The sequence below is a fragment of the Perca fluviatilis genome, chromosome 5 (genome assembly GCF_010015445.1).
Source record: "Perca fluviatilis chromosome 5, GENO_Pfluv_1.0, whole genome shotgun sequence".
NCBI classification, from domain to species: domain Eukaryota; kingdom Metazoa; phylum Chordata; class Actinopteri; order Perciformes; family Percidae; genus Perca; species Perca fluviatilis.
In genome coordinates, this window is record NC_053116.1 from 11,799,314 (window position 1) to 11,941,918 (window position 142,605).

At 39.6% G+C, this 142,605-nt stretch overlaps 12 protein-coding genes, 1 long non-coding RNA gene and 1 pseudogene across 13 annotated transcripts in view; 3 read left to right on the top strand and 11 right to left on the bottom strand.

Moving 5' to 3' along the window:
- The window catches only part of spats2 (spermatogenesis associated serine rich 2), a 21,642-nt gene extending 14,511 nt beyond the window's left edge, over nt 1–7,131 (bottom strand). The window contains exons 1-7 of the mRNA XM_039800949.1: nt 7,001–7,131; nt 4,317–4,601; nt 2,910–2,989; nt 1,908–2,016; nt 1,291–1,340; nt 931–1,153; nt 153–332 (exon numbers count right to left, since the gene is read on the bottom strand). Coding sequence (XP_039656883.1) covers nt 153–332; nt 931–1,153; nt 1,291–1,340; nt 1,908–2,016; nt 2,910–2,989; nt 4,317–4,341 — 667 coding nt within the window. The 5' untranslated portion in view covers nt 4,342–4,601; nt 7,001–7,131. The remainder of the gene's footprint in view (nt 1–152; nt 333–930; nt 1,154–1,290; nt 1,341–1,907; nt 2,017–2,909; nt 2,990–4,316; nt 4,602–7,000) is intronic.
- A 1,267-nt stretch (nt 7,132–8,398) lies between these two features.
- On the top strand, nt 8,399–12,498 carry pym1 (PYM homolog 1, exon junction complex associated factor). Its single transcript, XM_039800929.1, has 3 exons — nt 8,399–8,754; nt 11,114–11,207; nt 11,437–12,498. The coding sequence occupies exons 1-3, from the start codon at nt 8,676–8,678 to the stop codon at nt 11,939–11,941; spliced, it is 678 nt and encodes a 225-aa protein (XP_039656863.1). The 5' UTR covers nt 8,399–8,675; the 3' UTR covers nt 11,942–12,498.
- A 1,440-nt stretch (nt 12,499–13,938) lies between these two features.
- LOC120559303 (matrix metalloproteinase-19-like) lies at nt 13,939–17,241 on the top strand. The gene is made up of 9 exons (XM_039800930.1): nt 13,939–14,056; nt 15,073–15,161; nt 15,314–15,444; nt 15,547–15,759; nt 15,918–16,163; nt 16,252–16,350; nt 16,477–16,641; nt 16,761–16,888; nt 16,971–17,241. Exons 1-9 carry the CDS (start codon nt 13,940–13,942, stop codon nt 17,208–17,210), a joined length of 1,428 nt encoding a protein of 475 aa, XP_039656864.1. The 5' UTR covers nt 13,939; the 3' UTR covers nt 17,211–17,241.
- Nucleotides 17,242–18,836: 1,595 nt separating this feature from the next.
- On the bottom strand, nt 18,837–25,904 carry LOC120559301 (transmembrane protein 198-like). Its single transcript, XM_039800928.1, has 5 exons — nt 25,642–25,904; nt 23,649–23,954; nt 19,500–20,075; nt 19,249–19,376; nt 18,837–19,069 (listed from the first exon to the last, which is right to left on the bottom strand). Exons 2-5 carry the CDS (start codon nt 23,806–23,808, stop codon nt 18,920–18,922), a joined length of 1,014 nt encoding a protein of 337 aa, XP_039656862.1. The 5' UTR covers nt 23,809–23,954; nt 25,642–25,904; the 3' UTR covers nt 18,837–18,919.
- A 10,445-nt stretch (nt 25,905–36,349) lies between these two features.
- Nucleotides 36,350–42,260, bottom strand: LOC120558426 (thyrotropin-releasing hormone receptor-like). The gene is made up of 3 exons (XM_039799420.1): nt 41,906–42,260; nt 40,385–41,219; nt 36,350–39,077 (listed from the first exon to the last, which is right to left on the bottom strand). Exons 2-3 carry the CDS (start codon nt 41,159–41,161, stop codon nt 38,682–38,684), a joined length of 1,173 nt encoding a protein of 390 aa, XP_039655354.1. The 5' UTR covers nt 41,162–41,219; nt 41,906–42,260; the 3' UTR covers nt 36,350–38,681.
- Nucleotides 42,261–45,397: 3,137 nt separating this feature from the next.
- LOC120559814 (osteoclast stimulatory transmembrane protein) lies at nt 45,398–48,774 on the bottom strand. The gene is made up of 3 exons (XM_039801842.1): nt 48,737–48,774; nt 45,859–46,858; nt 45,398–45,769 (listed from the first exon to the last, which is right to left on the bottom strand). Exons 1-3 carry the CDS (start codon nt 48,772–48,774, stop codon nt 45,422–45,424), a joined length of 1,386 nt encoding a protein of 461 aa, XP_039657776.1. The 3' UTR covers nt 45,398–45,421.
- A 2,187-nt stretch (nt 48,775–50,961) lies between these two features.
- On the bottom strand, nt 50,962–53,302 carry LOC120558934 (annotated as a pseudogene).
- Nucleotides 53,303–55,736: 2,434 nt separating this feature from the next.
- On the bottom strand, nt 55,737–64,381 carry slc13a3 (solute carrier family 13 member 3). Its single transcript, XM_039801624.1, has 13 exons — nt 63,989–64,381; nt 62,493–62,758; nt 61,548–61,726; nt 60,601–60,670; nt 59,776–59,955; nt 59,566–59,691; nt 59,016–59,108; nt 58,804–58,908; nt 58,559–58,656; nt 57,354–57,466; nt 56,802–56,963; nt 56,003–56,140; nt 55,737–55,919 (listed from the first exon to the last, which is right to left on the bottom strand). Exons 1-13 carry the CDS (start codon nt 64,094–64,096, stop codon nt 55,737–55,739), a joined length of 1,821 nt encoding a protein of 606 aa, XP_039657558.1. The 5' UTR covers nt 64,097–64,381.
- LOC120559701 lies at nt 60,789–62,654 on the top strand. The gene is made up of 3 exons (XR_005639351.1): nt 60,789–61,086; nt 61,600–61,702; nt 62,518–62,654. It is a non-coding gene; the product is annotated as an uncharacterized LOC120559701 (long non-coding RNA).
- A 2,012-nt stretch (nt 64,382–66,393) lies between the features above and the next one.
- On the bottom strand, nt 66,394–72,148 carry LOC120558412. Its single transcript, XM_039799397.1, has 5 exons — nt 72,048–72,148; nt 71,788–71,916; nt 71,432–71,654; nt 69,752–69,918; nt 66,394–67,849 (listed from the first exon to the last, which is right to left on the bottom strand). The coding sequence occupies exons 1-5, from the start codon at nt 72,072–72,074 to the stop codon at nt 67,802–67,804; spliced, it is 594 nt and encodes a 197-aa protein (XP_039655331.1). The 5' UTR covers nt 72,075–72,148; the 3' UTR covers nt 66,394–67,801.
- A 6,890-nt stretch (nt 72,149–79,038) lies between these two features.
- tcf15 (transcription factor 15) lies at nt 79,039–81,307 on the bottom strand. The gene is made up of 2 exons (XM_039801194.1): nt 80,607–81,307; nt 79,039–79,522 (listed from the first exon to the last, which is right to left on the bottom strand). The coding sequence occupies exons 1-2, from the start codon at nt 81,078–81,080 to the stop codon at nt 79,460–79,462; spliced, it is 537 nt and encodes a 178-aa protein (XP_039657128.1). The 5' UTR covers nt 81,081–81,307; the 3' UTR covers nt 79,039–79,459.
- An 8,196-nt stretch (nt 81,308–89,503) lies between these two features.
- On the bottom strand, nt 89,504–91,826 carry srxn1 (sulfiredoxin 1 homolog (S. cerevisiae)). Its single transcript, XM_039801936.1, has 2 exons — nt 91,422–91,826; nt 89,504–90,219 (listed from the first exon to the last, which is right to left on the bottom strand). The coding sequence occupies exons 1-2, from the start codon at nt 91,653–91,655 to the stop codon at nt 90,010–90,012; spliced, it is 444 nt and encodes a 147-aa protein (XP_039657870.1). The 5' UTR covers nt 91,656–91,826; the 3' UTR covers nt 89,504–90,009.
- A 7,678-nt stretch (nt 91,827–99,504) lies between these two features.
- scrt2 (scratch family zinc finger 2) lies at nt 99,505–108,300 on the bottom strand. The gene is made up of 2 exons (XM_039801638.1): nt 107,628–108,300; nt 99,505–104,166 (listed from the first exon to the last, which is right to left on the bottom strand). The coding sequence occupies exons 1-2, from the start codon at nt 107,776–107,778 to the stop codon at nt 103,367–103,369; spliced, it is 951 nt and encodes a 316-aa protein (XP_039657572.1). The 5' UTR covers nt 107,779–108,300; the 3' UTR covers nt 99,505–103,366.
- A 32,646-nt stretch (nt 108,301–140,946) lies between these two features.
- slc52a3 (solute carrier family 52 member 3) overlaps nt 140,947–142,605 on the bottom strand; it is a 5,251-nt gene continuing 3,592 nt past the window's right edge. The window contains exons 3-5 of the mRNA XM_039800835.1: nt 142,504–142,605; nt 141,959–142,219; nt 140,947–141,073 (exon numbers count right to left, since the gene is read on the bottom strand). The exon at nt 142,504–142,605 is cut by the window's right edge and continues 22 nt beyond it. Of these exons, the coding sequence (XP_039656769.1) occupies nt 142,007–142,219; nt 142,504–142,605 (315 nt within the window). The 3' untranslated portion in view covers nt 140,947–141,073; nt 141,959–142,006. The remainder of the gene's footprint in view (nt 141,074–141,958; nt 142,220–142,503) is intronic.

Genomic DNA, 142,605 nt, shown 5'->3' on the forward strand with positions numbered 1-142,605 from the left:
ACACGCTGAAAAAGAAGTGCTACGACACGTTTCGTCCCAGATTAGGTTTAACACGTGCCAGGTAACAGCAAATTGCGCATTATTAATCACTGTAATAAACTACATGCAGGACCAGATCATTTTGGGAAGGTAAGAGGCATAAGGTGTCTAACCCATCTTCTTGACTCCTGATGATCCGTGTTCATCAGTGTTGGGTGGAAATGAGGAAGTGAGTGGATGTGAATTGGAGCCTGGCCTGTGTCGGTTCTTGTTGCCTCTGGGACCCTGGTGATTCCTCCCTCCTTGCTGTAAGGGGGGACTTGGAACACTACCTTGACTTTCTGCTTCTGCACCTGTGAGAAGACGGATTAGTAGTTTATAAACCAACTTTCCCCAAATAACTGCTTAAAATAGAGATGAGCCAAAGTAGTCCACAAGTCGGTCAGCAGCAGAGTATTAGGCCGTTTCTTTTAAGATTCTCCAAGTGCAACATAAGTCACTGAAATACAGCAACAAAAGAGAAAATGGCAGGATTTGATACATTTCTTAGTAATACATTTGACAATTTGGCATATAGTAATAGATTATGAATATATGCAGTTACTAAAAGTAACCACATGGAAAAGCATTGGGCCTCACTGAAGACTATTTGATCCTTATTATAATCGACGGCCCCAAACTGCTTTACAAGGCCACCTGTTCAGCTCTGGTTCTGAGCAAGTTTCGGTCACAAAAACATTACCCAAGAGTAAAAGCAACATTTTCAACAGATCCGAGCTTCAACTTCTGCTGTTGGAAATCAGAAGTCATATTAGGGGGCCAAAAAAATGAGAAGCAATGTACTCTGACAAAAATAAAGAAGGAGAAGGAAACATCTGACATATAGTCAAAACGGTCCATGACGTAGCCCTGCCTTCTTTTGGCTTCATCATTTCTAAGAGCTGAGATTACCGGTGGTTTCGGATGTAACAGGTTCAGAGTCCAGCTCGGCTGCATCCAGGGAGGCAGAGTCCAGCTGTTCACTCAGAGAATCAAGTGACTCTACGTCCATTACTGATCCGTTGGCATGAAAGCCGTTGACCTCATCCTTGCCCTCCTCAGGCGACGTGGCCTCAGGTGGAGCAGGCTCGGCTGAAGCCTCTGGCTGAGGCTTGGGCTTCTTTTTCTTCTTGGGCTGGAAATGAAGAGATATTAATGTCACTTTCAAAATCTAACTTTAATCAGTACAGTAAATAGTTTCAAATCTAGGGCAGACCTGAGTATGCTTACTCAACAAAAAGGCATTCAAGATGCAGGCTTTCAGGTTCTCACCTTCTTTTTGCCGGTGACATTCCACTCCTTCAGGATCTCAACTGCACTGCCTGCGTTGTAAATCAAACAAACAATGATGAAGGTGATGCATGACAGACTCAAACCCCATCTCAATATCGGAATGCCCTGAGGTGTTGTTAAGATGCCGCTCAATAAGGAACAAAGCAGTTTGACGTATGTGGTACAACCTTCTTGTTCTAATTTTAAGCCTGCAAATCATGCAAATGACGCAAGCAGACTTATGTATGCAAAGCATGGCATGCATGGAAAAAAATGGTTGTCAAGGTCACGTAAAGCACAAGAAATGTGGGCAGCATGCCAGGTCCAACTTAAGTACAGTAAACAAGGTAGGGCTGGAAATTATAGTAACACCATCAGAGTATTTGCGGAAGTAGGCAGATAAGGTGCATCACATAATACAAGCATACAGGTTCTCTTAAATCTTTTCCTCATGTGGTGTGATTATCTAACTTTTTAAGTAGATAATCACTTGTATAATTGTTCTAAAACATGCAATACTACTAGTTGTTTGGGGAGATCATGTCAGTCATTCTTTTTAAGGAAGCTTTGAGGCCCATAATTCGCATTTTTGAAGTCAAGCAGCAACATCTTCATACCTTCTAAGAAAGCTTGAACGGCTTTGTCAACACAGTTTTCGAAATGCTGCAACACTAGCACAATCTCGTTGTTACTTTTGTTGGGCACAACTGCCCTGACGGCACTGATCTGTAAAAATAGAAAGAAAAAAGTTAAAAAGTATGAGAAAAACAGGTTTTCATACTGAATAGCTCAATGGGATTCAACATTCATGATTCATCATATAGTAATGCGTCTTTTTCCTCTCTTTTTTCTTATATTATGTGTAAACAAACCACCAGCTCCAACGCAAATATTAACAATTTCATTTTTATTATTATTATTATTATTATTATTATTATTATTATTATTATTATTATTATAATAATAATAGATAGCTACTGATGAATCACATAATTGTTTTTAAGAACCAAAATATTTGTCAGCAGTTTTGGCTCTACTTTTTTCTCTGCCACTTAGGTTCAGTGCAACTCAAAATGTGCTTTAAAGCATGGAAACCCCACACAACGTTGTTGTTTTTAAATTACACTACAGACACATTTTCTTTAAGCAGTTCCATTATAGATTAACAGCTTTAAAGAGGACACCGCTCGTCATTAGATTACATAATGATTTACCTTAAGGAAAATTATTGTTGAGCAGGTGAAAATCTAAAATAATACACATAGTGAACATCTAAATACTACACTGATAAATTAACTCCCATTAAGACTGGCTCTAAAATGTTGGATTTTTCCTTTAGCAATACTATAACTGTTGCTCATGAGGACAACTTGCCCTCTCGTGTTTACTGGTTCCAAAACTGCTGTACAGAGCCCACAACTAATTAAACTGAATGTCAAAGCTTAGGAGCAACTCCAACGACATAACATTTGTTTGGACTTTGGGAGCAGATTAGGAGCCATTGATAATGCAAAAAAAAAAAAAAAAAAAAAAAAAGATTTTATGCTTCAAACGTAACCCTTTACTGAAAACCCCACCGTCTCTCTGTGCCAGTCATGTGCAGTGTGTATACTTCTTACCTTCTCTTTCATCCTATCAGCTGTTCCTCCCTGGGACATGGCCATTTTTGAGCGTGTGTCAAACACCACCCCTGACGTATCTGAAAATAATATAGAACGGAAAAAGATATAACAAAAAAACAAACAAACTCCATTGTCTGTTCAGGCCTCAAATCCAATTTGCAAACCAGTGTAGAGCAACATTAGCAAAACAAAACACCCACTAGACGTCTTCAGAGAGATTTCCTAGAAAGACTCGTTGGCTACGTGTATGAATGATGTTACGATTGCAGATGTGTGCATGGAAAAGCCATTTGTCTTCATTCAAAGTAAAATGCTGACTCTTGGACAGACATAGAAAACTAGCAACACATTTTTTTAACTTCTCAAATAAGTTGAAAGTAGATTTGATTTAGTTCACTGTGGGCATCATATGTATTCAAAACACCACACAATGAGAAAATGGACATTGTATTGTGGAGGTGGAAGGATGTTTTATTTAGGCATTTAAGCACAGCCACTTCAGTTACCAGCAAGCAGTTGGGGAAAAAAGAAACTCATCACATCTGTGCCTGAACAGTCTTGAATAGGCGCCTGATTTTAATAACTAATAACCATGAAGGCTTCCAAAAACACATTTTTGCATGAAGAACAACCTCAGGGTGATTGTTATCAGACACTGAATAAAACTGGTTGAGTTAAGTAAAGAAAAAATAATAAATACATATTTTCAACAACAGGCCTGTGGACATTTCCTTTCTCAAATTGATGAACAAAAGCCTACAGCTGGGGGCGGCCTCTAGCTCCCCCTTTGCTGCGTGTCATCCCCTCGCTTTCTCTCCCCCTTTCCTGTCTATCACTGTTGCTATCGAATAAAGGGGAAAAGCTCCCAAAAAAAAAAAAAAAAAAAAAAAACACAAACAACCTACAGCTGAGTATGAAAAGGCAGGGTAAAGTCCGCAGTTAATCTATGGCCATTTAAAGACAAGACGGGGTGGAAAATAAAATGCTGGCAGAGCATTATTGAAAAAAAAAAAAAAAAAATAAGCCTTGTAAAAGTTGTTTTTCCCGTGCATGAAAGTAGGTTAATGTCACTGTAAATGTCCACAGCATTTCCCTAAACAGCTATTCAAATTCACTGTAAAAAGTATTGCCAGCTGTTAGACCACCCTTTTGATTTTAGGACTAAATTAATTAACAGATATGCACAGGTTTATTTGTTATTTTATCTTAGGCTATGATCTACCTGCAACTTAAACCTTCAAGCCATTAAAACACAAATGCCTACATTTTGAGTGAGTGAGTGAGTATATATATACATACATACATACATACATACATACATACATACATACATACATACATACACACAATATAGATTTATATTTTTCTAATTTCTTTAAAACACTTAAAAAAGCCAATACATACCCTTTGGGCTGTTTTTTTTTGCCATGTTGTCACACAGAAGTATCCAGGAAATGTTTGGTTGCGTACTTCCTCAAGACAGTATTAACACTTCAAATGTGTTTAAGATGGTGGTCAAATAAGGGCTCCAAGAGTGGCCACTTTCCCACAGTTTTTCTTGTTCGAGAAGATGCCAACAAGGCTCACAACTGGCAGGAGGGTTGGACGAATGAGGTTGAGATCAGTCCTCCACCATTTAGGAAAAGATTTGGGGGTTTCCTCTCGTTTTTCTACCAAGTTGATCCAAATCTGTAGGGGGGGGGGGGGGGAGAAAGGGAAAAAGAGAAAATGAAAATAGTTTTGCGCCATGGACTAGAATGTAGAAAAGAAAAATCCAAGTAATCGTCGCTATGCTGTATGAAGCAGAAACGAACAGATAGGCCTACAAAATCTCCACTTTTGAAACATCTGAAAATATGAATGCAAATGAAATCCATTTCCTCTGGCTATGAAATATAAATGAAAAACAGATTTCAATGAGTTATTGTCCGTTTGGCAGAGCATTCTCAAAAACAATCTGCAGTTAGTCTTGTCCTTGGCAGAAACACTATGTAATTTAGTTATTAAGACTACAGAGAAACACATATCTAAAGGAGAGTTCCTTGTTCTCAGTTCTCTGTAGGAATGGCGGGTGATAATAGTTGTAAGGGCTACGCAGAATATTCACAGTCTTGCATGTGCTGATGACAAGACAACTGGGCATCTAAGAATTTGACACATTTGACAAATGCTTTTAATAGGCATGATCAAGAACTTTTTTCATAGCCAAACTCATAACCAATGGCACAAATGGTTTTTGACTATGTGCCTTTGGACACTGTTTCGCCTTGCAATGTGATTTTAATTTTTTTGACTGAAACTCTCAAACTGCAAATTCAAATGAAACCGAGAAAGATGACTTGCAGTCGCACTAATAAGACAGAAAGGAGCGGTTTGTTTTAGGCAAATGTTTCAACCCAAAATATATCCCAAAATTCAATAAAATGCTGCCATTTCAGCACTTAACATAGCCGGAAAAGTAATACACCTGAAAGTCCCAAAAAGTCTTGGAAATGATGCCATCACACTGCTGGTTAGTCAATATTTTATTGGTACCTTAAAAATCTCCTGCTGACTGCTGCTGCCCTGTCCAACTCTGCTTCAATTATACCCCCTGTAGTCTTAAAAATGCTTCAACCAGACCTCCAGCAATCTGGATTCATTTTATGGGCCAGCTGTTTCCCCACTTTTAGGTTTCTCTTTCTGACCCTGGTTCTCTAGAAAAGGAAACTTACAAGCTGTACAAATCCACACCCTGGTGATTAGGACTTTGCGTGCCACACAGTCCTGGTTCCACCACACCTCTACAGACGTCAAACTACACATCAGCACAATCAACAAGTGACACTGCAGTGGCCACTCACGCAACCACTGGGATGCATTATGTTTATCAAGAGGGATGGTGCTTGAGTCTTTAAGAGAGAGCCAGGTGCACTTGTGATGCAACACAGGAAAAGTGCTAACTCAGCACTCAAATAAAACTAAAAAAGCTGTTAGATAAATGAAGAAGATGGCACATTTAAAGTTGGATGTATGGAAATCTAAAGGGGCTTCCTTCCCAGTAAAATGATAAATACGATACACCTTTAATGATCCCTAGCGGTTGTTGCAGCAGTACAACAGAAACACCATACATTAAAAAAAGATATGCATAGAAAGTAGGCCTAACATAAATAAATAAGGAGGTACATAAACTACAATAGAGTAAATGGTAGAAATGATAAACATACAGAACATTTGGAGACAGATGACGTGTTAAAGTGACGTGGTGTGATTAATAGCAGCAGTCTTAATATAATATAATATATTGAAAGGGTCAATGAAACATTAACATAGTATAATATGGTACACTGTGAAATAGTGAGGGGAATGACATAGTATAATGTGCAGTAGCGTTATCATATGGAATAACATAATAAGCATCTTAAATAATATAGTAATTCAAAGTCCGTGCAATCCTGCTTGCTGCAGAAGTCAAATCAGCCTCCCGATTTTACTGCAAGATAGCTGTAAAAACATATCCAAATGTCCAGTTTCCCTCAATCTCAGGAAAAATAAATACTTTAGCTTCCAGACTTACCATCAAATATCCAACTTCGTGTTAGCTAACTAACCCTATTAAATTCCTCGTGAAACATCTCTGTGTGCAGCTTAACCAACCTTTACATATTGTGCTAACTTCTAGGTGAATTTCAGGCTCTCCCGTTCAGTGTTTCTCATTTCACATAGCTAGCCATTTGGCTGAAGTCCGGAGGTAATGTTAGCTTGCTAGCAGTACCTAACGTTATGTGCTTAGCTTTGCGGGGCTCTGGTTTACTGACCGCAGTAATTTGCAATAAACGTTAAAATTCTCACAACAACACTGACAATTACTAAATGCAACATAAACTATAAACGCCTTCTGCAAAGACGGACCTTTGAATGCAGCCTTAGCTAGTACGCAGCTAACAGAAAGCTTTTATTATTCAATGCTCTGTTGTAACGTTAAAGCTAGCCATCCCTTAACTACTCAACTTTGACGTTAAACAGCTAAACTAGAACTAAATCATTAGTTATTAGATTAGTGATTGGCTCAATGTGTTAGTAAATAAACATTATTAAATACGTACTTGTGTTGGCAAGAAAACTGAACAGTAGATTCTGGAAACGGGTCACCGATACTTCCACCGCCAGCCGTCTTTAATGGCAAGTACTCTCTAGTCTGCTGTGGGCATATTTTCCTCCTTCGGGGTTGCCAGGTTGGATTCAAAGAACCCCCCTTTTAAACCAAGCGTTTTACCAAAGGCTTGAGACCAAGGTACTTCATTTATACAGTGGGGGAAGAAGTACTCATATGTTTTACTTAAGTAAAAGTAGCTATAACACTTATAATAACCATCACTAATATATGGTAAACTGATTAAACTTGAGTTGTTAATTACACTTGAGTTAGTTATTTTAATGTTAATGTTTACTAATTATGAGTAGTGTTATAATTGATGGTATTTTAACAGTTTCTTGTTGCACACATATACATTTATATATATCATATTAGGCATTTGTTAAAGATTACCAAGTGATATGTAAACCTTTAAGAAATCATTTGTATGATCATTTACTTAAGTAAAGGTACTAATACCAGTACTAATAAAAATACTCTGTTACAAGTAAAAGTCCTCCATTGAAAATGTTACTGAACTATCAAAAGTAAAAGCCCTCAATGCAAAAAAATGTCTCCTGTGACCGTTGTACTATTATAAATTCATTAAATTATCATTACTTGTTCAAAAGCGGAATTTCACTGTTGTAGTTGGCTGATGTGGAACTATTTTTGTATAGCACTGCAACTAATGATTATTGTAATTGATTGATTGGTTAATTGATTGATTGATTGATTGAATGATCGATTGATAGATTGATAATTCTGAAAACAGTGAAAGTGACACAACAGTACAAACCTATACATTAATAAATGTATATTAAAACAATTCAAAGGAGGCAATCTCACACTTGTTTAAATTCGCTTTTGACTCTTGTTTGTAACTTTGGGTTTTAGGTTTTAATCTTTTAAATGATTTGTATTGGTCTTTCAATTATTTTTTCCTTGCTTATTTTCTGTTGGTTCCTACTGTATTTTTACAAATGTTTATCTTGTGAAGCACTTTGTGACTTTGTCTGTAAAAGGTGCAATATAAAATAAACGTATTATTGTTATTATTATTATTATTTGCAAAGCTGGAATCATGCATTATTTATTATAAGCTCTCTCTATGTTTTGTGTGCACAAATCTTAATTTGTATGTATACATGTAATGAATATAAAAAGTACAATATTTTCCTCTTAAATGTAGTGGGATAGAAGTGGAAAGTAGCATGAAGAGTAAAGGCTTAAGTAAAGTCCAAGTACCCTTAAATTTGTAGTTGAGTATAGAACTTGAATAAATATACTCAGTCACATTCCACTTTAACAAGCTGTAACATCAATACCCGTTGACTGTACAAAGCTGGCAACCTATAATCCACGTCGTCATTTCCGAAGTTGAAGAAAAGGGTTCGCACGGTTTGGCTTCCCTTACCGCCCGATTATATACACACGCACGCACACACACACACATACACAATTCAGCGATCATTGGTTAGCATTAGCTGTCGTGCGCTTCGTCTTCACTGTAATAACCGTCTGCAGAAGCTGCCATGACAGCTCTCATCTCGAGGGAAGCAAGAGTTGAAAAAGTTGCATTTCGCTGCCGTGTGGTATCAAAGTGAGCGAGGGGACGTTTTGGTGGACACCGCAAAGCTAGGTGAATGTCTAACGTTACCGACCGACCGAGTGAGGGGAGCGGAGCAACCAAAATGGCAACCCCCTATGTCACAGATGAATCTGGTAAGGCTGCTGCATGTGCCAGACCTTTGTCTGCCTAAAACAAAGCGATCTTCGTTTAACAAAGCGACTACAATCAAGTATTTCTTTCTAACTGTGGTATTGATGGTCAACAATAACATGTTGAACGACGTTTTTGATTCAGATCTTTTGTTTTGCAGCTAGCTAATGCTAAACGGCTAACATGATACTACCCACTCTTTCACTTCATTAAGTTACTGATGTAGCTTTATTTAGAGTTTTAAGTGGTTTAATTAGCTACATTACCCTTTTGCGTAAACCTGTTGCCACATTAGCTAGCAAACATTAGCTATTTAACTACTGTAAAGTTACCGGGTATTTGTGCTGTAATTGTGAGTTCAGAATCAGATTTATTACCAAGCAAATGTACAGTAACGTTAGCTGTAAGATACGTTTAGAATGTTGTAACACCCGCCTGTATTAATTAGGACCAAGTTAGAGTAGCTATATATGATTTTTATATCATGATATCGATTGAGAAACAGTTAATGGATAAAATAACCAGACATAAATGATTCAAGGTAAAGGACTATATAATGATACTTAATTACATTTATGCATATCAGGGCTGGGCAATATTGAGAAAATCAAATATCACGATATTTTTGACCAAATACCTCGATACTGCAACGATATTGTAGTGTTGACTATTTGTGCTTTCACAAAATATTTACACAAAGGCAAATAATAGACAGTCTGGTAAGTTCAGAAAATGACATACCTTTACTTTAATGCAGCCTTTAAAACCAGGAAAAGACAACACTTATGCTATATTACGATATCCACGTTATCTAGTCTCATGTCACAATATCAATATAATATCGATATATTGCCCAGCTCTAGCATAGGTTATATAAAACTTCGAAATGTCCCAAAGCAGTCCTGCTTATTGGTCGCAATATTGCCTAAAATGGTCCAACACAGTGGTTCCCAACCTTTTTTGCCTTAAGACCCCTTAAAATGAGCTAGTATTTATTTACATGCACACCTTTGTCACATGTCATCAGTGGTGAGCAGTGATTTTCTCTTATTTTGTTGATTTGGATTGTCTAGAGGACTGAAGAGGTCTCAAGCTATTGAGAATGTCACAAGAAAAAAAGCAAAGACATAAAAAAAAAAAAACAAGTAGAATTTGTGTAACAAAAATAGTTTTTTTTGTTTCCTATCTTCAGTCATCTCATAATCCCTCAGATTTATCTTGTGACCACTCGGAGGGGTTCGACCCCAAGGTGGGAACCACTGGTCTAAAATACCGAGACATATTGAAGGGATAGCTACCACGGTATGTATAGTATCACAGTAGACGGTTGACATTGTCTCATGATGTACTGTATATCGTCACCCTCACTATGTAAATATATTGCAATAATCAAAGTCATATAATGTTCTTATCCGTATATTTACCAGCTGCAATAAACAAAGCATAGTTCCTGTGCCCACATGTGTCTTAATGGTTTTGATAACTTGTGTGTCTGTGTGTGAGAGAGAGTTTGTTTGTTCGCTCGCAGGGGAATGGAGGTTAACACACACACACACACACACACACACACACACACACACACACACACACACACACACACACGGTAAACAGCGAACAGCTTTCCAAACTAGTGATGGGTGGATGAAGCCTCATATAGCTTTGGGGGTTTTAAACTTCACAGGCACAGTGACACCTGGTGGTTTGAAAAACTTACAGCAGCCCTTCAACACTAAGGCCATTTATTTATAAAGTCTATTATAGTGTTTATATGAAGTGCTGCAGTGACTGTGCATATTATTGTTCAATATGTTACAGTAAATTAGTTGATAAATGCATTGTCCGAAAAGCCTAGCCTACATATAAAATATTTCTGTTGACATGAATTATTAATGCACCATATTGGTGCAGATGTTCCTATAGTTATGATTATGTCTTTAGTGTACTTGGTCATATGTTTAATTGACCAGAAATTCCCTGTCTTGCTAACAAAACATTTATAAAGGTCATCCCTCAAATAGCAATAACATGTCCCCTATTGAGTGTGCAATTCCAGCTAATATTTAACAATGCAGATTTGGGGTAATTTGGAGTTAAAAAAAAAAAAAAAAGACTACATTAATGTAGGCAAAAGGCTATTTTTCATCTGTAGTCCTTGGACAGAAAAAAAACATACGACAGAGCAGTAATGAAAGGAGTAGAGAATGCAGTTTTGACAAACCTCCAAAGGGTTCGAGTGAGCGCTGAGATATTTTCTTGGCCCTGAGCCCGCAGCTGACATAAAGGTCTGCTGGCTCCAAAAAATGCACTTTTATTCATGCAAATATACCAGCACTCTAAAATGGTGTACCTGTTACTCTTCAGGGAAATACATTGCTGCCACTCAGCGACCTGATGGAACATGGAGGAAGCCGAGGCGGGTGAAGGATGGTTATACCCCCCAGGAAGAAGTGCCGGTGTAAGTGGCGTTATTTCCCTACAGTTGTACACCGAATGTGTAAATCCTAATGTTATTGAGAAAATGGCGGGGGATGGCAACAAGTAGGGATGCTCTGATTAGAATTTTTACTGAAGTTAGAATGGGCCCATATTTGTTAGAAATTAGTTTAATATTTCTTGAGCAAAGAGTCATTTTCATCCCCTCACCTCAGTTTTTAATCCGGTGTTTCTGTTCCTTGCTGTTTCAGCTACGAAAACAAGTTTGTGAAGTTTTTCAAGAGCAAACCTGACCTGCCACCTGGGATGAACCCGTCTGAGGGAGCTCTGACAAAGCAGCAGCAAAAGATCCCCGGCTGTGGCGACAGTGAGACAGCCGGTCTCTCAAAGTCCGCCAAACGCAACATGAAACGCAAAGAAAAACGGAAACATCAGCAGCACCAGGACGGCGACGTTGATGCGGATGTGGACTCGGTGAGCGACGCTGTCGAGAACGTGTCCATTTCAGACAGCGCAGAGTCTTCAAACAAGACGAAGGCGCCGGTTTCTGTCCCGTCTCCCAATGATTTGTCGGCAGAAGCAGCCGAAAAGGCCAAGAAGATCAAAAACCTGAAAAAGAAGCTGCGGCAAGTTGAGGAATTGCAGCAGAAGGTGGACTCAGGGGAAATAACAGAGCCAACAAAGGATCAGTTGGAAAAGCTGGGTCGGGTTAAGATCTTACAAGATGAGTTACAGCAGCTCGAACGTGACTCTTGAAGCAATAAAGAAAAGGCAGAAGAGTTGAACAGACTACACATACAAACTACATATTCCAAGACAGGGAAGGGACCCTTGCAGCTTTGTGATCATGGCTTCCATTAAACATATTCTACCTATTTGATATTCATGATGAACTCTGGAAGTGAACACAGTCCCTGCGCCTTTCAAACAGATCATGACAGAAAGTCCACGTAGCAGGCACCACATCAAAACTGACCGGCCTCTTTTCTAGATTCAGATCTCCAGATAACAATATGACTCCTGCTCGTACACACTTATCGGCCAGGCCACTCATTTATAAATATCTTTTAAAGACATTGTGAATTGTTTTGTGCGTGTCTGTCCTTTCCATTTTGTACCTTTTCGTCACAACGGGTATTACTCGCGTATAAAATATTTTCTGTTTAAGAGAATACAGTTTGTTGACTTGTCTGCTCTAAAAATTAACCCATTTTTTTGTCAGTGATCGGATGGCCTCTTGTAGTCGCACTGATGTTGAGCCGCTGTCTATACAGTCATTACATTAATTAAAACTACATGCTGCATAAAATGTTTATCTCATATTGGTTATTAGTAGTGGAGTGAACAATTACTCTGCGAGTTTCCTGAATGGAACAGAAATTATTTTGGCAGGAAAAACATGGTGTCATGGGATGTTTTGGAAACAAGTTATACACTTGGTGATATTCTATATTTTTCCTATTGTCAACAAATCCCATTTAAAAAAAACAATAAATAAATAAATAAAAATAAAAAATTAGTTGTTTCTACTGACAAGTATTGTCTCTGTAGCCAAAGTGTATTCCTCTGTGCCATAGAGCTCCATTGTTAAAACAAAAAAAACTTAAAAATACAATAAAATGCATCAATGAGCCACACTGTTGCACCTGTTGACACGTTCCTTTATTATGATGAACATGGACACTAGTTACTGTGAGTTGATCCCACATACATGTACACCGCCCTGCTTCCGTAAATACTCACTAGACCCAGGGGTCATCAATAACAATCAATTGTTAGGTTTAAGTTGGCTGAAGAGAAGGGATATGCCTGAACCTAGGGCAGGAACACCCCTTAATGACAAATAAGGGGTTGTCCAGTGTTAGTGGCATTAAAATCGAACCAGTGGTTAAATTTAGAAACTAATTGTTTTAAGCATGTCTGAGTCTTGTTCCCATCTGTCCACTCATGTTTTATGAGCTGTTTCTCACAGCGTTAGAGCAGAGAAATGAGGCGTTCTCTTGTTTCCATTCAGAGGACGATTTGTAGCGATGGTTACATGGGGGCGTCATTGTTTTTTCTTGAATGGGCTCCTACATTGTGAACAATATAATTAGCTGTTGTCTCAAGGAGGAAGTGCGGTTAGTTGTTTTCCTCACACAGCTGTAACCACAAAGTGAAAAATGTTAAGATTTATGTGGAATATTGTACATGTTTCACCAACATAACGCAGTATTTCTGGTACATCTCTTGCACTTTCACGTCATCTGAAAAATAATTTGCCTACAAAGTATAATTAAATATCAAGAAAGTGGGATTTTCTTTCACCAGAATGACATAACTGGTTACAAGTCATCACCTTTAGTAGATGGTGTGCGAGTTAATACTTAATTTATTTGCTTCCTTTGACGTAAACAAAATGACTCAGAAGTTATTCTTAAACTCTTCGAGACAAATGGCTCTAAATGATGGTGCAAGAAGGCGTGATCATGCTGGTGGTGTCTGAAATATGTTTGGGTTTTTGTCATCCACACATCACATTCCTCGTAAAGGTTTATTATGTGGCTTTGAGGCAGGTCCTGAACAGACACTTGATGGTATAAAAACTGAATCCCTAAACTAAAACACCAGCTTCAGCTCTGCCACAGGGAGGACTAATACTCAGAGGATGGGTGGGAGATGGATGTAGATGGAAGGAACTGCAGTCTTCAGCGATGCTTAGAGAGACCCAAAACTTGTTTGTTATCAGTTGAAAAGTTATTATTTGACAGTGTAATGGGAAAAGACCCAAACTGGAAAATGGAATATAGGCTGGGCTTAATGTTGCTTCTTGTTCTGCTGACACCAGCTTCATCCGTTGCCCTGAGCAGAGAAGAATTTTCAGAAGCGGTGGTAAGAAAATGCAGAACATGTTGAGATGCTGAAACATAAATTTACTGAGAATTTAAACCTACAAAATTGCAGCAACAAAAAAAAGAACTCTGGTTAAGTATTTCTTGGAAGCCGTACTTAAACATCCATTATTTTGAGTCTTTGACCTGAATATTTTTCACAGTTTAAAGCTGCCTAGTAATATGGAAGAGGATTAGGGCCACATGTAAAAAAAAATGTATTTGAGTTCTGAGTTTAAAGTCCGAAATTCTGACTTTTTTTTTCAGAACACAGACTTTTTTCTCAGAACTCAAAACATTTTTTCACATATGGTCCCAATCCTCTTCCGTATAGTAACACTGATTGTGATTATCGAATATTATTCAAACTAAATTGTGCAATCTGAATTAACTCCATACTGCAGTGAATTCAGTTTCAGTTGTCAAACATATTGTATACAAATCGTCTTTCATTTGGATGGTTCAAATCGATTAAAACTACCTTGGGATGATTTTGGCATGACGTACTTATCAGGGAGTTAAGTAAATGTTCACCAACCATTTACTCTGATAATATCAATGCTGCCCAGGTAGTTAGCGTTTCATTCAGGGAAAAAAACAATATCCCTGTGATAGTACTGGTTGACAAAAGTCTTTCTTACATGTATGCACCACATTAAGTTGACATAAGTTACTTTTCTGATTATGATTTTACAAACAAAACACATAATAATAAAAAAATGTTGCATTACTGTAGATTTAACTACCTAGCATCGTCATATAAAGTAGTCAAAGTACTGCTTACTTGTAAAAAACATGAAATAATGATGAAATAATATGTAATATGTAATAGTAATATGACAGGAAACAGTCTGCTTAGTGAGTAAATTGTGATGCTAAAACGTGGTCCTTTTCTTAAAAGTAAAATGTTGAATGCTGGACTTGGAGTATTTGTTTAGTATGGTATTGGTACTTTTATGTAAGTAAATGACCTGAATACTTCTTCCACCACTTTTACAATTAGTGCTCTTTCTTTAGGTGTATTTAAGGCAGTATGACTATCTGCACATCCCACTGGACAGTAAAGGCCAAAACCATCCACCTGAGGAGATAGCGGAAGCCCTAAGGTGACCATATTTCATCCATTTGAACTATTTGTAAAGGTAGTTTAACATGTTTCTATCCCTCTGTTTTAGTTTTTTGACCTTTACCCCAGGTTTGTTTGTTTATTTGAACCAGTACAAATGTCATATCTTTTTGTCTCTTCTTTGTATATCAGAATCTTTCAGAAAGTGACAAACCTGCAAATATCAGGAAAACTAGATTCAGCCACTCTGGCGATGATGAACAAACCTCGATGTGGCATACAGGACTCTTTCAATAACAAATCTCTTAAATATCGAGTCCTGGGTGGGTAACTGCATTCATAGTACATATCCGATACTAATTGTTACTGTAGCATTGTCTGATAAATGCATGTAAAATGTCACCTCATGTTTCCTAATTGAACAGGTTACTGGCGCAAGAAGATGCTGACCTACCGCATCTATAATTACACCCCTGACTTGGGTCAGGGAAAGACCCGTTTGGCAATCCAGAGCGCTTTCAAGTACTGGAGCGATGTGTCACCTTTAAAGTTCAAGGAGCTGCAGCAAGGAAGAGCAGACATCAAAATCTCCTTTCACAGAAAAGACAAGACGTGTCCAGTTCCCTTCGACGGACGAGGTATGAGCAACTTTCTTAAAATGTTTCAAAACTTGACAATCTCTGAATGAAACCGTGGAAAGTTTTCTGATCTCGGTGCTTTCACACATGTTGAATTGGAAAACCTTTGATATAAGATGCCTCTTGATTAAAACAATGAGTTCTTGCTTTATCTTAAGGTCATGTTTTGGCCCACGCTGATGCCCCCGAGTCAGGCATTGTGCATTTCGACAACGATGAAGTGTGGACAGAGGGGAAGAGCTCCGGCTCCAACCTGAGGATTGTTGCAGCCCACGAGATTGGCCACGCTCTCGGCCTGGGCCACTCACAACACTACAGCGCACTTATGGGACCTGTTTACAACGGATACCGCTCCGACTTCAAACTACATCCAGACGACATCCAAGGGATCCAGGCTTTATACGGTAAAGTCAGAATAGAGTCATAGTGTCAGGGTGTGTGTGTGATTGTTAAAGTACAACTTATGCTATATGCAGTGTTGTCCTTATTCAGGAAAGCCAGAGAAGGCTCCTCCATCCAGAAATCCAAGTCATTTATTGCCAGGAGTTATTCCAGATCCTTGCAAGGCCTCTGTGGATGCAGTAATGTTGGGTATAGAAACTCTGATGCTGCACACTGCACAAAGAAAATAGCCTCTGTATTTTGATATTTAAACAGTAATTTGGGATTTGTACCTACTTACAGCTGTATGTTTTCTCCTGCATTGTGTCCCTGCAGGTCCTTTGCGTAAGACATATGTCTTCAGTGGTCAGTATGTGTGGACATTGTCCAGCTCTGGCTACAACACTCCCATCTTAATCTCTGCACTGTGGAAGGAACTGCCAGGGAGCCTCAATGCAGCTGTTCACTCTCAGCGGACCAGCAAGTCCTATTTTCTGAAAGGTGGATTCATTTCATAGTTTCTCACAAGGGTATGATGTACGATGCTGGCATGATTTTTAACATTTTTAAAATGCAGTGTTTAAAGAATGCATTTCTTCTCTTCACATGTTCTTTCACAGAAGACAAAGTATGGAGATACACTGGCTTTAAACTTGACCAAGGCTTCCCCAAACGCTTGGCCAATATCCCGGCTGATATTGACTCAGCCTTGTACTTCAATAAGAACAAACAACTTGTCTTTTTCAAAGTAAGTGCAAAACACAATATTTCCTTCTATCTGTTTGGAGAGTTTTTGTTGAATGTCTCGTTCATTTTCTGGGTTATTTCAGGGCTCTGGATACTGGCAGTGGGATGAAATAGGTACGACAGACTTCAGTTCATATCCCAAACCTATTGGAAAACTCTTCCACGGGGCCCCTAGCAACCCTAATGCTGCAATCACATGGACAAACGGACATATATACTTATTTAAAGGCACCCAGTACTGGCGTGTAAACCAGAACCACCGAGCAGTGGAGAAGGCCTACCCTCTGAACACGGCCACGCACTGGATGCAGTGTGACGACTGAGCCACCAGAGGCCACCGGGGATTCAACACAACCTTCGTCCTGCACAATGATTCAGTATAAGAGTTGTGAGCAATGCTTATTTATTTGATCCTTGAATCCCTTTATTATTTAAAAAGTAGCTATTGACATGCATGAAATTGAATAAGACAAACTAAGACTTTATGATATGACTAAAAATAAAGCATCTACAGTATGTAATATTCCTGAAAAAAAAACATAACTGCAGAGACGCTAATAGGCTCTTTTCTCAGCAATTTAAACCGTTACAGTGGGAAAAGCACAGGTGCTACTAATAACATTATGGCTCCTCACACACGCACACATGCACGAGCGCGCGCGCACACACACACATACACACACACACACACACACACACACACACACACACACACACACACACACACACACACACACACACACACACACACACACACACACACATACTGTTCTCCTGTTGTACCTGTTAGTGTGAAACAAGTCACACCTTTGTCATTCTTTTTTTTTTTTTGCAGTTGTCAAATCTTAAAATTATGGATGCCGAAGTCATGACCCAGCCTACTCTGCCTCTGATTGGCTAGTACTCGTTGCGTTGGTTGGTTAGGTTTAGGCACGTGGAGAGATTTGTTAGGGTAATCCAATCAGAGGCAGAATAGGGTGGGTCATGCCTTCGCCATACCGGGAAAATAAATATTGCTAGCTTATGACGGTTAATGTTAGCCAATGTTTGTAAACTGTAAATCTGTATTGCTGAGCAACTGCCTTTACTTACTCTTCTCTACTTTTGCTAAATGTTTTTTAGCATTTAGCATTATTATACCATAATTGCCAGTGAATTATTACCGGGCATTTACAGTATATAAGACAATATTTCAAAAACAGTACAATCAAACTCTCTTATTCCTGTCACATCCGTGATTTATTGGTTTATTGTCAAACATTCCCCATTTTTCTGATGTATATCCTTAATTTAATTGCATATGTTGGTATGAATTCATTGTCATTACATAACTGATACTTGAACTTCAAAAGAATTACAATCCAATCTAATCTAGAAACGTGCTACATAATGTCATGGTTTTGAATTCCTGTTTGGTAATTCACCATTTTGTTCAATTGTTTATACTTCTTCCCCACTCACCTGTTCTCTATTCCCTCATTAGCTCCCTTACCAGTCACTTCCACTAGGCCTCTGCCAGATTGTCTTTGTGCTTAATTTCTTAGCTTTCCAGCGTTATGTTTATAGTTCGATAATTTTTTGACCCAGTTTTGTCTCAGCCTGCCAACCCTTTTTGCTGTTGTCTGCCTGGATTGTTTGCATCCTTGTTAAGTAAAGACTCTTTGCTTCTACCTCTGCCTCCTGAGTCGTGCTTTTGGGTTCTTTTTGTCTCAGAACTGCGTGTGACAACATAGTATTTTGAGAATAAAAGATTATTATGCCATCCTGTGAAAAGGATGTGTGACACAAAGTATCTGTGAGATAAACTGCTGAAAGGAAGTGATGATCACGAGTCTGATGACTGTGTATATTGTGTTGTCATCATTCAGGGGATGATCTCCGAGCGTCTCAAATTCCACCGTGTGCATGTTGATGATTAGGATCTGAATAAGCTGGTTAAAGTTAAAATGAACATTCAAGGTACAGTTTAATTATAAGTACATGGTAATGGATCGGATATGTGCAGGTTGCAGATATTTGATGGCGGGTTCCTTCAGACTGTAAAAACAGGGGAGGCAGCAGTCAGAGGCACCATGGAGCCCGTCTCAAAGTCAAAGTCAATCAGAGTATGTGTGATGGTGCTGACGCTGCTGGTGGAGGAGCCCGTTCCCATCTGGCGCTCCTTAAGGCTCTGGAGATAACTCTGAAAGGCAAACAGGAGAAAGACTCATTGTTATTGCACTGACCATCTAGCCTTCTGTCATTTTAAATGATGGTTACTCAAGCAATCAGAGGGAAATAAGAAGATTGATTGTCAGGGCTAGACTCTGCCTCTCTGAAGAAATCAAAGCTGAATGATTCATTTGACTTTCGGCCACTGACCGGCGCCAGGACGTCCCCAGCGTAGCGTTTCAGCGGTGGAGGCCTGCGCCGACGGTGTGGTTGAGGTCTTCTCCTTGACTCTCTATATCTGTGCTTCTTGGAATGTTTCTTCTGTTTTTTGTGTGCAGCTGGAAAGCATCCAAAGGGAAGTAAAAAAAAATTAAGGAAATCATTAGTCTATAACATCACAGACGAGGGTTTTGAGCTCATATTTAACATGAAAACAGCCTTGAATGATTCAGTAAACTCACCTTCTGTGTGTGATACTCCTTTGGCGGTAAACCTCCATTGCACCAACACACCTATCAGACCCATAACAGGCACTATCCCAGTGATCCCCCAGTTAAACCAGCAGAGTGGACGTGGGGCGACTTGACAGAACAAATCATACACCTGATCTGGCAGCATAAACTTCCCCACCAGGTAATCCACACACAGCATCACAGTGGTGGCTCCAAACACAGATGTGTAGATGACGGTGAACAGCTTCTGCCACTGGAGTGTGAAGAGAGCAGTGGCGATGCTGGCAGCCAGGACGACGATGAGAGGCAGCCACACTGGAGTCATGCTGTGAAACTGTCCGATGACCACCAGGATGGCGAGGGAGATCAGGCTCCCCAGCTGCAGGCTGCTGAGGAGGAGTCCCATGGTGGACACCAGCATGGTCATCAGCCCGCAGAGCACACCCACGCCCAGGCCGATCCCTGCCTTTGTCTCTGAGCCCAACTGGGCGTCCAACAGGGGCTCCTTGTGGTACACCAGGAGAACGGCTGCTGAGCCAAACATGAAGCCAGAGAAGAACATGACCATCTTGAAGCAGCGGTATCCTGAAAAGTGGAATAAAAAAAAAAGGTTGGACTTGATTTTAAATACAAGTCCTATCTACTATTCCATGATGTATACAAATCCATACTTAGTGTTTTGCAATTGCTTTGACTGTAACTCTTAATGCAGAGAGCCAAACTGACTTGTTAATTCTTCCTTTTAAAAACAAAATACTGTCCTCACAAACAAAGTGCAAAACACAATCATATGCTCAGCCCTAAAATAAAGCCACAAGTTTTATATTAGCACAAGTTTTGATGCTTATTTTAAAGCGTACTGACCACTGAATCAGTGCAATGCGTTGTTTGCAAGCATTTTATTACAATATTACTTTAGCGTACTGTACTTGAAATATCTAAGGTGTGGTATCACAGAGTCAAGAACAATAACAATTATCATTTTGTCTTGTTTGACTGTGAGTCAGACTCTGGACTGCATATCTATTTACAGTAAAGCAGCATATTCAATATGCTTTCAAAGGTTGTTCTTACTCTTGATCATTTAAAAAAAAAGATTTCTACATAAATTGCACATTTTCCCTTTTTATCTATGAGATTTTACATTGTAAAAGTGTCCTAATCAGAAGGTAAAGTGGAAAAACTTTTTGTTTGGATATTCAAGGGGATATATCACGAAAAACTCACTTTTTCAGTGCTTGTGCACATTCATTTAGGTATCTGGAGTTCCTACAGTACCAACCCACAAACTGTGAAATAAGACAACCCAGTCAGTTTTCTGTGGGCTGCCCAGATCAGAAAACATGGAATTCAATTTCCTTCAGCCTCATTAGACTATACTGCCCCTGATCTCAGTATCTCCACCCACGGCTTGAGAACTGCCTTTGCAAAGGTGCGCCATATTTTTCTCGCAAGACAATCAGAGCAAACTAGCCTTTTCAGAAGTGGGGCTTAAAGAGACAGGCACTAAAACAGAGTGTTATTATTAAACAGCTATATTCAGACGGACATTATGAGAAAAATAATGTTTTTTTTTTTTACTTTAAAGCATGTAAACATGTTTTAGTAACCCAGCATACAAGTATTAACCTGAAAATGAGCATTATAGGTCTCCTCTAAAAAAGTTACAATTTTGTAGCATAAATCCTAAACACATATAGTATAAACAAACATACAGTTGCATACCGGCACTACTATAGTACTTTCACTGGTTTCTTGCTTGAAACCAGCTTTTGACTGAAATCTTAAAAGACCATGCTGATGTCAATGGGTCACACATTGCTGACATTCATTTTATAAGTGAATTTGTTCCAGTTTTCATGTCCAGCTCCAACATCTGTCATTAACATTTTTTATGTGAGAAATAGCAGTTCTCAGAGCTCTGAAAACCGACAGTACTGCCTTTGGCTGCGCTACTGTAGCTTCTGCTTATTTTCAAATGATTAATTATTTACAGTCATAAAATTCCTTGCATCACTGTGAGACTTACTGGAAACCCAGACTTTGGCAGCATGTGTGTTTGCATAATGTCACATGTTTTAGGTCTATAGGACACACTTCTCCTAATCACGCTCTCAGTTTGTGTCTATTGGATTTGTGTCCAAATATTTGCTTAGTGTAAACAGAGACAGAAGTAAAGTTAAACTCTTTTGCCTCATAATGCTTTTTTTCCCCTTTCTTCGGGTAAATCTCCCTCAAAGCATTACTATTAAACATACAGCTCTACAAACTGCTGTTACCTGGAATGTAGAAGGTCTTTGTAAAAATGCAACATCGCTGTCAGAACTAACATGAGCTTGTGTCAGGTGTAACGCTGTGAAACCACTGAGATGTCAAACAGTGCAACAGGTGGCACTTCATTAATGCTGCCTGTGTCAAATTCAGAGAGAGGACAGAGGGCTACCCATCTGCCTCCTCCAGCTTTGTGCTTATCCACCCTAAAACCCTGACAGCTTTCAGACACCTGCCAGTGTGGGTTTAAGCCATCAGGTGAGCTAATAAAACATTTAGAGTATGAGACAAGTGACAGCGGGCAGAGATGTATAGTAACAAAGTAGAACTCCTTCACTACTGTACTTAAGTATTAAAAGGCTGTATCTATACTCTACTGCAGTATTATTTTTTTCTCCTACTTCCACTTTTGGTACATATTTTCAATGAGTTTAATACTTTTACTCCGATAAATTTTTTATGTGCTGCATCGTTACTCGTTACAATTATAAAAATGTTACGAATCATTCCAAACCCACATTCTCACTGCCAGAGCGGTAGATGGCTCTGTCACCAGGTCTGATGAAGCTGGCTCATCACTGAGCGAATCAAGCGATCAATCTGTCTTATAAGAAGGCCGCGCGTGCTCCCGTTCTGCCTTTCGCTCTGCTGCCTGCCTGCATTGAGAACACTTGAGCTTTGTTAGTTTGTTTCGAGATGGAAGAACCAGAAACACCACCTTCAACACCTTCAACTTGGAGTGATGGTGGCGGTGAGGGTGAGGAAGGACACCACCCCTGGCCCTACTTAGAGTCCATGTTTTCATTTGAAGTGCCTACTCTGCCTCCCAAAAGATTGCGAAATAATGGCCTTCAAAAATTCACCGTTGGATTTGAAGAAACATAAGTTACAAATATAATACACAAATGGCACACCAGCTTAAGCTATCAGTAAGTGCTACTAGCTACCCGCGGTTTACCCGTGTTGTACATTCCTGTCCTTGTACCGCTGCTACAGCCAAAGGAATTGTGAGTGTCCTTTGGGCTAAACATTTGAAATAATATAAACAATATGATATTCAAACTTTTGACTGCTTTCTTTAATAATTACATAACACAATACTTCTACTTTTACTTTCAGTACTTGAGTAGTACATTTTAAAATAAACTACTTGCAATACTTAAGTACAAAAAATGTTGAATACTTTAGTACTTCTACTTAAGTGTGGTGCTTAAAGAGCACTTCAACTTCTACTCAAGTCACTTTTTTGATAGAGCACTTGTATTTTTACTCAAGTCTGGGTCTCTAGTACTTTATACACGTCTGCAGAAGGGACATGTTGAACTCAGGGGCGGAGCCAGTCGTTGTAAACATCCGGGGCTCGGCCCAAACCTAGGGGGGAGGGGGGCAAAGGGGCATGCTCCATTTACAGCAGCGATAGGAACTAATTTTCCAGCTATCTATTTGATAATAGAAAGCCTAACAATCTCTACATCGCTTGGGAAAAAACATGATAATTGCAACAAGGAAAAGAATCATCCTGTAAAGCCGACATCCTATTTTATACCAAATTGTTCCCCAACTGTCTTCATCATTCTGAAACCAGAACACAAGAAATGAGAATTACTCATTTTTTCTTATGCCACCTAAAAAGAGGCAAACATTCATACTATTTTTAAGTTACATAACATAGGTAGGGAAGGATTTTGACATAAACAGCATTACTAATCTTTAAACAAAGGCAATCATTTCCAAGTAATAGCACTTTATTTTAAAAACCTAAAAGATTCAGGGCTTTTGAGAAATCATTCAGGGATGGAGCCCCAGAAGCCACCCCGTTGCTCCGCCCCTGGTTGAACTTTGTGTAGCCTGTTCTTACCAAAATAATTTGTGTCCATGAATACATACCGAAAAACGTGTAGATGAGGCCGAATGAAATGCAAACAGAGCAGACGATAGATGGGATGACTTCATACTTGATATTAATCTCAAGCGTACAAATGTCCACCTCAGCTAAGCCAGCGCTAGGCTCCTCAGTAACAGAGTAAAAGAGTGACGTGACTGCCATCTTGGAGGATTATTATTACTTCTATTAATGTGTGGTTGGTCTTTGTTCATTGAAGGTGGGAAACCGGAATGTCCTGCATGTGGCGTTCAGGAAAAGAGGAAGCTTGGGAACGAAAAACTTGTACTAAGCTGTTTCCTGTTGTGCACCTGCAAAAAGAGAAGAATGGTTCAGCATTCATGGCAACATAAAATCTGCTTTTTTTTCCCAGTTTATTTTCCTGGCTGCCAACTCGAGAGTTATTCAGTCATGAAGTTGTATGAACACCCTCAGGAGTAATCCTTCAAAATACTACTTATAAACTGTTTGAAGTTGTGATTTAAGTGGATATATGAGACAATATGACCTTTTTCCCATGTACCAGTTTCCTGTCCAGAAACCAGGGAAGGAAGCTGGGGATCCCCTCTGAGTTTAACATCTCTTTTTCCTGGTTCTTTTGTTCAAGAACAGGATACAGATGAGGATATGGCCTTGTGGCTTGATGCCATTGCCATACAGGTTTGTTGTTCTGAGCATGTGGTTAGATACTCTGTAAACAGATCCCACTCCATTCAGTCTTCTTTTTGCACTGTTTTGCATTTTTTTTGCACTGTTTCGTTATGTATCTTATGTTTCGTACATGTATTTTTATTTCATTTGAGCTAAAGAAGAATTTCTGTCGTTCTTGACGGATGTTAAAGTTTTTCTTATCTTATCTTACTGAACAATATAACAAAAACAAAACAGCTCAACGATAACACAAGATATTCTACTAATAAAGAAAAGTAAGTGGTGGTATAAGTACTCAGATATTTTACTTAAATAAAACTAGTAATACTTTAGTATAGAAATACTCTGTACTGTTATACTGTTACAAGTAAAAGTCTTGCATTTCAAATGTATTATTTACGTACTAAAGTATTAGCATCAACATTCTCTTTAAGCACCAAAAGTTAGAATACCAATTATGCAGAATGGCTCATTTCAACCCTAACCCTATTGAATTTTACATTTTGTTGCATTACTTTAATGTTACAGCTGGTGAATCATTTTAAATAATGTAAATACTGCTATCCCTGTGGATCAATAAAGTCATATCTTATTTTAATCTAACGATATCTCATTTGCTGATTATATTTTGTATTTTTTATCTGCATCCGCAAATTAACTAGTTTCCAAAGTTATAAAATATGTGAATAAATATACTAAATTTGCCTCTCGTAGTGGAATAGAAGTTTGAAGTAGCAGGAAATGGAAATACGTGTAAGGTACAAGTATACCTCAAAATTCCGAAGTACAAATTACTTTTCACCACTGGTAACAGGTTTACATCACTTATAAAATGAAATAAATCAATACGAACAATACATTTTTTTAACTGAAGACTAAGAATCTAACTGTGTAAATGTGTGAATCCCGATTTGTGTTGGTTCACAGTACAGCTGTCTTGCTACAGTGTTGAATACTGTAAGGACCTTATCAGCTGCTCAGGCAGATCTCACGGTCAGCAAATGGAATTAGAGGAGCTTTAGCAGGTGAGCGATCCTCTTGTCTGTTTATCTCGACGCTGTGTCCTCTCATAAAGGAGAGTGTGAAACACAAACACTTTCTAAAATACAAATGACTGACTGCTCTTTGGAGGATGAAAAACTACTGAAATAATTCCATTTTTATTGGTATGATATGCTTTTGTGAAATCCCACTTCATGAACATTTTTTATTTCTTTTTTCTCTTTTATTCTTTCTGCAATAAGTGACTGTCAATATCTACAAGATCAAGAACACAATGTGTAATAAAAACAGATACATCTCTAAAATAAGAGCATGACATGAAGAAGTAATATTTCAGTGGCCTACCTGGGATTAGGCATCTCTCTTCACAGAGTAAATGTGAGCTTCAACAGAGAAACAAAAAGTATCTTCAGTGGTAGTTTGTCATGTTCCAGTAAGTCCGTCAGGGAGCGAGCTGTCAGGAGTCTGTGTTGTTCCCTCTGTGAACTGCAGGCGGCCGACCTGTGCTCATGTGAACAGCTGACGCCTGGCTCTGAGAGGGAGACCATCTGCTCCCAGCGACAGTATAGGCGGCTGCTGCCAAGTCCAAGGCCGAGCCAGCTGAGAGTCCAAGCTCTCGCTGCCCATGATCCTACTGGAGCCTCCACTTTGTCTCTGCATCATCACGTCACAGCCTTTTTTGCTCCATGGCACTTTGAATTAAGGTTAAAGTTGGCTTGGGGTAAAAGGGATACTGGACTGTTTCGATGCCTAAAATGTCTTTTCTTCTGGGACTTTTCTAAAGAATCTCATTTAATCCCATTTGTTATTGGACGGAAACTGTTTTCATGGTTTTAGGGGTCTAGGGTCGTCTAATGGATTGTCATGAAATTTGCATGTTTGGCCTTTTCAACCATTTATGACCTACAAAAATAAATTTAAAAAAATTATTATTTATATCATACTTTGTCTGATGCCATGTAGAAAATTGTAGCTTATCAACCTTTGTGCATTTAATCAAATACTGTATTAAGTGAGGTACTTCTACATAACTTGAGTATTTCCAATTTATGCAACTTTATACAGTACCTCCACTCCACAACATCTCAGAGACAAATATTGTACTTTTTACTCCACTACATTTGTCTGACAGCTTTAGTTACTTTTCAGATGATAATTTGTCATACCCTTCCTTATGTAATATGATGCATTGCTGTAGACTAAACTACCCAACAGTCTATAAAGGAGTTAAAATGAGCACAATCGTGAACATCTAGAGCAGTAAAACGCAACCCATTAATGCAGCACTAATACAACAGGACAATTTTTCTACATGACAAGTACTTATACTTTTGATACTTTAAGTACATTTTAATGATAATACAAAGCCTACTTTGAATACAGGACTTTTACTTGTAGATGTAGTGGAGTATTTTTACATTGTGGTATTAGTACTTTTATTAAAGTAAATTATCTGAGTAAATCTTCATCCATAACCATCAGCATATTAGCGCTGTCAGTCATTGTGCGCATGTTGGCATACTAAAGTTAGCATTTAGCACAAAGCACCACTGTGCAACAAAACATAATTACCGGTAGTCACCAAATATCAAGCAGGGGAGTGCAAAGCAACAAGGGAAACAATCTGGCAGGAAATGAGTAGAAATGGGCCGGTTATATACTGCAGGGCTGATGACAGAAAATGGACACAGGTCAGCAGGTGAATGAGAGAGCATGACTGGGACAGGGGGGTCTGAGGGCATCTGGTGGATGGAAGAGGAAACGCAGGGGGCTGGGGAAGTGACAATGTGAATGAGTTGTTGATTACAGTGTGAAACTACTGTTTTACAAGTGAAAGTCCTGCATTCAAAATCGCACTAAATACAAAAGTGCTAGCATGAAAATATACTTCAAGCTTTAGTGAGTAACTTGTTTATAACAATGAAGCCATTGCCAAATGAGTTGATACAAAACTAAATAAGACTATCAGCTCCACACAACTCTCTCTGGATTTCTCAATATGGCTTTGTTTACAAAATGGTGTTGTCCGGCGACTTTCACGCGCAGAAGCTCGAGTGAAGATAATTACCTCTTCTGAAGAGTCCATCATGCTTTTTTTAATCCTCCGTGTCCTCCTTGGATACAAGTACCTGTGTGGAGGAGGAGCGGGGGTGGTGCGCGATCACGTAAGGCTTGTATCTTGTGGATGCAACGACAGTGTTGTTGTCATTACTTAGAATTCCTCATGGGGGAGACAGAAACTACGCACTATAGCTTTCAAGTACCGGAAATAAAAATGACTCATTATGCAGAATATTATAATAGTGCTGCTGCAATAATGTGTACATCACTTTAATGTGTCAGCTGGTAAATGTGGGTTGAATTGTATTTAACTTACATACTGCTGGGTAGCTTAACTTATAATAATATATCACCATTTATTAGTTGATTTAAATTGTATATGAAAATCTGAATCTGCAATGTAAAAAGTACAATATTTAATTATTAATAGATATATTTGAGTAAATGTACTTATTCTCATCAGCACTGGTGACACCATTAGCTATGGTCATATCAGACCATGTAAAGTTGTAGTAGCATAATGCCCAAGCATACTCATTTGTACCAGCATGCATTTAATTGATTATAGACCAAACTTCTCTATTATAGACTAATGCGTGTTGTGATATTTTTTCAGAAGTCTCATTTAAACACTCAATCAAGAGTGAGATGCACTTGGAAGTATACACAGTTCATTACAGTATATTTATATTTAAGGCAGATAAGCTAAACTCCTATTTATACAGAAACCAAAAGTCTCTGTCTATATGCAGAGTGATAGAATATGTGTGTTTTCAGCAGAGCATGAAAACAACAGGGGTGGGGGTTGGGGGATAGTAATAATGAGAGCAGAGATCGTCATAACTGCAGGGGCACTGAGCTGCAATTGACAGAGCCGGTGAAATGGCGCTGTCTGGAAGAATTACGCTCCACCAACCAAAGACAGTACCAGCTTGTAGTCCTTTCATCAGTCACATATGTTCTTCTATTGTCTACTTCAATAGATCAAAGGGGAGTTGTGCTTTTTAAAAGTTAAGAGGTCCGGTAAAATATAACAAAAAGTACTTTGTGAGAAATATTGGAGGAGTGATTTGATTAATTTATTCTGTCGGTTAGTTAGTCCAACACTTTAGTCCAGACTGAAATTATTATTAACTATTACATTGATATATACCATGTCATTGGTGACCCCTTGACGTGGTTGATATTTGTGATTTTGAAAAAAACGTCTTAACAACTGTTGGATAAATTGTCATGAAAGTTAGTTCAGACATTCATGTTCCCCTCATGATGAATTGGAATCACGTGCCATCATGAGGTCAACATTTTAATTTGTCCAATACAGGTATGACCAAATACCTGCAAAACTAATGCCATTCCCATCAGTCTCATACACATACATACAGTACAGCCTCACCGAGCTGCTAGCATGGCTGTGGACTCTTGTTTGCATATCACAAGCTTGAATAATTGTATTCATCTTTTGCAGCGAAGTGACTCTTATTTTATTGTGTTGTTTCTCTATTGAGCTAAAATCAGAAGCAATGTGTAGCTTTCCTAAATGATTGACGTAGTGGAGAGTGGAGGCGATAATAAAATAGCTTATCTTGTTGTTATAGGCCACTTCTCTGTATCTACTATCCACATTTCTCTATTTATTAGAAACCAAAAAAACTCCCCTCTGGGAACATATAATATAAAGTATACATTGAGCCTATAAACACATCAACATACGGTTGATAATCGATTCATGAGACATTTCTGTGTACAATTCTTTATGACGTTTTTGATTGCAGAGCAGAAAGTATTGATCGCTATGCACCATGAAATGTGTTTTTCACCTGAATGGCTTACAGAACCATTAAAGGGAGATTGTATTGCTTCAGTCAGAGAGAATAAATTAAGTTTGATGATTTAGATGTCTCCCCCTAGATTGTTGGCATCTAACTGCATGTGCTGAAATGAAACACACAGACATGTTCTTATGCCTTATAGAAAATAAATAGACCCATCGTTTTGCATTGCGGTAACATGGCAGGATGCTGACCAGTAAAACATGTCCTACTGTGGCCCACTTTTGACATTTGTATGAAATATGTATGACGGGTTGTTCCTGAAAATAGGAAAGAAATTCAAATGTTACAGAAAAATGTTACTTATTTTATTCCAGCACTCTAAATGTTCCCTACTTTCCATGTCAGGTTTGCTTAGAATACATTTATATCATATGAATCATTCTGAAATGTTTGCACTTTTATTAGAAACGACAATACAGATGTTCAATTCGTGATCTTTACAAGAATTACAACACAATTCTTTAGACATTTTATATAACACTTAAAAGGTAGATACACTACATATTCAAACACACAGCTTTTACACAGTGGTGACAGTATAGAGATAGTCAGTCTTAGTAACACAGAGGAAGTATGCATGAACACTGTCGCAAGATAATCAATCTATTGGTCGCAGTAATTACTATTCAAGGAGCACTTCCATTTTCCTCTGATTCATATATATGCAGCAGTAACATATAGAATACATACTGTACATACAATAGTACAGGCAATTAGATTGAATTGTGGAAACACCTCTTTTTTCTGACCATCTCAACCTGTTTTAATCAAAACGGTTCTCATACATGCTTATTTTATATCTCACACAGTTTGGGTTTTCTGCACACTTGATACTTTTAATGACTCTTAATGTAACATCTTAGATAATAATATTGACTGAAAACCAAACATGCAGTGAGGCCTCGGGGAAGTTCAAAGTACACTGATAAAAACTAATCAATATAAAACTATTTGCCTTGATGAAAGCTTTGCACATCAACTGAAGCATACTGTACATTCGCATGTGTTTTATGAAGGACCCACATATTTATGCTCCAACCACATTTATAAATTAATACAAATCCTCTGACATCCTTAAAATGCCTGGATCACACTATTCTCGATTGAGATATGACTGTATTTAATGTACTGTATGTACATTGTGGCAACAAGTGGCAACAAACATTCAGCTCAGAGCAATGGTGAAGAAGTAGGCTACTCAGATATTTCCCTTAAAGGGGAACTCGAATCTGTTTAAAGGTCATAGAGAAAAAAGCTGTATAAAGTCATTTGTGGCACCAGAGCGAGCTGTGTGAAGTTTGATAAATTGCCTCAAGTAGTGTCACTCTTCAGTTCTGCAGCAAAGATTCTGATCCTGCTTTTTAATGAACTGTCTATTGTGAGTCTGTTGTGAGTATGACCAAAAATCGATCTATTGCAAGATGTTTTGACTAGTGCTGTCAATTAAACGCGTTATTAACGACATTAACGCAAACCCATTTGAACGGCGTCAATTTGTTAATCGCAAGATTAACGTCCTTTTGGGCCTAGCAAACTTTGTAGTTTTTTTCACATGCTGTTGCAACAACTAGTAACGTTAGAAAAAATACAACACCACACTGGATCTAGCTAGACCGGAAACAAAACAGGCACTCCGCACACACTTGTTTGGGCTTGCGAGCCAGCCAAAGAGTAGTAGGCTAACGTTACGTTTTGAGTGGATGGCGAGTGCGAGATGCCGAAATGGATGCCAATAAGGTTCTGAATGGAAAGTTTACTTTTAAAAAGTTGCCAAATGGTTCCATTGACAAGAGCAAAGTGTTCTGTGTTTAGTCGTTGTGAACTGAGCTATCATCGCGCGCCGTCCAGTAATGGTAGCACTTGGTGACGAGCACACAGCTGATGCGAATTCTCCGCCCCCTCGTCAAAGCCAGGCGACAAAAGCACAAAGCAAGCCGATCCACTTTTCCATGTTGATAAGAGCATTAAAATGAGAAAAAATAATGTGACAAAAAGAAATCAAGGGACATTTAGAATAGATAAAAATGTGCGATTAATTGCGATTAATTGCGAGTTAACTATGACATTAATGCGATTAATCACGATTAAATATTTTAATCGTTTGACAGCAATATCTTTGACACAAGCGGCTTTAATGTTCCAGTTGAAACGATTATTCAAGCAATGACATAACGTCTCAGTGGGTCCTATAAACTCATGTAGGTTTTTCTGGAAAGTTTGTATCTAAATAAAACTGACATAATCAAAAAGCACAGCTCAGACATGTCGACTGTTTTTTTTTTTATGGTACCCTCGTGATGGGCTGAAATATACTGTAAACGTCAGTGAACAGACTCCAAGGAGGTTTGCACGAACAAACACAGACTCACTCAACTCCTGCATATGTGCACATGAACATTTACAGCTGCACACATCTTCTCCACTATCACTTCAATCTATGGCACAGGATAAAAGCTTGGGTCGTCTCATAGCAACCTCTCCTTAACCTTCACATTGCAGGAGGTCTCTGATGCTAATTACCCCCTCATTCTAAATGACTGCATATAAAAGGTTTGGCAGGGTAGAAAAAAACTCAATACATCAGGAAGTACAAATGCTTTATTGTTTCAGTGTATGTGGTATTGAGTTGAGGAGACTCCCTTTAGGATTTAAGCCTGGATGGTGGGTGTTTGATGAGGAGCATTAGCTCATACTATAAGTCATAAATGTACTGTATGTGGAGGGTTTTGTGATGCTTGCGTTAACTCACCGAGAGTGAAAAAAGGAGGATTTGCTATTCCAACAATTGTTGGTGAATAAACTCACATGGACAAAGTGTTTTGTGTCACACATTACTACGTCTGCAGTATGTTCATACTGGCAAAAAGATTTTAAAGAAAGAAGCATTCTTAAAAATGGCAACATTCGTACTAAAATGAGTGTGGTGCTGATGGGCAACACTGTCACACAATTCGACCTGCAGTAAAAATGGTGGAGCTATTGATGGCTGGAAGAGGTTCACTCATTCACTACTCCCCAGTTTACATTTAGCTTTAAGTTGAAATTCCGTACACTTAGGAATCACCACAATGTCATGTTATTGTTCTCTGATGTACAATGTTTATTTTTGCATCTACTGTATAAGATACACAGCATTGTATCGTGGGATTGTTGGCTGAACGCAGTGTTCATCTAATATATCTTTCTTTTGTGCCATTGTGGGAATTTTTGAGGGCCGACAGTAAATATAATGACAGAGTTACATCACCATCAGCACACAACAGAATTAAAATCCCAAAGCCACCATGTTGGATGCTCTTTATTACCTTGGGTGTGTCTTAATTGTCAATAAAATCACAAACAGGTGAGGGGATCCCTGTCATACACCAGGGCTGATTCTCAGTTATCTTATTTGATAGCTCCTCGCTCGAACCCGAAGTTCTTCTAGCCCTCCTTCGTGAAGGCCGTCATTCCTGCCCAGAGGGGCGCGGATCGAAGATCAAGGAGCGAGGACCGAGGATCGAGGATCAAGGATCAAGGAGGGATCTCTGAGGAGCTATGAGCGAAGATACAGAGAGCAGCCTTCCTGGAAGCTATGCAGCTAAAAGCCGTTGCTAAATCTGCCCATACAGCTGACGTATTCGTGTGACGCATCAAAGGAAAAAACATCTTATCCCTCTAAAAACCCATTTGCTCGCTTCCTCTCTTCTCGCATGATTTCCTCGGGAAAGCAAGTGAAGAAACTGCGGATGCAATTTAAGATAACTGAGATTCAGCCCTTTACTTCGTGAGTTCAAAGGCCCCCTATGGTCACAGCCACATAGGTGTTATCAATTGTTCAGGCTGATTAAATCGCAGCTGCAACACCAGTGGCTGCAAGAAAGCTAACAGGGGAGTGAGGGAGGTGTCAATCAAGCACTGTGTAAGCACACCCACAGTCCTGAGAGGACTCAATCAAGCTTGATAAGTAAAAAAAAAACACATGTGGGGCCTTTCAACAACTCTTACTTTGTGAGTGTACATCTTTTGATATTTTAGTTATTCAAATATTAAATATGTATTAGTATAATGAAAAAGGAACATGTTGCAGTTAAATAAGTTATTCAAGAAAACACAATTTTACATTTTTTTTTACAATATTCAAATCTGTGACGCTCAATCTTTCTCCTGATCAATCATTCATTCATGCATGCATTCATTCAATCATTCATTTCTAGGCCTTTTCCACAGACAAGGCATTTTGACCTGTCACAGTAAGAAAAGCACATATTTTTCAAGTAATTAAATGAATGGTCGCTGAATTCCATTTAGCTCCTTTGATTTCTGGTTCCCGGTATATGCTGGCTCAATGTCAGTGGGACACTTGAAGACAACAGAGCCATCGTTAGTGTTATTAGTAACACTTGTGCTCCAACTATAGCAAGTTTCACACCAGAAATGGAACACGACACAAGTCATAAATCCTGCTGAGAGAACGGCCTACCATGGATTCACGTGGTGTCGAAATAATCTGAAAAATTAGTTCCTGACTGGGAAAATTCACGTGAACACCCCCTCAACTCAGAACAACAACTGGAAAAGTTAGATTTGTTTGTTTTTAAAGATTTGATTTAGTTATGGTTTTGTTCACTGGTTGACTCCCCTGTGCTTTTTTTAACAAATCAATGAGAGAAAAAGACAAGCTTTTCACACTTTTAAAGGAATATTTAGTAAAAAGAAAAATTCATATTCCACAGATTAACACCTGCTTCTATGTTAACCTTGGCTTTGAGAGTACTGAAATAAGATATTAGATGTGGTTTAACCATCTCCTGCCTCCCTGCTTTGTGCCTGCTCTGTTTGATTTTACTGAAGGAGCCTTAAGATTAAACAGATTCATTCAAACACGTAAGGATTAATGGACAGAAAATAATAAACAGTCTCTCAACGCAGCATAACAAACTCCCTGAAACAACTCGAAACACTCTGGCTACCCTTTCATTATTTGTGAGAGCTCTTGACACATGCAGTGGATACATTATTCAAAAAGAAGAACAGCTCTTTTGTTCTATTAAATTCTATTATCAAATAGGATTCAAACATATTATACCAGCTGTTACTTATCGTATGATTTATGTGTGGTGTATCTGCTCTTTGAGATTCATCTGTGATTCACATTCAGTAGTTTTAATTTCTCAAAGACAGATATCTCAATGATCTCAGGCTATGTTTTTCTTGCATCAGATGTGTTTTAAGATAGTTATCAAAGATGAAAATGTAGCCAAATATGAAAATTATTATAAATATCATACCGTAAAAACGTTGGAAAATTTTTTTCTCACTGATAATGATTGAACGGCTTGATTAAGGTAAAAGTAGCAATACCACACGATACAAATAATGTAAGTAAAATGTTCATTAGGTGGCAGGATGGCCCCTGTCAGTGTCAAATAGACAATTCAGCATAGATTTTGAAGAGCTGACAGAGAGGCGACTGGAAAGTTTCCAAGTTAGTTTAGGGTAACTTACCTGTTTTGCCAGCTCTCGAGAGTTTGTTCCTGAGACAGAAACAGGTCTCAAACTAATTTTAAGATTTTCTCCTGAGTTGTGTGTCTGAAAAATGGCATTTTAGTGTCAAAATGTTTGGGAGGCCTAAAGGTTAGAGAAGCGAGCTTGTGACCGGGAGGTCGTCGGTTCAATCCCCAGACCAACAGGATAAAATCTGGATGTGGAAAGTGAAAGAGCAGCTCTTGTCCCTCCCTCATTACCACCACTGAGGTTCCCTTGAGCATGGCCCTTAACTCCATGGGCTCCAGTGGAGCTGCTCAGTGGCCAGCAGATCAGTCAGTGGTTGTATTGGGCAGCTTCCAGGTATGAATGTGTAACTGTGTGAATGTGATCAGGGTTTTCTTGCAAAAGAGAGGCTTCCTCTCAGTGAACCTTCCCTGAATAAATAAAGGTCAAAATAAAAAAAAATGAGTCCAATATTTACTTTGGTGAATATAGGGCGAAAGAATCGGCCATGATCTGAGCTTATGTTCGCTTCTTCCATCGGAATCAATACACTCAGAACCTGCCGCTAGTCTTCTATAGAGGCGTGGCAGTGGTGAAACCCACATGACACAGATACAGGAATTACTCTGAGTTGGGGATTCACGGTTCTAGAACTCTAGTCTCTGGCTTCACTTTTCTGACCAGTAAGCTCCATCTATTATTTTTTGCAGTCTATGGTCTGGACATTTGAGTTTAGGTTCCTACCAAATTTAAAGCACCAAACCAAAGGAAGGTGTTAGGACTTTCTTTAAAGGAAGTTTTCTGATGGAAGTCCTGAGAAAACATATTGAATTTTGAACAAATTGTAGGACTGAAATAAACATCAGTAAAGAATAATACTCAGCAAGCACAAACAGTTCTTCAGTTGAAGCAACAGGTGTTCTTCTAGCTGACATACAACAAAACAAAACAAGACCGCATAAAAAAGAATATATTATCGATCCATGTTGTCTCATCTAAGAAAGAGCTGAAAAGAAAAAATATATATGACTGCTGGAGCCACGAGCAAAATTTTTGCTGCAGGTCTCTGTATTTCTGCCTTCACTGATTCTTTCCTCCAGACCTTTGTAGCATCTCTTTCATTATACAAACTCCTTATATGGAATTTATCAGCACTACATAGCCTGCACAATGTCCAGAGGGACGTATACAATATTCTCGATGTGACAGAGAACATGGTTCCAGCATTAAAAAACACAGACATGATTATTGACAGTAACCTCACTCGACAGGTGCCAAACGTGATGTGAAGCTGCATTTAGCGTCTACTAACTGCTTCACATTTTCCTTAGTGGCACACATTTTGCTAATCATTGTTATTTATGTTATTTGCATGATCAGCTGTAGTCTTGAGTATAATTTTATAGTTTAGAGCTATAGGAAACTGGAAAAACAAGCAAACAAAGGTGGGATATGTTCAATCACACATGGTAAGATATACACTAGGCTAAATAATTTTAGCTAATTAAAGCAAAACAGAATCATAAGTGTGTCCTTGAAATGATCCGTTATTCTCTAAGCAGGGTCTGTACTGATGTTGTATGCAAATGTGCTAGAGCTACAGCCCCACTTCAGTTAATGAAAATCTACATCAAATCTCCTTTTCCAAAGGAAATACTGCATGAATACTGTTGAGATTTATTTTATTCGACACACACAACTCTAATGAATAAAGACAATGTACACATTTATTAGATGTATACATTTACATTTAAGAATATATATTTAAAAAGATTTGTTAATCCACATGAAACTACAAAGCCTATTAAAAACACAAGATCAAACATGCACAGTACACAGAATAGATAATATTGGCCAAGTGTGAAAGGGATTTATACACAGGTCTGTAGAGATGGGCATGTTGAGATGCAGAGACATGCAGTAATGATGAAGACGACAGCAATAAGACAAGGGGGACAGCAAACTCGTTGGCAACAACATCCCATTTTTTTCCTAAAATGCACTTGCTGTCAGTTTTGTTGCCCGTCAAAAGGACAACTTTATTTTCATTCTCTGACTTGGCCGATGTGTTGAATTGGAACTGATCTGTTTCCATGGTTATTACCTCCTGCCTCACAGTTTGGCAGACTGGAAATCTAATGATACAAACTTTTTTCTATAACGCAGAATTTCTTCGGAGTCAGAAATAAACTCAGTGGAAGGGCTGACAGAGGGCTTGTTTACATTTTAGTTTTTGGATTGCAGAATAAGTAAATTCTGTGACAATTTCAAAGGAGTGAAAGAGGAGCATAATTGGTATATCAACTCTAGTGAAATTAGCTGGAGCTATTCTGGGCATAAACGCCAAACTTTATTAATTATAAAGAGTCAAGGTGACAACCATAAATCCCATCGTCCTCCGTTTGTGTCTGGACCTTTGTTGCATGTCGTTCCTCATGTCTCTCTCCACTCATTTCCTGCTGTCATCTTTCTACTGTCAGCAGTAAATGCCCGAATAATTATAACAATTACAAGGAAAGATTTGAAATGCTCCCTCACTAACAGGTGTAACCACTCGAACAGGAGAGTGAAGAAGATGCCAATCAAACAGTCTGTACACGCCCACACAGGTCTGAGATGCGGTCTAATCGGGCAAGATGAGTGAAAACACCTGTGTAAGTGGAGCATGGCTGTGTAGAGGCTAGTGTTTACTTAGCCTAGCTGACCTTCCAAATAAAACCATGCCAGCCTACAGCTGTCTGTAGAAGATGGTTAGCTATACTGTTGACTTATATACAGTATGATCATGATGCTTATGAATGAATAAATAAATAAATAAGACTAAGTGAAGCTGTACTTATAGGCACAGTGATACTTTGAGCTAAAATGCTAACGTCAGCATGCTAACATGTTAACAATTCTGATGTTTAGCAGGCATAAAGTGTAACCTACCATGTTCAACATCTACGTTTAGCATGTTAGCATCCTTACATTTGCCAATTCATTGTGAGAGGAACATGAATGTCTGAACTAATGTTTATGCCAGCCAATACAGTTGTCAAGACAACATCACTCCAAACCACAAATGTCAACCTCATGGACTTGTGGTGGTGCTAGAGAAAAAGTCAGATCACCAAAGCCTGTCATCATCTGGGAACAAAGAATATTAGTCCAAAATTTCATGAAAGTCAATACAACAGTTGTTGAGGTATTTCCACCAAAGTGTTGATGATAGCGTGGCAGGTTAACGTCGCGAGATGACGTTCACCAATTAACCTTTTTGATTAAATACCAAAATAGTTTGGTAGATACAGGTTGGATGTGATGCATTCAGGGCCACAGACAGAAACATACATCACAGTGAAAACTCTCTCTCTCTCCCTCTCTGTTGTTGTTGTCTGAATTGTTAATATTAAGTGGGGTTTAAAAAAAAGAAGGCAAAATCTGGACTGTGTTCATAAGTGCTGTCAAAAAGTGTGGTCTATTTGAGTACACTTCAGCCAGAGAGTGTCACAATGAAAAGGACAAGTGCAATTGTCATCAAGAGATGCATTATGCTGATAATGTTATAGGTCAGTGTTGCACATACGTAACAAGTATTGGTACTAGTCAAAACGAGTTAACATAACGTCTGGACATAGTCTCAAAATTCTAAATATGTACAAAAATGCATCTAACATGTCACAATGTCCATCTTTCCTAGTCATTCTATTTTTATGTGCATTAAAATAGTGAGTCATTTTTGTGCAATGGCAATGCACATTATGATGCACTTTATGTCCCACTAAGCAGTGTGAAACACACGAAAGCATGGTCTCACATGCTGTGTTTACAACACAGTTACAATACTGATGCAAAAGTACCACAACTAGTTTACTACACCACAAATTCAACCTGTCTCACTGCAAAAACTAAAATGTCTACAGATCTCAGCGTCAGTAAATCATTTTTCTTACAGGTGGAACTGACAGCAATCTTAAACACAAATAATGCCCTGATCCTAATAGAATAGAGCCAACAAACTCATCAAAGCCTTTATTAAGAAATACTGAGAGTGCTTGCGTCATCATCGGTTTGGTTGAGCCTTTTGTTGGTTTGACTCACTTCCTCCTGCTCTGTGACCAGGTCATTGCTCTCATGGGAAGAATCCTTTATCACGCTGTAATACATTGGCACATTGTACTCTGCCGCCTTCTCCTTGTGTCGCCAGTTGCACTTGCAGAGCTTTTTGAATGCGACGCGAAACTTCTGAGACATGAGGTTGTAAATGATGGGGTTGACGGCACTGTTGGTGTAGATGCACATACGGCAGAAGAGCAGGAACCAGGTGTTGTGGTAAGGCGGGTCGATAAAGGAGTTGACCACCACCAGTGTTCGGTAAGGCATCCAAAGCAAGGCGAAGAGGATGACCACCACAGCCAGCATCTTTGTTATCTGTTGATGCAGAGAGAGAGAGACAGATGTGCAAGGAAACAAGGAACAAAAGTAACGTAATTATGTGGCAATTTATGAGGAATTGTTATAACTATAATCACAGGCATGGTGTTTGACATCATGTCAGTATTGCAGAAGATGTCTAATAATAAGAGTCTGTAGCTATGCTAGCTCTGTGAGGACAGCTGTTCTAAATGCTAAAGTCAGTATGCTAACATGCAACAAGGCCAGGTCAAGTTACAGAGGAAGGGCCTATGGCTCTTTTCCAAACGACCACACATGAGGGTTGTGTGAAAAGGCGGCCTTCATAGAGAGGATGTAGGTGCATTAATTGTTTACAGGTGCTGTAGGTAGGATTGTGAAGATCCAGGACTTAGCCAAAAAATGCGAACATTGACAACTTCTCAGTCCCTCCCCCCTTTCTGCTAAAGCCCAAAACGGTCTCCTAAGACCCTCCCCCCACAAGGGAGAATGAATGCGTGTGCATGAACAGTGATTGACACGCAGTTAGAATTAATGTCTGTATAAAATGTCACGGCAACCTATCTAATAGTTGTGTCAAGACATTTTACTCAAAAACACAAATGTCATCCTCATGGTGGCGCTAGATGAAAAATCAGGGGATCACCAAAGTCAGTAGGATTCATCCTCTGAGAACAATGAACGTCTACAAACCATCTAATAGTTGCTGAGATTTTTCAATTTTGACCAAGGAACAATCCAATTTTGGAAAATCCTGACCTAAACTATATATTTTAGGTTTGGCTAAAAAGAGATTTCTTAATCAGAAATTATTCATGAGATTTTAATATTTTCTAATAAAGGTGGATTTTTTCAACAGGGGATCTGTGACCCCTAGGGGGTCCTCGTAGTTAGGGCCGCCAAATTATCTTTAAAAAATATTTTTTGGAATATTTATTTTTTCAATTTTTAATATGTCTGAAAATATACATTGATATGCATCTAAAATATTAATAGCAAAGATAAATTGGCCTATTTGTGAATTTTTTTATTTTTTTTACATATTGAAGATAAGCTTACTATAGGTAAGTTAGCCACTATGGCAGCTATACAGTTAGGCTTAAAGATTCACTGTGCCTTCCACATGTATGTTTACGGTTAAAACATAATGTATAAATAATTACCATTTATTTTCGTCCAATCAGTCCAGTTTAATATGCAACTCAATTGTTTACAATAAATGCAGTAGGGGGTCCCTACTCGGTCTCTCTTTGAGCTAAGGGGTCCCTGGTCTAAAAAAACATTGAAGACCCCTGCTCTATACTGTGTATCAGCCATTCCAGTACCTGTTTCCTTGCAGAGACCGCACCCTTGTTGGCCTTGCTAGTGGTGTTGGAGTGACCCTGGTGAACCGAGCTTCCTCCGGCTCTGTCGTTCAAATGCGAGGGCAGGGGGCTCATGAACAAAATCCTGGCGATGAGCCCGTACAGCACCATGGCCACAATAAGGGGGATCACATAGAACAAAGTGAAGTCCAAGAAATAGATTGGCATGTACAAGCTCCTGGAGACACGGTAACCACAAGTTACCACCACTCCGTTGGTGTAGACGGTTTCTTCCGTGTCCACTAAGAAGAACCACATAATGCAGTAGAGCGAGGTGAAGACCCAGACCGCAGCTATGATCCTCTTGGCCCGGGAAACGGTGCATATGAATTGAGCCTTTATGGAGTGACAAATTGCGATGTATCGTTCGATGGTGAAGGCCGTGATGGAGCAGGACGACACGTTGATGCCCAGGTACTGAAGATAAGTTATACACAAGCATCCTGTGTATCCATATATCCAGAAGGCTACAACATCAGAGATGTTAGGCAGCCCTGCAGCCAGGAGCACGATGAGGTCTGCGACAGCCAGACTGACGAGGTAGCAGTTAGTCGGGGTCACCATGTGTTTGGTGCGCAGCACAACCAGCACCACCATGATGTTCCCAGCAATCCCTACTACACAGATGAGCAATGTCAAAAATATTGTAATGGCCTGCTCTTCAAGAGGGTTCAGAGGTATTTCTGTCCGATTTACAACTTGAGTGACTTCCCGAAAGACGGTTGTGTTGTTCTCCATTGTGTTTAAGTCCTGTGGCCACAACTCAGTTGAACTCCAGAGGCACAAAACAAGATGCCTAAATGCAGAAATGTGAGAGAAACAATAGATAGGGACTGTAAGAAAATGGTAGGGCGGGGCCGGGAGAGGGTTCATTTGCAAAAACAGATATGTTTGTTTGTGTGCAATCCAGAGAATATCAATCAAAACTGGTGTTGGTCAAAAGTGGATATGTCAATATCATGTTCACAACTTGTTTCCACTGCCCCCAAATGGCAAAAAAATATATATATTAATGAAATAACAGGAATCAGCAAACATCACCAAATTATGACTAGTTCAGCCACTCTAGTTTAAAATAAAGAGATATAAATAAAAGGTTAAACTTCAATCTTAATATTCTTCAACATTATTTAACTTTCTGTTAATCACTAACATCCATAAAGATGTGTATCCTGTGTTTCTCATAATGGACATATTCCTATCAGCCAGTTGACTGTGAAGGGAAAGGTTAAACCCACACTAAAGCCATTATGTTGACTGTTTGATCCGTTCTTTTTTTTTTTTTTTAAACAAATGAAGAAAGCCAGAAAAGACTGACTATCCTCTTAGAAAAAAATACATAACCCTCCCTCTTTATATTCCCGTATCCAAGGAAATAATGCAGAAATAAATTGTTACACATTTAGAGTTGATTCAGGTTAAGAAAATAAAAGTGTGGGAGAGTAAACAAATATTTTTAAGAGAAGAAAATGGGCAGCTTACCATCACTTGCAAAAGGCAGCTCTCACTCTCGCGTGGTAGCAGGTGCAATCAACCCAGAATCACAAATGAATGTCTTTCTCCAGAGGCGCTCTAGTCGTCCACATATGTCTCCCTATCTCTCTCTTGCACTCCCTCCCTTTTTCCCAGTGCACCCCTCCCTCTCTTTGCCATCACACACCATTACATCCACACTGCAACACACTGCCTTGTACAGCCACCAACTTAAAAATCAATTCCACCTCCCCATCCAAGCTCAAAATGTCATGTCAACCATTGAGGCCATGGCTGTGGCCATAAATCCTATAATTATCCAAAGAACAGAGGAGGTAGCCTGCAATTTAACACATCATCCACTGCAGTGATTGGCCATTGAGCACTAATTAGGAAGTAGACCTTTTTTTGCCATAGCAGACATAATTTAGTTAACATTTAATCTTCTGTGAAAAGCCAAATTTACATCTTTGGATACTCTGGTTTTGCACAGATTCAGGAGTGTAGAATTCAAAAAGTATCTTGAAGGACAAACAGGAACACACATCATAAGATTAAGATTTTCGCTATTCCTTTGAGGCACATTTAGGAATGCTTTCACAGCCCCTGGCACTATGTGGTAGATACTGATACTGTTTAAAACCTGCTCCCAATAGCCGAAAACATTAAGACACATCAAAACCGACCCACAAAATCCTTCTCAGAGCTATGGAAATAGATTCAAACAAACCATTCTTTAAACCTCTTTCTGTGGACAAGACTGTCGGTATGAATGCTAATGCATGACAGATGCTTGCAATTTTATCATTTCAAGTAGTTGCCAGTCACCAAGCACTCAGTCCACCAGGCTTCCTCTAATGAATAGATAACAGCTTCACAGAAGAAGAAAACATAATCCTGCAGAGAAGTTTCTTTCCAGGTAATTGTTTGATTGAACTGCTGCATGCTAAGAAGTCCATCCTATACTGCGTCTGAACGAATGAACAAATGTTAGACTGCTCGACAAACCCACTGACATTTATTTTTAGTTCCAGTTGAGGAAGGTATCAAAACATGCCAGGCTACATTTTAGGGTAATGTTTATAAAATGTAAGATACCTCGAATATTTGAGTCTTAATATTTAACTTAATGTAAACATTGTATAGAATCTTCAATGAAGAGCTGGAACAAACATGTACAGTGTGATACTGTCAGATAGTGTAAAAAAGTTGATTTTTCCACCCTTTAACATTCTTAAAGAGAATTAAAATGGGAAAATTGGATGTTAAGAGCTACATTTGATTTACATTTTTAATAATCTTTCAGTTCACTGCCTTTCCAACAATAAGCCCAGAGCTGTGACACACATAGTAAGCACAAATACATGAATAATTCATCATTTCTGTCTATCATCTTTACACAGTTTGATGAATTTTGAGACAATCATGAGTGGATAAAAAGTCAGAATAAAAAATAGACTAGATGATAAAGAGGTATTCTATTATTATTCTGGGATGGTGTCTTAAAATAAACTCCCGAAGGCTCATGGGAGTTTTAAGCAGAAGCGTACTGATAAAATGCAAAGGACCTGCAAAGGAAGTGATTTTTTTTTTTTTTTAGTAAGGCCATACTGATTAAAATAGGCGGGTGAATTATTGGATGTGCACATGAAACAGATTCATTTCATCTATAAAAGTCATCTAGGTCAATAAAATATTCAAAACATTGTAAGATCCAATCTATTGCTGTTCATTTTCTGACAGGTACTGTATTATTCTCTATCCTCATTTGTCCAAAGCACCATAGTGACATCTAGTGGGGCTCAGGGGTAAAAAAAAAGAAGCGAAACAAGAAATAACAGATTCATACTGAACCACACACGAGGTAAAACAACACTGCACACACAGTACAAAAAACATACAGTAAAACATGAGCTCTGTGACATTTGTGTGAAAAAAAACCTGTTAACATTCAGGCAAACACACACGTGGATGCAAAGTTAGCAGATGTGGTGGTACATCTATAAAAACCACATCAGGTTTGAGTGTGAGCGCCTAAGAAGACACCGTTGAGTGGTGACATGCCTGCACAGGAAAATGTGTTGTTACACAGGATGCTCTATCTTCAGTTTATGTTTTGCAAAATCAGACTTTTAGCATAAGAGTGGAGAATGATGTGTTACAAACCTTAAAGAAAAACTGTAGCCTACTGTAGGTAAGAAGACTGAGTCTACATGCAGCCACACTAGCAGCTCTTTGAGGCTACTTAGGCCCAGCAGTGCTTTGAGGTAAATGCTAACGGCAGCATGCTAATATGCTCAGAATCTTGACCATGGACATCCTATAATTTGTTAGCATGCTGGTTAACAATAAACACAAAGTACAACTGAAGCTGATGGGAATGTCATTAGATCTGCAGGTATTCGGTCTTAAAGTATTAGATAATGAAATTTTGACCTGATGATGGCGCTAGATTAAAAGCTAAGATATGAGCAGAGTTATTACAATTCATCCTGAGGTGGACATGCATGTTTGCATCAAATTTACTGGCAATCCATCGGTTATTTGTTAAGACATTTCACTCAAAACCACAAATGCCAACCTCTGCACTAGAGAGGAAAGTCTGGGGATCATTAGATAGGCTATACGGTGTGTAGGAGCCATGAATCTCTGTGATCATTTTTGTGCCCATGCATCAAGTGTGTGTTGAGATTACACTGGACAAGTGAAACCTTTGACATGCTGGTGGTGCTACGTGACAAGTCAGGGTCCACCCAGTCATGAGGAGTCGTCCTCTGGGCATAGAGTGTCTGTACCAAATTCCATGGCAATCCACTCAGTGGTTGTTGAGACATTTCAATAACACCCCTAAATATCAACGTCATGGTGGCGCTAGAGAAAAATTCAGGGGATCACCAAAGTTAGTCAGATTCATCCTCTGGGGACCAAACTATATCTGTAGAAAATATCATGGAAATCCATCAAATAATTGTTGAAATATCAAAGTGGTCAATGGTGGTTATCATCGTTGACTTCGTTTGATTCCGAAAATGTATGCACAGCTATTCTAATGATTTCTTTTTATCTATCTTTGAAATTATGACAACCGGTCACCGTTAGGCCTATGCGACAGTTTAAGGTTATCACCAAAACTAGTTAAGATTAGAAAAACACCGGTCCCCTCAAGTAGTACTTCTGGGAAATAAACATCCATTCCCCGGGTGAAAATCCTGTGTTTTGGGACCAATCCACCACCTCTACCTCATCCCTACAATACACAGTCCCATACTCAGTGTTTTGGTTATAATTACTACAGACAGTAGAGGGGGCTGCCTTACAGTAAACATCAATGTGGGGTTTACACTAATAAATACGTGGAATACATACGGACTACAGTGCATTACTTTTTGAAGCTATATGTACAAATAGTTCACGAGAACAGCCTGAAGTGGTGGACCGACACACCGACGTTGCCATCCCTAAAGCAAAGCAGCTTAAAAACATCTTTAGAAAAATTTGACAAACAAAGCATTGTCCTGTAACCATTCACCTAACCTCAACACAAATAGTCTCTTTTTGCTCTTTTCTACTCTGCTTCTCTTGTACTTTCTTCATCAAGTAAACTATTCTCCTCTCCTCCTGCTCTCTGAAAAAGGACGCAGAGATTTTCCTGCGCAGCCGTCTGGCGTAAACCTCGAGGAACACCAGAGAGTAGCTCATCAGCCAGAGACATCCCAGCAGGAGTGTGACTCCCAGGTTCGGAGCTGAAGTTGTCACATCGCAGAGCGCTGGCTCGGGGTTGAAAGTCCACTTGTAATCCTGGTGGAAGTTTGTGAGGTCCCGCGTGACACAGGATTGTGGGATGATACAAAAGGCAGGGGGGAACCACTGAACCTAGCAGGAGATTAAACAAAGAGCAAAACCTTAAAAGTGAGGAAGCAAATACTGCAGGTAGAATAAAAGGAACTGCAGTAATGTCTTACCTTATAATTGACACTTATGCTGGCAGATGTCGGTGGAAAGTCCAGTATCCATGGCATAATCGCCTGAACTATATGATACACAACATGATCCAAAGCTACTAATAAAGTTATTGCAATGAAATATAATGTTACCACAACCAGTGATATGAAGCAGGAGGTACATTCCTGACTTGTTATGTTGCGGCTTGTGGGACAAGTTGTATTTTTAGCAGCATGAGTCACTTTTTGCTGAAGCTCTTCGGAGATGTAGCCGTTATCAAACTGAACTGATGCCAGATAAGATTTTAAGTAGCGAGCAGATTCAAAGATTAGTAAAGCAACAAAAATGGCAGCAAGGATCCGGTTTGACAGCAGTTTGTAATCTTTTAGCAGGCCCCTCGCATGTGAGAAGTTGACCTCTATCTGTGCAATCATCTTAGTGAACCTGCTTTTGACTTCTGACACATCAACATGTGTGAAGTGATCCAACTTCCTCAAGTTGGTGACAATGCTCAAGTCTTCCCTTCTCACTTTGATGGTTTCCTCAACAAGGTCTCTCTTTGCTTTGTTCAAAGGTTCAGATGAGTTTAATAAAGTCTTTGTGAAACCCTCAGCGGTGCACTTCAGGATGCGAGCGACCGCTCCTACGTTCACCGAAATATTAGGAATGACGTTCAAAACTACAATCATGACGGAGGCTGTGATGAGGAGTTTGCGTCCCTGTTTGGTGCAGACTGTCGGCAGAGTCATGGTCAGCACACAGCGCAGAGGGTGACACAGGAACGAGACCAGAAATATGGCCACACTGTAGATGCAGGCAGTCTGAATGGACGCTTCATGGTTGTATTTCAGAGTCGTTGACAGCCAGTGATGAAGCAGGCCGCCAGTGATGATGGCGAGCGTGGCACAGAGAGACAGTAGAGTCAGGACGTCTCTGCTGACAGGTGCAGGTGCAGAGTAAACATCCCACAGGTAAAGCAGGATACATTTTAAAACCTGTCTGCAGGATCCTGTTCCGTTCCTGAGGAGAGAAAACACAACCTGAACAAAGTTGAGGTTGGAAATATTTTCTTTCTTGCCCAGAGTCAGATTAATTGAAAGTCATAAATTAAAACCTTTCTTATATCCATTGAATGTAAACTACATCAGCCAGCAGACAGTTAGCTTAGCTTAGCTTGGCTTAGCATAAAGACTGGAAACAGGGAAAACAGTTAGCCTGTCCAAAGGTTAAAAGTAATCTGCCTGCTAACACCTCTCTGTCTTTGTTGGTTGTCTTGCAACAAAGCTCCAGGAAATCATGAAACCTGGCCAAGGAATAGTCTGGCACATAACCCTCCATAAAACTACAACTTGTCGTTTTTACAATTCAGTTTTTGTACAGATTTAAGTTAAACAAACACGATACAACCATAGAATACAACTAATTATTTAGTGAACTTTAGAGGTGTTGGTCGGTGAATTGTTCTTACTAAAGCTAAAGATTAAAGCAACACTAACTTTTCCCGCTTCGGTCCCCCTACAGGTTGGAAGCGGAATTGTCCATTTCATTACATTATGCAAGTTTGCCAGATCAGGTAGCGGATCTGTAGTTCGAATGAGACATAATGAGACATTACGACAGCAGTAATGGACAATTCCGCTTCCAACCTGTAGGGGGACCGAAGCGGGAAAAATTCTCTAGTGTTGCTTTAAGGCTAACCAGCTGCTGGCTTCAGAAAGCAAATGTGCAAAATGGCACCTTAGGTATGAAGCTACAGTAGAACAAGGAGGTAATTAGCCTAGCGTAGCATAAAGACAGTCCAGTCTTTATGCTACGCTAGTTCAGGGGAAAACAACTAGCCTGGCTCTACCCAGAGTTCAAAAATACACTTACCTATGGAAGCTGACCGGCTGTGCTTGCAATTCTTTTTTACATCACATTACATTTAACTGATGCTTTTATCCAAAGCGACTTCTAATAAGTGCATTCAACCATGAAGGTACAAACTCGGAACAGCAAGAATCATACAGAAGAAGTACATTAGCTTTAAATAAGCCAAAACTACAAAGTGCCACATTTATTTTATCACCATCATCTTTTTAGCCAAGGTGCAGTCGGATTTTTAAATGCTGTTATCTCGTGATAACGAGTTAATGATCTAATCTCGTGCGAATGTGTTTTATACTTCTTGTGACTGTAATTCAAGTAATCTCATTTTTCATGGATGTTTATACCCTTTTTAAGCATTTTATTTTTGAAAACCAGATGTCATCACACGGGTTGTCACACGTTTATCATCAAGTCCGTCACCATCAGCTTGATCTGACCTCTGATAACCATTATGAGTAATAAAAAGAAACAAAAGATTGTGATCTTGGGGTAACGGCATTAAAAAAAATTTGCAAGGATGGCCCTTCTCAGCTTCTGTATTTACCAACATCTGTAAATGTAACTCATTTTTTTAATCTGTCCACAAACAGTCAACCAACAGCTACAATAATTGATCTGCCCAACTCTTCTGTGCAGTATCTTCACTGTAAAACCAAAATTTGTCAAGAAAGCAAATAAACTTATTTCCCAAAGTGTCAAACATGTAACTAAACTCCAAAAAATGAAGGATGGGGGAAGGAGAGTAGGATAAATTCTGAGAAAGATAATCTTCCACATGTAACTGATCTCTGTAAACCACAATGATAATGGGAAATTATGAGCAGCCTAATTTACTTCAACATGCAATTGCCAATTATGTACATCCTACAGTGGATACAATAAAAAAAAACTTATATATAGCCATTATAAGATCAGATAGATAGATAGATAGATAGATAGATAGATAGATAGATAGATAGATAGATAGATAGATAGATAGATAGATAGATGGATAGATAGATAGATAGAAAAATAAATAACAATTCTTACCTGACAGGTATAATAATATTCTTTATGAGGAACTGCATTCTTTCTACGACAATATGAGTTTAAGAAAAAACAGGGTTGGGAAGTGTTCTGTTCATTGACTGTGAAGGTTAGAAGAGGAACTTCTCAGAACAGTCACAGTCATGTTGATATTTGTGGGCTGCCTACAAGTTCCCACGTGGGATATTAAAACTGACGACTCTTCTCTATGTAAACCAAACATGACACAAAATCATATGGGGAGGCATGATGCAAACACACACACACACACACACACACACACACACACACACACACACACACACACACACACACACACACACACACACACACACACACACACACACGTGACACAGGTCACACTTTTTCAGTGACATACGATTTGGAAATATGCAATTTGTATTGTTTGTTTCAGCCAACAAACACTCACATTATGTAGAAATCACCCTCCTCCATTTCAAAATGTGTTTGACACTACAAGATTTTATTTTGTTTTGTTTTTAACATTCATCTGCTGAAGCTGTACGAATATGTAGCTGTTTGGCTGCATTTAAGCTCTTTACTGACCCTTTCGACTGTTGAACTACTGTTGGTATAACTGTTGTGTATTTTTTACTCTCTTTTTTTTTTTTTTACTCTTTTTACTACTTAGTCTTGTGCACTTTATGTGGACGTATACTGGACTAATTTGACAGGTAGGCGGTCTATACTTTTGGGAATTTGGTTTCCTTGTTACCGTTCTTATTCATTTTACAAAACCTTTGGTCGTTTGTCTCTTATATTGTCATTTTTGAATTTGCTGTCCAATACTGGTTTTACAGTTTCACATTTGCTTCAAGTCAAAATGGAAAAAAAGGTATGACCCTCCCCCAACAATTTATCAATACCTTCTACACTGGTTTGCGCTTGACATCGATATACAGATTCCCATTGTTTTTTTAACAACAATGACATATGTGACTAAACCTCTGCATTCTCATCTGACGCATCAAACTCCTTTGTTATGGTATGGTGGCCATTTCAGTAGATTTACTCACTAACGTTGTTGTGAAACACATTAAGCATGGAAACTAAATGCAAATTTCCTGCATTACTGCATTACTTCAAATACTAAGTTACTCCTTTGAGACCATTCAGCAAAGGACACTGGGTAACATTCAACACACAAACTGGTTGCTATGGGCTCGTCTCTAGGCTTCCTCCACTTCGCCGTTTAAACAAAGTGAAATAAATGTATAAAAGTCCAAATCTACACAAACCCCGCAATCAGTTAGTAAGCTGACATCAAATGTGGCATTTAGGAAACCTTTATTGCAAACTTGGCACGGTAAGATGTCCAGACTAGTAACATTCATTTTCGTTTTTTACGTCTTGCTGCTCCCATCGTCAGCCAGGAAATATTTGTTTTAATTCAATTCAATTCAATTTTATTTATAGTATCAAATCATAACAAAAGTTATCTCGAGACATTTTACAGATCGAGTAGGTCTAGACCACACTCTATAATTTCCAAAACCCCAACAATTACAGTAATTCCCTCAAGAGCAAGCATTAGCAGTGGCTATCGCGACAGTGGCAAGGAAAAACTCCCTTTTAGGAAGAAACCTCGGCAGACCCAGACTCTTGGTAGGCGGTGTCTGACGGGCCGGTTGGGGGTGTGATGAACAGTGGTGATAATAGTCACATTAGAGGTCACAGTGACTTCGAAGGTTATCGTGGAAGTTCATGTCATAGCAGGGCACATCGTGTCATACTGAGTACTGCAGTCCCCTATACCGGATCCTGACTACTCTGTGCATAGGAACATTACAGCAGGGTGTTGCGGGATGTAACGTGGCGCTGCAGAGCATGGGTGTATGCGGCGGATGCAGCAGGACGCAGCAGAAACATAAAGACTCCGGGGAGTAAACTCCCCAGAGCTAGATTAGTAACAAGCAATTCTGGGACAGGATGCATACAAAAGTAACAAGTAGAGATGAGAGAGCAGCTCAGTGTGTCATAGGAAGGAAACAGCCTCCCCTGCAGTCTAGAATTATAATAGCATAACTAAGAGAGGCAGGTTAAAGAGAGGTGCCTGGTCGGGCTAGAACTCTCCCCAACCGGATCGGGCTGTACTGGCCTGCCTCCCTCTACTCTCGCTATATTATTAATTATACAGTATATAAAACTGATGACTACGAGGAGAAGCAGGTGGGCCGGGTTAGGTGGACGCTGCAACTCCTCACTCCCTAACTATAAGCTTTATCAAAGAGGAGGGTTTTCAGTTTACTCTTAAATGTGGTGACGGTGTCTGCCCCTCGAACCCAGACTGGGAGGTGGTTCCACAAAAGCGGAGCCTGATAGCTGAAGGCCCTGGCCCCCAGTCTACTTTTAGAGACTCTAGGAACCACAAGCAGAGATGGGAAGTAACGAAGTACAAATACTTCGTTACTGTACTTAAGTAGATTTTTCGGATATTTCTACTTTACTTTACTATTTTTTTTTGTGGCGACTTTTTACTTTTACTCCTTACATTTTAACACGAATATCGGTACTTTCTACTCCTTACATTTAAAAAATTGGCTCGTTACTTTAGTTTTGTACAAGAGGTCGTAATGTCGGAGAATAGCGCGGACGCAGAAAAAAATGTGAGAAAAAGAGACTGCTGTCCGGAGGATAATCAGTTGAGATGGTGTGTGTGCGTCCTTGAGAACTGTAAGTCGTATAACTTATGTTGTCAGTTCATTTAAGCCTGTTGTTGTATTGGTCTATAGTTCCTGCACAGTTAAAGTAGGTTAGCTAGTGATTTAGTTGTTTGTGTTCTTCACCTGTTAGCTAGGTTTCACGTTGCTTGTAAAGCATCAAAAGAAAGAAGTTGTCTCTGTCCGTGTTTTACAGCCCCCCCATGGGGCGCGAAGTTTGAAACCAGCATCAGCTATAAATACGGTCCTAATCTAGTCCTCACTAGCAAGTTTCAAATAATTTCACTGGAGTTACCGTTATTATTTTTCACGTGATCAATACCGAATTCAATCTAATTGGATGGGAATATACTGTAGGCTACATTGCATGTAACGCACCACTACAAGACGACTCGACAGATTCGGCCGCATTCTGCATTCATTTGCGGCAAATAATTGCAGCTTGATGGTGGTAACGTTAGCACTAGTAGTATGGACGGCGACATGATTGAAAATGAAGAAAACAGAGATCCCAGAGATTAGGCAGACAAGCAGCAAGACATTCCCAATCATCCCTGGCCTTATCTGAGAGAGATGTTTGAGATAGGCTAGGAGGCATCAAGTATGACTCCTGGCCAATGTGCTGTGTAACTCTAAAAGTATGGGGAACTTCTTAATTAATCTATGTTTAGTAATTCATATTGTATCCTTTATTTTCTTTCTATATTTGAGCACACACACATACATGTAGATTCCTTTAAATGTTAAGTGGACGATTAAAAAAGAGAAACTGGATCTGTGAATTCTCACAGAATCACAATTGAATTCATATCTTGCTCAGTCAGAATCTTATTAAGCTGGAGTCCCAGTCTCTGTCACAATAATCATATATGTGATGTTTGGCAGACATCCATGTAGACAATGGCATATAAAGAGCCTGGTTTTTATGTCCACTGAAGTTTCTCATCTTGCACTCTAGTAACGTGTGTGGTCCAGGTAGCTTTGCATAAAAAGTGGTTGTCATTCGCAAGGCTACTTTTACTTTTATACTTTAAGTACATTTCAAAGCCTGTACTTTGTTACTTTTACTTAAGTAAAGAAGTTAAATCAGTACTTCTACTTTTACCAGAGTATTTTTTAACACAAGTATCTGTACTTCTACTTAAGTACGGGAAGTGAGTACTTTTGCCATCTCTGACCACAAGTAGCCCCGCATTCCGGGAGCGCAGTGCTCTAGTGGGACAATAAGGTACTAAGAGCTCTTCTAGGTATGATGGTGGAAGAGGATTTTAAATTCGATCCTAGATTTCACAGGAAGCCAATGCAGAGAAGCTAATACAGGAGAAATATGATCTCTTCTCTTAGTTCACGTCAGAACACGTGCTGCAGCATTCTGGATCAGCTGGAGAGTCTTAAGGGACTTATTTGGGCAACCTGATAATAAGGAATTGCAGTAATCTAGTCTAGAAGTAACGAATGCATGGACTAGTTTTTCAGCATCATTCTGAGACAGGATATTCCTAATTTTGGCAATGTTACGAAGATGGAAAAAGGCTATTCTTGAGGTTTGTTTTAAGTGGGCGTTGAAGGATATATCCTGATCAAAAATAACTCCCAAATTTCTGACAGCAGTGCAGGAGGCCAGGGCAATACCATCCAGAGTAGCTATATCCTTAGATAATGAAGTTCGGCGGTGCGTTGGTCCTATCACAATAACTTCAGTTTTGTCTGAGTTTAACATCAGGAAATTGTGGGTCATCCAGGATTTTATATCCTCAATACACGTTTGAAGTCTTGCTAACTGACCACTTTCATCTTGCTTAATTGACAGATATAATTGGGTATCGTCTGCGTAACATTGATAGTTAATTGAGTGTTTCCTAATAATATTACCTACAGGAAGCATATATAAGGAAAATAGAATTGGTCCAAGCACTGAGCCTTGAGGAACGCCATGGCTAACTTTAGCGTGCTTGGAGGGTTTATCATTAATGTTAACCAATTGGGATCGCTCAGAGAAATAGGACTTAAACCAGCTTAGTGCGATTCCTTTAATGCCAACTAAGTGTTCCAGTCTCTGTAACAGGATGGTATGGTCAATAGTGTCAAATGCAGCACTAAGATCTAGTAAAACAAGAATGGAGACAAGTCCTTTGTCTGCAGCTGTTAGAAGGTCGTTAGAAATTTTCACCAGTGCCGTCTCTGTGCTATGATTCTTTCTAAATCCTGATTGAAAATCATCAAATAAACCGTTGCTATGTAGAAAATCACATAACTGATTAGCAACCACCTTCTCAAGGATCTTGGATAGAAATGGAAGGTTAGATATAGGTCTATAGTTTGCTAAGACCTCAGGATCTAGGGTGGGTTTTTTCAGAAGAGGTTTTATCACAGCTATTTTAAATGACTGCGGTACATAACCTGTTAATAAGGACATATTGATCATATCTAGTAGTGAAGTGTTTACCACGGGTAACGCTTCTTTGAGTAGCCTCGTTGGGATGGGGTCCAAGAGACAGGTAGATGGCTTAGCTGAGGATATCTTTAACATTAATTGTTGAAGGTCTATAGGATAAAAACAGTCTAAGTATATGTCGGGACTAGTCGTTCGTTCTAGCGGTCCTGGATTTAAAGATGAACTGTTAGAAGTTACAGCTTTTTACTAAAGCAGTATATGGAATCAGATGTATTACCTACCACCATTTGGTTGTTTTGTGTTATTTAATCTATTTATAAAATATCTGGTCATGCCAGACGTAAATATTCCACTCATTTTTTTAAACAATGCAATTATCCGTTTCAGCCACCAGGGGAACACCGCTCCCCCTGCCCCACAGCCAAATCATGGGTCAGACCCATCTGGTAGCGAAGGAGGGCCGAGACTGAGAGCTACATGGAAAAATATGCACCAAACAAGCCACTTTGAAATTTTTCTGTTTCTATGAATCCAAAAGTTTGGTGACCCCCACCCCCCTGGACTAAAAAATGTTGGATGACCCTCCCCTCAACAAAGAATAAAAAGACATGGCCCTCCCCTATTTTCCTCCGGTGGTCCATTCCATAAATACTACATATTTTGTGTCACTAGAGATACATGGGAATTAGTATACAATTATAGTTCCAGTTATCATTGATACGGAAATGCCAATTTTATTTTTTTATGAGTAACAACTGAATAGTAAGATATTTCTAATCTGTCTTAGGATCCTCAAAAAATTTAGCCTAAATCAGCTTTGGTTCAAATCAAAGTTTGTTTGAGTTGTGCAGACAGTTGGGTACATTCTGTTCTCGTCTGGTTTCAGTTGTTTTTTATAGTTTTGCATTTAAACACCATGGGTCGTGTTGCAATGACCCTGCTAACACTCAGTAACAACCACAGCCTTGAACTGGTTAACCATTGTTGTCGGGCCTTGTGTTTTCAGACAGACAAACGCGTTGATGATCAACAAACACTGGAAGTACTTTACAACTGTGCACTCTTTCTGGCTCTGTTTGTGTGTGCAAAGGCCAAAATGTGTTGAAATATGTTTTAAACCTTCAGCAGTACAGGCACAGCTATTCAAAACCTGAGGATTGAAGGTCATTTTGGGATAAAAACTCAAACACAACTTAGCTGTTGCAAATACTCTAATAACAAAGGTGTTTTCTTAACAATAAGCTTGCTATGTGCAGTCATTACAGGCAAATACAGAGATTAAGTGCAACTAAATCATCATAATATAAACTCCAACAATTTTTTTATAACAACAGTTATATATATGAATGCAAATCATCATTTACACTTTTATTAGTCAGGATTCATACTCTAATGTAGAAAAGATTTAAAATAATGTTTATGTGCTATGGCATTAAACATGCATCATATAATACATAAACAAGTAACATGATCTCTCAGTAATTTTAACCAAAAACAATACATATTTAAAAATAATTATTCACAGAGGTGTCTCTCATTCTTCCAGCTGAGGTCAGTCTAGCATTAATACAAACTCTGCAGTCTGACTGTGGAGTTTCCTAAAATATTTTAAAGAGAACTCTTCAGACATCTCACTGTCATTGTTGTTGAGGTTAAATGTAAAAAAAAAAAAAAGTAGCTTGTTTTTAACTTAAAACTTGGAGTATGCCATTACCAACAGTTCCCGGCATGAAATCCTGGCACTCGAGAGACTAAAAAGACACTTGAGTAACAAACGTATTAAATTCATCACTGAAAGGTAACAGCTGAAACTCCCAGAGGCTTCTGACATTTTAGTGACACAAATGAAGACGTCTACAGACAGACTTTTGTCCCTGTTTAGTGTTAAATCTTTACACAATCTTCTGATACTCTTTGGGATGAGTGATCAGAGTGTAGCATTGAGTGACTGGACAGGTGATAGGCGCACATCAGTAACAACAGCGGACGTGTTGATGGGGTGAGCCCATTCTGGATACACGTTCAAGTCAAACATGGCAACGCCCCACGTATTCATAGCCAGAGAGACTGAGAGGATACCCAGGATGTTCATCACAATGCCAGTTTTCACCTGAGAATACAGGAGCAGAAAACACGAAGCTATAGGTGATGAAAGGTGACAATAGGTTTTAGTGTCCGATGTGAGGATCTTACCATGTCTTTGACCATGAGATGTCCCGTTGCAAATGCGATGGAGTTGGGTGGTGTGGACACTGGCAGCATGAAGGCATATGAACATCCTACTGTTGCAGGTATCATGAAGTACAGAGGGTTCACTGAGACACGAATAGCCTGCAAAGACAAAGTCGAAGCAAAGTCATCACATTTTAAGGATAGGATGTAAGTCATTTAGTACTTTCATGACCCCGTTATTGCAAACTTATTTCATATGAAAAAGCGTTGTTCAAACCCACACAAATTTATGTTTTATCCAAGATCTAAAGTGCCCAAATAACTCAGGCTTAGCTGCAAAGAAAAGGACGCACATGACGTCTAGATTATAAGACAAAATAAGAGAAAAATGTAGTTCCAATGAAAACTGTTCAAATAAGATAATTTTAAAACCTGGGCAAAAACAACCAAAAGTATGTGCATTGGCTGCATTTCATAGAGGTCAGTAGCATGGGTGAACTGACCCTTTAAGGAAATTTGGGTGGTCACGGTTCAAATGTTTAGGACATAAACGATTCTCTGAGTGCGTGCAGATAATGATTACTGACAACAGCAGTTAATGTCCAACAGGCTACAACCATAACATCTATTGCAAGTGTTTTACAAGCATACGAAGCCTTTGACGAACATAAAGAACCAGGTCAGCAACAAACCATGTTCCTGTACAGTTCATGAGTTGCCGTGCCGGTTTGTCTACTGTACTGTCATCTTAATGGCCATTTCATAACAGGAACACAGAATCCAACCCAATTTATATCTTTAAGTTGAACACCAGTCTTACCAGTTCAGCAATGACGGGTAGAAATATGATAATTGTGGCAGTGTTGCTGGCGAACTCAGTGAAAAGGGCCAGGAAAGCAGTGATCAACATCACAGCTGCAGCAGGAGGGACCTCGGCCAAAGGCTGGAGGTGGCCTCCGATCCAGGAGGCCAGTCCAGACTCCTGCCAAAAGCCACAAGATTGGGGTCAAAGGTCAAAGATCCAATCTCAACACAATGAAACAAAGAGAAGAACAGAACCCAACAGAGCAGAACAGCAAAGAGCCAACAGAACAAAAGAGATGCATTTATTACACAGACGTATGACATGCAAACTCTAAAGTCACTAATCTTGCATTCAGCTGGAAATAAACTTTGCCTAGAGTTTAGATGAGAAGATTGAGACATTCGCACTTCCAGATTTATGCATTAAATATAATCCTACAGCCAGCAGGCAGTTAGCTAGCCTGGCTCTGTCCAAGGGTAGCATAATCTACCTACCAGCACCTTTAAAGTTCTCTAATTAACACATTATATATAGTTTGTTTAACCTGAAAAAAACAAAAAATGTTACCTCACAAGCTTTAGCCATAGCGAAGCCGCCTCCGAGCAACAGGATGATATTCCAGGGAACAGAGTCCTGAGCTTTCTTCCATGATAAGAGTGGGACATAAGGAGTATTTGACGCTAAAGGGAAGACATGGAGGGAAACAAACAATTAAGAACTCCAATTCAAGATTATCATATAATAAATTGCGCTCATGTTTTATGAGCACAATGTTTTCTACAACATCAGTGTTGTCAGCTGATTCCATAAAAGATGTATGCAGTTCAAACTTCTAAATCACAACTGTATACAGTAAACAATGTCTTGTTTACTTCCTGCACAAAAGGGTGCATTTCACAGCTTTAATCAAGATTTTAATAAAAGAGACTCAGGGGCACTATAATGCTCCTTTGGCAATTCAAAATGTTTTTAATAAGTCTAAAAGTCCAACTGCAATCTGAATTTTAGAGTAAAAACTCCCCCACAAATCTAGAGTGTTTATTTCATGTTTTATACATGTATGATGATCTTTTGTTACTATATCCTACAGTTTTGGTGGGATGAAGACAATTTTCCACTCCACAATTTTCACATTCAAAACATTTGACCTACACTGAGAGGGACAAATGAGCCCCATGATTTGCTTTTCTTTTTTTTCTTTTTCTTGCGTCCAGTGGTTTATTTGATCAGCTGAAAATAATACACACACACACACATGCACACGTGTCTCCAGCACACACCAAACACGTGCGTACAGTTTGTACGCATGTTCACACAAACACACATACACAAACAAAAACCCCAAAGTGTGACAACATAGCGTTTAGAGATTATTCTAATCACAGAAACAGAGAAACTACAGTTTCAGCTTCAGACTCTCTAATCTACATTATTAACATTCCTCAGCTTATTTACAGTATCCGCAATAGTGGGTGCCAGAGACACAGACCAAATGTCTTTAAATCGTTCACAAATATTTGGTCATTAATATCAACTTCTGACTCGACCCAAGCTGCTAACTGGTTGCTTCCATTTGTTATATCTCTTTATTAGATGGTATTCTCCCTTTTTTCCAGCACAAATCAAATCTAATCAAAATAGTTTATTTATACCATAACTTAAATCACATTGTCACAGTGATTAAAATAATAGGTTAGATATCAAATATCGCTGAAAGTCCTATGTCCGCTAAATGAACCGCTAATAGGTGTGTTCTTTTAGAGCTCACTGACCGTGAGGGTCGAACCACCAGCTCAGAGAAGGTTTCTGCGAGGGGAAGAAGAACAATATGGACACAATGATCACACCAGTGACTGCGTCTGAGACGTACCTGCAGGACAACGAGGAAGGGATCTTTACTAGAGAAAGATAATGAACAGGCTTCTCAATACATACGTTCTGTGTTCATTTCCAAACAAGAAATGACATAATAACAAGCAAACTACTTTATGTTTTTCATCACATGTGCCTCTCTTACCCTTTTTTAAAAAACACAGACCAGCCAGTGACGAATTTGGGATCTCTTGTGAACAGCAGAACAGCAAACAATACAAAAAAGAAAGCGATCGCTCCCTCTGCAAAACTGAAAGTGAGCAGGTAAAGTTAACAGTCAGTAAACAAGGCTCGGTGATATAAATGTCCTCCCTCACCGTGTATTGCATGAGATTTGCAGACACACACAATCCTCACTTTATGGGCCCCAGATTTCTGTAATCTTCGTCTATTAGAGCCTTGGCTCTGACCTCTGCCTTGGCTCTCCGGTCGTGTTGCGTGAAGCACAATCTGCACACAATAAAAACACACTGTGTGACACATGGAAATCTAGAAATGAAAATGACTGCACTCCATATCTACAAAGATTATCTACAATTAAAAGCCTTTTCCCTCATATGAATATAAATCAATATAAATAAATAACCATCTTGACCTTCACTGTTTTGGCTAAAAATCAGCGCAACAACATGATTGTATAAAGTTTCTTAAGTGAGCAAGTAAAGTTTATTTATACATACAACCCTTAACGGATAAAAATATCAAAGTTCTTCACAATAAAATGAAATACAATCAATAAAAGACATAAGAAGGAAAAATCAGACACCCATAAAAAACCCTCGTCAAACTAAAAGCAGGTTTGAATAACAGTCTCCAACTGCTTTTTAAAAGAATTAAGAATTTAAGAATCAAAATCAGAACTTAAACAATGTAATCTGCAATAAGCAAATGTCTAACACCACATTACCGTGTATTCAATCCCCCGTGGAGAAACGCGATCCAAATCCATCCCAAAAACAGGAAGAGAAGCATGAGCGGGAAAGCGAATGCAAACCAAGAGCCAAAATTGATGAGGTCGCAGTCTGGAAAGTAGCTGTAAAACAAAGTAGCTGATTGTTTCTGATGATGCAAAGTTTTCACTGTTTAAACGCTGCACACACAAAAAAAGAGAAGTTACCTTTTCAGCTGTCCAATCAGGATGAGGTTGGGCGCGGTGCCTGTCAGCGTTGCGGTCCCTCCGATACTGGCTGCATAGGGAATACAGATCAAGAATCCTTTCCACACCTTCAGCTGATAGGCCGACTCCTTTTGGATCTCCTCAGCCGTCCTCATGTCACTCTGCTCCGTCTCATCTGTCCTTTTGATGTTTCAAGAGACATGATTACATCAAATGAACTGTGAATAAGTATATTCATTCATTTTCATCAAAAGAGTTTAACACGGGACTAAGACATTTTAGGATATACGCTTATTTGCTTTCTTGCTGAGAGAAAGATGAGAAAATGTATACAGCCGGCAGCTTGTTAGCTTAGCGTAGCAGAAAGACTGGAAACAGGGGGAATCAGCTAGCCTCGCTCAGTCCAAAACTAATTAAATCAACCTAGCAGCACCTCTAAAGATCATTAATCAACAAATTATATCTTCTTTTTAAAATCTGTACAAAAAAAAGTGTACAAATGACAAGTTGTAGTTTTACGCGAGGTTTTGTGCATTGTGCAAGACTATTTCTTGGATTTTATTTTAACTTTCGGACAGCTGAACAGCTGAGCTGTTTCCCCTTGCTTTAATGCTAAGCTAACGGTCTCCTGGCTGTTGTGTCATATTTACCATACTGGCACGAGAGTATTCTCATTTAACTCTTGGTAGGAAATCACAAAAGCAAATTTCCCAAAAGGTCAAATTTCTTTAAAAAAAAAAACGCCATCCAAATTCAATCCAATTTGTTTTAAATGTTGAAGGATGTATAGGCTTGTGTGAAACGATCTCAGAGTTTGTTTCTTACCCATCTATTGACAGCATTAATTTTTCTGAAGGCATTGAGGGCAGGGACTGCAGCTTTACAGTAGACTGACCTGAAAGAAGGTGAAACAAAGAGTTGCTGTCATGTAGTAGTATAAGCAAGAGTTTTTGCTCTTTGTGTGTGTCGGGGGCAGGTTCATTTATACTGTTCATATATTTAATATATTACTTTAGGTCCATCCAGCATCATTTATCACCTACCAATTGGATATTTGCTAACTTTGTATACCAGGACAGTGTATTGGAAAAACTGTACAAAGTTCACGACTTAGATTACATATTAAACGCTAGTAAAGATAAGGTTTTCTGTCATTTGGGGTCAGTGGAAAATGCTGGTCACACAACATTGACATATAATCACATTATAAAGTTGGTTTTCCAACACATGTTTGCTTATAGTTACACATCCAGCAGTTACAGAGCAACATTATGATTTATTTGAAGTCGGGATTCTGGCCATTGGATGAATGTAAGTTAAAATATTCTCTTTCTTTTTGCTTTTATTCTCTTTCTCTTTCTTTCTTTTTACTGTTGAGAAAAAAAAAAACATCTGGCTCTTTGGCTGCTAAATGCTCCACTATGTTCACCAACTAGTCTCTAAGCTGTCTGTCTGTTTGGGGTTGAGTAGGTAGTGTACATGGGTTTATCAGAGCTTTTGAGCTGCTTACTGCGGATGAAAGGTTTATGAGAGCAATGCGACTAAAACAGTAAAGTTGTGGGCAGGAAAACTTAAAAGATGAGCTAAAAGTTGTTAAGATGCTCAGTAGCACTGAGGGAAACTCAGAGTTGGTGATTATTCTCGATGGGCTCATCACTACACCTTTCACGTTATAGATAGTCATTTCATCTATTGTTAAAATAAAAATATTGATTAGAGCAGCTCCAAGTAAACAGTCATTCCCCATGTCAGGTAAACAACATGAAAAATACCATTTATTAGGTCATTCTCAGGATCCTCTGTGGACTTGCTCTTCCTTTTCAGGGTCTCCAGGTCTCCAAACAGACTCTCTAGGATGGCATTAGCAATAGGGAGCATCATGGCTGTGGTGGCGGTGTTGCTGAGCCACATGGACAGGAAGGACGAGGTCAGCATCATTCCCAGTATAAGCCTAGGGAAATAATTCAATCTCAAATGAATGCCATTAATCATTATCATAGCTGCTGACTTGGAAGATGTTCTTTTTGGAATAAGGAGCACGCTACCTTAGAGGGGTAAGGTTGGCGATATTCTATATTTTCTTATTGTCAATAAAATCCATGAAGACTAAAAACCTAAATCTTTAAAATGGGTCACAAATACATACTTTTTTTTAAAAACATACAGTATATAATTTCCTTAATCATTTCCTCTCATGACTACCATCAGCAGAAGAATGGTGTATCATAGGTCAACTCAAAATAAGCTACGGAGCCCATATTCATCATTATTAAAGAAGATGTTGCACAGTAGGTGTAGGCTAAGTGTTTTTGAGAGAATAAGAGAATATAAAAAAACAAAACACTGTTGTGCTTCTTCCACCTCCGGGAGGGGCATCTTAATATTTCCAATGCCTTCTCAATCTATCAATCAGTTAATAAATCAATCAATCAATCAATTGATTACAGTGAAATGTATTCCCATCAGCTCCTTCACACATCCCACTAGCCTACAGTGCAACAGTGTGGCTCACTCAAATGTTGAAATAGTTTTTTAAAACAATGGAGCTCTATAGTACTATATAAGATATATCAGGTTTTGGCTACACAGGCAATACTTGTTAGTAGATCCATTTATTGTTGGTTTTGTTCTTTAAATGAGATTTGTTGGGAATAAGAACAATACAGAATATCACCAGACGTATCCTTTAAAATGTTTTTCCTGTAAAGATTTCTTACCAGGCTGGTTTTACTCCGACAATAGTGAGGACCTTTAGGGCGATTCTGCGATGCAGGCCCCACTCCTCGATGGACGACGCCATCACAAGACCGCTGAGGAAGAGAAAATTGGTTTCCAGGAAGTACTGAGGACAGACTGTTTTGGATGGAAGAATTCCCAGTGTTGGGAAGAGGCAGACCGGAAGCATTGCCGTGACGGCCAGAGGAAGGGCCTCTGTGCACCAAAACATAGCCATCAGCACCACCACATAAAGACATTTTCCCTCCTAAAAGATAAGCAACATGTGGTCATTAATGTTTAGCCAACTTTAAAAAGAAGAAAAAGATGTGACAGGGGAAAAAAAGGAAGAAATACAGTGACTTTGTCAGAGAGAGAGAAATTGCATTCATGTGCAACTGTGTGCATAAGAGGCATGCTTCTGTATAGTTAAATACAATGCATAAGGAATAGTGTACAGTTTGTGGCATAAATATAATTGCAGGGGGTGGCAGTAGCTCAGTCAGTAGGGAGTTAGGGAGTTAGGTTGGGAACCGGAGGGTTGCTGGTTCAAGTCCCCATACGGACCAAAGTATGGTGGTGGATTGGTAGCTGGAGAGGTGCCAGTTCACCTCCTGGGCACTGCCAAGGTGCTCTTGAGCAAGGCACCGAACCCCCAACTGCACAGGGCGCCTTTCCATGGGCAGCTCCCTCACTCTGACATCTCTCCATTAGTGCACGTATAGGTACTGAGCATGTGTGTGTGTAATTCAGGCCAGTGTGTAATGTGTGTAATAACAACAGAGTGAAAACATTGTAATTTCCCCTTGTGGGATTAATAAAGTATACATTACATTACAAATCAATACAGGTGCTGGTTTAATGTAATATAAACATAATAAATGAATATATTTTGTAGATTTAGGTTATTGAGATGGGGCTGCAGCTAACATAGTGTAGTATTTTTTATTATAAGTAGGCCTATACTTCATAATTCCACTCCACTACATTTAAAAAAGGAAAATATTGTACTTTTATATCTATTTGACACTTATAGTTACAAATTACTTTTTACATAAAAACATGATTGAAAAACATGATATGCTTTTTAGATATGATATGATGCAGTAGGCTACTAATTGAGTAGTATACAAATACAAATATAACATGCTCTTATATGTATTTATTAGTGATAAAACACAATAAAACATAATTGCATAAAATTCTATAATAATAATAATAATAATAATAATAATAATACCACTTTGAAAGGAGGTATTCTGCATAATGAGTTTACTGTTCAGTGCATTTTGCTGATAATACTTCTGTACTTTTACTTAAGTAACATTTTCAATTCAGGACTTTTACCTGTAATGGAGTATTTTTAGACTATGGTATAATATTTTTATTTAAATAAAGGATCTGAGTACTTCTTCCACCACTGAGTCTCGGTCTGATGATTTCATTCATTAGACTATTTGTGACAAAAAAAAGACGAGAAATAGCTTAAATCACTCACCTTTTCTGGCAGAGTAAAAAGTAATGGCAGAAACACCAGTGGAGTGAGCAGGAGAATCAGCTCTTTGTGGATGCACCACAGCTTGTTGGACACAACTGATAGTTTCATCTCTGGAGTGAACTTTAGCTCTGTTCAGAGGGAAGGGAGCTCTAGAGTGCCTGAGGGGAGCCTGATATAGGACGTACTTTGAAGACTCTGTCCGAGTACAGAGAAGATTAACTACTTGCCACTACAGTTTAACTCCTCGTAGGGTGGTGACAATGGCTGACAGACTTCAATACGACATCTGGTAGACCTTTTCGTGTATAGACAAGATTTTCTGTTTGTTCTGGAAAGCCTGTTAAACAGAAGAGTCACCATAGTGCAGCAGCAAGTTGCAGCAGGACTTTATCCGGGTTTATTTAGGCACTGTGATTTGGTTCCCAGTTTGGGCAGTTTGCTTTTGTCCCGTTGATTTCTCAGTAAGAGGCCAAACACAAGTGCAGCTTAAGAGCAGCTTGCAGGTTGGTGAACCAGGGATTGTATATATAGGCAAAACAACATCAAGCTACAATAACTCACATCTTTCACAAAAGTAGGCTACCACCACAACTCAAGTAAAAACCCTGCAAGTAAAAGTACAAAAGTATTACAATGAAAATATAGCCTATAAATACCAACAGTAAATTTAGGCTCATTATGCAATATGCAGAATGGCCCATTTCAGAAATGACTGGATTCATCTTTAATTGTTGATGCATTGATGTGTACATCACTTTAATGTTGCAGCTGGTAAAGCCTGGTCTAATTACAACTATAGCCACACATCTTCATACCTAAATGACATTATAGGTCGATTTCCAAAGACTCCCAAAACGGCACATAGCCTACAACCGTTCTATTTACGGCCACACAGTGGCAGTTCAATCATGTGTCCGTTTTATTTAACACTCAAAGTAGTCTGGAGCAACGGAAGTACAGTTCCAGGATAAAGCCTGACATCCGGCGAGTGGTCAGGCGTTGCCCCTCGACCTTCGTCTCTATGTGTGTTGCCGTTCCCAAATCCCTTCACTACGGGAAACAACAACAACCTTCGCAAGGTTTGAAGAAAATTTGGATCGTGCAATAAGGCAGGCCTGCTTGGTTCTTTTGGTGAATGATTGTAAAAATTAACAAAGAATATGTTTACAGCATTGACTATCTAACTGGGACGGTTTGGGGCCAATTGGTGGGATTGCTGTGGACAAAGTACGAAGTAAGAACACTGGTAAGAACAAATCACATTTAACCGTGTATCCAGCGTATTTAATTAGCTCACGTTACTCATTGTGTAAACAGTGAACTTCCTGACTTATTGTGGCCTTTTGGCTGTCCTGGACCCTGAATGTTGTCATCAGGTGTGCCACCAAATCATTAAAACTGAGTAAACGCTTCAGGCTTTGCTCTAAAGTTCTGACATGCTACAACCTCCTTGGAAAGAGGAAGAAATGTTGTGCATCGCCTAAGGGAATTTTAGAATCAGTAGGGAAACACAGTACATTTAAAGCTAAATTGTGTAAGAATTTCTCCCATCTAGCGGTGAAATTATATATGACAACCAACTAAATATTACTTTCTACCCCCATTCCGAGCGTGTTTCAACTCCTATGGTGGCCAAATCTGAAATTAGCTCTTAGTATCTCCGTCGTTTACACGCAGCTGTTCTAGCCACTCCAATATTAACTTTGGTCTTGTTGCTTTGCCTGTCGCGTTGTCGTTTTAATTCTCTTTTTCACTTCCCTGGTGAGTAATCGCCCACTGGCATTCGTCACGGTGCCATCGAGTGTAAGAGGGTGAAAGGCGGCGGTATGTCCCTCTTTGGCTAATGTATTTTAAAGATGGAGGCGCAACATGGCGGTCGTCATTCAAGCGACTCGCTCGATTGTATTCTGAGTGATTTTAAATGGCAGATTCTACGCTTACGAGAATACTTTGATTAGTTGGTACAAGTAATTACACATGAATGAGCACATATTTGTGAAAGAACAAAGGGGTTTTTGCTAAGAATCAACAAAAAAATTTACACAATGTAGGTTTAAATATACATTTAAATCCATTCATAAAAAATAGAAATGCTATGTAGACTTCTGTATTCTAACCCTATTGTAACTGTAACCTGATACTTTCTGATAGATAGCTATAATGCATATTTACTACAAAGAGCATGGTGCTTTACGCTCCTATTTTCTAGTGTCAATATAAAAGTAGGACAATACAAAAATAAAGATACTTTTTTTTTAACCCAAGAAACATAGTTGGCATGAGCCATTATAAAAAACATGAACAGCATTGTTCTGCATGTTTCTAATTTGTTTTTGTTGTTCAAATAAAAAAAACTCAAGTTAAAGTGTCTGAACATTCAGAACATTAATATAGTAGTAAAAACCTATTTGCTATGTAAAGATCTAGAGACAGACCGCATCATCATTAAATCACAAATTTAATGAATCAAATTTACAACAGTTTCTTTTTCTTCTTTTAAACCCAGTAGTGAGTTTATACTTACTGGCTCACTCCATGGTGCATCATACCAAATACCAAATCTCACAAATTTAAATGATGTAAAGCCTGTTTAAAAACAGTTCAACTCTTGAACTCTAACTTCAGTTGATGTTTGATTTTGTCTGAATGTGGTGGTGGTGTTGTCTGAGGATGTGCCAGTAGGTGGGGATCTGTGCACATTTTCCCTCACTCTGTGCCTGCTGAGCTGCTCTCCGTGAGACGCCTCGCCTCCTTAATGATCTCAAATCAACATTTTCAAAAGGCAGTGATCCATTTAATGCTTTTTCTGTATTAGTTTGACTTTGTAAACCAGGAGGAGAACTCAGAGGCAGACGCTCACCCGCTCCCTCACTGTGACGATCGGTGGGTGTTAGTGTCTGCAGGATAAAAGCTGCTGGATTTCTTTACATCCCCAACAGGGAGAGTCGATACAGACTGGAGAGCATGAATACAGCATCTCGACATGCTGCACTTTCACACTTACTTCCTAAACAGGGGAGCACTCACCGCAAGAGGTCTTCAGCCTTCAAACTCAAAGTCTGAAACTGAATAGTGAAAGAGATTTTTAAAGATAACATAACCACAATATACATCTGATTATACATCTGATAACGGCTTGTTGATATGTTTATTGGTGTTTGTGGTTCTACTCATTGTGGAGTGGTATCATTTTCTTTGAGCAGTTGATTCATGACAGGAACTAAAGTAGAACATGTGGTGGGTGAATCCCAAAAGCTGTGGGATACAGTTGCTCTAGTTTTATCGTGAAAAGTAAATGTGTTATTTTTCATAGTAACTAACAGCACAATTAAAAACACAGACAATTAGCTGAGCTTTTTCATTTAAACTATGTTAGCATATCAGAAGTTTGTTAAAATCCCTGTACACAGATCCATTCAATGTTACGATATACCTATCACAATATCAGCTATCATATACTACAATAAATGCTGTTTACACCTGTAGAAGTGTGTGCATGGTGTGTGTGTGTGTGTGTGTGTGTGTGTGTGTGTGTGGTTTTGTTCCTCTATATAAGCTTTACATCCTCTCATGTCTGTTACTGTTTAGATATTCTTGGTGAGTTGACCTCTATCGTGCCAATAAAAAAGCCACACATGGTTTGGTTCAGCAGAGTGACACATTTTTAGAAACTGAGGATGCTTTACTGGAAAAAAAAATCTCTGAAAACAAGTGAAGTACAGTACATAAGAAATGCAACAATAAAATCATGTGTAATAGCTGATTTTGAAGATTTGTCCGCTATTTACATGATCTCACAGGTCAGCTTCGTCACTAATGCTGCCATCGTCTTGAAGACCTCATACGAACAGCTTCAATAACCTGAACGACAAAAAAGAATTCAGCAAATTGTTCAACTGGAAAGAAGCCCACTCACTATGCATGTAAGAAAACAAAAACAAAAAGATAGAGACGGGCTGCTGTTAGAGGAAATGGTGCATCAGAGCAGGAATCAGCTCGCCTACGACCTCTCGACAAACTGTAGGGGTTTCACACTAGATATAAAAATTCAAAAACAAAACTAATTCATGCAGGATAATGTTCAGTGGCAGGTGGAATAAGCCAATGTCTTATCATAATGCATCTAATAATGTGTATTTTTGTAAAGGTAGAATTTATGGCTGAGCTGTTCGATTTTATAAGTGTATCCTACCTAATAAAGTGGCCACTGAGTGTAAAATAATTTTTTTGAAACTGTAGGACGGCCCAACAAGTCCTCCAAATTGAATAACAAAATACGTTGTTTGTCTATGCCCTCTAAAATGACACATTAAAGTATATTAAGCCCACACCTGCATTTTCTGCTGTTTTGTTCCTCAAGGCTCCATTTTAGGCCCCATCTAATATAATAATATGACACCACAGAGGGCTACTTTAAGAGAGCACTGTCATGTAGTTGTACTTCCCCTTCAAACCAGGTGAAGTCCAGAGTTTTTAGTGTGAAATGGTGGATGACAAGAAACTTTTTCTTGCTAAACAGAAGCAAGACATATGAGTCCTAATTTTTAAAGCCTCAAATTAGCGGTTTAACCACTGTTCTTGGTTTTGCAGATGTGGACATGCAAAAAAATCTCTGTCACTTTTGATTCTGCCTTAAAAGAGACATCATGAAACTCACTTTCTCAGTGCTTGTGCACATACATTTGGGTATCTGGAGTGCCTACAGACCCACAAACTGTGCAATTAACAACCCAGTTAGTTTTTTTTGGGCTGTCTAGATCAGAAAACATGGGAATCAACAAGCAATTAAGGTTTGGCTGCCCTTACTATGTTACATGCAGCCACATTAGTAGAAACCCAAAATACAAGTATGAACCAGAAAATGAGATTGATATGTCTCCTCTAAATATCACTTCAGACGTATTGCGATAATCAAATATTTTGTTCTTCTGTTTTCAAAGCACTACATTGATTAGTATCAGCCCCTCCACTATTCCACCTCCAAACATGACAATCTTTTTGATCAATTCCTCTTCTCCATTACACATTCCATTTTCATTTTAATTATCTATAAAGCATTTTGGCCATGTGCTCCATAAATGAATTGACTTGACCATGTTTGCTTCATAACTTGCAACAAATCCAACGTTAACATGCCAACTAACGCCAACGGGCTTGTAACATTAGCTAGGTACAAATATAATAAGATGGCGTTAGCCTGTCGACCTGCCAAAATGAGTATCTGTGAACGTTAGCGGTTACGTTGTGGTCAACATTAACTAGCTGGCCCAACCGGCCCCATTTTAGCTTGTGATAACGTTAGCTGGTTAAGTCAGCCCAACCGTGATAGAAGCACGGACGGCGTTGCCATTTGTACCTGGCTACAGTTAACGTTAATGTTACAAAGCGCGCAAACCGGCTAAAATAGCTAACGTTACCCTTTCGACCTGACACCCCAAAAAACACACAGGTTAACAAAAGCTGGATGAAGTATAAGTCCCTATATCATAAACAATATATTTCTGAACTTTTACCACAGAGGTGTAAGAAAGGTTGCTCCAAAATCCCAGTGAAACAGATAACTTTTGAACGGCTTCGTGCATTTTTTCGCGCTTTGCGGTGAGTCTACTTCCCAAGATGCATTGCGCAAATCAAAATACGGGAAAAACACCTGTGAAAAATCATTACAGAAAATTCCTTAAAATAAACACAGTATATTAGCCCGTATTTTTACAGACCTTTCTTATAGTGTACAGTGCGTGAAGATAAATAGAGTTTATTTACCCAAATGCTGATTAGAGCTAAAACGATTTTGCTGAGGCCCACTGCCACATAAACTATTATGCTCCACATGACTGGCATGTCCTCCACTTGTCTGTGGCAGACTGCTGCGGACTGAGTCGTGTTCAACACAGTTGTCATTGTTGTCAGGTCAGCCTGGGTCGCACAAGCTGTATTCAGACAGAAATCAGTGTTTAAATTAGACATTTCAGAGCAGAAATCTATCACAGAAATAAATGTTCTTTGATACTTGTATCTCATCGATGATTAAACATTATTCCTTTAAAAAGTTTAGCAGACAATTTGACAAAAATTCCAATGTATGTTTTTATCTAAAAAAGGAACTATCAAGCAGAGGCAACATTTGTCTGTTGCTCGACATTCCATTTTTAATGAACAGTAGAATATATATGTTTGGAAAATGCATAACTGTCACAGTGGAAAGGAAAAAATGTGTCTAACCCTAACCCTAACCTTATAAAAAGGTATTTCCTGCTTCTTGATGTGGCTCGGCACGCTCTGTGACGCAGAAATAAGGTTAAAGCAGACAAGTTTGGTTCATGAACTTGCTTTAGAGAAATGAATTATTTCGATATACGTATATACAGATTATATTAATGAAGTGCTCATTTTTGGTGCATCTTCAAAAGCTGTAACCAAAAAACTTGAACACACTCTTAATTCTTGAGCATTAGTCATGTATTTAACCCTCTACTATCATGTTGGAATATTTTGGCTAATCTGAAGATGCATTATATATGGCACATGGTTTAACAGAGTTTGATTCCAATCTTGTATGTGTTGATTTGATAATTTACCGTTCCGTACGCACCTCACACGGAATATGATCTTCGATGACAAACTTACAACAATTAATTTGTAGTCTCCAAATCTTTTGCAATTTACCACGTACCACGTACCATTTATTGTTTTCCTAAACCCAACCATCCCGTTGTTGTCCCGCGTGTCATGGAAAGCCCACCCACAACCTTTTCCTTAACTTGTTCATTTCACGGAATTCTTCCGTGGGCCCATCCGTGAAACTGCCACAGATTTTGAGTTAAGGGGCCGTGTTCATTTCATGGAATTCTGTGAGATCAGGTTGAATTGAATTGCTTTACCAATTACTGCGTATAAGCTAAAAGTAATAAATTACTAGAGAAAGTAACTTTTGCATTACTTTTAAATATCTGTTTCAATTCTCTTATTAATGCTATATTATTTAAGTGTTGCTGTGGGACAGTGTGGGACAAGACATACAGTATGTCAAACTATCTATACCCATTATCACTATGATGAAAAGTAAGTAAACACAATATAGAATATGCATCAAACTTTAACCACATCTGAGAAGGACCAATTAGAGGGTAATAGACAAATACTGCATTTTCCGGTGTCTATGTAAAGATGTTGTCTCACTTTAGTCTTTACATGCTTACTTAAACTAATATTTACTTTCCCTGTCAAATTAAGTGGCTACACATTATATTGAGGAGGGAACCCCAAACCAAATCCTGCTTAGGGCCCCCAAAAGTCTAGGGCTGGCCGTTATACCCAACACTAGAGATGAAATATCAAAAACCTTATCAACATACTATCTAGATGTGTTTTTAGCTCAGCTCAGATGCTTTAATTCAGTCGTATATTGTGCCAAGTGTGGTGTAAGTTAAATTCATAGCTTACCGTGAACCATTAGGTTGACGCTAAGATCCTGATTTTGACTCCCCACATTTGCACTGATGTGACACTCGTAGGTGCCTGAGTCTTCAGGTGTCACCCTGGGCAGCAACAAACTGTGTTTCTCTCCAAAACTGGGTTGGGGTGAACGAGGGAAGCTGTAGTACTGCGGGGTATTGTTATCTTTAGACATCCTGATGATACCATTTTTTTTCTTCTGGTTGTTGAACTGTTTAAAGTAACAACCAAAAATGAATTTGTCAGATTAAATGAAACTCACTGACACACAAGATAAAACAAACTATTATTGTGGCATTTATTGTAGCTTAAATTTAGCAACATTAATGAAGGGGATCACTGACCTTGTACCATGCCACAGAGAGGTAATCCACAGTGTCAATATCAACACCTGGACGCTCACACTTCAGAACAACATCTTCATCGCAGTTTGCAGTTTGCATTTCCTGGGTTGCATAATGCACCAACAGCAGCTGAGATAATCAAAACACAAACAGCATCTATACACTGACTGAACTACTTTAGTTTGTATAGTGGAGGAAATGATCAATACAATATTATTAAAATGTAACAAGCTCAAGTTTTGTACTTAAACTTAACTCACCTTAATCAGCAATACCTTCTGGGACATGATTGACGGTACACTTCATCTGTCACTGGAGTTAGCTCTAACAAGGGGTGTTCTCACTTCACTTAAAAAGGACCCATTTCCTGTAAAGGTGGCACATTTTTAGCTTTCAGGTTACTATTTGGAGACATTCATTATCTGAGGAAAATCTGCCACCATGTGGTGCTTCACAGCAGTGCATACTGTGTTAATACTCGTTTATACATTTTTCACAAAACATTTGAGTTTTGGGTCACTTCCTTAACACTCGCAGTTCAGTTCAGATCTTTATCCACACAAAATAATTTATTTTTAGCAAGGCAGAGTTATTTAAAGGTACAAAACTAAATTGTTGTTCATTTAACAGCACCTGAAAATCTTGTTGTATGCTAGCTGTGGCCTATCTTCCCCACAGTTAGCTGGGGCGTCACAGATGCAACAACGTGAAACGGACCCATTCAACCAGAGACAAGCATACAAAAGACAATAAGGCAACAGAATGTGTGAAAACTATACATGTAATACAAAATGCAATGAAAAGACTGCACCCAGTAAGAATAATTACAAGATCAGGCTGTACAGTATGTTGTTATCTAGGCAGTTTACCATATATATTTAAATTAAACAGATTTGCCCCACATGAAATACATAAAAACATGAACTGTTATGAGTATAAATAAGCTGCAACTGGTCTCACAAATCTGGATTTGCTAAAACGGATTTTACTTACAGTAGCTGGTTAGTGAGATGTTTCTCCAAGAAACTAACCGCCCAACATACCATGGCTCACATCAATCAAGCACACACACACACACACACACACACACACACACACTCATGAACCTGGCTCATCCTGTTGTTTTGATCGCAGGGAACTCCCCATTGTCCCCCTTAAGCATATTATTTGTAGGTGTCGCTCTTGTTGACAAAGGAGGTCGATATATGGTTATTAATAGCCGACTGGCTTTATGGAAAAGGGAAGAGTGAGGTCTTTGGATTCCACCATCTGCATCAAACAATGCATCATTCAGCAGCAGCTGGCACAGTGAGCGCAGGGACGCAGAAATGTAGGCCTACTGATGTTAACACTGAACATCAGTGGAGATGAGGATTTTTTGGCCGCTTCCTATTGGACACCGGTAACTTGCAGCTGTGAGCGATTTTTGATTTATGACAGGGAGTAATCTCAGCATGAGAGATAGCAAATACAAAAGCATGATGCTCCACATTTCTTAAATATCTCTCACTTGTCGGTCACTGCAGATGTTCTGTGCTGCATTTATTCAAACATCTTAATCAAGCACGAGGGAGTTTTACAGTTATACAAAGTATGTGTTAAAAGGAAATCGTGTCATTAGGAAGGAAGTTCATAAGACTTAGCAAAGCTGTGATTCTCTGAAGGTTTATTTGTTGGTGTGAATGTTAGTGAGTGCACGTGTGATGTGTGCATGTACAGTATGTGTTTGATTCTGGCTCTCCGTGCTGTAGCTAAAGGGTGTTGCACGCCACAGTAAATCCCAGAGGTTGTTAGCACGCCCAGCTGCTAGCGTAGGTCTCCATGTTTCTGTCAGCGAGGTTGTTCACTGCACACTCTTTAGCCTCTGATTGAGGAAATCCTCTGTTTGCTGAAATGAAACGTCCCAATGGTTCCGCCATCTCTCCCACAGGCCCTGTACACAGAGACTTTCCCATGAAGAGTGTGCATGTTTACTGGGCTTTGACAGATATATAGCTCTTTGATGGACCCTAGCAGTACCAATGTTTCGATGCTGGAGAGGCTGATAGGGTGATACTTTTGAGATTATTTGGGCCATTTTTTATTTATTTTTTTAAATTACCCAGAATTTAACACCAAAACTCTAAACTGAAACCAAAACAAATCCTTCTCAGTTCAGTCCATATAAGATATTTAGTGTCCGACATGAGGATTTCTTTCAGGAGCAAGGAAGCATTCAAACATAAACACAATAGAAACACAATAGGACAACTAAAGACTTGTACAGCACATGCAATACAGAACGCAGACAGTATTTTTTAGAATTAAGAACATTTATAACACATGGGATAAATGAACATTTTGCGCCTCATTTTTAGAGAACTGTATTTCTGACAAGGACAGGATGTGAAATTCCTTAAAGAAAGGAAGCTTTAGATTCGTTACGAAAAATGTCTGACAAAGACAGTGACGCTCACCAATGTTTTTACTCCCCACCTTGACAACGTTGCCCATTTGATTTGTGTTTCGAAGGTCTGGAATGACGCCATGATGGATCTGTAAAATAACTGTCAACATTTAAAACGTTGAACGTCCCCAAGAAATACCCCAGTCTTTGTTGCCCTTTGCATATTGTTGTATATTGCCACCATAACAAAGTAACTATAGTTAACAGAGTTATTTACTTAGTATCTCTTTGAGGCAGAATGGCCAAAGAAACTCTGGAACACTGCTACCTTAATAAAATAAAAAAATAAAAAATCACTTAATTTAACAAAGATAATCTAAATAAAGCCTAAAATTTAGAATTTAATTTAACACACACTCACACAAAGAAATCTCAAACATACATTATAATAAATATATGCTGTCACCCATGCCAGAGTGGATGATATGATTCTCCTGTTAGATCTAGATAATCTATTTGTTCTGTACTGAATACGACTGTAACTGAAATGGTTCCTGTGTTTGTGAGGCTGCAGAGCTGCATCACACTGCCTGTTCAATTGTTTGTTTAAGGAAGCAAAAAAGCAAAAAAAAAAAAACACTTTCAGTGTGTATTACTGGATTCTCACCTCTGCCTCTAGGCTTTGGCAGGCTGCTGAGTGCGGGAGGTTGATTGTCCGAGCCTGCATCAGAACAGAGCTGTGTTACGACGGTCTGTATTGTTCCCTAATTTCTTCTCAGGGATTTCCTTTTACCAGCTCCCCACACCCGCCCATCCTATTCACTGTACAGCCCTCCATCATCCTCCCTCTGTCTGAAGGCCCTGCCAAACTCTCTGGCACATGAAAAACATTGTTCTTGTATGTTTGAGGAGACACAACCGCCTCCTCAGACAGGATTTTCTCCCCCACTGAGGCTCAGCTGACTGTCGGGCAGACAGACGTCCTCCTCCTCCGTTTGGAAAAGCGGTCATGTTCAGTCAAAGGTACCTGGGTCTTGAGCCACAAAGTGACTCAGAACCATTAATATCTTTGACATGCAGGTGGAGCAAGGGGCCATCTCCCCAGCCAGGGAGTGTTTGAAACATGCTGAAACTGACTGGGAGAGCAGAAGCCATTGAAATATTACCATGTGCAGGTCTGTTTCTAACAAGAGCTCTCTGGCAAGACTACAAAATGCTGACGTTAAGCACCCATCTGGGAATCGGAACTGCACTCCCAGATGACGTTGAAAAAACACTTTACATCCTTCCCCGTTTCTGGATCATCTATTTTAGCTTTTTCTTTTGGCGAGGCAAAGGGAGGAAGACGTTTGAACAGTCAGAGCAGTGATTTGTGTTCAATCTGAAGAGATGTTTTCATGGAGCCATTGCTCAACATGTTTCCTCTTCTGTTTGTTTAGACCTATAACTATTAGTCAATCAACATTAACAGGCTGATATGTTACATTATGGCCGTTTCTTCTACATTTACTGTATGCACAAATAACTCTGCAAAGGTAGAAAGAAGAAAACTAAACTGCAATCTGTTACGTACAATAACGCACTGAGCTTCTTAATGGGCAACATAAAGAAGACAAATCTTACACACACAATAGTTTTAGGTTTACATTAAAGTGAGCTTTATTGTACAATTAACTTTTTTTCAACTTTATTACTGCAGTGCAGCCATCTTGCATCCAAATCCTGAACACATATCTTCTTAAAATCTTTGTTTATGTTAAATCTGGTATGGTTGCAAACTGTTATAATCTACTCTACTTTTTAATGCTGCTGTACAGGTAGTGGTGGAAGAAGTATTACGATCTTTTGCTTTGATAAAAGTACCAATACAACAATGTAAACAAACTCCAATTACAAGTATAAGTCCTGTATTATTTGCTAAATGTACATGTGAAATGTAAAAATGTAGTGGAGTGGAAGTAGGTTTTATTATTCTGTTTTATCACTATGTACTGTAAAAGAATTGTAATAGTGTAGTTTGTCCATGTGGAGCCAATTTTAGATACTTTGTATACTATTGGGTAGATTAGTAGTATAGTACTGCATCATACCATGTGTTTTTTTTACGTAAAAACAGTAACTAGTAAGTAAGTGTCAAATAAATGTAGTGAAGTAAAAAGTACAATATTTCCCTCTGAAATGCTGTGGAGCAAGTATATAGTAGCATAAAATGGAAATAAGTAAAGTACTACTTAAGTAAATATACTTAGTTACATCCAACACGGCTTACATGTCACTATTTGTTACAGATTGTTAAGTGTATCCTTTGCCGTTTTTAATCATCATTTTACACAACTAATAGTACAGTGTTTGTGACAGTTTTAAGGGTAAACTGGGTCAAAATAACCATATTTTAGTAAATAACACTAATGCTGGGTCAAAACAGCCAATTAGTACTGGGTAAAGATAAGTTAGTAGTACTGCACTCAAACAGGTGCAACAGTATTGCAGTGGTGCTATGTTTTTAACCCAGTGATTTTTAGTGTGGACAGATGGGAGCCAGAATCATCTCTCTCCCTCTCTTGTTTTTTGTCTCTGTGCTTTATGTTTAGTTTAGGTTGCAGGGGGTGAGTTCAGGCTTCATCCTTCAAAAACATGACATAATATAGCAGACAAAGCAAAGTAACCAAGCGTTTTCTTCTTCTTGTTTTCTTTTTCTATCTTCCACAAAACAATAGACTGTCATCTCAGGTCATAAATCTGGCAGCAGGAGGAGGAACGGCCATCTAGCTTCAGTACAGCTGCGCTGAGATTCTTCCTGCACAAAATCCCTTTTGGGATTAAGAGATGCGAGCGTCCGAGGAAGAGGAAAAACTCACCGAATCGAAGCAGTAAACCTTTGCAGTGGTCCCCAGGTGGCTCCTCGCCTGTCAGACATGTTAAACACATCCACCCTGACCTTATTTCTCCCTCATCTCCTCTGATGCTCTCTGCCATCAATTTGTTACCTGTCATCTTGAAAGAAAAAAACAAACTGTCTACTTCCGAAATGATGGAAAACTCACTATTTGGTTCGCTCATGCTGAAAAGCACCACCAGAGAGCAGTACATCTGGGCCCCAGCGCCGGATGAAGTCAAGACTGGCGCTGACCCAAAGCTCGCCGCACAGAGAGTTCCTCAGAGAGGTCGGCTGCGCGTTGTTTTCCCTTCCTGTGCCTCTGTGACGTCTTCCTGCCGGGGGGAGCCTCGGGGAGCCATTTGAGGAGGCCCCGGGGACCCGAGCATGGAGGACTTAGCACAGCAAATTCCAATTAGCCTGACAGGGCAGGTGGGGGATGGGGGTGGGGGGGGGGTAGAGGGGAGCTCGGACCCCCAGCATGCACCTCTAACTGCCCTAAAATTCACTTTCCATACAGCCTCCTGTGTCACCGGGGAGCCTCGCTCCGTCATTTTGAGGATAACATTTGCACGTCTGACTCAAAGCGATGCCAGACAGGAACTTGGGCTCAGTTGTCTCTGTGTCCGAGCTGCAATCCGCCTGTTGGACTGATCACAACGCTGTCTTTTTCAGACTGGAAAAGACAGAGACAGGCCCGCAGAGACTGGGCTGCTTTTGCTTTGCAGCCGGATATCACCGCACTTATGAAATGTTTCCCAGTGAAAGAAGTCTGAATCGTCTCTGTGCTATGGAGACCACCTTGCAAGACAATATAAAAGCAAATGTACGGTATTTATACAGCCCTTTTCTAGTCTTAACGACTACTCAAAGCACTTTTACAGAGTACAGGAACCATTCACACACATTCATACACTGTGGCTGATGCTGCCGTACAAGCTGCTCATCAGATAAACATTCACACACATTAACACTCCAGTGGCGCAGCACCGGGAGCACTTCGGGGTTCAGCGTCTTGCCCAAGGACACTTCGACATGGGACTGCAGGGCCCGGATTCCAACCACCAACTTTCCGTTTGTTAAACGACTGCTCTACGAGCCACAGCTGCCCCACAGAAGCCTTTGCAGCTGAATGTAAGCAAATGAATAAGACTGTCATGATGATAGTGACAGTAAGAACCTCGGTATGAACTTCAGAGGGAATCTTCAACCACTGCTGGCACATGAACTAATCCATTCATATAAATTCATAGAAAGTTTTCTTCAGGATCAACGGCAGCATTATATTTGCGTCATTTTCCATGATTACACATCAGCAGGGTTTCACTTCTGTGCTCCAGCGTGACATTTGACCTCTCACCCCATCTCTCCCTGTCCATTGGGCCCACAGCAGTGATTTATCCCTCTGACATACCAACAGCTGTGTTGGGGGCTCCGAGCAGAGTGTGGGCTACTATTTGCCGTGACTAATCGATAGCAGACTTCAAAAAACAGCCATCGTGAGATCTGGAAAAAAATATACCATTCATTGACACCAGAAACCTTGAGGCTCTGCGCGCTTCATAAACAACGTCTTGGCAACATTACTGGAAACAGTGGAAGTGTGTGCGTGTGTGTGTGTGTGTGTGTGTGTGTGTGTGTGTGTGTGTGTGTGTGTGTGTGTGTGTGTGTGTGTGTGTGTGTGTGTGCGTGTGTGTATGTGTGTGTTTGTGTGTGTGTGTGAGTGAGACATCTTTCCATTAAGACATAAAAGACATTTTATACCACTAAGTTGATCGTTAAGAAAATAGATATTTGCAAATGGAGCTGAAGATAAATACAGTTTGTTATTTGAGCATTTAGGTGTCAGACAAAGAATGTTAAACTTTTTCATTAAATTTAAGTTGGTATTTTATGTAATTTTCCAATCTGCAGTAACAGCTTGAAACAGAGAAAGTGTCAAAAGATTGTTGATCCCAGAAATAAACCTTTTCTATTTTTTTCTGTTGTCAATTTCATCGTTTTACTCTGCATGCATTTAGTTTACATCAATGTCCCAATCATTAACACAATCTGAAACAAATTTTGACATTGAATTTTCTTCATGAAACTGTTTCTTGTTGTCACCGGAAAAACCTGGGAAGCAGGAAAATAACAGCTTTTATTTTGATAAAATATATTTTATTTTAAACTTTCGAGTGGGAAAAAAAAAAAAAGGAAAAAAACTCATAAGTTTCAAACAAATGCACTGCATCTTTGAAAGGCTTATGCTTAAATTTTCTCAGTCAAGTATAAATAGTCTCTTCTTGGTTTCCAAAATTTGATCCAGCATGTGTGTCTTGGTGTGAGTGTTTGTGCTAACACCAGCTTTGACTCTTCCCTGAGAAAGTCTTTGAGGATTTTCAGGTTGCTAATCATTCACTGGTCTTCAGTCAGCGTCTCGTTCGCAGCGGACCCAGCCCTCGCATTTTTAAACAGTTTTTGGCATCCTTTATCTGGAAAAAAAAGAGAGTCATATAAAGATTCAGCAATATTAATGTAACGGCACCAGAAGTCATTGTAATTTTTTAGGGAAATAAAGACATTATAAATGTTTATTTTCTACAAAACATTTTTCATCTTCACTGTTTGATGTCACATTAATGTCCAAATGCAAAGTGAAAGGCCATATACTCATTATGTTGTAGATCAGCAACAAGGCATGCTACGGAGGGTAAATTCACATTACCTAAAGTAAGAACAAACCAAAGGGAAAAACACTCTAATATATAGAGCCATGAATAATTGGAATGCAATGCCTAGTCATGTCATTCAAGAAAATAGAAAACCTCAATTCGAAGTATTACTTAAAGAACATCTCCTAGCTGAGCAGAACTCTGTATTGGATAATACTTAATGAATGCTGTTATTATCATTGAGGGTTCTCTGTGTGCATTTGCTTGGTCATATTATTAGTGAACAATGTCATAATCTCATCTCTATGGTTTGTGAATAATTTATACTAGGTCCTGTGTTGTCCTGTGTTGTGTTGAATTTTGTTGTCTTTGTTGTTATTTTTGTTGTTTTTCTTTCAGTGATGTATTGAATGTTGTTTTTTTGGTGGTTGTTTTTAATGTAATGATGCACGTCAATGTATAGCTGCACAAGTTGTGGGTGGATTCCAGGAAGAATAGCTGTGGCTACGGCCCCAGCTAATGGAGATCCCAATACAATCAAATCAAATCACATTATGTTTTGAACCACAGTGAAGATTTCACAGTGGTCAAAAAAGAGAATAAAAAACATCTGTGTCTGACTGTGTGAGGAATTTACAGCGAGCGCCAAGACATGTGCCGTGCGTAAAGGTATTTTTACGCACACACTCCAAGACAAAATAATGGGAGTTACACAAAAGTGGTCAGGATTGAAAGATAAACAGATGCTGCATTAGAAGGAAGCTTCTCATAAAAGCATGATCAAGACAAAAACGGGCCTGTGTTCACTTTGATACGCATTTAGCACATTGAACACACCAGTTGTATTTAAGCTGCACTGGATTTTAAGCCGGCTTAAACGAATATGCAGAACAACAGAATTTACCCCTTTTCTCTGGTTGCTCAAACAGAAGGTGCAGATGGTCCGCGGCTGCTGCGCCCCGCTCTCTCGCGCATGAACCGCGCCGAGGCAGGGCTGTCCATCAGCGCCGCCGTCTCCGAGAAGAAGCACGTTGGCCAGATGGGAAATGTAGCTGGATGCCAGTCGGAGAGTTTCAATCTTGGAGAGCTTTCTGTCCACCGGCTCGGTGGGTATGAGAGTCCGGAGAGCTGTGAATGCGGTGTTGACACTCTGGGTCCTGCCTCTCTCCCTGGCGTTAGCTGCGCTCCTCTGTTTCACCACCACCGGGGCCTCCCCTTCCAGTCGGTGCGAAATCCTTCTGCGTTTTTTGGTGGAGCCACAGTAACTTTGCTCCGAGCTGCCGTCGCTTTCGCTGCGGTTTTCATCATCCTCGGACGTGACGGTGAAGTCAGAATAGATCAAGTGTGTCGCCACGGGCCGCAGCATGGCGAAAGTCATCTTCCCAAGTTATACTAGTCCCGGCCACAAATCCTCTGGTAGTTAAGACCGACAACAAACGCAGGGACCAATGCTACATCTCAATAGGGCACACACGCAACATGTAACCACCTGCGGGGGGAAAAAAAGGACGTTTATAATAAAGCTGACCGACTTTTCACAAGTCAGTTTTTGGACTGGCCTGTTTTAGGGATGGACCAGGACTACCTGCTCAACTAGGCTCTTATAGCTGGATGGGAGGAGCTGCAAGCAGCACACGCACACACACACACACACACACACACACACACACACACACACACACACACACACACACACACACACACACACATACATACATACACATACACATACACACACACACACACACACACACACACACACACACACACACACACACACACACACACACACACACACACAGTGTTACAGTAACCTCTCCAGTGAAAAGACTCACCAATAATAACTCATCACAAATATACGCCTAACTCTTATAAATCACAAATGCACCAGAATTGCACATGAATATTATAGTAATAGGCCTACTACACTATAATAGATAAAGTGAGTTATACATTTATCACTCAGACATATTAAAGAAACATTGGCACTGGGTGATTTAGTAGCATTGCAAGACACATTATCACATTCACATTACATTTCATTTAGCTGATGCTTTTATCCAAAGCGACTTCCAGATCAACAGTATTGCAGTAAGTTGTACCTGTATTTTGTGGTGGAAGAAATAGCAAAAAGGTAGCAACGTAAAATAGTTAAAATACTCAATTACATAAGAAGTACATCAGTGTTAGCAGCAAAATATATAAAAATGAAAAGTATATGCAGAATTCAATTCAATTGTATTTATAGTATCAAATCATAACAAGTTAGCTCAAGACACTTCACAGATAGAGTAGGTCTAAACCACACTATAATTTACAAAGACCCAACAATTCCAGTAATTCCCCCAAAAGCAAGCAGAGAGAAGACACCCATTAAGTGAAATATAAGTAGAAGTAGAATCATAATGCCTGCTGGTCAAGGTGCACCTAATTCTTCGATACTTAATGTAGTGTAGTGCTGGTTAGTTTAAAAATGCATCTTTTTTATAAACTAATTCAATGTTTTTGTAAATGTAAATTTTTAATCAGCAAAGTAATTTGTAACTATAGCTGTAAAAATACAAGTATTGGAGTAAAACATAAATAAATAAGTAAGATTTGTCAAAGAAAGTACCTTAAATTTGTAATGAGTAAATGTACATTCCACCACTGGCTGTACTTTATGTATAGGATGAAAGGAACTCTTGTTTCGTATGAAATTAATGTTTCTGGGCCGGGAGCATGATTATAAAGTTGTAAAATTCAACTGTAAAAGGCTATAGAGTCTTTTAATGGCATTTAGGGACCAACGTTTGCTTTTCAGTTATTTTACAGTTTACTATCCTGTGTTAGTCTGACATGTTTATGGTGCTGCCACCCGCTGAGGTTTGTTTCTGTTGGCTGGTAGACCAAAATAAACTTAATACCTCCACGAGACTTCAGCTTGTTCAACATCTACATTGGCCTACATATATAATTGTGCCGGTGTTTGTAAAACTGTATGTAAATTCTCTTTGTCTTGCCAATTCTCAAATTTCCAATGGAAATTGTTGAGTCAAATGTGCGAAGTTCTTTAATTTGAATATGTTTTTCAAGACGTCTGGCTTAATATTTGACCTCGTACCACTATGGCACAGCAACAAACAGGCGTAGGTTAGCTGGAGTAAATAATGTGTTTTATGAAAAGGCCTATGCTCAGGAGCAGAGCTCAGGCAGCAGGAGAAAGTTAAGTGTGAGTAAATAAACATTGAGCAGATGATCCTGGAATGGCAAGGATGTATTTGCTTGCTGCTCTGAGTTCAAAAAAACAAAACAGCGGCAAATGGACGATGTAGTCCTTCCAGTCTTCTCCAGCCACATTCAACCACTTCAGTGTGCCTCAGCTGCATCAACAGTCAGACATCAGACACCTAAACTGTCTGCTGAAAGAGCTCGGAGGTCTTACAAAGGACACGAACCAAACAGGAATTGGCTGTAGCAAAGGCTGTGTGAATATTTCAATTAGCAAAAATAAGGGGGTCTCCAGAGATTTTACTTCATACAAGTTAATTAAAAAAACATTATGAGCTATGAAAGATACACTAACTGATTTTAATGTGTTGTGATATCTGATATGATGCAGTAATTACACATTAAAAGGTCAACAAATCCCCTCAACTATCAGCAAACTAATTATGCTGCAAGTCTCAGACACTCTCTGCTGCTGCTGCTGCATGGTTTATTACATTTATAAAGACCCATAAAGACGCAGTATGAATTTATTGTATGTCTTTGTGGACTGGAGAGCATGAATACAGCATCTCGACATGCTGCACTTTCACACTTACTTCCTAAACAGGGGAGCACTCACCGCAAGAGGTCTTCAGCCTTCAAACTCAAAGTCTGAAACTGATAGTAAAAGAAATTTTTAAAGATAACATAACCACAATATACATCTGATTATACATCTGATAACGGCTTGTTGATATGTTTATTGGTGTTTGTGGTTCTACTCATTGTGGAGTGGTATCATTTTCTTTGAACAGTTGATTCATGACAGGAACTAAAGTAGAACATGTGGTGGGTGAATCCCAAAAGCTGTGGGATACAGTTGCTCTAGTTTTATCGTGAAAAGTAAATGTATTATTTTTTCATAGTAATTAACAGCACAATTAAAAACACAAATAATTGGCTGAGCTTTTTCATTTAAACTCTGTTAGCATATCAGAAGTTTGTTAAAATCCCTGTACACAGATCCATTCAATGTTACAATATACCTATCACAATATCAGCTATCATATACTACAATGAATGCTGTTTACACCTGTAGAAGTGTGTGCATGGTGTGTGGCGTGTGTGCGTGTGTGCATGTGTGTGTGTGTGTGTGTGTTGACTTGACTTGGGACTTAAGACAGAAGAAGTAGATCCATTTGTCCATCCTGATGAGGAGACAGCATGTCGGCTTTGCCACCCACTGAGTCCTGTGTTGTTGTGCTCTTCAGATATCTCCGATGACAGCATGATCTGTCCGAGGAAAGTTTTCTATCTGTGCTCTGTTGCGTGTTTTGCCCCGCTATAGATGGCAGTGTCAGTTTGTTTGGCTTTCAGTAAAATATCTCAACAACTAATTCTTTTTTTTTTGCCATATTTGGTACAGACATTCCTGTTCCCCAGGGAATAAATCCTTATAACTTTGGTGATGCGACAATGTCTCGACAATTATTTGATGGGTTGTCATGAAATGTGGTACCGCATCCATGTAGGGCTGACATCTTCTGGTCGGTTGGTTAGTCGATAAGCTCTTGTCTGACCAAATTCTCAATGGTCTCAATAAAAGCTGGAAAACCAACAATAAATGGATCCTACTAACTAGTTAGCTAGTATTGCCTGTGTAGCCAAAGCCAGATATAGTATATTACTCTGAGCTCCATTGTTGTCCAAAAACTATTAAAAAACACATCAGTGAGCCACACCGTTGCACTGTGTGACATTCAAATAGTCGCCAACAAATACACTATTTACTCCAGTTTAAGTAAAGTATGCCAGAAATTACAGTGCCCAGCTGTTTCGGAAATTATGTAGACTTTTATAAAATTGAAATGATAAAATCAGGACCCTGTTTTAACCATCTATGTCCTCAGTAGAAACAAATGGGCTTGAGGCAACAGAGAGCGACAGACAGGCTGAGAAAGTATTGACAAACCGGACTAACTCACTATTGGTTTGAGTCTTTGAATGGGAATAGGTCTGTCTCCCCTGACTCTTAGGATAGGTTATGGTCAGGTGTTGCAGAGAACAATGGCTGGGGTTAGAGCTAAGGCTGTGCTGAGGTAAAATAAGGATCACATATTGTCCCTCATGCTTGTTCAGCAAAGCATCCGTAGAGGAGATCTGTACTGTGGTTTCATGATTTATGCACTCTTTGATTATCAGGAATCCGTTGGCGTTAGGTCTTAAGGTGCTGGAGCCCTGTTGATGAACACTGAAAGTATACCCACATCACCCAACCTCCCTGGCAGAGCAGGTTTGTCTTGCTGTTCTGTTGCATGTGGACACTACAGCTGAAGTTAACGGAGTGCTGTTAGAGGACAAGGCTGATGTGAAGTGCATGATAATATGCTTGGCCACAGACAATGCCTTCTAATGAGTCATCTGGTCCCTTGATAGCGGAGCCCTGTCCAGTGAATATGTTCACTCTGATTGGCAGGGCAAGTTTGAAGCTTGTGTGAAATACAACCTGTTGCTATTATACCTCATGTACACTTTCACAAAGCTACATAGAGACGAAGGTTAAGGCACAATGTGTCACAGAGCACACAGTGGTGGAAAGTAACTAAGTACATTTAGTCAAGTACTGTACTTTAGTAGAAATTTGAGGTACTTGTACTTTAACTGAGTATGTTCTTCTCATGCAACTTCGACCTTACATTTCAGAGGGAAATATTGTATTTTTTACTCCACTACAAATATTTCAGAACTTTAGTTACTTTACAAATTAAGGATTTTTTGCACACATAACACATTAACACATTACAGCTGAAATGATTAATTGAATAACAGAATATGTATAGGCAACTATTTTGATAACCTTTCATGGTTACAGCTTTTAAAATTTGGAGGATTTCCTTGTAGTTGTTTAAATGCATTTTTAATAATGTTGATGTTCAGACTGTTGGTTGGAAAAAACAAACATTGTGAGGGTGTCACTTTGGGCTCTGAGTATCTGTGGTGGCAATTCTTACTATTTTCTGAATTTTTACCAATTTAAACAGTCAATCGATTAATTCGAGAAATAATCAGATTTATTCCATAATGATAATAATCATTAGTTGCAGTTATAAACAGTTAAAAAAGGAGCTCCACCTCAAAAAACCACAACAGTACAATCCTGGATTTATATTCATGCACGAGAAATAATAATCTAATGATATAATATATAATAGTTTGACAGTCACATTGGGGCATTTTTCTGCATTGAGTACTTTCAATCCTTTGAGTACATTACATCATACTTACATACTTTTACTTAAGCAGCATTTTCAATGTTTACAGTGTAGGGTTAATACTTCTACTTAAGTAAAGGATCGGAATACTTCCTCCACCATTGCACAGAGCACACAGTGCAGGGGGGTCAGAGGGCGGATCCGGCATTGCAAATCTGGCACAAATTACACGCCTGCAGCAGCCACCAGTAGTCTGAGGGAATTCCGGATAGGAAGCTGTGAGAAGTCCTCATCGGCTCAAACACCACACACTCGTTCAAGAGGATTTGGTTGTAGTGCCTCCCCAAGTGGAACAAATGGCTAACCAGAGATCGTTTTTTAGCTGCATTTTAAATGTAGACTCTACAGGACAGCCAAATTAATAAGATCTTGTAAGGTAGTTTTATTCTGCCACTGGATCATTTTATAGACTCAGCAGTGATTAGAAGACACAGGGAAAGGCTCTCTCTATCAATCTTTTATCACCTTCAAAACAATCATAAATCCCAAGAGAAATCTGCCATGATGAAAAAAAGAAGAAGAAAAAGCAGGCTTGTCAAATTTTAAAGAGATTTTAAACAACTGGTAGATTCATCTGTTTCAATGCACAGCCTATTATTTTCAACCTGGTTACAGTCAAAACTAATAGAGCAATTCATCTTTTAAATAAAAAAAATGTCAATATCAATCAGCATTGTTTTATATTCTATCTTAATAAGTCATATTGTTCTTGGTTACAGCAATCTTGTTTTGTAGTGTTGCAGGACAGAAACTATACAGAGCAGAGGAAATCACACCCTTCTTAGAGCCTCACCAAATTTCATAACATAGTCACCACAAGTTCATTTTGTTAAGTCGTCACTGAGCAATACAACAACAGACTGCAAGAGAGTATATGAGAATTGACACAGCCACAAACCGTTTTAAAAAAAAAAAAAAAAGAAAAATGGCCACAAACACTTCCTCTTCTTAACTCCCTAAACCTCCTTGATCTGTTTAAATCCTCAAAGATAAACCACCCATGGAAACCATGGAGCAACAGGTGCAATATATTTTTTCATACTGGTATTGCGTGTCAGAAACCCTTTGAGGATATGGTTACTTCCAGACAGTGAGCGAGCCACAGGAAGTCTTCTCACACGCGACGATTCAGAGGAGAAATTTAGAGTCCTTTAGGGCCGGTCGGTAAAAGCTGCCCTCAGGTCTCCCTTCATTTCCTCGATGGCCACAAAGGGAGACCATCAAGCAGCTCGGAACTCGCATTGTGAAGGCGCTGACGTCGGAAAAGGCCTCGTAATGTATATTTTGCTATACATTATTCTGCAAACCTACAGTTCCTTCCTCCAAGACAGAGGGGCAAGGGAACTGACTTGACTTAATAAGCCGGGCCCTGTCTCAAGTTCGATACCAACAACAAACATGCACCTTAAGATTATTCATCACAGTAGAACAAACCATTATCGTCATCGTTTTACATGTTTAAGGAAGGCAAAAGGCCGCCATCTATGTTATTTACTGTAAGCGGAACACATGTGTACTCTTAAAGCATCAGGGACTATGAAGAGTAAGCCATCAATCAGCTTCTTTTTACAAAAATTCGTAAATTATTTAATCTGATGGTACTTTAATGAGATGAGGGATCCAGAGACGATGAGTAAGAAAGACTGATGACGGGAAGAAGGGGCAGACTCGGAAAGACTCAACAACATCTTGCATTTTGACACAAGACGTCAGCCTGATGTTCTTCTAACACCTGAGTCATTCTGCAAACCATCTGCTCTACCAGGCTCCTTCATTACCTTCATGTGCTGTCTGAAACATCACAATCAAAGTTGACTTTGCATAAGATTTTATGAAGTTTTGATACCTTGTTGCAACATTTGGTCCTACTTAATTATTAGTACTTTTACAGGCTCGTTTTAGTTGTTGAAATAATGCACATTTCCTCCTCACACTCTGATGTAGACTGTGATGGCCTAAGCCACACAGCTTAAACAGCCAGCAATGGTAATATGGTACACCATTTCACCCCATGCTTTTAGTACACATTAATTCATTCAGTCACACTTTAAATAATTTCAACATTAAAACAAACACATTACACTGTTTGGTTAATTAATAATCCACATTTATTTCCTGTAGCTTTATATGGTTTAAATGGAATACACTTTTCTACACTGAAAGGTTTTGTTATATTAATCATTATTTTGTTGTCTTTGTTACCATGCTGGTGGAGAGGTCCTTCCTCATGCAGTAAAGGCGTGGCCAAAGGTGAAGGACTGTTATATATTATGGCCTGCCAATTGGGCCGTACCATCAGATGCCATGCTGGAGGGGGATTTAGGTTTAGGTTGGGGTTTATTTGTATTAGTTTCAATTATGTCTATTTTAGGCCCACTTAATATATATGTTCCCTGTTGTTTCATTCTGGGAGGGCAGTTTTTGTTGTTCACATGTATCTTTTGTTATAGTTATTTTTGGTTTAAGTTATATTGAGTTGACCTATTTTAGAGGTTTATATATTAAGTTCTTGGTCTTATATTGTTTTGTGCACTTTTTGGGTAAATAAAAACCCACTTTTTCTAACAAACTCCTGTTATCCTACTTGTCTTACTGCTTGGTCTCTGACATAGACACAAAGCAGCTCCGCACCATTTGATTTCTTTTTTTAAATTAGCACTAGTGCCACAAAAAAAAAGACTGACTACAGGCACCTTTTGATGTAATTTCAGACTAAAATAACTTCAATGTGTGACAACATTTAAATCTTTTCCCAGAGCTCAGTAGAACGAGCTCAAAAGGTGCACTTGAAGGAAAGCCACTGGTGGATTCAATAAGCCTTTTTTTTTTCATAGAACATATTTTGACATGTCACAGCAAGGAAAAGCATGTGTAAGTAAAAAAGAAAGAATGATGGCTGAATTCCATTAAGCTGCTTCAGTTCCAGGGTCCTGGTATCGCACATGTTGGCTCACTGTCACAGTGTACTGGGACCCTTGAATGTAACAGATGTAACACTGTTAATGCTTTTCCTACGATGACAGGTCAAAACATCCGCTGTGAAAAGAGTTTTTTTAATTGTATGTCTACTGCAATCACATGGGAAAAGTAACTACATTTATATACTGTGAATCGTTTTTTTTTTTTAATCTTGAATCGTTTTTGAATCGAAAATCGATTTTGAATCGAATCTTGAGCCTAAAAATCGATATCATATCGAATCGTGACATTTTCTGAATCGTGCACCACTACTATGTAGTGTCACTTAGCCCCTTACTAATAATGTCATTTCTGCATTTGCTGTGCAAAAATAAATGGCAAGATGGCGCAGTAATGTACAAGAAAATAACTGCAGGAAAAGTATCATTTAAATTACTTTTTATGTGCAAGAACAACTGGTGTTTGAAGATTAATAAGTTTTAAATGACAGACTTGATAATAGTGTTTAATTTACAAAAACACAACTATACACACACATAAGAACCCTTTAAATTACATGTCTGTGGTTTCAAATGACAAATGTCATGTAAAGAGTTACATTTCCCCCTGCTGGTAAATCCTTTACTGTGCAGTCCTGTAGAAATATTTCTATATTCTAGTGTTATTCCCATTATTGTAGTCGTATCCCCTGTCTATGTATAGACTTGGGAACACACACTTAGTTAGCTCAAGCTCTGATTACCATGTAAGTTCAGGAATCTGAGTGTGTATTAGACTCAGGACACACAGAAAGTTAGCTTAAGATCTTCCTCTGTCAGTATTTTTCCTTGAATTTTCTTCAGTCCCCAGCTGCAAAAGAAGAGAGAAAAGCTGTGTATGTGTGTGTGAGCCACCTGAGCCAAGTCTCTGAAAAGTGCTGCTCCAGCATCATCGCAGATCAGGCGTCGAAGCTCCCAAGTAAGTGCTGAGGTCTGAGACATTTGATTTGATGAGCTTGGCTGGGATGGTCGACATGTTCAACCTCTGATACGCAGCGAACCTGTGACAGCCTCCAAAAGAGTAGTAGTAATTCCCCCCCTCTCTGCCTTTGATCCAGAGCACATCGATGGGAGGAACAACACTGATGTCTGCTGTCTCCTGGAAGGAAGGACAAACTGATAATTAATTTATACCGCAAGTGTGCAGCAGATATTATGCAAGAATTGCAAAGAAAAGTCTCGAAAAAAACTTTTAATTTTACAAAATATATGTATGATATATCATACACTATACTGTAATGATGAAGAGGGAAACTACGGTATGAGTAAGAAGCTAAATGTTACTGCAAACATGCTCCTGTAGAAATATTGTAAGAACATTATAAGCAGTGGTGGAGGTAGTACTCAGATACAGAGAAAATACAGAATTATTATGAGCAAATTCTACTTTAAGCATCAAAAGTAAAAGTACTCATTATACAGAATGGTCCCTTTCAGGGTCTGGTTGATTATTAGATTATTATAACAAAGTTCTAGCTAGTAGAGGTGGAAGAAGTACTTGAAGTACTTTAAATAATAGTGGGTAGTTGAATGTATAAAAATGCATCCAGGATCAAGACTGAACCCCAAAGTACCAATCAAACATTACAAAATCTATATTAATTTTAATGTTCTATATATTTTCTGAACATTTTATTTCCTCACATTATGGCCTGGTGCTGTGTATGTAATTATGGTGGAAAATACTAAATATCATCATTCACCCATAAATAATTTTAATTCATTCATTCATTTTGATTACAAGATGTCAAATTTAGTCTAAAAACTTCGGAATCTGCCTAAAAAATTGTAATAGATAGATAGATAGAGTACTTTATTAATTTAACTGTTACAGCAGCTTAGAGTATTAATACAAGATAAAACAGCAACAAAATATACTTTTTTATAATTATTTTATAAGCACTAATAAGTTATAACAATAACTTAAATAAAAAGTGGGTTGGAAAAAAGTTTTTTACTCTATATACATAAGTGGTGGACATTAGCTAGTGCAAGTGGTGTTAAGTTAAGTTGTTGCAGTTATGGATCAGATCATTTAAAGTAGGCCTATAAAATGTGTTTGAAATCCTTGAATGTAAAAACATCTTTATGTCGATATAAAACTTCTACACTGCCATAAATATTACAGTGGTAACGTTTATAGAAGAGGAATGAGATCAAATTCAAATAGCACAAACATTCACATGAAGCTGTATTAAATATGATTTTACATTGGGGAGCTAATCCACAGCAGAGCTGTAGGCCAGGCATGTTATTGGATCTTAATGCCAACTTAAAGTGCATATAATAAAACATTGTTACCTTTATTGTTTTCATCAGACCCTGAACTTTCAGCTCATCCAGCACCGGAGGAATCGGTCTGATGATGACTTCCATCGGGACGTTATGGACCTCGTCGAGGCTGTCCGAGTGAATCGACCTGTTGTTTTTAACGTCCGCCGCGCCACACTGAGTGGACATTCCCGACATGTTTCTACAGGTTAAAACCGATAGTTTCACTCGAGTTATTTTAGTCCCGTGCCAAAACCGAAACATTTACCTACCTACAGTAGACCTGAATTTTACTGTCTATACAGTAGACACGATCTGTGCGGCTCTGTCACTTCCTGGATGCTAGGTTTGCTGCATTCATGTAGCGTCGGAATAATCGCAATAATTTGTAACCGCCTGGGAAAATGTACGTGAACCTCAACCCAACTAATAAAATATAAACATAATATACTGTCTATGCTCGGAACAACAACTCGGAAAGAAAATTCTGCTACACGACTTGCCGAGTTGGCGTCATATTACGCAGTGACATGGCTTTTTTTTTAATTCACGTATTGCATAATAATTTTTTGTTCACATGTCATTTTTAATATAGTATTAGGTTGTAACCGTTAGTAGCATTTACCCTGATAACTGTAGATAACAAGTCAGGGGGCTTTTATTGCCTTTATTTATAGGACAGATTAAGTCAGAAAAGTGGGGGATGACATGCAGCAATGTGTCACAGACAGGTCGGAACCGAATCCGCAGCCGCTGCGACAAGGACTGAGCCTCTGTAGGCTACATGGGGCCCACGCTCAAGCAGGCGCCCCGTTAAAGCAATATTTTTAGTTGTTTTAGGGAATGTACTGGTCCAGAAACAAGTCTTCATACTGGAAACAGCTATTAACGCATTGTTTAAACGCTCTGAGCAATAAAACATCTTCGTTGTCCGTCTCTATTTTTTTCCCACATTAGGCTATGCAAGCCCATGAACACACCAAAGTCTGAAGAACGACTTCCCAACTGGGTAAAGGGGACTATCCAAGGAGCACGTGAATGCAGCATTTGATTACGTAATGCTACTAACTTTAACAGAAAGTTTGCATTGGTCCTCCGCGCTGTCAATCACAAATGTAGCTAAGCTGCAACCATGGTTACAACGCCCTCTCTGGTCGGTTGATAGTTGGAACTAGATTGCCAAATTACTTGTTATATCTAAAGTAAAGTGTTTGTTTCGTTCGCAGTTAGCATAAATGTTGTTGGACAGCCCTTTGTTGTCAAAATAAGAGATAGTATGATAATGCCTGCCTGGCCTACAACACTGCTGTGAATTAGCTAGCTCAGTTAACGTTACCCAAATCATTACGGTTAGCCTAACATTAGCATAATTCTGTTTTTTTGCCACTTGGGGACAGCAGAAACAAGCTGTGTACCCACCATTGACATATCATCTCATTTTAAGTTGATGTGGAACTTGATAGCAAGCTGTTGCTTACACATCCAGCTGAGCAGTTACATTATCATTAATTCGGAATCTTGCTTTTGTCCACGTGAAGAATGTAAGTTCAATATTTACTGTTTGTTTTTTATAGCTCTTTTATCAACTCCTGAATGAAATATCTGTCTCTTTAGCTGCTAAATGCTCCACTATGTTGAGATTTTCCTGTCTGCTGCAGATGAAAACAAGGCAATGAGAGCGGTGAGAGGGGATTTAAAATTTAATTTTAAGATGATTTAAGTTGACTACAAAGCCATGTAAAGTTTTTTTTAACTCATTGTAAGGCGACCTGCTGATTGAGATAGTAATATTCTGTTGGTTCATCACTACGAGCGACCCCATTTACATTGTTTTCACATTGCCATTTAGTAAAAGAAATATAAATGATAGCCGCTTTAAATATTCTTTCCTTTCTTTCTTTTATGTTCCCACAGGAATAGTAGTAAACTCAAACTGTAGTTTGAGCAACTAAGTGTTATTTATCTCCTGTAATCAGTGATGCAAAGTCACAAATTACATTTAATGTTAATAGTACAGTACTGGAAAAGACTTGACCCTTGTCTGTTGACCATGGCTTTACTACCTGGTTTGGGATCCCACAGGCCCCAATGCTGTTTGTGTCAAAATAATAATAGAACTTGCAAAATTAATAATTTCTTTCTCTAAATATGCTGTTTTTTTCTCTCTGTCCTGATCTTATTAATACCCAATGTAGAGAGGTATTACCGTGGTATCCCTTCCCTTTGTTACAAACTGGGCTTTCATTTTTGATGAAGGTGACAAAATATGAAAAATCTATTCCTTTTGTTTGGAGGTAGCTGTTGTAGTATTTCATGGCATGTACATGTAGTACCAAATACAAACTTTACCCCTTTTTGTATAATTACTTTTTCATTTCATTCAGCCAAAGTGTTTCACATTCAAATTCACTCCAGCAATTAGTCATGCAGTTGAAAAGAGTCGCTGCAAGCCCAGAATCCTTTGGTGACAATAGTTTTTAATGAGGTCAGTGTTTTGTATTGTCGACTGTTGCATGATATAGGCTTCCTCCATCAAAGTGCACTACTTGGTGTTATTCTATTTTTACAGAGATTTCAAAGAGCCAGCCAGGTTGCTGTGGTTACAAAAAGGACGTCTGGGCCCGCAGCTTTGCACAGGTAAGTGGAAAGCTTCAAAGATCTGTGGCAGTGGAGCGGAAACAGAACTATTGTTGTTTTATCCAACCCACAGCTACAGCATCTTCTAATGAGACAATTAAAAATGATTTCTTGGACAGTAGAGGCAGGCCATTATATTGAATTATTACAAATACTTTGAACTACAATGGCAGCGCCTTTTGTGTTTATTAATTGGTCACACGGGGATCAGTTACAACATGAAGAAGGTCTATATAGTACTCTATATAATCATTAACAGTGGTATCAGAACATTATATATCATCGTGAAATAAAATTGAACAAAATGCACCATTGTTATTTAGGTGCCGCAGCGAATGTAATCAACTTTTTCGCCCTATTGTCAAGTCATAGTTTTGCAGTAACAGTAATCTGTTTATAATTTCACCAAAACAGCTTAGCTTTGAAATCCACCTTACATTTTCTACTTTTCTTTCTTAAAGAGCATCTTAGTTGACACCAGTATAGCATAAAAACAACAGAAAAACTCCAATTAGACTGTAATATGCTGACATGGCTCGTGCAGCTAGCTGACTTGGTGCTTCTGTTAGAATAACTACAGTATAGTAAATATGTATGGTGACATATCCCCCCTGGGCATTCACTACTTTATACAATGTCAATTTCAACTCGCTTCTTTGCTGTCAATCTGAAATCATGCACCAAAGGAAACCAGCATCACATGTAGAGAAGAGAGCCTGCCAGTCTAAGCATATAGACATGTAAATCATCTCCAGTGCTGAGGTGTGTTTGGAGTCCCACTACACTCTGCATGACCCTCTGCTGTCACAGCAGGACTGTATTCTAGTTGCTAACATATCTCAATTACTTAGATTGAGTTAGTCACACAGGTACAGCGGCAGGTCATGGAAGAACAGTTCCCACATAATGATTTGCTGTTAATATTAGATTTCAGTCCCTGTGGGATTGTCACACTTAGAGCAGCTGGAGAAAATTACCTGCCAGCTTTCCGACAGGGAAGTGAGCTATATTTATTTATACCTTCCCTTTTTACACGTTGACATGCTTTTAAAGTGATAATTATTCTGACTACGATTTCCATTCTTCAAACTATAGCTTTGTGATAGATGAATGTGTCTGAAATCATGACACGGTTTAGCAACAGTGGATGTTGCTGCGTTTGCAGCTGAATGTGTGGCTGATTTGTTAACTGATGATGTTCACGCTGATTTGTTCACTGATAACTGGTGTCTCTCGCTGCCTAAACCTATGAAATTATTTTCTGCACTATCTCCTTCTAGTACATCTGCCCAGAATGGGATTTCTGTTTAATGATCTTCCATGCCTTGAAATAAATTTGCTCACCCAGAGATAACTGGTGCTTTGGAGTGAGGTTATTTAGATGTGGATTAAGCTGTAGGCTGTCTTTCCATTTGCACTTCAGTTCATTAACTTTACCCTAAAAACAGAGGCCGAATACAATTTTTTTCCCCCAGCTTAAATAACACCATAGAAAGCCACAAAAGCATTGTTAAAATGATCTTGTTTATCTTTTAAACAGATGATAAATACAGTATCACATCTGTAATTCCTTTGCTAAACTTGTTTCTGCATGTATTGTATATGAAGAGAAAAGAGGAGCTATTTAAGGAGTGCCCTCCTTGACTTTTGCTTGAGTGCCGATGACAAGTTGGATATCTTAGATGCATAAAAATGGGATTTTGACATGACTTCAAAAAGAGAAGCATACGGATGAGGTGGACCCTCTGCCAACTGGAGACGAGGAAACAGATGGGTTTTACACAAACAGCACAAACATCAAGAACACTGAGTTAAAGAGCTTGGCAGTCTCACTTGATGAAACAGTGAGGAATGGAGGCGCTTTTAATGAGCATCTCTCCTGTGAGGCAGAATGTGAAAAGACAAACTGTTAGCTCTTAAAGGGGCAGTTACAGTTGGTTGGCCCTGACTGGTTGAACCGAATGGTTTCAACAACCTCTTGTTGAGTGACTTTGGTCAGTACACATGCAGATTGGTTATAATATGGAGAAAATAAAATGGCCTATAGGGCAGAATATCGAATATATATATATATATATATATATATATATATATATATATATATATTGAATTATCAAGTTGAACCGATGGCACCGCCACCGACCAAACAAACAAAGCTCGTTGTTGGATTGTTAATGCTGACAGTTGGTGATCAGCCAACAGATGGCGCCAGATGTATGGGAAGGGTCAGAGCAAAGGCCTGCACCAGTTCAAGGAGTGTTGAATCAAGTAATGATAGTTTATCTAATTACAAAGATGACATGTTGTTTGCTTCAGTATGTCACCTGTGAGCAACTGGGAGACACCAACAGAGAAAACAATAGTGAATTTGAAACAGTGAAACACATTAAGAATATATTTTTTACCCCATATTTTTATTGGACTGCATTCTTTTTTTTATTATTAGATTCATTACTACTCTACTTCTCTATGAAATGTCAAATGAAGCGAAAAATGCCCATCACAAGTTTAGAAAGCTCAAGGTGACGTCTTCAGATGTCTAGTTTGCCTGACCAACATCCAAATTAAACCCAATTATATTCAAGGCAAAACTATATAAAAGCAGCAAATACACAGAGAACCAGTAAATATTTGGGATCATTGCTTGAGTAAACAACTGAAATGATAAATCGATTATCAGAAATGTATGTTGCAGATGAATTATCTGTTGATTGGCTATTCGATTCCTCAACTAATTGCTTCAGCTCTAATGATATTTCTCTGTGCAGGGAAGCAGATCAGATTTTTCAATTCAGTTCAAATAACTTTATTTATCCCCTGGGGGGCAATTTAAAAGCACGAAGAGTAGTTCTAAGTAGAAAATATAATAAATACACACAATGCCATACCATAATAACTACACTTAAAGTGCGAAGTGCAATAGCGAAAAAGCAACAAAAGACTTTGTATGAAACCTAACAAATATTCGTATTATTGAGGATTAATTTACAATTAAAAAACATTTTCTTTATTGATTGATTGATTGATCTTGAAGAAAATAGTATTTACAATAGGATTAACGATCCTTCAGCCTAAAACCCCAGAGACGTTCAGTCCTCTATCACATAAGACAAAAGTAAAACAGCAAATATTTACATTTCAGAAGCTGAAACCGGAGACATTCGGGTATTCCTGCTCAACAAACAATTATTTGATTATGAAAATTGTTGCTGATTAATAATCATCATCATCATCATCATCATAATTGACTTTGATCGGTTCAGCTCTAAAATTACATTATGCTTGCTGTGTCGTGTGAGAGCAACTGAAAGACACCCGTTGCAACTATATTCCACTAATGAGTTTGAAATCGTCAAAAACACCCATTACGGATATAGTTTCTTCTCCATATTCTTTTTTTGCCTGTCATATTAGCAGTAATAATTCGTCTGTGCAGGGTAGCAGTGTACAATTTGAATAAGTACTGTTTTCCTATAAATAGGATGATAATCTGATGTTTGTTTCTCCAGTTTGTGTTGTTTAATAGCTGTATATCTGCTGCTAGGTAGGTCGGTGCAGTAAGCTAGTGGTAACCCTCTCACCCTGTCAGAAGGCAGTTATATCAGTCGCTCAGAAGATGATGGTGCTCTCAGGTCAATATCTTTGAAGGGAGAGTGTAGCGCGCTCAATTTTGCTGGTTGTTTTCAATCATTTGCTGGATATGCTCTGAGTGTGTGTGTGTGTGTGTGTGTGTGTGTGTGTGTGTGTGTGTGTGTGTGTGTGTGTGTGTGTGTGTGTGTGTGTGTGTGTGTGTGTGTGTGTGCGTGTGCGGCGATGTGAGGCTGCCGTGCTGTAGAGTGTTGCAGGGCTATGTATGAAAGGCCACCTTGGTCTCCTTTCCTGTCTTACGGTGCTGATCACTCATAGCGTCTGTTGTTACACGCACAGCTCACCCACGGGTGATGTAATTGGATTGCATGGGTCCCCATTTTACAGTCCATTGGCATGTAATGACATCAGTTATTTACTTTCATCATAAAATCTGATAAGGGACAACATCTGCCAGGGTGAAGTTTGCGTGAGTACCGCACATGAATGTTGATGTGATCTGCAGCCCGGTGAGCTGTTTGCTAGGGGTGTGACGATGCATCCATCTGGATCGATATACCGATTCAATCCTCAACGATCCAATATTATCGATACAAAAAGGAAAATATCGATACATGTCGTCATCTTTAAGATGGGCCCTTATTTTGAAATTCCCACTTTATGTTTATTCTTTTTTATTAAAAAGAGCAGTTTGTTTTTTTATTTAAATGTCTGGAAGAGCTTAGTAATGAAATTGTCGAACCATATTTTAGTTGCTTTTTGTAAATATAGATAAATAGCGTTAAATGGGCTTATGTATCCTATCGTGTCGTTCTGATTTGAATGGAATCGAAATCGTATCGTGGCAGACTTTGTGATATCAGTAAATACTGTATCCTTGTCCTTAGAACCGATATAATATCGTGTGATGATAAAACGTGTGATTTACTGATTTTTGCTGCGTGCACAAGAATCAGCACTTGGTGGTAAACCTGTCATTTTGACTCTTAGAAAATGCAACATGCGAATAGAGATATGACATGTTTATTTAGTGTATCTTCAGTGACATAACTAGCATAGAAGCATGTAACGGCAACGATGGCAATCACTGCTTTCCCACACTGAAGAGATGAGTGAGCAGCAAAGTGTCTTGTTTCTGAGTCCCTGCTCTGCTCTGCTCTGCCTGCTGTCTCATTATACTGCTGCTGTGCTGCTGGAGGACACTGAAGGACACAAGCGATTGAATTCAAGTGTTGTATATTCCCTGGAAACCAATCAAGAAAAGCCCCAGAATAATAATCCCTGTCCGCTGTCATGATTCATTTTTATTTTGTTCCATATTTTTCTCTGGCTTTTGAGTCACTCAGAAGGAGTAGTCCCAGCATAAAATCAATGTTCCATTAAAATTGAATGACCAGGAAGGGCTTAATAGTGGTGGAACAGATGCTTCTGCTTTTGATAACGCCGGCATCTTAGGAACTCTTATTCAAAGCTATATTGGTGTTGCCGGGCCCTCTGACCGTGCATGTACCTCAGCTGCTGTGAAAAACTAGAGGATATTGGCATTTTTGTTAGCTAATTGACAGTAGAGCTTATAAAAGTCATCGAACATTGACAGAGGAGGCTACAGCTGATGGCACATTATAGTCATTACTATAATTACTCACTGTGTTAATGTTAACTAAGGGCTATTTCAAACAGATCCAAGAGTTATCATTTTTTATCAGTGTCAGAAAAAGGTTTAAGAAAGATATAACAGTAAATCAAATGAGCCGGTTGGCCTGTCAATGAACACCTGCAGGTTGTGTGTGTCTGCATGTTTTCTCTTAATAAAAATGAAAAACATCCTTTTTGTCCTTTTAATAAAATCTGTTGACAGTTTTAAAAGAAACAAGAGTGAGCTTGTAGGTTCCTTGTGCTATTGTTTTTATTAACGTTATCATTGCTATTGTTGTCATCATTATTAATTGTAGCAGAACAAGATAAATCAAAACACCCCTCAGCAATCATGGCTTAAGTTTCTTCATACTCAGCTGGAACAGAGAGATAGAAAGAGAGAAAGAGAGAGAGAGAGAGAGAGAGAGAGAGAGAGAAAGTGGAAAATCTTAATCAGTTTTTTTTTTTTCTTTGAGGACCATATGGAAGGTTTCAAGCAGCCAACCATATGTTGAAGGCTTTTGTCATGGAAATCATACTTTTTGGCACTTTTTCATTGCGCAGCCAAGCCGGGCACATAAATAAAAGAAAACAAGAACAGAAAAATCATACAGAACATGATCAAATCTTTGAGAATACACAGAGTTTGAAGTTGTTTTGTCTGTAACTTACAACAGATAGCTTTTTAATCAAGACACTCCCTGATTCGCGTGGCCACCCAGACTGCAATTGGTACCTGTATTTGTCTTCTTTTTAATAAAAAAAAAAGACAACATGAATAGAAAAAGAGCAATTAAATGTCTACATGCATTGTCATATTATTGCTGTGATATATTTACAAATATATTTACAAAAATCATCAAAGAGGAACAATGTTTCCCTACATCTAAATTCAGAAGTTTAGAATCCAATTGTGCCTCCCTTTCTCTCAATTAATATCTTCTCTGAGGACGATCTGTAATGCTGCCAGTTTTAGATCTAAGCCTACAGTACATTTTCAATTGGTGTTTTTAATGATCTCAATGCTTTTATCTGCCTCATTAAAAAGCAGTCCCCAGGTTTTGGAGATGCATTATAGCTGTGTCCCACAGTAAAACATGAAACATATAAAAAAAATAAAAATCTATAGGAAGTAGTGAATTCTGCATTAGTTCAATAATACGGCGAGGTGCCAAACTGTGTGTTCTGCAAGTTAATCAGGAGCCAGGTGGTTTGGATGCTCTCATGCAGTGATTCAGCTGTAGCACTTAGACGACCATTGACAGGATGATGGTGAAGCAGGGACGAGAGGGCGGACAAATGGAGCAGAAACTCCTCTTTCCTCTCTTTTCTCCTCAGTTTTGTGTTTTGTTTTGTTTTTAGGGCGAGCTCAGCATTGCTGCGATGGTGTCATCCATTTGGAATATGCAAATAGCTGACAGTGCATTTGCCTGCTGGTGCTTGACCTTCCCTTTGGAGGTCTCTCACCGACTCAATTACGCTCCCTATCTGCAGTCTGTCTGCAAACACCTGTTATCCTCCCACACTCTGCCACCCTCCGCCAATCCCTCTTCAACACATCTCATCCTCGGTGCGTCTGTTTAGAGGCAGTTGGGATGGGATGAGGATGGCTGGTAGGGGAGGGGAAGCGACAAGAGGCATGGACAAATGATGGGGGAGTTAGAAGTGCATTACAGCGCGTCGTTTTATTACAACAATCTTTTTAAAAAAAAACTCTCTCTACCAAGACAGTTCACGTCAAGATCATTTCCATCAGTGCTGGTTAGGACGTGTATATACCTCCATCCATTCTCTCTTTTGACACCTCAGAGATTTTCTTAGCTTTTTTTTAACTGCACAGAATAATTTGGCAGCAGTAGTGACCGTTTACCTAACTGTATTTTAATGCTTTCTTATGTCAGTGACCTAAATTTATTAGAATGATTGTTGTGTAACCTTCTAACATTTCAGTCAAATCACACCTGCCTTTCAGCTGCCGGAAGAGATTTGTTTTTACCTGGTTTCTCATTAAAACAAGAGACAAGTTAAAATAATAATACTATTATAGAATAGCAGCCTTTTCCAGTCAAATGAACACCTGTAGCAGTTTTGGACTCGCTGCATATAGGATTGAGTGTTGCTCATTGTCACTGCATCACTATCATTATTGCTTTTGCACCTTTGAAATGTTGGTGTATATATATATATATAATTACACCTACCATTATTATATAACCGATAGTGTTACATTTTCATAGCGATGTGTACATGCACATCACCGTCGGCCATTTCTGGGACTTATTTATTGCCTGAGATTTAAAGACAAAAAGGGCCAAACATCTCCAGTCACGAGGAGGCAGCTGGACTATTGGAAAACAGCAAGATGGAGAATATTTTAGTTTTTTGTTTTCATCGTTTCTTTTTATTGCCCTAAATCGACTGAAAACAGGACAGCTGTGATTGTTATACATGTCAGTTGCTGTGTCAGTAAAGTTATTGCCACGGAAACAATTCTGCATTCATTCGTTTGAAGTCTCCTAACACTGGTACTGTACATTGTTCCTCTTTAAAAAACTAAGTCCAATGGACTCTCTACAGTTTTCATGCATATAAACATTTTCTTTGAAGATCAGCAGCATCTTACAAGGTCAATGGATGTTCATTTTTTAAATTATAAACAATAAATAAATACATGGTAATTAACAAATAAGCAAGTCTTCAATAAATACACAAAATAAGGTGAATAAATTAATAAATAGGTAAATAGGTAGATAAATAAAGTATTTACATGATAAATAGATGGTATGCATCTAAACCGTGGGCGGAGCCTGGAGCGACATATAAAACAGACAAACAGAATAATTTGACTGTCACTTTGTAACTGAGGGTGTGTTAGTCCATACCTTCACTCTGAGGTAACACTGGCGAGGGGGAGCACCTCAAACACTGGGTGAAGATTGCTCTTTAAGACTGGACGATTCACCATAAAGGCAGCAGAGTTTATGCAAGCCACCGTGGTGGAGGAAGAACAACGAGAGTTTTCATTGCTATAGACAAGTCAACTGCACATGGCACTTATAACAATAGATCATTTGGTCTGGCTCCCAGTGTTTTTGTCCAAGTCTGTACATCAGGGTGAGACTATGAATTGGATGTGTGATAACCTGTTCAACAGGCCTGTTTTAAAATCACTGCTCTTGCAGATATGAATTGAATGACCTATGGCCTATGATCGTGTATAGCTTATTTAAATTATTTCTTTTTGAATACCCACAGTTACAAAGATGCTTTAGATCAACAAGGGATAATAAGCACAAAAAAATAAATTTAGAAAAATCAAATAGAAAAATAACATCCGTTGAATTGAAACATTGGTGTGGAAAAAGGGGTTTGTCTTTTTACCTTTTTAAAATGATCTCCCTTTTTTGCAAATACTGTCATAGTTCACATTTTCATAAAAAGTTCATGTTGGCAGTTGCAAAAGAATTCAATTCTTAGCAAATAAAAAGCAGCATAAAAATACAAGAGGTCATTTTGTCTCTAAAAAACAAAAGAACACTGTTAGTCCTTTTTTATGTTTTTTTTTTCATTTTCTCATTGCTATTTGCTATAAAATATCAGGAATCTAAATATTATTACTATTGATATCAATATCATTATAGTCATTGATAAAAATTCACATGCCAGGCCTCATATATAATTGTGTGTGTGTGTGTGTGTGTGTGTGTGAGTGTGTCTCTGTGTGTATGTGCACACGTGCGTACATCTTTGTGTGTGTGTGTGTGTGTGTGTGTGTATTTGCATACATGTCCGTGTGAGTGTATGTGTGTTTACATGTGCCCACGTCCGTGCGAGCACATGTTGCTTAATTGTGTACAACTATCATCTACAGTCTCTATTTGGGGGAAGGTTGTTTGATTGTATGTTTCTGTGGACGATTAGCTACTGTGCAGGGAAAAAAATCCAGCATCTTTTGAAATTGTCTTTGCCATAATCATTAGAGTTTCTTCACGTAATCTCAGTGAAAATATTGCTTTCTAAAAAAAGGGAAGAAAAAAGGCATGGAGGGCAGAGTGAACAGGGTTATTGGTTGTGAACCTACAACAGGGGTTCAAAATGTAGCTTCTTCCTCGTGGTTAGTTTTCTGATCCAGAGTCGTCTTCGTCCGCAGAGCCCTTGAAGCAAGCTGACTCATAGTGCTTGTTCAGGTAGGACTTGAGAGCGAAGGTCTTATTGCAGCGCTTGCATCTGTAGTGCTTGAAGGCAGAGTGTGTTTGCATGTGGGCGCGGAGGTTTGAACGGTCAGCAAAGGCTTTGCCACAGTGTGCGCAGGCAAAGGGCTTCTCCCCCGTGTGTGAGCGCATGTGGCCTTGAAGGAGCCACGGCCGACTGAAGGCCTTGCTGCACACGTCGCACTTGTGCTTGAGGTCGTGGGTGAGGATGTGCATGGCCAACGCTGGCATGGACACGTACACTTTGTTACACGTGGGACACTTGCGGGCCATCTTGCTGTCGAGGCTGCGGTGCGTCTGCTTGTGTCTGCTGAGGTTGGAGGAGGTGGCGTAGGTCTTGCCGCACTCGTTGCAGGAGTGGCGTGCCGTGCCAGCTCCCTTCTCCTGAGCCCCACCGTTGGCACTGCTGCTTCTCGAGCCCCCTCCGCGACTCTCGGTGTCTCCCTTTCGCCTTGAGCGCCCGTCAGAGATGAAGAAGGCATCCATGGTGTAACCCTCGGCCAGGGCCTCCGACTCACCGCTGTAGAAGCCGCTGGCTGTCATGCCAGACTGGGGGCTGTCGGGGTGCTTCAGGTCGGGGTCACAGTACTCCTCTCCGCTGCTCACCTGGGTGTAGAGGGGATCTGACACCGGCGAGGCCAGCTTCAGCTCCATTTTCTTCTCCCCCTGGTACACAGATGGCGTGATGTAATCCTGGATGTAGCCTGAGTAAGAGACACACGCAAACACAGTTGGCCAGGGGTTGTGATGGATAAGGACACAGTGACATGCTGGTGATTACGTGATTATCATGTTGGATGATTGCCCTTCATAAAATGGTGAAAGAGTGAGTAGCAGCACAGAGCAAATTGCATTTTTTCCAGAACTCACAGATTGTACGCACAATAGTGCAGTGATGCAGGGAAACATGACGCACGCAGCTGCATTTAGGAAGGGTGCAATCTTACAGTGAGGATGAGCACTAGATAATAGCTCATCAAAGAAGTCTCCTGTGTAGAAAGATGTCTCAAATAAATTAGTCTCATTGATAAGACCTCTTCTTCATTCAATGAATGTTCATGTTTCAACTCTAAACCTTAACAAAGACCTTATTTCTCCAGAATTTTTTATTTTGGCAAGGTGTTTGTATTTTTTTAATGTGAGTGTTTTGATTTGAAAGTACTTTCTAAATCAATTACTACATTTTTTTTGTTTTTGGACCAGGTGAACGTGTTTTACTTCCTGATGCTTACATCCTGTAGGATTTCATGCTACAGTACTTTTAAGCATGATGCAGCAAAGCACAAAGCACCACAAGTGATTTAAAATGTCCCCAAATGTACAGAGCATGACTTCAGAGAGATATATATTTTTGTTGGCATCATTCATGTCTTTCCTTTCCCATTGAAGCAGCCCAGTGCCAGTGGAGCTAAAAGGCTTGCTGGCAGCTAAATGCATCCAAACAGAACTCAATACATTCTTACGCTGTGACTCTTTGGAGCTGAATTAATACTAAATGTATTTTACCTACAGGGTTGATATTCAATTGGTTGAACATATGAGTTCAAATATAAAATGTGTTGAAATTCCTTTCCTGAGAGAATTAGTGCATAACTGCAGAGAAAAAAAGCCAATTCCTAAGCACTGTGTGCAGCAAGCAGTGGAAATTAGGTATTGACTGCTTTTTAATGAAATTCAAAGTTTTGAACTGATCAATAGGCTATCATATGTAAAATAGTGCAGCTGTGGAGAAGATAGAAATAGTGCAAGGAACAGATCAAGTATCTGCGACACACAATAATAGTTTATTGAGCACAGTGTGCTTGAGGCCTGATAATGTGAGACACGTTGTTTGGGAAGAGGGGTCACCTGTCTGCAGCAGCAAGCACACTGAAGTGCCTTCAAGAAACAGGCCATTAAGAAATCAGTTGAAGTGCTCTCTTACTACAGCGTCTCCATTCCCAAGGGTTTCTGTTCACACACCCACTCTGTCAAAGACATGACCATGACACCCGGGGACAGGGAAACACCAGGCCTGTGCACACATTATTATTATGCTGCACTGCATGGGTTCACTGTTTTTAACTACGCAGATGGTGTTTGTCCGAGAGAGAGAGAGAGAGAGAGAGAGAGAGAGAGAGAGAGAGAGAGCAACACTTCTTCTTTTTTTTCAAAAACTATATTTTTAAAAAGAAGAAATATTATCTTCTTTGTTTTTTTAACAAAATTCTTACAATTACAATACAATGTACAAATGCTGCAGCTTCAACAATATCCACTTGTTTTACAGTCACACTATAGACTGTTTGAATATAGCTGAAGGGCCTCTGCACTACGTGCATGGCCCTTATTTTTTATTTTTTTTCAACAAAACATACTGTGTCAATGTAAGCAGAGTTGTTGACTGTATTTCAATTACCCAAGGTCAGTCATGGAGCTCATCATTTAGGACCCGCGCTGTATCAGCCCTTACAGCTCATAGGCTCGTTTCTCTAATGCAAAGTAAGCATGTAATTAATGGACCCTCTCAGCCACCCCTCTTTGTTGTTCGACAGACACTCAAGTCAAATGTCTCCACAATGGGGGGAAAGAAAATCTCCTGGCACGGCAGAAGTGCTGATGTTAGGTATTTCAGCCACGCTGTGAATTCTTTTATTTCCCTTCTCTCTTTTTTTTGGGACTCAGCACAAAAAAGATTCTTTTGTTCAAATTAAATGCCTTTTGTCGACACCAATGTAGTGCCTTAACGCACTTTTCTTCCTTTTAATATAATGCTTATTTTTCATGGTGTTGAACAATAGATTCAGGAACAATAGAGAGCGACAAGAATTACATACACATGGATAATTTAATAAGAATATAAACTGGTGCAGCAGGAAATCTAAATAACATTCATTACAAGCTACTAAATATGCCTGGTGAATATATAGAAAATGCACGTTTTTATTTCTTGCCATAATTCCTTAGACTTTCCCCAGTTAGTTATTTCCATTTTAGCAAACCATTATACTTTACAAACCAATCCAGACATTTTTAATTCCTCTAATCCTGATCCACCTAAAATTCACTGAACCTCGTTATTGACGCGGTTGAATAACAGGTGGGCACCATCACAACATTAAGCTGTGGACTGTGAAGCCTCTCTCTCTGGGTAAATACCCTAACAAATCATAACAAAGACACAGATATGGCCCTTTAAACGTGGCCACAAAATGGAAGCGGCGAGCTTAAAGCAGAGCGTGAAAGTGAAGGTCGCCTCTCGGCTCTGAGTGGAGCTGACCGTGGCCGGTCTGTGTGTTGACCACAGTGCAGCTATGTGCCTTTCTTCATGTTTACTGTACAACCTCTGTCACGTGATCAGCCTCATTGCTGCCCCAAGCATTTTTGTCTCCTTTTTCTCCTTCGCTTTGCTATCCCTTCAGCCCAGCTCCCCACCTCCCTCCTGGCTGTACTGTACAGTGTGTTGATGTCTCTTGTGGCGGCGATAGGCCTGCATGGCTGAAACTCTAACCCCTGCTAGTTTTCAAACGCCCGGAAGGAAGAGAAAGATGTAGTGGAGCGATGGGGGTGGGGAGACTGTGCATGCTCCATTTGGATGGGAAGAGGGGGGCAAGGGAGGATCGGACCGTGATGGGAACTCAAGGACAATAACAGCTAAGGACAAATTTATCATCCGATACTCATCTCCTCATATTCATGAATTTTTTGAGTCCACATGAGGACCAGATGTAGTCAGCCTATGCTGTGTTCAGCCACCACAGGGTTGGTGCAGTCATACAAATACGTAACTGGAGCTTCTCCTGATTATACACACGTTCTGTTCCCTATTTACATAAGCTAATCCGTGGCTGTGACCTGAATTGTGTCTGTCCTTCACTGGAGTCAAAAAACAAAAGTCTGGGAGCAGGGTGATGGGGGGTGGGGTACCACTAAAGAGGATTATTTAGGATATTGATTCATCAAAATCAGCTGACTGCGTGTAACATTAATTTACACACTACGAGTATGTTCTTGGCTGAGGGGAAAAAAACAAAATCTCACACCAACACAAAAACAAAAGAGGATGCCATCTGTGCTAAGTGTGGAAATGTCAGACATGCTGAAATCAGCACCGGAGCTGTCTACAGGCAGGAGTGCTAACACATCTTTAACTGGAGCGGGGCAGACTGGAGGCATGTTAACTCACCATTCTCGCTGAGACGAACCCCAAGGCTGGTCACCGAGTCTGTGATGGAGCGTGCAAAAGTGAACGAGTCGTCCAGGTGGTGATGATGATTGGAAGTGGCCGAAGAGAAATCATCAAGCTTGATCTTCTTCACCAAAAATGAGCGGGGCATGTTTCAATGGATAAAAACACAGAGCTGAGAAAAACGCATGAGAAAAAAAATGAAAGACCCTCTGAGGAAGCACACGAGCAGAGCTGGCTTGACGGTAATCCTTGCGTTTAATGTGAAGACAACGGCCAAAAACATAAGATAAGAAAGAAAATGGAAACCAGTGGATAACAAGGCTGACGGCAATGCTGTGTGATACTCTCTGGCTCCCCCAGCTTCCCCCAGAAAAATAAAAAAATAAAAAATAAAAGCGATCCTGTTCAGCACTGGATAGCTCCTGTGATGCAGCAGGCTTAAGGGACCAGTGAGGAAGAGAAGAGATGGAGACAGACAGAGAGAGGAGGGAGAGAGACTGTCAGACTAGCTGAGATCAGCAATCACGCCAGCCTTTATATGGGGCACAGGCAGTGGAAGATCAGGTGGTGCTGCGAAATGGAGCTGCTTAGCTTTAATCCATCAAATGTCCCCGGGGACACACATCAAATTACTACTGAACCGTCTGTGCATTCGCACACAGACAGAGGAGAAAGAACACAGCCAGACCCCCACTGCCCCCACTGCTGCTCCCCCTTCTACTCCCCTCCCTCTTTCACCCCGCTTATGCTCCGTGCTCGGAGGAGGAGTAAAGGAGGAGGGCAGACAATGGAGATGTGCATGAGAGCACACTCAGTGTCCTGTCCCCCATTGTTTTCAGATGAAGTGGCACAGTTTATGTTTGCCTTGTACAGGCGCTGCCTCCCTCATGTCATCTCTGTTGCCTCAAACAGCCTCAAACGTTTCTGTCCCTTCTGTCCCTGTACTTGCATGCTGAGAGCACACGTACAGTACAGCAGAGGTTAGCCGAGCGTCTGGGAGTGCTGGACCTTTTTCTTTTAAAAAAAAAGAAAAAGAAAAGCTGCACTGGATTCCAGCACTGTTGACGAGCGGGCTTTGGGGATGTGCTAGTGCTGCACTGCTCAGCTTGTCTCTCTCCCTCCCCATTACCACTGCACAGATGTGTGTCCTGCCATGCGTGGCAGTGAATTATCTGATTAATTAATTACATCTTTTTTGATTAGGGTGAAATCTAGAATTAGATCCGTGCTTGCTAATGTGGCTAGATATCTCTGGGTTGGTTTTGTATTTGTGTGGACTTGTTAGCTGACTCATTTTACATTCCACGTTGTATTTTCATCATTAGAGATCAACATTTGTTGGTCCCTTGTTAGAATAAATGAAAGTAAAACATTCATACACAAAAATTAAAATCTCGTTGCCGTTTGTAAAAGCAGCAGTGGAACGTTTTCAAGTGAAACAGAAATGATGCACCTGTTTGATTCACTATCAACAGGAAACACTTGTGTCACATCACTTGTTTGAATGAATGTTTCACTGCATTAAATCAACAAAATGATTGACTGCTAAAGGGAAACTAGCATTCTATTCATGGTAAATCACATCATATCAGTGGAGGAAGTGTAGGCTTTAGAAAATACTGCAGATCTCTTGTCTATTTTCTTCTGTTCAACGTTTTGTCTATTGTGTTTGGTGATGGTAAACTCATGAAAAAGCATTATATAAAAATATAAAAGTTTTTAAATAGTCATCTTTGTAATATGTGTTACTGGTTACGGTTAGTTTGCCAAGTATTTATTTTATTCATTTAAAATAAAGTCTTCAAAATGTCAAAATAGTGAAAAAGCCCTTGTGACATGTTTAAATTGCTTTGTTTGTGCGTAAAAATCCAGAGATATTTAATCTACATCAAATGAAGCAAAAGAAATTAGACAAAACGTGATCTACAAATTGAATTTCACAGACTAATTGTTTCAGCACTGCATTAAATTGTACATCTTTTTGTTATTATTTCAACGGTCAAAATACCTCTTTGTTGTAATGCTGTTAGATAGATGAATCTTGGATATTCAAAATATTTACCAAATCATTTTTGTAGTTGCTTTATCACAAGTCAGATTCAGCCATGAAATGTTTAAAAAATTAAATACCACTTGTAGATTCATCTGGAAAAATTTCAAAAAGTCCCCCAACCGTCCGTTCCCAAAAGGTTTATCTTACGACTGAATTCATCTATTTAGCATTTACATGTTGATACGGGTTGTGTTTAAATGTGTTTAAAGGTGCTATATATTTATCCAGACGTTTAGGGGTGCCCCCTAGCTCGGGTCGCTCTAAATCCTCCCTGCCACTAACAGTGACCCTGCAGCTCGGTCCTGACAGTTTTCAAGAGGGGACGGTGTTAAATCAGTGAGGTCAGGATTTATCACACGTATGTGATTGTACATCACAGCACAAGTTCACATTGCTGTCACCAAGCCAAGCTTGTAGTGCCGAGGCAAAGACGAGAAAGGTCACGGGAAGAATCATTGTCTAAAACGATGAGGGCTTTTTGTTTTTGTGGTGAATGATCTTTTTTTTAATAAACACTCTTTTGTATGAGTCCCATTGTGAAACAATATTTAAGTGAAATGAGCAATTCCAGCTCTTTAATAATCGAAGTGCACCACAAGATACTCGACTCATCCAGCCTTCAACATAAGCTTCTTGGGTTTGGGTTGTTGCAAAGATCATGATTTGTTCATGAGAACAAATGATGTTGTAATAGAATAGAAAAGAAAAGAGTTTACTGCAGACATCTATTAAAAAAGGGTACATTAAAACACATCCAGACAGGACTATTAAAAGACATTTACATAAAAACACAACACACAATAGACTCTACGTTAAAAGGAGCACCAGGTACTCGATGGTGAGGACTGAATCAAGGTTAAATAAATAGATATAAAGTGCTGTGTGCTACGGTAGCAAGCTGGCTAAATGAACAATCAACCTCCCTTGACTCGTACTGAATTGAACCTTTCCAGCAGCTTCTCAAACCCGACACTTCTTGAACTACAGCTCACCTGCGTAGCAGAAACTCTCATTATTCGGCTCTTACAGTGCAGTGGAGCACAGCCAGTTTACCTCTTTAAAGTATAAACATTGCACGCTACCATCATTATGGCCGAGTTTTGTGGAAACGCAGTATTTATGTGGTGGTAGTAGGATTGGGCAACAATTCAATTGCAGGCTGCAACTAACAATTATTTTTAATTATGGATTAATTGTTTAGTCTATAAAAATGTCAAGAAGTGGTGAAAAAGTACTTACCACACCTTCCCATAACCCAAAGTGACATCTTCAAATGTCAATTATACATTGCAAAAAAAAGCAGCCTATCCTTTCAGTTGAGATGCACTTATAAACAGTTGAGACTAACTATAAAGAAATTAAATCAAAATAGTTAGTTTATCCCCTGATTATTTTCTCTCTCAATCAACAAATGAATTGACTAATTGTTTTAGCTGTAAATGTGACACTATGTTCATAATGTGTTACAGTTTTCCCAAACTCTGCTGTTCAGATGGTTAACAAAATGACTTCATTAAGGTGTTTGTTTTACGTGTGCGCGGAGATTTTTCTGATGTAAAGCATAACAGTGGAATATTATTGAACATCAAGTTAATGATTTTATATGAATATATTTGCCATATCCTAATCCTTAAGTATTGATAGTGGGAAAACACTCTAACACTGATGTCGGCCATATCACCCAGGCCTCGCTGATGATGGAGCAAGCCACCTCAGCAGCAGCAGCAGTTTACATTAGTGTTAGATTAAATATTCTGCTGAACATTAACATAATCTGCAGATGAATTATTGCATCATTCCAACACATTTGACTTTAACTGATTTAATTGGATGAAAGAATGCAACAAGTAAGCAACAGGTTTCGAGGTGGATTGGGACCAACAAAAGGAAAACCCGCTGTGATTGAAACATCTCTCAGGTTACTTGTATCCAGCAGCAGGCCATTTGTTTCCTGCTCCTCCACCTCCTCCTCCTCCTCCTCCTCCTCCTCCTCCTCCTCCTCCTCCTCCTCCTCCTCCTCCTCCCTCGCTTCCTCCTCCTCATGCCGGAGCTCCGGTCCACTTATGGCCCCCAGACTCCCTCTGACATGTGGTCACTGCCTCAGGACGTTACCATAGCGACTGCCCCCCTCGGGCTGGAGGAATGGTTTTTACGCTGCGGTGCTGGAACGGGGGGGAGGGGGGGCTCAGCTCCGGTCAGATGGGGGTGGGTGGTGGGGTGGGTAGAGGCTGTGATACAATCAGCCTCATTACCATCCTGTATGGCCCTCCAGGGTTATGGAGATGACCTGACCGGCCGATTGAATGAAGTCAATCTAGTTGATTTGTTCCTTTACACTGTTCCATAACAGAGACACCACCGACAACTGAACCATTCACATGAACACTTATTTCACTTATCTCCATTCAGGCACTGATGCACATGAAGTCTGATTAATCATTTGACTTCCAGCTAGATCAAACGTAAAAAAAAAAAAAAAAAAAAAAAGACCAAAGACAAAATATGATTTCCACTTGGATTGTTATGCATTAAACCTGAAACATCCGCGTCTCATACTCGGCACTGCTTATATAATGTCACTCTGAGCTTGTTGGGCTAGGTGAAGAGAAGCTAAGAGTCCATTAGGCAGAGCCATCTATAATTTACCTCACGCTTGCTTACTGGGTCACTTCAATGAGGCTTTTTTTTTTTTTGCGGTTTACTGTTGTCTGTTTTTTTTAGAAAGAAAAGAGCTGCTGGTGATGAAAACGTTCAAATTAGAACATGAACACACATTAGATTCAACAAGTATTTATTTAAAAATATAATTCCTATTTAAAGGCATTTTGCGGCAGCGTTAATGCATGTGTTTGGCACAAAAATCCTTTTTCCACAGACACCAATCAGCCATGGCTCAGTGAAGAAGGTCATGAAACCAATATTTAACATTTTACTGTGGATTTGCAGTCTAACATGAAGTCTGAATGGACCTTAACTGCCTCTCCAGCCTTACTGTAACGAATGCTGTTTGGCAGATAGTGCAGTGTATCACTCATGCCCTATTTGGCTTGTGTCTGCCTGTTGTCCTGCATGTATCTCGGAGCGTGTGTGCATTTGTTGTCCATGGGCAACTGTTCAGTAAATAGGGCAATTAAGTGTGAAAAGCAGAAAGGAGCTAGCATGTTCCTATCTCTTTGGTGGGGGAGATAATTTATGCTAATAACATCTCTACCGCTCAAGCTGCCCAAAAATGATAGCAGACCCTTTTGGCTTCAGAAGAATCTTTTCATCCTCTTGGAGAGAGAAAAAAAAAGTGGTTTCTCAACACCTTGCAAATAAGACAGCTGTGTGGCAGTGAATGGATCTCTCTCCCTCTCTCTCTCTGCCTTTCATCTCCAGATGATAATCTTTTTTCTCCTTCACTGTCTTGCATGGTGCATGTTTGTTCTTCATTTAGCCTGTGGAATACTTGAAACCTAGTTTCCCCTCCATCTCCCCCCTGCTCTCTCTTGTAGCCTCACACACAATCTATCATCATTTTTCCTTCAAGAGCCGTCATAGGAAGTAGCAGCATCTGTGAATGTATTACTGCGAATAGCATCCTATGCATGAGCGATGCTTCTTAATAACACTTAAGAAGAAACTCGAGCTTAGTATGCTGTTCATGTGGCATAAATTCCTCTATCATACTGAGGGGCACAGAGGCATTGGGTGGCTGTGGGGAGCAGGGGCCATGATGGCGGTCCAATAAATAACGTCAGTGAAAGTGGGAGCAATAAACCATATGAGATCTCTACCAGCTACCCACTATCATGCTCAGAGAGGAGCTCTCACGTCAGCCATTCAGAACAAATGTGTCAGCTTCCAAGGCTGAGATAATTTCTTTTGTGCATCGGCAAAATAAAAAAAGCCAGATCAAAATACACTTTTAAACATTGTGTCCTAAAGGAATAGTTCAGGATTTTGGAAATACATGCTTTTTTTCCCCCCCGAGAGTTAGATAAGAAGATTAATATCACTCTCACTTCTTTATGATAAACATGAAAGTCATCAGTCATTCCCTAATTCCTCCTTCACACATCCAGCAGTTACAGAGCAACATCATTCATTTAGATTCATGGTTGTGTCCACCTGATGAAAGTAAGTCCAATATTCTCTCTCTTTTAGCTCCATTTTTGGTCTTCACCAACTCCTGAGGGAAATAGCTGTCTCTTTAGCTGCTTAATGCTCCACTATGTTCAACACCTAGTCACTGATTGGTTCTGTGTGCTGTTTGGTGCTGAGCGGGTACAGTTATATTTTAGAGCTATGTTATTACACAAATATAGATTGTAGCCGTTTTTGTTTTTTGCCTAAACGTAACCAAACATAAACCATAGAGACGTTAGATCAGAAACCGCTTATATGTGTCATTCTATCCTGGAAGGCGCTTTTTTGATTTTGTTTGATCTTTGCATAGAGCCAGGCGAGCGGGTTTCTTCTGTTTTCAGTATTCATGCTAAGCTAAGTTAGCTGGCTGCTGGTAGTAGATTTATACTAAGTGTATAGGCATGCGAGTGGTATTGATCCCCTCATCTAACTCTCGGCAAGAAAGCGTATTTCCCAAAATGTTAAACTTTTCCTTTAACTTGCACAATTTTTCTTCATGGTTTTATTGTCTCCCAAATGTTATTTTCTTTTTCAAAAGGAAGCTATAATCATTTCATTCACAGCCAAAGACGTTTGACAGAAGCAGTTCAGTGTGTTCCTAGCAATACACTTTCATTTTCCAATGCTGTAATTAAACCTTAACTGTAATAGTCATCGCTGCACCTTGCTCTGATTTATCGAGAAATAATTGTTCAGATAATCTTAGTTTAAATTAATTGGGTTAATTAATCACCACTGTGTCCTCGCCCTCCCTCTCTCAAATAAAGGCATTGTAAGTCTTTTCACATTATGTTCCATCACGAAGGTCAGAGCAGTGGGTAATAGACTGTCATTTCCAATTTGTACTTCCACGCAAAGGAAGAGCAAATGCATTAGTGAGATGGTATCAGCCCGTTTAAAATTAGACAACAAATGGACAGATTTGCATGCATGCAGCATGGATGGAACGCTGCAGCAGAAATATTACTCAGTACTGGGTGCAGCAGCAGCAGCAGGTCTGGAAAACAATTACACACTGGTTACTAATTTTCTTTTTAAGGATTCGCTACACCTGTTTGCAGCCAAGGGAAGAAACAAAGAGACCAGTCCCTGACACCACAGGACGTTTTATGAAAGAAATAAAAGAAATCTGCAACCAAACAAAATTTCCACCAGGCAAAATTGATACAGCCTTTTTCCTCTTATGTGTTTTTCTTAGCAGTGCATGTCAGGGAGAGAGGTGAGATCAATTTCCACAGGATTAGGCTGCCTGGGGAAAATGATTGCTTTTTTTAATACTTAGTAACAATTTTTCAATTTCCTGTGGTCTTTGTTACTCTCAACATTTTTGCAAATGAGCAAAACAGAGGCAAGCGGCGTTGCTGCTCCGCGAACTTCACCTTGGGACCAAGCATCATTTGCATATATATTGAGAGCATACGTTTTTGGTTTATAATAGTCACCATTCTGGGGTGGGGGCGGGGAACTGGGGGCGGCTGGCAGGCATTCTGTCACCTGTTATGAGGCCCTTTTCCACGAACATCCCTGGGAGACGAAAGCAGGCAATAATTACGGTGCTGGGACTAAACTGGTGCTGCTCTCTCCCTTCACACATTGTTTTAAATCTGAGGAGAAAAAGTAAAACAAAGACGTCTGCAGGGCACAGCTTTGTTTCCCGAGCTCCCAGAGATTTTCAGGAGGCTACCAAATTCACCGCAAATGAAATCAGTTGGCACAGCACTGATCCTGTGGTGATTACAGTTTGAGCCTGACACTAATAAATCCACAAGTTCCACTCTTTGCACTTTTAGAGTGTCCAGGGACAATACTACATTCAGGCAGAATAGGAGGAGATGCACTGCAGATGGTCACATGACAAATGACTTTATTGCCCCGTTATGGAGATTTGAATCATAATTGAGTGTCTCTACAGTGATGTGTGCACTTGCTATGACTCACAGTGAGTATTTTGCCCAGAGGACAGCTGAGCTCTGTTGCTTCTACTTCAATCTGCCACCACGTATTTAGATTTCACCTCAAATCTCTTAAAACAGCCTCAGTATTTTCATTCTTTTTGAATATTTGTGCAAGATTTACGTCAAGATAAAGAACAGAATTACCAGGAGGAAACTGTTTAAACAGAATGGTAAATCTCCCTCAAGAGAAAACCAAATTTATTGTGAAATGTATCCCCTGTATTATTTCAACAATCAGTTTTATTGGGTATGTAAAGTTGAGTAAAGAGTAATGTGAGCATGCACATTTGCACACTGATGCATGTGCACCACGCATCGATGCTTTTGTGTGTGTTGAGCGCTTTTCAAAGGGCATGCTTTTGTGCAGGCACAGATGATGCAGCTGGCAGAAGCATGACTATTGCTGGAAGCACATCCACGTTGGCACACTTACAGAAAGCTCCTGGCTCCTGGGTCACACTTTATATAGGCTGCATAAAGGCTGCATGCCCGTCTGCTGTCTGGCCCATCGATAACGGCTGTGATGCGCACACTTTGACTCTGTCAGTTTTCTTAAGTCCAGAGCTGAAACGATTAGTTGATTAACTGATATAGCAGACAGCAGAAAATAATCTGCAAACATTTTGATAATCAATTCATTGTTTGAGTACATTTTTCAAGTAAGAATTTTCCTATCCCAGAATTGATAAGCAGTGTAGGCAGACCACTCCCGCGCTGACACAGCACTGTGGAGAAAGGTCTGGCAATACGAGACTAGTTGCTGCCCCACTTAAGTCATTATCAATTCTTTCTCATATGTCGTTTCTCCTGTGCTGCTAATCTTTTGTGTGAGTGTTTTAGAGATGGTATCACACTAAATGTTACAAAATGCTGTTAATAAAAGCCAAGCAGTCTGATGAATTAATTAAACATATTCTACAAGATTAAATCATCAGGCACTTAATATTTACATACTTCAAAAAGTTTAGTTGTGTTGCCTTATTTTGTTACTCTTATTGTTACTTTTTTAAGAATCAATCATGGTTCTCATGTAATGATAGCTCCATTTATTCTGTAATTGCCTGATAAATTAACCAGCACAGACACCTGTCAAAACAGCAGACAATCTCTGTGAATCCACCTCCCATCAGGCTCATCTTGGTGGGCTAAGTTGGTAATGACAACTCCCCAAGTCTGTCCCCTCAGGCTGAAGGATGAGAGCGCCGTAGAGTTCTCTTTTCCCATCCGTCCCTATTAGGATAATGCATCAAATAGACATTTTAATTTGAAGTTCATTTTCTCCTCAAGGCTCTGTAAATGTCTGCAAGCACGCATGTTGGAAGAGATAACCTTTCTTTGCAGCATGCGATCTTTTTATTTATGTGTCCAAATGAAATGTTCACTTATCATTTACCACAGTTTGGCACCGTGGAAGAGTGTCAATTCTGGATATTCCAGTGGCTCTTTTGAAACTAGGAGGCTTCCAAAAACAAACAAAAAATGAATCCTGATGTTTCATTCACAGAGCTCCTCCTCCAGCTTGACTAAAAAACAAAAACTGCAGATGACTCATTGATTTCCACAAACAAACCAAATTGCCTAGAGTGGTACACTCCAGTGTGACTCTGAGAAAACCTCATCACTCAGCAGTTATATTGTTGTGCACCCAGCGACCTCCTCTTTTCAACCCAGCTAGTGTGACGATAACGTGCGTGAAATGAGCGCCGAGGCTTGCCAGCGGTGCCTGAGCCCTCGCAGGGCTCGACACCTGCCTGCGCTCAGCTGTTCCTGCCACGCTTGACCGCATGGGGCTAATAAACAGACCTGTCCTTATCACTGGAACTCCATTAACGGGGGTCGCAGTCACCTGAATCCCTCGCTGGGGCGACAGCAAATTGCAAGGCAAATGTAATGGGTTTTGCTATATTGTGTCACGCACCGAGATAGTGAATTACACCAAAGGCCTGATGTTATTACATGTCCCCAGGACGCTGGCTCTGTGTTTTATGATGACTACAGTGAAAACCAGGTCAGTGCTCAAATTGTCATGGTCGTTTCCTCCATTGCTCTAGTTCTATCTATCACGTCCATTCAAAGAGGGAACAAAGGCACGCAGCAGGTCGAACACTTCAGACAAGTGCCTCGCAGAGAAACTGCTCTCTTCATTCTTATCTGTATGAGACAACAGTTTGTTGAAAGAGATTCAAAAAGCATAGTGATTAATCAGGTCGCCATGCGGCGAGATCTTAAGGTGCTATCGAACATTGGAAAACCTGATGACAGGAAGGGAAAGAAACATTGTTTAGTTAATCAGGCTTGATTATTTGTTAAAGAAAATACAGAGTATAACATTACAATACATTTTTTTACGTCATTTGTTAACAAATACACTACTGTGTATATGCTATCTGCGGTGATACATGTAAGGAAACAGAAAAGGTGTAAACAGGAAAGCCTCGGACACCACCCTGATGAAGGCAAGATAGACGAAAATGTTTTGATGAATAAAACATGGTGTACTGGAGAAGAGGTGTGCGATGTCTTTTCATCTTAATGAAATCACTGGGACTATTGGATTCACTTGCAGGGGGCGGAGTAAATCCGGGCAAATTTTTGTATTGAGTTCAACTTCGGTGAACGTTGAGGGAACGGAGAGCCGAAGAGTCCAAAATGGCCGCAGCTATCGTAGCTTATTAGCCGCGATGCACCGTTACCTTTTATTTAACCTCTTTTGTTGGAGTACAAAATGTTCCGCAAATGAAGACGGTTAGGTCCATATGTTTAGATAAGGACGGTCTAATATTTTTCTTTAGTCATGCTTTCTATCAAACTCTGTCACCAAATCACAAACACATTGACCATCTGGTACATTGTTTTAATTGAAGAGGTGGGAATACAATTTGAAAGAGAACCAAAAACATGAATAGAGTCAAACTTTTCTCCGTTGCTCCTTTGATACAGTATTTCTCTGTATTGTTTCCTGCTGTGGTCTACAGGAGAAAGGGGGGCATGTAACAGAAACAGTCACAGACAAGGGGTTTGTTTTTGATTATTGAACCCTGTATATTTTCTCTGGCCATACATCTTCCTCTGCCAGGCCTCCCAGGGGCTTTGGGCCATCCAACACCACAGGCCAGCTCTTGAGAAGGAGGCTGGGACAATGGTACCTGCAGGTTCCTTATGCAGGCTCAGGAGAGACCGCTGGGGCCTCATTGACAAATTGTCCTTGTCTGGCCGCATGAGAGAGTGGGGACTGCGGTAATTGCATATTTCCCTCTAATTGCATTTATCACATGTGGGGTCTGCTGCTGTGGAGCCAGGTCTGAAGCCTTTCTCAGTGATGTGTTAAACCAAACAGCTGAACTCTCACCTGCACCGCAAGAAGGGGATGTGCAAAAAGAGGCCTGCAAAGAGGGCAATAAATTATGCAGTGGCACAAAACATCAGCAGAGCAGCAGTGGAGCCGGGCACAGAGGCTACTGGCCAGACGGAGACATGCTGCAGGTCCATTAAAGGCTCGGACGTGGTCATGAAGGACTTGACTCAACGATGCTGCTTAAGGACAATCAAGGGCTTCTACCTGCAGGATCACATGAGATGAAGCTCATACTGCTGTTTCAGACAAAAAAAAAAGGCTCCAGAGTTTTTTTGTATGGTAACATTTTTTTTTTTACTTTTATTGTAACACAACCGCGGTTGTCGGATAGTCTGATAGCTACCTTAATAGATAAAACATAAATAATAGAGTGAATAGATAGTACAAAGTCTATATTATGCTAAAAGCTAAAATGATCTAGAAATGCAACACATTTCAATAAATAGTGAAATATCAATTCCTTTAAGGTGATGTCTTCAAATGTCTTGTTTTTTTAATTCAATATTTAAAAAAAGAGAGAAAAAACAGCCAATAGTCATGTTAAGAGGCTGGAAACAATAAATTGTTGAATCTGCAAAATGACCAAAACGATTAACCGATTGTCAGCATAATTTCAGATTAATGTTCTGGCGATGGCCTAATCGTTTTAGCTCTATTTTCAGCCCTGTTTCACATGTTTCAGCCGTGTTTTCTGTGCTTCAGCAAAGTTTCATGTGGTGGGTTGAGGGGAGGGGGCAAATAATAACGAGCAGCTCTCATCTTGGCTTCTGGTGCCTTGTGATATGCGGCCAGGCTGCTGCATTATACAGAGGGGTTGTACAACTACATTTTAATCCACTCGTGTTTCTGGCCTGATAAAAGGATTCTCTCCATCTCTTTCTGTTTAATTCACACTATCATCAATCAAATGTGTCCCTGCTTTCTCCCCCCCCCCACCCACCCCACCCTCTCCTCCTCCTGGGTTTTGGGGGTCTGCAGCAGATAGGTTGGGGGTCCCCCGAGGGGGTTAGGGACATGACGGACTGGTCACAGATGCCACTGAAATTAAAATGCAAGAGTCTGTGCAAGGTGTTACATTTCTCAGACATGCTCATTTGCAGCAATATCTGAGCAACATAAAGAGGCTTATCTTTGATGCCACATACGACTCTCACAAGATTATGTGAATATGATTAAAAAACACGCTATTTGGGAGCGCTATCTCCATAGCGTGGCTACAAGTGTGGAAGATTCCCGGCGTGGTAGATACACTGTTTTTGTCTTTCACTATTGTCTGCACATGACAGTCGCCACAGGCTACTCAGTAATGAATTTGTGCCTGTAGCATGTGTGCTGTGCGGAGCCTATGAATAGAGTAAATATGCACATCTCTGCACAACAGGTCAGCTTCTGAACACAGACAGAAGAGAATATGATCAACCACAGAATGAGCTCCTGAAACTACAAAGGAATTATGTATAAACAAGTGCTCAGTCTGTGACTAAAGTGTCACGCGATGATGTCTGATATCCCAGCAAACGCTTTTTGTCTAAATAAGGCTACAGTTCTGTGTTCTTGATTGTCTTTCATAGATAAACCTCTGATGGTAGCTCTCTTTATGTGACACATGAATATACACTCCTCTGACAGGTAATACAGACTGTAACAAAAATAGCATGTTTGTAAAAAGCCTATGTTGAACTATTTTGTGACATTTTTATAAAAGTAAAGCATTTTTAGCAGATTTGTTAATGTCACATGTTCACCATTGAGTTGTAATGTTATTTTGTCTCAAAGTAGAGTAGTGTAACTGATCTCAATCAATTCATACATACATACATACATACATACATACATACATACATACATACATACATACATACATACATACATACATACATACATACATACATACATGTATGATACAGAAATATAACATACATACATATACCAACCTCAACACACACATAAATACACAACATCCAAAAGAATGAACCCATTTTAAATAGGTTTTAAAAAGACTTTTGATAGAAATATGTTTTCAGAAATGATTTAAAAGTGAAACTGATTTTGCCCCAGATGCCCTGGCAGTCAAAGCTGGGTTCCCTTTAGTCTTACACCTTACATGGTAACATACTGTAGTAACAGCCTGAGTCAACAGGTTTCTCTCTGACCTCCTCAGACTGTATGCAGGTTGAGAAAGACACAAAAATGTATTTAGAGATATAGTCTGGGGCCGGGTTATGAAGTGTGGTTGTGAAAATCTTTAAATTAAAACAGACATTTAAAGGGGAGTATGACCTCTTTTATTGTTTTTTGTTTTTTGTGTGTTACTTGTCTAGCTGCTACATTCTGCACAGTTTGGAGTCTGTGAATTGTCAAATTGTTGCCATTACAGCGATCTAAATGTGAGAAAATCAAAGCATGTATATAATGTAGTCAGTGTCTAAAGCTAAACAGATTTTGGCTATTTTGCTCATATCAAATTAGTACGGTAATTGTCTACAAGTCAGAGGTAAACCACTTCAAGAGACAGATCCTTGTAGGGCTGGGCGATATGGCTGAAAACTGTATCACGATATAAGTGTTTCATATCGGTCGATATCGATAATTATTGATATTTTTTATGACCTATTTAAAATAAGGACCAGGAGAAAAATATATTAAATTTAAACATTTTTATTTTAAACTTAACCTTCCTCTGATTATAATCCCCTCAGTTATAAAAGCAGAAAAGTCAGCACAACCATGGAAATCACTCAAATAATTAGAATGTAAACATAAGTCTAAAATCACAGTGAAGAAAGAATAAGTAAGAACTGCTTAATAAGGTGTAATAACATGGTGCAAAGTGTTAAATATAAACATAGAGAAACCTGAAACCTGAGAAGAACTATTTTCTGCAGCTTTAGTGCTAGGTTGGTAACCTGGCTTCTGGACAGTGCTCAGCACGTCTGCCTCCGTTATTTCTTTGTAGCGTTTAGTAAGGCGCTGATGCAGAGTACCTCTCCATGGCGGTCTGCTGCTTGTGCGGTGTAGCAGCTGCAGATGTTGTTGGACGTTGCTGGCGAATACGGCTGTGCTCCAAAGTATGAGCGCGGCTAAGGTGGTAAAACAAGTTTGCGGTAGTGTTGGTGGGGACGACGGTCAGACTTATAAAATCCCAAAAACTGCCATACTGACTTTTCCTGTTTTATCAACAATTTCCTCTGCTCGCGGCACTCACTTTCCACTTATCGCCTCCACGCCCCGGTTCTGTTATTGTAGAATCCAACACGGACAGCGAGTGGGCGCAACCAAACATGATACTGTTACATGATTGGCTGTTAGAGTGTCACTCCATACGTTGCTAGGTTACCAGAGAGTGAGTGCCTTTGTTCATGCAACCAAACTTGCTTTGCAACTTCTGGTTTCTTCCGAAGAAGAAAAACAAGTTATCGAACGTTTTATCGAACGCATTTTCTATTGATATTGATTACGTGTCTATCGCGATACATATCGTTTTATCGCCCAGCCCTAGATCCTTGCAACCAATCTGAAACGAACCCATAGAACGATCTGAAGGGCTATCGTTAGATCCAATCCAAGATAGACAGAAGATAATAATGTTCTAACCAATTTAACATCTATGAATCAAATTGCCAAAAATAATTGTCATATAATAGCATACATGTTTTACATGGACTGCTGATTTTGTAAAATAATTTTTCTCGCAGTGGTTACACTCCATTCCATTCAGATCAACCCAAGTTGATCTGTATAGGGGATCCATGAAGTCCAGTTTGAGGACAGATCAACGAGACAGGATTTTACAACCATTTTCTCTTTACAAAGTAGTCTTGCATTGCCAGACCTTCCTCCACAGTGCTGCGGAGGAGGGTCTGGCTAGTCCACACAGCATCCCAGGATGGAAGAAAAACGTGCTCTGGTTTATTTCTTTCTTTAAACCAATCACAATCGTCTTGGGCAGCTCTAAGCCCCGGACACAATGACGGTGCCTCTGCAAAATAGCCTCGGGAAGGAACGTGTGTACTTTCAAAGGTTGTTTTAGTCGTGCAACAGTGAACTCAGATTGGACAGATAGTCTAGCTAGCTGTCTGGATTTACCCTGCAGAGATCTGAGGAGCAGTTAACCATAGTCCTCAGAAATCCACCGGAGTTTAAAATTACAACACAAAGCAAGCAGAAGGTGACGGACATCCGGCCTAAAAAGAGGGACATCCGGCGGTATTTCCGGTGGCACCGGAGCAACCCGAGAAGTGGAACGTCGTCGATATAGACTATTTACAAAGTAATTCGCCAGGAATGTTTGCTTGCATGTATCTGATTGGCCACCGTAGCTTCGAGCCAGATGACGTTGCGTTGCAGCAAAAGTTGAGCCAGGTTTAACTTTTTAACGTTTTAACCTCCTGCACAAACATTGAAACACTCACCCAATGTAGCCAACTGGTCGATAGACGACAAAGATAATCATTTTATGACCAACTTAATATCTGTGAATCATATTCCATTCCCCACTCAGATCCACCCAAGACCTGTAGCAGTAAAACAAAACCCTACCCAACACCCAATTGAGCATAATCTGGACCCGGTTTGATTCAGGTCCGGGTTTGGGTCTTTGTTCCTCAGATCCGAGTAGACCCTTGAAAACCTCTGCCTCGGGGAGACCTCTAGCTCACCCAGTAAGGGCGTGCGACCCATGTAGGCTGAGGCCTTCGCAGCAGCCCCGGTTTGAATCCGACCCGCGGCCCTTTGCTGCATCTCATCCCCAATCTCTCTCCCACCTTTCCTATCTATCCACTGTCACTACAAATAAAGGAAAAAGCCAAAAAAAAAAAAAAAATTATAAGAAAACCTCCACCTCCAGAATTTGAATGGTCTCACTTTCTTGTTCCATCCATACATTTCCTGACAATCTATCTTGTTTTTCTTCCTGTAGTTCAGCACTGACGGCTTTGCACAAAGGCTACATGAGCTTATCACTTAAAAGTCCCTAACAGGCTGAGAATGCTGTCAACATTTTATCTGTATGCAAGTCATACACCTGCGCTATGTGGCATTTTTGAAAGGACAGAGGAAACGTGTGATGAAATGCATGATGTGGCTGTTTAGTTTTACAGGCTGTTTTTCAGCACAGTAGCCCTATGATAAGACAGCAGGTGGCAGGTGCTGAAAGGGGAGAAAGTGAACGTCTTCTCTTCCCCGCTACAATTCTTCTTGAACAGTCCAATTTGAACAAAGGATTAGGTGCCCATCATTAATCATAGGCTAATCTTGTAGATTTAGGCAAGTGGGTCCCAAAAGTCAATACAATTTAATCAGAGAATGTCATGACAGTTTACGGAGCAAAATGGAGAACTTAGAGACAAGGGCTTGTACAATTTGCTTTCAGATGATCACCTCTGTACACAATAGGTTCAATTTGAAGACACACTGTAGGTTTACAAGTTTTATGTTTAGTCAAATAAATGTTTAAAATAAGGGGGAGGTGGAAATGTAATACAGTTAAAACTGCTGCTTATTTTTAGGATAACACAAATGAAAGTAGGGAACTTTCTGAACTGTATGGTGTACTATATATATATATATATATATATATATATATATACACACACACAGTAGGGGTATTTTAACTGGTTTAAATGAGCTGTGGTGTTGTCCAGGAGACTCTTATTCTGAAATCTAAATTGAGGTCATGTTATAGAGATGTTGTATTATTGATAAATGTCAGTGAAGCATACATTAAATTCACGATATAAGTTCACTGAAACAGAAATTAAAGACCTGTTCCATTTGTATTAGGAGTAAATTCAGGGACTTTATTTTAGTAAAACACATGTAACGCAAAGTTAGTTTGATTCACTAGCATGTCTCCTGCTCTCTTTCTAAGTGTAACTGCAGCCCTACTTCATACTTGTAGTTATAGTTTGTGGGACAAAAGTATAAATATTTTATCGAGAGTAAATAATTCAACACCTGTGTATTCCTCTGCGGTTCACTAGCAGCTCTGATCCAGTCACTTTAAGACATCCTTTGTGGATGGAGAGCCCTTCAGCCTAAATGACACTTGGCCAAATAGCATTTAAGTACATGCTCAATATTTTAACAGGGCTATGCAAGGAAGCTGTGGAGTGGTTGAGCTGTTTCTGTTAAGTAGAGGAGGTGGATTGTTTTTTTGTGGAGAGGCACAAGCATTAAGCTCTTATTAGTGACTGTAGAGCTTCTCTGCTCAGGTGTAATAATCGACTCGGAAATTCCCTAAGTACTGTGATATAGTTACACAAGGAGCCGATTATTGTTATATAATTATAGTCTGTAAGTCTGTAAGCATTTTAAAGATGCTGTCAGTATTTTACATGTATCATATTGTCAGCCAATAGCATGGAAAAGACTAAAACCAAAGATGTGTTCTTCAATACATATTTGTTTTAAAGTACAAAGTAACAATTTAAGGAAATTTGGACACGGTCATTAGTTTTCTTTTATCTATTTGTTCAATATTTATCTATTTAGTATATTTTGTTGCCTTTGCTTTTCTTTATGTGTATGTATGTATTGTAGAAACAACCCTTTATAATATATATATATATATGATGAGCAAATATCTTTGCTCATCATGTTTTGTCTGACGGATAAAGAACACAGAATAAATGGTTAAAAATAAGATGCCTTATCTCTCAATACTTTCCACCGTCCTCAGCCTGTTTGTACATCCCTAGGCCAATTGGTTCCTACTGAGGATGTCTTTTTTTTTTTTTTTAAGTAAATATGTGTTTAGATTTTTTTAGATGGCTAAATAGTTTCCCAAAACAGCCAGATACTTTTACTCTACATGTAACTGAAACAGATGTAAGTATTGTATTTATCGGGGACTATCAGCAGCAGGCTGGTATATGTGGGATTGATAAAAAAATAAATACACTTTACCATGGTATTGGGCTTTTCTTGATATTTGTTGACAATAGGAAAACTATTGAATATCTCCAGACATATAAGTTAAAGAAAAAATGCAACTAGTAAACAGGTTAAAATATTTTTTATAAAAAGTACAGTTTACGTCAGCAAGTTCTGGTAATCAAATTGACCAAACAGTTTTCTGAACTATCCCCCGGTTACGTGTTGAAATGGACATTGAAGAAGCTCTGATTAACGCTCTGTTGATGAGAAAATTAACTTATATACACTTCATTATAAACCCGGCAGACCTCAAGGACCCAGACTTTTATGAAGCTGGGACCAGATGTCATCCAGCCACAGCCCCAATTAATCTCCGGGCCTTGTAACACGCCCATAGAAACAAAAAAAAACCCCTGATTGGGTGTGGAGGCCAGAGACAGTGAGTAGAAAGCGAGGGTGAGAGATGCTATCCAGGGAGCAGCCGGCCCTGGCGAGTCTGCAGAGGGTAAGATAAGAGGGGGGTGGCTGCGGCGTAGCCCGGGTCTCAGAGAGGAGGCTGAGGTTATTCATTGCTCTGCCGTGAAAGCTTGAGAAGATTACCCAGAGCCTGGTTGGCAGTGATACTAAGGGGACAGGCAGAGGGGGCCCCCCTCTCACCCCTTTGTTCTCCATCCATCTGCTTGAATCTCACAATGGCTCATCAGGACCAAGTAGGGTGGAGGGGTGGAGCAGCAGAGCCTTGCAGAATGGGAGGAAGTGAGCGGGTGGGTGGGGTGGGGCTGAAGGGGGGGAGGCAACCTGCAAGACATTGGGAGGTAATGCGAGGCAGCATAGGGAGAGTGAAGCTAACAGGGAGGGAGAGATAGTGCAGGACGGGGAATGAATCCTGGAGCATGGTGCTTGTTGAGATTGAATGAACGGTGCTGCAGCTGACAAGCTCTGACAGACTACATCAGGAAAGGCCAGGGAGGCGGGTGTTCACATTGTTATTTTCTGGGAGGTAATGGGCTGGCAGCTCCTCTTCACTCTGAATAATCAGTACTTTGGTTAGACTCAGACACCACTTCAAACCATGATAAATACACCACTCCAAATCCTCGCCACCAAGAGGATAGCATTTGTCTCTAAATGCCTTGACCACCATATTTATCTTGTTGAGGAATGATCAGATGATGAAGGGTGCTTTCTTCCATTACACAGGTAATTATAGGTGTTTTTACACAGGACAAAACATCAGCGGCCACTTACCTCTACAGCAGGGGGCTTTCCAGTAGTCCCACTGCCTTGATGGTGGTGAGGAATGGTGTTAATGGTGAAATAGATCTAGTTTACTCTTGTTTGTTGGGTTCGGTGGTTGCTGAGGAAACGTGTACGCACAAACACAGTGAGCGTGTTGTTGTGCATGTTATTATCATAGCACTCACAACTCTGTGGTACTTTAACATAATTATTTATTCAACATGATAATAATTCACCGTAAGCTGCCACTGTAATCGTTGATTCACTGCATACATTTCAGAGAGCAGGACTGCTGCAGGCCTTTCTCAGGGAAAGGAGGGCAGATCATGTTATTCAAAGAGCAGCAGGTTCTATTAATGGCAGTTCATCATAATGCAAGATTCACCTTCGTAGAGGTAGCACAATCTATCAGTGTTTCTGCAGTACAATAACTAGAACTCTGCTAAATTCTGCTGTAAGTCTTTGGATAGTGTTTGATAGATTCAATCAGAAAAGGATCAAACCAGCATAGATTTTCTTACCGTCGGTTCGGTAAGCCCTGCTGAAAAACTGACACTTGGGTCAACCCATCTTTTGATTGTTCTCACTTAAACTAGTTCACGTGTGACTGTATGAATAGCTAGAGGCTATTACACTGCTGAATATGAATAGCAGACCAATTACTTTGGCCCAGATGGAGCTATGTGCTCCTCGGAGAACGTCCTACCCTTGCCTAACACTCTTGCACTCTCTTGGTAGTGAACGTAGAGGGGACATGAAGAGGGCTAATGATGTACACAAATATGAATTTCAATCTGACATCACATTTTCATCACCGGATGCTGTCTCACTGTACCAGCAAAAATGATTTGCCAGCTCCAACAGCGTTTTGATTGTGATTGTCAGCTAATTGCTTAGCGGTGACAGATAACGCTCAGCTAAATTGTCATTTTAACACACCCAAACCTCAGAGGAGACAAGTGCGCTGTTTAAGCATTTCAGCCGACCACAATTGAGTGAATGGATGTGGTAGTTGAATTCCTCTCCGTCCCAGAGGAGCTTTTACTGGGACGTTCCCAAAAGAATCCTATCTCAAACCAAGCCAGTGTAGCTGGCGCTCACACACACAGTGGACATATGGCCAATCTCCCATCGTCTGCTGTGCTATTTACGGCTCAGTAGCCTGTCATTTGTTTTGCTGCTCAGAAACCAGTATGACACCTGTTTGAATTCTCAATAAAAGGCTTTTTTATGTCTGGGAGAAGGCTGTTGTCACTTAATCTTTCTCACTAATTATTGGTACTGTGCTTCTCTCATGAGATTGACAGTCCTGTTCCTGTTTTTGTTGATGGAAATTTGGGCTCACAATGATTGTCAAGTCAGCTTTCAAAAGTCAAAGAATCAAAGAATTGTTGAGGCATCCATGTGCATCTGAGCATTAATTAAGCAATGCTCCATTTCCTCTTCACACACTGACAGCATACTTTAGCTCAAATCTAAAAGCACTATAGAGAACTGCTAAGTAGGTGGCAGTATCAGCAATGTGTGGCCCATTACCTCATCTTCTTGCTACACTGTCCACTTAATGTTTGAAGCCTATCCCAGCATGCACTGGGCAAAAGGCAGGGAAACTCCTGGTCAATGCTGCAATTCCTCCTGGTATTATTTGATACGCACAATGTATAATTATGAAAATAAATGTTCTTTAAATCACACAATATATTAGATTATAACTACTGTTCATTTCGTCTGCCATATTCATCCTGGCCGTGATTGGCTGGATTTTGTCCAGAGTGTACTCCGCCTCTCGCCCAGTGGGAGCTGGGATACTCTCCAGCCCCCCTGTGACGCTGCTTATGATAAGCAGGTATACATAATGGATGGATGGAGAGATGGAAATTTAACGTGGTCTGATTAACACAGGCATTGATGGCTTTCTCATGGAAAATGATTATATTGTTATTGATTTTATTCAGAACAGGGGAAATGGAAGTTGTGCCAATTTCAAAGTTGTTCCTTAAACAAGAGCTGAGATACTACTACCTGAAGCAACAGTAGAACAGCAGTTAGAGCGTCTTTATCTTCTGTAATAGGATGTATTTGGAGGCGAGGTGTAGTTATATGAGAGGGATTTGATCACCTCCTTCACCCATGTTGTTAGGAGGCGGAGGACGAGGGACAAGTTAATAAATTGGAGCATAACCACGTTTGCCGACTGAGACCCCAAAACACACTTCTGACCTACAACATTGCAACAAAATAACTGAATAATTAACACAAGGGGCGCAGGGTTAGAATATGTTTTTGTATTTATTCTATTGTTTTGTTTGTCTGTTTATTTGTCTTTTACTTGCAAAAGTCCAAAAATCATATAATATCTACAAGACATCATGTTGTGTTAAATACAAGCAAATACAGCAGTGAAGAAGTGTCATTCTTGCAGATTTAAGCATTAATGGCTGAAATGACACAGAGTTACATCAGATTTTAATTATAAAGTAATCATTACCCCAGGACCCTGAGGTCATGTCCTCTGTATTTTTTCTGGGAATTTGAGAGTTTTAGCACCCTATGGGGAGTTTAAAATCTACGTTTTATGATGATTCTGATATTTTTTAGACTGAGCATATTTAAATTCCTGGCATCGAGGAGCATTTAAACCTCCATGTAGGGGAAATAAAACACTTTATTTTATGGGTCGATAATTTCCTTATAATTTCCTTAAAAGAACAATATAATTTGATGCTACTTAAACGGAAAATGGAGAAAATATATATATATATATATATATCCATATATATATATATATATATATATATATATATATAGTTGATAGTTGAGTCTATGAGCCGTAAATGATATCCTTGTAATAACTGCTTCATTTAAATGAAACTATAATTTAACAGCTAATTATCGGTAGATACATTTGAGATGAAACATCTATAAATGTAAACATTTTTTAGAGACTTTCTTTCTGATTTCATGACCTCAGTATGTGTAAAATACTGACTACAGCCCTGCACACAATCTGTACACATGTGAACAGTTGTGACTCATGTTTAATGGAGTCACAGTGGGTCGCACATATATGGAATATTTTCTCTGTGACGCTCGCTGAGTTTGGGTCTAACCTGAAATGCAATCGATCCAGTGTGATAAGCTCATGAGCACACGCGAAAGATGTGAATCATCCTTAACCTCCCCCCTTACACGCCTGATCAATAACAGACTTTACAGACAGATTCACTTTCTGTGTTTGTAATGATCCTTTTCTTCATTAATTTGACAAAGTCTTCGTTCTGAGATCAAAGGTTGTTTCCGGAGCAAAACAGATGTTTGCTTAGATCTCTGTGGACTATAGGAGGCAAATGCACTGGGCCCAGGGGGGCTTGAGTGCCCTGAATGTGGAATCATCTTTTGTAACTGTGCTGAAATGCCTTCCTCCTCCACTGGCTATGAATGCAGGAGACAGCCACAGGCATGATGCACCCAATAGAAACAAAAGAAAGGCCAAAAATATACTCTGGATTAAGGATTGGTGTTAGACATGAGTGTAAATAGATGAAAGGAAAAATGAGTTTGACATTCGCACAAGGATGTGTTTGGAAAAAAGTATATATTGACCATTATTTTCTATTTCCTGCATGTGTGATTACTGTAATTATAAAACAAAGAGTCTACAGCTATGGTAGCTCTTCAATGCTGTGCATAGATACAGCAATGCTTTAAGCTAAATGCTAACATGTTTACAATGACAATGCCGGGGGGGATTTGTTGTTTTGTCGTTTTTCTTGTAAGGACGGTCTCGTTTTGCAGATCATACAGAAAAGTATTGGACATATCAGAATCAGAATATACATAACATATGAAGAATTTGCATTGGCGTTTTGGTGCACAACAGTGAACACAGTAAGAGAAAATAAAAAGCACGTACTGCAAAAGTCAAGAATTATGAATGGAAATAGAAAAATTACAATAAAGAATATGAAACATGGTTTTTTAAAATGAAAACAGCTGTACAGTGTTTGAAACAAAGAGGATGGAATGTGCAAAGGTCACAATATCAAGTATAAAACATAAACATTTGACCTGATGATGGCCCTTGTTGAAAGGTTATGATTTTACAATTGTTCCTGAGGGGAATCATGAATGTCTGTGTTAAATGTTGTGCCAATCCATAGTTGTTGAGATATTTCAGTCTGGATCAAAGTGGTCGACCGACTGACCAACCAACCAACCAACCGACCAACCGACATTGACAGCCATAGAGTCAAGCTGCTAGCGTGGCTAAAACGTGCTTCGACAACCAACAAACTATCTTGCTCTGCAAAACGTTTATGGGAGCCTGATGATGAGCAGATCCATACTGAGCAAAGCTTCCTCTTCTCCTCTCCATTTCCTCTGCACTTGGACGACCATGTGGCCACCAACACAGGAGACATACTGCAGCACCACTACCTGTTATGGAGGGAACAGGATGCGATGCTCAGGTTTAAAGTGTCACCCTCAGGCCACAGAGTGCTGAGTCAGTCGCCACTTACAAGGTCTCCTCGCCCTGCTTTCACCCTGACAGCTGAATTATTCATTAAAGGAGAGGAAAGCACAGGGGACCCTGTTAATTTCTCAATGGGATTGTTGGCTGTCCTTACAGTCGGCTGTCCACGAAAATACAAGCGTCAGAGCGTCGGTTTGAATTAATCTGTGAGAATTTTACTAAATATATGTATGAAATGGACATCAGTCACTATCCACACAGTAAAAAGTGCTCTCAGTGACTCATTGACTTGTGGCAGAGCGGACAGATCTTATGTTTCGTGAACTGATATGGCATTAGCTGCTTTCAAGGACACTGAGCGGCGATGTGTGGGAGTCTGAATCAGACCCTTGCAGATTTATTGAGTGCACTCACACCATTGATACATCCAGAAAGCAGCTCGAGCTGTTTTAAAGGTTGGGAACTTTGCCAGTTGTCATCATCAAAGAGAGTGTGTCTATGTTTGTGTCCTTTTCATAACTGGCACCGAGCCAGCGAGGCATGCAGAGGTTAACTTAGCATATGACATTCTCCCCAGCACCAAATTCCCATAATGAACTAAATCATGTTAAAGTGAGAGCGTACAGAAAGGGAGGCCACCAGTTTGAACATGACACATTACTGTTTTTCATCTGCGACTATTCTACTTACAGAGCAACAGCGCAGGCACGAGAGACAGAGATCAATAATCTAAATGAAATAAATCATTAAAGCTTAAGAACCCACATTGGTTACTACCGAACTACTGGAGAGTCCTTTGATACAGATGAAAAGGAAATCCAAAATCCAAATGTCATACAGATTTAATACAAGTACACCACAAATTAAATATATTTCATCACAAGTGAGAGAGTACAGAGAAACAATAGAGAACAGTGCAACAAGGCAACAGTACAACGCGCATCTTTTCCATTATCAATTAATCATCAGTTTATCAGAATAACCCTGAATCGAGTTACATATCGCACATCTATCAGAAAGGTTCAATATTTACAAGGTCAGTGGTATCAAAAATCATGTTCCCATGGGGTAGATAGTATAGAGGAAGATATTCTTCACTGTAATGCACAGCTCAGATACATTATGCTCCGTCCAACTCAAGCAGTAAAGGAAAAGTTTCAGCTTTTATCCTCAAGATAAGGGCTTAAATAAAGGCTTAGCATAAAAAGTATAGAAATGGTGTGTACCTTGTGCTGCAATGTTGTCCATTAGTCTCCTGCCATTATGTCTTTGGCTTGTTATTTGTTTTTACAGTTTAAGAAAATATATATATTTTATGCCTTAGAGACTGTAGGAAAATGATTGGGGTGGGGAACATTATATTTCCCTTATCAAAAAGCAAGACAGTCTCCAGCGTTATTCATTTTTTATTTGGACTCTCCCTGTGACTTACAACTGCAACACCCTCCCCCAAATATTACAAAATAATATAACGGTACTGCATTGGTACAATTTGTGGTAACACTTTATGATACAACCTGTGTTTTACAGGGCAAATTTGTTTAAATAAGGTAGCAATAAAATACTTTCCTACTCATATTCATTTCCCTCTCCATTGTCTCTCTTAGGGACTGCTGCACTGATGGTGTTTTAAGCCCCCAACGTCTCCTTCCAGGCAGCACTGTGACCGTTGACTTCAAGGCACCTAACCCTAACCTTAACCCTAACCATAACCATAACCATTGCCTAATCCTAGGGCCTTCCAGGAAGGTGACGTTGGGGGCTTAAAACACCGATAAACGATCATTATACCTAATGCCATACTGTTGATAGATTCTTATTATTTACTTTATTATACTATACCATATGATACCATATTATATTGATATTCTATTCTGTTATATTGCTGCATTATACAACACATTATATTTGACATTAAGTTATACTATATGTATATTGTTATATTGCTGCACTATTATACTTCTACTATATACTGTTATATCGTTGTACTGTACTTAGAGGTAAAATTGCTGTTTTTATCAATGGAGTCTGGTGGATTTGAAGAGAGCATAGATAACGGCTCTAGTTCCCCGTCGAAAAGGGCTGTTTTACGGCAAGGTAAAGCGGTGAAAATATTCTAAATATAGCGTACACGTAAAGGGATACTTGGCCGATTTTAAACCAGCTCTGTGTCACGGCAGCATGTTTGTGAGTTTTTCTAATGTTTTTTTCTCAGACGCAAAGTAATACTTACTGTGCAAAGGAATTTCAATTATAGCCGCTGTATGTGGTTATTATATTACAGCTTTAAACCAATCAGATTGCTTGATTTGAGCTACCCGTTTTATAATATTCTATACATTATGTTATTCTATACTATTACTAACTACTGCACCTCATACTATGTCTCATTTCTATTCTACTATATCGTACCATATACCATTATACATTATACATATTTTACCATACTACTGTATGTTGATATGTTACATTGACTCTTGCACTATATTCTATTATATGAATACAGACAAACACCAGACAGCTGTACAGACTGCTATTAATAGCCTGCTGGTGCACATTGTTTACATAGACCCGTTGGCTCTGCTGCTATTAATCACACCACTCACTTTATTATGTCATTTTGTCTCCAAATACTCTTGTATAGCTTCAATTTTTTTGTATTTATTTCTATTTTTATCTGTATTTTTTTCTGTTGTTTCTGTTTTACTGCTGCAACATCTGTATTTCCCCGCTGGGGATCAATAGGGTGTATTTAATTGTATCTTATATTTAAATGTAGGCACAGTAGAAGAAAGCAAGACTATGGGGAAAAGACAAGAGGACAAGACAAAATATTGTTTAAAATCTGGTGCGTACGAGGACATTAAGTCTTTCTGTCATGATCATTTACAGCGTTCCTCTGCATTGCTTCTCTCATTGAATTTCACTGAAATAAGACACTTTGGTTAGAATGTCGGCATTTCCACTCACAAACACACATACCCAGGAGTATTTATCGCTGCAGGCATTCAACATCACCTTCAAAAGCCGTTTTTTAATGTTCTCAGGGAAGATAAGGTGTTCACAAACAGCAGTATAATGCAGACTCAGCAGGAAATAACAATCTGTTGTTACAGTATGTTAGAAAGACTTCATCTATTTGTCCTTTTTACTTCAGCTTTCTTCACATCATGCATATCTTTACATCTGTTTATATGGAAGATAAAGGGTGCAATATGCTCATTTCCTTAGAATGTATAGATCTAAACTCCCCCAGCTCTCTAATGCTACCTCTGTTTGTACTAATTACACACACCAAGCATCTTGCCACATTTGTTTGTCACCTCTTTTAGCTTTAAATATCGGTTTCATGACTACAGAGAGAGTGAGAGAGCTACACCTCTGGGAGCAGCAGGGGGTCAACAGGCACAAAACCACAAATCACATATTTTTACTGCGACCTCCCACTCCCAACACACACAGGCGCTCAGATAGATGCAGACCTGTACACAAGCACATTCAGCGACAGCCTCGCAGCAACAGATGGACGGCCTTGAGGCAGAGCCTGTGAGACTTGTGTGAGGGTAGAGCTGCCAATTGATTGCTAAGATCAGGTGTGCGTCTACACAAAGGCACCTCCTGCTCTTTTCAAGTATCGGGGCTATACTCGCCTCAGGACAAATGGAGACACAAAACAACAGTGGCATCTGTGGCAGGTAATGATCCCTTCACCAAAAATCTGGATAATGACATACCTCGACCATTTGTTGCCGTTAAAATCACTGTTGCTCACTGTGAGCTCCACGTGTGTCCTCCAGCAACATGTGCCGGAGCTGTGAGAGTTCCAGCCATAGATCAGCAGTCAGACGGTGTTGGAGTCCAGCCAGTTTGAGCGAGGCCGGATGAAACGGTGTCAGCTTTTATCTGCTGCTGATCCAACCTGCATCCATAAATTGGGCTGCACACATTGCATAAGGCCAAAGGTGGATTAGAGCGCTCTTCAAAACACTGAGGGCAAACACCACAGCATTTTACATTTGTCCTGCAAAAGGCCCTAACCTGCTCAAAACATTTAACTCATGTCAAAAGTAAATCCATTTGTCCACCAAAATAACATGTCCCTTTATCATTACTTAAAGCTGCTATAATCTATATGTGATAATAATCTATTCAATGACAAAGTGAAAGGGGTCGCTTTTAGTGATGAACCTTTTATAACGCGAATCTGCAGCTTCCCTCAGCTCATAGTGAGTCCAGCTATTGCTGTCAAACAATTAAAATATTTAATCGCGATTAATCGCATTAATGTCATAGTTAACTCGCAATTAATCGCACATTTTTATCTATTCTAAATGTCCCTTGATTTCTTTTTGTCCCATTATTTTTTCTCATTTTAATGCTCCTATCAACATGGAAAAGTGGATCGGCTTGCTTTGTGCTTTTGTCGCCTGGCTTTGATGAGCGGGCGGGGAATATGCATCAGCTGTGTGCTCGGCCATCAAGTGGTATTTCAGACTGGACGTGCTGCGATGATAGCTCAGTTCACAACGACAAAACACACAGATCACTTTGGTCTTGTCAATGGAACCATTTGGCAACTTTTTAAAAGTAAACTTTCCATTCAGAATCTTATTGGCATCCATTTCGGCGTCTCGCGCTCGCCATCCACTCAAAACGTAACGTTAGCCTACTACTCTTTGGCCGGCTCGCAAGCCCAAACAAGTGTGTGCCTGTTGTTTTGTTTCCGGTGTTGTAGTTTTCTAACGTTACTAGTTGTTGCAACAGCATGTGGAAAAAAAACTACAAAGTTTGCTAGGCCCAAAAGAACATTAATCTCACGATAAAAAAAATTGACGCCGTTAAAAACGCGTTTAACTGACAGTGCTAGTTCCAGCTCATTGTTTAGCTGTCCGGTCGCAACTTTTTTTGTTCATTCTCACCGCTCGTCGTTTTCTGCCATAGCAGGCAGCTGTTTGCAGAGAAGAAACCTCTAAAAACCCACCGTACACTACCTGCTCAGCACCAAACAGCAGACAGACACAGTTAGAGACTATCTAGTTAACCATTCGAAAACAAAATGCCTATTTTCAGCTATCCAAACATTCCTGTCTATCTGGACACTCAACAGATATTTGCCTTTACAAATGCGCACAACATCTTTTTCGAAGGTATTTGTATGTTTGACTGCTGTGTGAAAGCAACAAGAAGTGCACAACCGTGCTTTGAGAATCATGATTTTCATTAGAGGTTCGTCCCAATAGCAGCCGAGTTATGTTACCTGCAATATCTGACTGAAACAGGTGTTTGAATAGTAATCACACCATACTGAGATAAAGCATGAGACAAACAAATCATATCGCCACCTGTTCGCTAAAAACTCGACTGTTATGCTGAAATACAATCTCCACCTGGCTGTGAGTGATCCCTTGTCATGTTTCCCCACAATGCCACTTTGGCGTGGCTCAGACGAGCACCCCGCTACCCCTGGACTCAAACATCAACCAACAAGGCCCTTGATCCCCTCTCCTTTCCTCTTCCTTTAGTAAACACGATAATAGCAGTGCTGTGTTCGTGTGGGCTCCATGTTAACACTGTGGCTGTCAAAGGCCATCATGCCCCTTCAAAGGATGATGGCTCTCTAAAGTGGGCTCTCTCGGTAGCAGCCATTTTCCACTTGACTGGCCCCACACACGAGGGGGACTGGTAGCCCCTAGCAGCTGGGCCAGACTGGTCACTGGGGGTGGGGAGAAGGAGATGAATGGGCTGAATGTAAGGGGAGGGGGCTAATAGCAAGAAAGTAAGTGTGTTTGGTATTTTGTCCTAAAATATTCCCTTTATTTTACCCTCCAAAACACTCCTGATAATGCACTTGCTCAGGTGTGTTTACATATTTCAGTTCACCTACTTGTTGTTGCTTTTCATAAAATACTCCACTCGCTGGCATTAGGATAAAGTATCATTTTGCACGTCACCTGAAACATTTTGTTGCTCTGCGAAAACCTGGCAGATCTCTTGCACTCCTTGATGAGAAACAGACTGCCAAATATCTCATCAGGAACTGGGAACAAAAGCCCATTGAGATGTTATGATATGAATGATAATTCAGCGAGTGTGTTTGCTCGGCCATATGGGCTTTGTGTCAACTCTCCGGGTCCAGCCCGGTCTCACTCGGGACCGGCAGAGCAGGATGCATTTTCATAAATCATTTCTTGACACCACATCAAGGTTATGTGGTTGGCAGTCTGTAGCCTGTAAATTGCCTTTGCATTGACAATGCAAAGGAGCTCCGCTGGGATTTAAGTAGTTCAGTAGCTATTTATGGCCTGAAAATTAGGATGACCTTTTCCCAAACTGTGATAATGGTGCCTTTAATATAAACCAATTCACCAAAGTAAAATGTATTTTCATATACTGGAAATGTGAATCATATATGCATACAGACAAACTAGCTTTTGTTACCCATCCATGATGCACTGGCTGTATGCTGCTACCCACAGTGTGGAGGTAATAATTAGCTCACTACGGCAGGGTAACAAGTTAGCACCCCCGTCCTGCTGTGCAGCTCTGTAATTGGTCCCCTCATGTGGCACAGTCGGGCCCCAGAACAAAGGGTTCCCAGAGGGGGAATCTATGCTGACCCATGCTGAACCCTCCACAACAATGACAGGCAGGAAGCATTTACATATGCTGACAGACTTGTCTCTTCCTAGGGTGGAGTGCTAGGCACTTCATTAAAGCAACATCAATACCTGCTGATAGAAAACGAGGAGTGGGCCTGTGTGCATTGCTGTCTGCTCCGAGACACTATAGTAAAATGACAAGGGCTGTCACATCCAATTTCAAATAAATGGACGGCATTTATTAGATGGTATGTGTGTGTGGAAATTGACGAGAGAGAGGCTGTGAGATGCTGTCTGATGTGCCTGTCTGTGAATTGTCTGCATGCATCAGCAATTGGTTTACCCACAAGCTGTTCACCTGAACATCAGCTGCCAAAATCTGTTGGCCTACGGGTTCACCCAAGCAAACTTCTACACTTTTCTGAGCGTTGTTTTTTGTTGTTTTCGTCAGCAACAACCAAAACTACCTTCCTTTCGTGTGGCCAAATGTGAACATGCTACTTGTGAACCGTATATTCGTTCCTCACGAGAAGATTGTGCAAAGTCAGACGCAGGTGACATATCTTGTCGATTCAGCAGCAGTGCAGGTGGGTTCATTCGTTCATTGCATCGTGGTGCTGTGAATTCATTCTCTTATCCAGTTGAAGGAAGGGTAAAACCTCCTTCCATTTGACACACTGCTCATTTAGCTGAGAGGCACAGTGGCTGGCTTGAAGGGAGGGGAGCTGTGGGGGAGCAGTGGTGATGGTGGTGGGGACGGGGGGCGGGGGGCTCTTTGGGAGGTGTCGTCCTGAGCAGATGGACCCCTCAGTGGCGTAGTAAGTGGAGTCTTCACATGGCAGAGGAGACTGCAGGATCTCACAGGACCGGGACACAGCATCCAGGTGGCCTCAGCCCCTCCTGACCAGCTGGAGGAGCGATGGGACCATCTGACACTCGCAGGAAAATGATACACTTTTCTTTACTGCTTTGTTTTGTCTCTCGACACAAAAGCCCTGAGCCAATCAAGGAATTTAGCTAATGAAGCTTAGAGAAAACCCTTTTGATTGCACACAAGTATTCAAAGTCATGGTAACAACCAGGATAACAGCGTTTACATGCAAGCTTCAGGTGAACACTCCCAGTTTAATGAAGATAATCGCCTAATTTATTTTATTTTAAGACAAATAATAATAAATCTCTTCACACCTATCCTTCAAATCTGCATCAACAACTGCAGCGATTTCTGAGCAGCTTACACATGCTGCAATGTAGATTCAACAAATCCAAGTGAGAAAGTCCCATCTGTGCTTCTCCTCCACTGATCCTGGGCCCTGGAGGCTACATTGGGCTAATTGTGGCCCCATTTTCCTTTCCTTATCTTTTTGTTTTTACTCCGTGTCGGGGTCAGGGAAGCTCCCAAGTGACCAGCGGCAGGAGCAACAGCCAATCGGCCCCCGCTGAGCATCAGTAATTAGAGCCCTCCTCCTCCCGGCCGGGGAACCTCTCGCTCTCCTTCTGAAGGGCAAGGGGGCAGAGAGGAGGAACAGCTGCTGATGGGAAACTACTCTCCGGTTCCCATGGATGACCAGCGTCCCGGCATCCTCCTCAGAGGATGTGCAGCAGCATCTCTTATAGGGATGATGGGAGCTTGGACCAGACATATTATAGGATTGTCTGGTTTCTTATGACTTATCTTTCCCTGTTTCTTTTTGTTTGTTATCACTATTTCCATGATAGTTGGTGATTTATTAATCTGTTGGTGGCCTATTCCTGAGATCATTTCAGTCTGTATTTCAATGGTGGTATTGCAAGACTCACACATGCATCACGTGAGCAACAAATAACGATATGTGGACAATAACCTTAGCATGGCCTTTGCGAAGCTTATAATGGTCACTAATTAAAAATGAATCCATCTACTGGACTATTTAATGATCTGTTTTCTTGAGGTGGTGACAAAATGTTAGGTACAACTAGGGGTGGCTCTTTGTCATCCTTAAGTCAAAGTACCAATGCAACAATGTAAAAAATCAAATCTTATCAACTAAATGTACAAAAAAAATGTTCTAGCTGGTCAAGTTAGAGTTTTTTTTTTAAATCTTGTTTAGATACTATACTTTTTTTTTTTTTTTTTTTTTTTTTTTTTTACTCTTTTATGTAAAATCTTAATCTGTAAAGTAGCCATTAACTATATCTGTCAAATAAATGTAGTGGAGTAAAAAGTACAATATTTGCCTCTTTGTCACTTATGTGGTGCTGTGAGCTGGTAGTATAATACTACATAGCAGTCCGAGTCCTGACTGTCTGTCATATTCACAGTAATAAAATGCATCAACAACCTGTTTTATTAGTTGCATGCATGTTTAAATTTAAAGGGAAACTCCCATATAAAAAGGTGTATAAATGTCAGCATTAAATCTTTAGCTTACAGTTTACACGTGTAACATAAATTTGAACTCCTTCATTTTTTCATTTGAACAGTATAAATGTATTTCATTTGCCAGGATTTGTGCCTGCAGAATGTGGAGTGACAGGTTTTAATATATAGAAGTGTGCTTGTGCCATCTAGTGGGCAAACAAGTTGACAGTTTCATGATTGGTGCAATGCACTTATTGGCCTGAAACTACTGTAACAGAATGACGGAAAGAGCTGTGTCCAGTGTTGAACTTTTTAAATTTTAATATTTATACAAGTTAATAGCTTTTTCCATCATAGTGTATCAAATGAGTTTAACACAAGTTAACACAGTTAAGTGCAAAGAAGGTGAAAAAAATGACAAAGCTGCAAAAGAAAGAAAATAAAAGCAAAATCATCAATCACCCTTTTTTGCTGAGTTAGCTGAAAATATTGATGCTACCCTCATGTCTATAGGCTAAATATGAAGCCAGAATCAGAAGCCAATTAGCTTAGCTTAGCACAAAGAGAAGAAAGAGGTGAAACTGCTAGCCTGGCTCTGTCCAAAGTTTTAAAAACAAATCTGTTTACTAGCACCTCTACAGCTTACTAATTAAAGCTATAGTGCGTAGTTTCTGTGTCCCCCATGAGGAATTCTAAGTAATGACAACAAAACTGTTGGTGCGTTCACATGATACAAGCGTTACGTGATCGCGCACCCCCCCTCCTCCACACAGTTGCTAGTAGCCAAGGAGGACACAGAGGATTAAATAAACATGATGGACTCTTCAGAAGGGGTAATTATCTTCACTCGAGTTTCTGCGCGGGAAAGTCTCCGGACGCCTCAATCTTCTGAACATAGCCATACTGAGAAATCCAGAGAGAGTTGTGTGGGAGCTGATAGTCTTAATCAGCTTTGTAGCAACTCATTTGGCAATGCCTTGAATGTAACGGCCATTTATTAATATCAAAAAGTTTTAACATGTTTTACTTTGTTTATTATATCCGTACAATAAATGACACTCTAACTGTAATGATCGCCAAGAAAGTTAAAAACTCACTGTAAAACCACAACATTTTGCATGAATTCAACAAGATAGACAGGTTAATTAGTGATCTTTAGAGGTGCTCATTGTTAGATTTATCTTTGGACACAGCCAGTCTAGCGGTTTGTTCCAGTGTTTATACTAACCTAAGCTAATTGGCTCCCACCTCTAGCGCTGTACTTACTGTAACACACAGATATGAGAATGGCACGAACTATTCCTTTACCTGAGAGTGTCTCCAGCCTCCTCAGTACTACACTTCTCAGATTCAGTGTTATAAAGGACATTTAGTGCTGCAGAAGTCCCCTGACTTAAAGAGCCGGTAGATGTTAACCAGCGGGAACATCGTGACCGAGCCGACTAGCGAGCCGATCTGTGCTGCAGCTCCGCACCAGACCAGGGCGCTGTGGCTCCGGTCTCTCAGGATGACACCCACCATTACTTTGACATAAGACAGCGTTCCAGTGAAGAAAAGCCATGAGAGCACCTGGTGAGGGCAAAAGAACAAAGTGGACTCCTCTGAATAATAATCTGGGAAATGTTTAACATCATTTTTTGTCTTAAAAACAAATCAGGATTTCACACTAACAGTCCAAGTAGTATATGTCATCAGTTATGAGTAAGCAGAGTTGCTCAATACTTAAGGTCTTTTGTAAAGGAGGGATTGAACTTTGCCACAGGTATTTCTCTCATAAAGCCACTGAGAAATGTTTTCTGTCTATTCTTTCAACGCCGCACGTCTCTTACTCAACATGTTTGTGTTTCACTTACAATGATCATCTCTCCCACCACAGACCCCTGAAGCAAAGGACATGGACTCATAGCTGCCATAGCCATGTTATAGCTGCCAAATCCTGTCCCCAATGCTGTCAG

What these genes read in the sequence shown, in the direction of transcription:
- pym1 (XM_039800929.1), top strand. Translation starts at nt 8,676, where the DNA reads ATGTCTAACGTTACCGACCGACCGAGTGAGGGGAGCGGAGCAACCAAA. An exon ending in CTATGTCACAGATGAATCTG is followed by an intron (nt 8,755 to 11,113) that starts GTAAGGCTGCTG and finishes GTTACTCTTCAG; the next exon opens with GGAAATACATTGCTGCCACT. An exon ending in CCCCAGGAAGAAGTGCCGGT is followed by an intron (nt 11,208 to 11,436) that starts GTAAGTGGCGTT and finishes TTGCTGTTTCAG; the next exon opens with CTACGAAAACAAGTTTGTGA.
- LOC120559303 (XM_039800930.1), top strand. Translation starts at nt 13,940, where the DNA reads ATGGGAAAAGACCCAAACTGGAAAATGGAATATAGGCTGGGCTTAATG. An exon ending in TCTTAAATATCGAGTCCTGG is followed by an intron (nt 15,445 to 15,546) that starts GTGGGTAACTGC and finishes CTAATTGAACAG; the next exon opens with GTTACTGGCGCAAGAAGATG. An exon ending in TGTGGATGCAGTAATGTTGG is followed by an intron (nt 16,351 to 16,476) that starts GTATAGAAACTC and finishes GTGTCCCTGCAG; the next exon opens with GTCCTTTGCGTAAGACATAT.
- LOC120559301 (XM_039800928.1), bottom strand. Translation starts at nt 23,808, where the DNA reads ATGGCAGTCACGTCACTCTTTTACTCTGTTACTGAGGAGCCTAGCGCT. An exon ending in CCTCATCTACACGTTTTTCG is followed by an intron (nt 20,076 to 23,648) that starts GTATGTATTCAT and finishes TCCACTTTTCAG; the next exon opens with GATACCGCTGCTTCAAGATG. An exon ending in AGGAGTATCACACACAGAAG is followed by an intron (nt 19,377 to 19,499) that starts GTGAGTTTACTG and finishes GATGCTTTCCAG; the next exon opens with CTGCACACAAAAAACAGAAG.
- LOC120558426 (XM_039799420.1), bottom strand. Translation starts at nt 41,161, where the DNA reads ATGGAGAACAACACAACCGTCTTTCGGGAAGTCACTCAAGTTGTAAAT. An exon ending in CGGTCTCTGCAAGGAAACAG is followed by an intron (nt 39,078 to 40,384) that starts GTACTGGAATGG and finishes CTGCATCAACAG; the next exon opens with ATAACAAAGATGCTGGCTGT.
- LOC120559814 (XM_039801842.1), bottom strand. Translation starts at nt 48,774, where the DNA reads ATGCAGTTCCTCATAAAGAATATTATTATACCTGTCAG. An exon ending in AATATTATTATACCTGTCAG is followed by an intron (nt 46,859 to 48,736) that starts GTAAGAATTGTT and finishes TTCTCTCCTCAG; the next exon opens with GAACGGAACAGGATCCTGCA. An exon ending in GCATAAGTGTCAATTATAAG is followed by an intron (nt 45,770 to 45,858) that starts GTAAGACATTAC and finishes ATCTCCTGCTAG; the next exon opens with GTTCAGTGGTTCCCCCCTGC.
- slc13a3 (XM_039801624.1), bottom strand. Translation starts at nt 64,096, where the DNA reads ATGAAACTATCAGTTGTGTCCAACAAGCTGTGGTGCATCCACAAAGAG. An exon ending in TTTTTACTCTGCCAGAAAAG is followed by an intron (nt 62,759 to 63,988) that starts GTGAGTGATTTA and finishes CTTATCTTTTAG; the next exon opens with GAGGGAAAATGTCTTTATGT. An exon ending in GTCGGAGTAAAACCAGCCTG is followed by an intron (nt 61,727 to 62,492) that starts GTAAGAAATCTT and finishes TTATTTCCCTAG; the next exon opens with GCTTATACTGGGAATGATGC.
- LOC120558412 (XM_039799397.1), bottom strand. Translation starts at nt 72,074, where the DNA reads ATGTCCCAGAAGGTATTGCTGATTAAG. An exon ending in CGTCAACCTAATGGTTCACG is followed by an intron (nt 69,919 to 71,431) that starts GTAAGCTATGAA and finishes GTCTGAATACAG; the next exon opens with CTTGTGCGACCCAGGCTGAC. An exon ending in TAGCTCTAATCAGCATTTGG is followed by an intron (nt 67,850 to 69,751) that starts GTAAATAAACTC and finishes TTTGTCGTTCAG; the next exon opens with GTTATTGAAGCTGTTCGTAT.
- tcf15 (XM_039801194.1), bottom strand. Translation starts at nt 81,080, where the DNA reads ATGACTTTCGCCATGCTGCGGCCCGTGGCGACACACTTGATCTATTCT. An exon ending in TGAGCAACCAGAGAAAAGGG is followed by an intron (nt 79,523 to 80,606) that starts GTAAATTCTGTT and finishes TTTTTTTTCCAG; the next exon opens with ATAAAGGATGCCAAAAACTG.
- srxn1 (XM_039801936.1), bottom strand. Translation starts at nt 91,655, where the DNA reads ATGTTTCGGTTTTGGCACGGGACTAAAATAACTCGAGTGAAACTATCG. An exon ending in GTCTGATGAAAACAATAAAG is followed by an intron (nt 90,220 to 91,421) that starts GTAACAATGTTT and finishes CCTTCCTTCCAG; the next exon opens with GAGACAGCAGACATCAGTGT.
- scrt2 (XM_039801638.1), bottom strand. Translation starts at nt 107,778, where the DNA reads ATGCCCCGCTCATTTTTGGTGAAGAAGATCAAGCTTGATGATTTCTCT. An exon ending in GGTTCGTCTCAGCGAGAATG is followed by an intron (nt 104,167 to 107,627) that starts GTGAGTTAACAT and finishes TCTCTTACTCAG; the next exon opens with GCTACATCCAGGATTACATC.